General features: G+C 39.1%; 4 protein-coding genes, 2 long non-coding RNA genes and 1 pseudogene across 17 annotated transcripts; 3 read left to right on the top strand and 4 right to left on the bottom strand.

Annotated features, from left to right (window-relative positions):
* Positions 1 to 17,048: 17,048 nt before the first annotated feature.
* LOC112171022 (receptor-like protein kinase ANXUR2) lies at positions 17,049 to 18,008 on the bottom strand. The gene has a single exon (XM_024308266.1). The coding sequence runs from the start codon at positions 18,006 to 18,008 to the stop codon at positions 17,049 to 17,051; it is 960 nt and encodes a 319-aa protein (XP_024164034.1).
* A 30,988-nt stretch (positions 18,009 to 48,996) lies between these two features.
* LOC112171021 lies at positions 48,997 to 49,515 on the top strand. The gene has a single exon (XM_024308265.1). It carries the CDS (start codon positions 48,997 to 48,999, stop codon positions 49,513 to 49,515), a length of 519 nt encoding a protein of 172 aa, XP_024164033.1.
* A 704-nt stretch (positions 49,516 to 50,219) lies between these two features.
* Positions 50,220 to 52,276, bottom strand: LOC112173207 (nudix hydrolase 14, chloroplastic). The gene is made up of 7 exons (XM_024310792.2): positions 52,074 to 52,276; positions 51,859 to 51,964; positions 51,619 to 51,696; positions 51,412 to 51,504; positions 51,177 to 51,269; positions 50,741 to 50,839; positions 50,220 to 50,629 (listed from the first exon to the last, which is right to left on the bottom strand). Exons 1-7 carry the CDS (start codon positions 52,250 to 52,252, stop codon positions 50,393 to 50,395), a joined length of 885 nt encoding a protein of 294 aa, XP_024166560.1. The 5' UTR covers positions 52,253 to 52,276; the 3' UTR covers positions 50,220 to 50,392.
* A 2,527-nt stretch (positions 52,277 to 54,803) lies between these two features.
* LOC121049797 lies at positions 54,804 to 60,564 on the top strand. Of its 3 annotated transcripts, XR_005801351.1 has the most exons (5): positions 54,804 to 54,903; positions 55,066 to 55,180; positions 56,943 to 57,026; positions 59,697 to 59,805; positions 60,054 to 60,564. It is a non-coding gene; the product is annotated as an uncharacterized LOC121049797 (long non-coding RNA). The 3 variants fall into 3 exon arrangements; XR_005801350.1 differs by lacking the exon at positions 54,804 to 54,903 and having other exon boundaries at positions 54,918 to 55,180; XR_005801349.1 differs by lacking the exons at positions 54,804 to 54,903; positions 55,066 to 55,180; positions 56,943 to 57,026 and adding an exon at positions 57,214 to 59,420.
* A 19,596-nt stretch (positions 60,565 to 80,160) lies between these two features.
* LOC112173204 (TMV resistance protein N) lies at positions 80,161 to 91,706 on the bottom strand. Of its 10 annotated transcripts, none has more exons than XM_040507969.1 (14): positions 91,019 to 91,706; positions 89,768 to 90,872; positions 89,294 to 89,557; positions 87,640 to 89,202; positions 87,419 to 87,540; positions 86,603 to 86,800; positions 85,195 to 85,695; positions 84,686 to 84,761; positions 84,377 to 84,416; positions 84,201 to 84,288; positions 83,977 to 84,098; positions 82,716 to 82,855; positions 81,933 to 82,140; positions 80,162 to 80,462 (listed from the first exon to the last, which is right to left on the bottom strand). In XM_040507969.1, exons 1-5 carry the CDS (start codon positions 91,525 to 91,527, stop codon positions 87,523 to 87,525), a joined length of 3,459 nt encoding a protein of 1,152 aa, XP_040363903.1. In that variant the 5' UTR covers positions 91,528 to 91,706; the 3' UTR covers positions 80,162 to 80,462; positions 81,933 to 82,140; positions 82,716 to 82,855; positions 83,977 to 84,098; positions 84,201 to 84,288; positions 84,377 to 84,416; positions 84,686 to 84,761; positions 85,195 to 85,695; positions 86,603 to 86,800; positions 87,419 to 87,522. The 10 variants fall into 10 exon arrangements, with proteins under 10 accessions (XP_040363909.1, XP_040363903.1, XP_040363901.1 ...); XM_040507968.1 differs by having other exon boundaries at positions 80,163 to 80,462; positions 84,201 to 84,416; positions 85,195 to 85,245; positions 85,486 to 85,695; XM_040507973.1 differs by lacking the exon at positions 84,377 to 84,416 and having other exon boundaries at positions 80,163 to 80,462; positions 85,195 to 85,245; positions 85,486 to 85,695.
* A 625-nt stretch (positions 91,707 to 92,331) lies between these two features.
* Positions 92,332 to 134,826, bottom strand: LOC112171019 (annotated as a pseudogene).
* On the top strand, positions 98,376 to 103,008 carry LOC121049796. The gene is made up of 2 exons (XR_005801348.1): positions 98,376 to 98,903; positions 102,749 to 103,008. It is a non-coding gene; the product is annotated as an uncharacterized LOC121049796 (long non-coding RNA).
* Positions 134,827 to 144,179: the final 9,353 nt, after the last annotated feature.

Here is a 144,179-nt window from a genome sequence, read left to right as displayed (position 1 = left end):
TTTGCCCCCTAGAAAGATGTGATCTTTGAAATCCTAACCTGAAGCAAGTAAGCAACTCCTTAATTAGGTGCGAATGAGAGATTTAGGGGGGTGGAGTCGTTAAATTCAGAGAGCAGCCCATATCGTTCGTTCCTCCACAATTTTGCAAATGCACATATGGAATTAAAAAAACAAAAGCAGCCGTGATGTGAACTAATCAAGGAATCTAGTAGTTTCAATATAATCTCAGGAAAACTGCAGCAAGAAAATTTGATTCGGATAGGCAAGCAAGAAAACTCATCCCTGCTCAAATCATTCCCTAAGCAGCTACTCACATAGTCAACAATACTGTGATACAAAAAATTTAAGATTTACTTCTACATGAGTTTGATTAACTTGAATGATAGATAAGCCAAATGCAACAAGAGCCACAATTTTCAAATAAACAACAATTGGGGCACCTGATATTTAATTCAAAAGCAGTATATAAACAATCAATGAAAAAACAAAACAAAAACAAAAACAGAAAGATAAATAAATCACAAGATAAGTGATTTATACAAAAACCTGTTTCATAATCTTTAACTCACATTTATCAGATTAAGGTGGACTTTAGGATTTTAAGCCCTAAATTGATATGTTTCATTACAAAGATACACAACCTGCAGCAAGCTAGAATGCCTTCTACGTTTATCAGAAACTCTAAACTGTATCAGAATTCTACAGTTTTGTGTTTTGAATCCTAAGTCACCTTAATCTGATAAATATCAACGTGAAAGATACATTTATCAGATTAATGTGGACTGAAAATTAAGGTACATCGACCACAGTTTCCGGAGGCTATAGCTGCAGCTTGTGTTTTTGGATCATATATTACACATTAATTCATATATAAAACAACTAACTTGAATCCTAGCTAACTTAGGAACAAATTAATGATCAACTACTTAATAAACTATGACATTGAGTAATTTGAACATTAAAGAGTTGCATATAAACAATATAAAAGCAATACACTCACTTAGCTAGGTCTGAGGCACTGCTTTAGCAGAATTAGAACAAAATGATTTTTGATTCATAATTAAACAAAACCAATACCAACAGCCATTATAAATAAGAAAAAGATTTGAAACAGCAGCTATAATAAAGTACAGTGACTAGTCTGTACATAAAGTACAATTAATAAGCACAGATGCACATGAATGGTGAAAGTTATATCTTCAGTAATGTTAAAAGTGGGCAGTTATCATGCATATAAACTATTTTCTAATGTACTCTTCAAAAAATTGACAACTAATGGAATAAAATATCTCAAAATCCACAATCAACTAGATACAAACAAACTGAAATTAACCATACCGCCTCTTTGGAATTACTGCTAGTTCGCCTGGCTTAACCCCTATTTGGCAAACTCTCGAGCTGCATATCCATATAGTATTTGGAAAACAAATATTAAGCATTCCACAGTGATCAAGGCTTTCACAACACTAACTATCCAAAGTGAAAACAACTTTCCGATACGGAGTATCACAACTCTCATAATTAACCTAATTTTTGAACTAGAACAACTATAACAGTACACATTGACTTAAGAATGATAAGTGCTAAAAATTTCATGCTGAAATACATAGATCTATGTATAGGAAGATAACCATACTTATCTAATGCAGGACAACTTCAAATGTGCAGCAAGTGACAGTTCACAGAGCACATTATCTGATCATAGACTCTGATTCTCATAATACACCTCCCGCTTGACATCATAATGAGCCTGGTCAGTGTCATAAACTCATGGAACCATTTTTTTCTAGTATTTCATTTTGAAGAATTAATCACAACGGGTACTTGCAAAAGAGGCAATATCAAACTAATGCATTAACCTCGCTTCTGGTATGGCAAATATAAACAGGTACAAATTGCTGACTACTATATATTCAACAGTGAGCAGTATGAATGTAGATATATGAACCTTCTTACCAATGGCAAGACAAAGCTTCATGGACTGATAGTTAAGTAAAAAAGTAGTGTAAAATATGAGGACATGATCAATAAGGTTATGAAAACATGCCAACGAATTATATTAGGTGAAAGTCTAATTCCTAGAGTTTAATTCACGATAATCACTTACCAAATAGTTATGAACAAGCTTGCTAGCTGCCTAGAACCCATACATTCATAAGTTTTTCCTTCTTCAAAAGCCTTTCCTATATTATCAGCAACAATGTCTAACAGAACTTCTTTCAAGCCTACCTACAAATGGAATAGTAAATGGTAAATAAATTGATGTACACACAGAGAATTAGAGACAATATCCTGTACATAATATAATATCAAACGACGACCTTTATTTGCCTACTATCTACAATATATCAATTTCCAGCACCCAAGTAATAAGAAAGCTAAAAGATACTTCTTTTCCCACCCAATTAAAGTGAAGGGTTATGTGAGGCATTCCATCGAACAGGTGGTGTGCGCTAGAAAAAAGAAGACCCAGTTCTAAAACAAGCAAAACATTATATGTATTTCAATTCTAGAAACTACGAATTTACAAATGATTCAAATCCCAATAATCAAGCCATATGAAAAGGATGTAATACCAGACTCATACCAGATATCACCCAAATTCAATGAAACTAGGCTGCAATACTGTAAAAGAAAATAAAATTATAAGCATTTCTCAATTCACATTACCAGAAGCATTTCACAATTCAGCCTATTACCATATCTCAATAAACCAAATGAATGGGATCTCAATAAACCATATGCAGAATGATAAAGCATTTACCCAAGTAACAACATGCATGTTCTCCCTTATCCACTTGAAATCTATCGCTTTCCACTGCGGTTTCATACCTACAATCCCCAAACAAAGAAAACAATAAAATAAAAATTTAACTTAGCATAATCTATAGAACTCTACTTTATTCAAAAACCCAACGAGTTTACGAAAAGAGAGAACCTGTCTTATTTGGGCTTGTTGCTTTTGGTGCTGTAGCGACAGTGGCTTATACAGCCAAGGCTGATAAGCCTTTGATGAAGAAGAGAGGAACTTGAGGTCTTGGTGTGTGGCTATGGTAGTAGAGGAAGGTTTTGGATAATGGTTTGAAAAAAGAGCGGAAAGAAGAAGACAAGTTGCGGTAAATGAATTGCGTCGAGCATGAAGGTGTGTAAGGTTTGAACCCATCAGGGTCATCCTCATCGTCGTTAGATTCATCCTCGTGCGGCTCTTTGGTGGTTCCGAAATGACGATTTTCAGCAGCGGCGACACCGCATCCTCAACGCTAGAAGAATCGGGAATTGAGATAACAGCCTCAGCGCCGCCGTCATGCTCAAAAGGCTCGAAATTTGAACTTTCCATGTTGTCTCTCATCTCACTGCTACTCGATTACACGGAACCCTAAAGCATCAGTTCGAATCCGATTTTTTCAATTGAGGAAAAGTTTGGTATGGATTTTGAAAACCTGAGAGGAAAATGGAGGATATTGAGGGATTGAATTAGTGGTTTGGATTTAGGGATTTGGATTAGAAGTGAGGAGGGGACGCATTTTGGATAAGAAGGGGAAGAGAAGGTGACGAAGAAGATGACTGAGACTCTGAGAGGGTCGAGACGGGTCGACAGGTTCGAGAAGGTCAAGAGAGAAGTTTTTTTTCTTCTCTTTCCACTTTACAATTAGGCTGAGATATGGCTAGGTCTTTGGGACAAATTAACTCTCGTTAAATTCTCAAGTCACTCCCACAACGTTTCTGTAACAATCTGTTGTAGGAGTGCAATACATAAAATCAAATGCCAAAATAATATGGAGGGAAATATGCCGCCTACAACATTTTCGCTCAAAATCTTGCCGCCTATGTTCCTACTTCACACAACGGAAAATTATAACTTCTGTTGTCCAATTTATACAGTTTGCACTAGGCTTATCTAAGGGAAGACATTCAAGCAAGCTTCCTCAAACTTTGATGCTTAGATTTTCAATCACACAACGGAAAGAGTAAAACCCGTTGTCCTAGTAGCCTAAATTTCAGTGTTTCAAGAGCCAACCAAGACTCTAAAGTGGAGGAAAATATGCCGCTAAATTTTTTAAGACTCAGACAACAGACATGACTTAATTCCGTTGTGCAATGTTGTTCTGATAAAAAAGTTATCACTTTATTGGCATTCACACAACTGAATATAACAAGTACGGTTGTGCAATAAAGCTGACATAAACACACAACAGATGATTTCTGTTCTGTTGTGTGATTAGTGTTGTGTGATTAACTCTTTGTAGTAGTGTCGTCACATTGGTCCATAGACAATGCTTTACAAACATTGCTGCATAAGTACTAATTATAGCTTTTCATTCTCCAGATGTGCATCAATTATGTTACTTTGCAATCGGTCACTGTTTGGACGATAATTTTCCAGTAGTCCTGCAACAGATAATTGTTCAGATGTCAGTCCTCTGTTGCTACAAATATCTGTTATTATCTCTGAAACTACTGAAGCAAAAATGAGCAGTTTTCAAAAAAGGAAATGTACCAACAACAAAAATTCATATTAGGCAAATACAGGAGAGTCCTTATTAACACATACTATATGTTCATTTGTACTGGTTAAAAAATAGTAAAATACCTCATAAAAGTTATCAGAAATTCATGTTCAGGTTTTCTGCATGGATTAGCTTCATACAAACGTCATCATGGGTGCATTACAAGGTGGACACCACAGCTTTTTAAGGGCGCACCAGATTAACTAGATTGAAAATAGTGACTCAACACCTAAAAGGTTGGAACAGCACATATACCAAATCGCCACATTTGAGGGAAGGGTATGTATTGCAGCTACACTTCTAACAAGCTGTGTGCAGAGACGTGAAATAACTACTTCATTTAAGTGAATAAAGACCTGGAAAGAGCAACCAGTAGAAGAATCAACTGAAAGAGCCAATTTGTTCTCCAATTGAAATTTTGAAGAATTTGAATAGAGAATCCAAACAGTCGAAACCCCTTGAAATCCATTTGACAGTCGAACCACTTCAAAATTTATAGAAGTCAGGTTTCTGAAATCTGTATGGAAGTTAAAAAAGAACAATATGAATCAAAGTATTATGATTAAAAAAACAGTACCGTGAAAATGACCGTGATGCAATATTTCAGAATACCTTGAATCCCTCCACTCGTCGTGACATAAGACTTCCATGCATACTGATTTAGACTAGAATTCAGCCAACTCATACTACTGAATGGTATCTCATGTGGTTTAGACCACTTCTTCATGATGTCTTAGCTATACGTACTGCCTAATATGCAAAAGCAATAACATTAAGAAGCAAGTCTAAGTTATATAAAACTTAAAGTTTTCCAAATTCTAACTTTTTTCCAAAATACTTACAGAGTATTTCGGAAGATAAACGCAAAAATCCCTGAGATCCAAAATTTGCTATCCCAAAGCTTATTTGCAGACTTTGCCTGACTAACTCTGTAGCCATATCTTTTAGCAATTCATGCGTGATGGTACATGACTTGCTCCAATATTATGAAGGCCTTCTCTTCAGAACTTGGATACCATGCATAAGATTAGGGACAAAATGTACTAGTGTTGTAAATGATAATGATATTCATGCAATAGGTATTGCTTTATGTATGCGATTGACAGACTCGTAATATGCGATTGACAGACTCTAATGTGCGATTGATTAGTATAGCTATATGTATTGCCCTTGTATACATGATGTAACCCTATATAACCTCATGGTGAGATGAATACAATTACAATTTTTCCAATTCTCCACAACACGTTATCAGCACGATACTCTAACCCAAGCCCTAGCCAGAAAAAAAAAAAAAAAAAAAAAAAAAAAAAAAAAAACCCCAACACCCGAAATTTCTTTCACCAAAACTACCGCAAGCTCCTAGCCTGCTAGCCATACCATGCGCTGCTCCTGCAGCCCTTGAGCACCCGTGTGCCTCCTACTACCGCTGCGCATCGTCGCACGCCTGCTGCCCTGCAGCACAGCAGCACGCTTGTTCCTGTGTGATGCCTGTTTGCACGCCCCGAAACGTCCTGATCGGACTTCAGATCAAAATCCTTCCTTCATCACATTGTTGTCTCTGCTCTTCTATCTGACCTCCAAATTTCAGACCTATTGGAGTTGTTTTGAGATCTGTACACCATTCGAAGTGGAGCTGTTTAGAAGCTAATCTGCTCCGAATTTCAACAAGTAAGTTTTAAAGATTAAATTCATGCTTTCTTGTCTTTTAAATTCCTTATTTCTTCAGGATTTTCAATATACGAACATGGGTTTGATTATTTAATAAAGCGGAATTGTGGGGATTCACGCTTAACGAACTAAGAGTGTTCGTATAAACTAAGAGTGTTCATAATGCTCAGACTAAGAGCGTCCGTAAGCATCAAATTGTGACCATATTAAAACATTATTGTTTGGTCCAATCCAAAGTGATTCTTGGAAATTGTATTCTTGGTAGCATAGCTCGGAAATCTTATTATTTTAGTTTTCGTGGAAGTTTAGCTCCGAAACTAATATATCTTCTCTTCTTATTTTCAGGATGTCGAATGAACCTAGACTCGACTTTCCCATGCTTGACTCAATAGGCTCGGATTACCACAGTTGGGTAACCGATGTTGAGAACCACCTCACTTTAAAGGAATATTACCCATAATCCAGGAACCTAACCCGGATCGTGTGTTCGTGCAAACACCTACAAAGCATGCTCAAGCAGTTATCTTGATGAAATGCCATATGACAAGGCACTCAGATTGGAGTATATGTCGATCAAGGATGCAGAGAGCTATGGGTAGCGCTAGAAGAGCGCTTTGGCAATGTCCAATATTCCTTCCTCCCTGATTTGAAGGTTCAATGGAACAATCTGCACTTTGCTGATTTCATGTCTGTTGCTGAATATAATTCAGAAGCTCTTCACCTACAGTCCATGTTGAGGTTTTTGGACAACCTGTCACAGAGCAAGAGCTAATTGTGAAAACTCTCTCCACCTTCCCCATTCAGCCATTGTGGTATCAAAGCAATACCGTACTGAAGTCAATGCTGGACAGATCACGAGGTTTCATCAGCTTATCAATCTCATATCTATAGTTGAGAACATGATAACATACTCGTGAGGAATTATAATTTAAGGCTCATTAGAACTAAGAGCGTTCATGAAGCGAATTATAATGCACCCAAAAGAGGGTGCAAGGAGCGAACCCTAAGAATAAGGGATATGAGGACGTATGGATCCATATAACCGCCTAACAAGGAAGGAAACCACAGGTTTGGTGCGGATACACATGGTGGCAATGCCACACGTGGGAGAGGTGGTCATGGTGGTGCGCCATGGCTAGTGGTGGAGGCGCCAACCCTCCTAGGGAACGCCCACAACGTGAACAATGTGCACCTCAATTAAAGGGAGGTAACCACAAGGACATGTGTCATCGATGTGGATCAAGTGACCATTGGTTCAAGCAATGCAAGGCAAGCGAGCAACTAGCTTCAAGATACAGGGCATACAGGGACTTGAGGGAGCAAGAAGTGTACTTTACAGAAGAAGAAGAAGATGGTGGAGATGTTAATCTCACCATAGAGGACTTCAAAGCTGAAGATGAAGTGCATAAGGATGCTGCAGACTTTGATTAGAATAGTCCTTTTATTTTCCAAGAATTGTTATAATGGCAATATGCCCTAGTCAATAAATGACAATTGTATTAAACTCTTTCTTATGTGGTGCACCCAATGAAATATGATGTCTAGGAAAGTCATTGAGATTAATGGTACTTAAGAGAGCCTCGCTCCACCAACATCTCTCTCTACTGTCCTAGTCATATTTGATTGGAGTTACCAAATGGATAAAGTGACTACAATGTGTCTTAGTTGATTTTATTTTGGATTAGACTTTTTGGGACCTTTGATGTAATCATTGGTCATCTTTATAAATAAAGTATAGTATTATTATTTGATGTCATGGACATGTTTAATTCCGAACTTTATTATTTTTCAGTATGTTTCCTGGAGAGTTGGAATGCCTTGTTGATAGTGGCACCACACATACTATATTGCGACATAGGCAACTATTTCTATGGATGACGCCTAATCGATCTTCTGTGACTATGATGGTTGGACCATCACAATTGATTCATTGTCGAGGATCAGCTCAATTTATGTTGCCAAATGGCACAAGTATTAATGTCACCGAAGCTCAATATGCTCCTAGGGCTGGAAGAACCCTATTAAGTTTAAAGATATAAAAGCCAATGGTTTTCATGTGGAAACACATTGTGAGAATGGACAAGAGTTCCTTTGCATCACCTCTAATGACTACGGACATAAACAAGTATTAGAGAAAATTATATGTCACTTTAGTGGGTTGTATGCAACCACTATTCGAATTATTGAATCCAACTATATCATGAGACATGACTTATGGGATTTTGACACATATAGGTTGTGGCATGACCGTTTACGACACGCAGGTCGTGATATGATGATCCGTATATTAAAGACTTAACATGGACATCCACTTTTCAAAACGAAAAAAGTCAGAACCAAAATTCGATCCAAGGCAGAGCTCGGCCCGCCTACCCCCTGCGGCCCAAAAGTGGTATTGACGCCACCAATACCTCCTTGGTTCCTTTTTCTACTTCTAAAGTCAATTGTGATTTCGTGGCTCAACCAGATACTTCCCTGGTTGCTTCTAAAGCCCATCTTTCGTTTTGCAAAGCCTGCTCTTTAGCAAAATTAGGATCGAGACCATCCTATGCAAAGGACGCTAAGGAAAATATTTCATTCTTACAAAGAATCCAAGGTGATATTTGTGGACCTATTCAACGAACTTGCGGACCATTTAGATATTTTATGGTGTTGGTTGATGCATCGACACGATGGTCACATGTCATGCTATTTTCCACAAGAAATGTTGCCTTTGCTAAACTCCTAGCACAAATCATTAAATTAAGGGCTCACCACCCTGATCATCCCATTAAGTCAATTCGTCTTGACAATGCTGGAGAGTTTACATCAAAAACGTTGATGACTATTGTATGTCCATTGGGATTGAGGTTTAACACCCTATTCCTCATGTTCACACCCAAAATGGTCTCATAGAAGCTGCCATTAAAAGACTTCAAATGGTCGCTAGAGCATTGGGTATGCGCACCAATCTCCCTGTTTTTGCTTGGGGCTATGCAAGATTGCATGCAGCTGTGCTCATTCGTTTGAGGCCTACTGCCACTCAACCCTTTTCTGCATCCCAGATGGTTACTGGATATGAGCCTGATGTCTCACACTTACGCATATTTTGGTGTACAGTTTATGTGCCAATTGCGCCGCCATAGCGCACCAAAATGGGTCCTCAAAGACGATTAGACATTTATGTTGGATATGACTCTCCAACCATTATCCGCTACTTAGAACCCTTGCAGGCGATCTATTTACCGCTAGATTTGCGGATTGTCACTTTGATGAGACAGTCTTCCCGTCGTTAGGGGGAGATAGGAACAAAGTGACAAGATCACATATACCTGCTACAAACGTGCCTGCAAAGATTGATGTCCCTAAAAAACATGGACATGGCGCCACCCTTAGGGGTATTGAGCATGGCACTGCCGCCACAAATAGTGACGGCAATGTGGCTCAGGCCGGGCTCCCAGCAAGGAAACGTGGGAGGCCCAAAGGTTATATGGATTCTCAGCCGAGAAAGAAAGCGAGTTTGGCACAGAAAGATCCATTAATCATCGACATAAATAACCCGTCTCATGAAGATATTCCAAATTATGGTTATGTCCAAAAGACATCATTGGGGGACGCTCCAATGTTAGAACCAATTCCAGGGAATAGGGAGATCTCTATGAATTACGCTAGTGTACATGAGACGTTGAATCGAGATTCTATTATCCTTGATGATGTGTTTGCATATTCTATTGCTCAAGGAATTATAGAACACAATGATATCAAACCTCGCTCCATTGAAGAATGTCAACGAAGAGCAGACTGGCCAAAATGGAAAAATGCGATCCAGGTTGAATTGGATTCACTAACAAAGAGACAGGTATTTGGGCCTATAACGCTGACACCCCCAAGTATAATGCCTGTTGGCTATAAAATGGGTCTTTGTTAGAAAGCGTAATGAGAAAAATGAGGTTGTTAGGTACAAAGCCCGCTTTGTGGTGCAAGGTTTCTCACAACGCCCTGGAATCAACTACGAGGAGACATATTCTCCCGTAATGGACATTATAACATTCCGCTACCTTGTCAGTTTGGTAGTTTCCGAAAACTTGACATGCAGCTTATGGATGTGGTTTCAGCACATCTCTATGGGGATCTAGATTCAGAGATATATATATATATATATATATGAAGGTTTCAGATGGACTTCAATTACCCAAGTCAAGTGGCTCTAAACCACAGAGAGCGTTTTCAATAAGATTGAGACGCTCACTATATGGATTGAAACAATCTAGACGGATGTGGTATAACCGTCTAAGTGACTACTTGATTGGGAAGGGATATGTCAACAATGAAATATGCCCATGCGTGTTTATAAAGAGGACAAGTTCCGGATTTGCAACTGTAGCAGTTTATGTCGATGTCATGAACCTAATTGGAACTCTAGATGAGTTAAAGGAAACTACTAAATACTTGAAATCCGAATTTGAGATGAAAGATCTTGGGAAAACACAATTTTGACTCGGACTAGAACTCGAGCACTGTAATGATGGGATTATGATCCATCAGTCAGCATATACTCAAAATTATTAAGGCGCTTTAATGAAGATAAAGCAAAGCCTGTGAGTACTCCCATGATCGGTCGTAGTCTTGAGCCTGAAAAAGATCCGTTTCGTACAAGGGATGAGGACAAAAACTTATTAGAGGCTGAAGTGCCCTATCTAAGTGCAATAGGCGCATTATTGTACTCAGCTCAATGCACAAGACCAGACATCTCATTCGCAGAGAACTTGTTCGCTCGACACAGTTCTGCGCCAACACGCCACCATTGGATTGGCATAAAGACAATCTTTCGATACTTGAGAGGTACGATTGATATGGGCTTGTTCTATCCCTACAGAGAGAAAAGAAATAATGGAAATGTGGGATCGGACTCCACAAGGCAAAACGCCACCTTCCGTGCTCCTCCTCCCTTCCATCAAAATGACAACGATGTCCTGATGGGTTTTGCTGATGCAGGATATCTCTCTGACCCTCACAAAGGTCTCTCCCAAATGGGTTATGTCTTGACCATGGGAAGTACTGCGATATCTTGGAGGTCTACAAAGTAGACCCTTGTTGCTACTTCCTCAAATCATGTAGAGATTATCGCTCTACATGAAGCCGTGTGAGAATGCATATGGCTAAGGTCTGTAGTTAGACACATTTAAGGAACTTGTGGTTTGAAGTTTACCATAAATGAACCTACATGCATTTATGAAGATAATGCAGCTTGTATTGAGCAAATGAAGTTAGGTTTCATTAAGGGCGACAACACCAAGCATATATCGCCTAAGTTCTTTTACAATCAGCAAAAACAAACAATTCTAAATATTGAAGTGAATCAAATCCGTTCAGAGGATAATGTAGCGAACTTGTTTACCAAGTCGTTACCTAAATCCACCTTCGAGAAACATGTGAAGAGCATCAGATTAAGAAAGTTATCCGAACTCCCATAATTGTAGAATCAGGGGGAGACCTTGACATCAGGGGGAGGTATGATGTCTACATGTTCGATCTCGAAGAGTGAATGACGTGTTGTGCTCTTTTTGCCCTTCGACCAGGGTTATTTTTGTCCCACAGGGTTTTGTTACCTGGCAAGGTTTTTAGTGAGGCAACGATCAAAGAGTCATTACCGAGTTTGAGTGGCACAATGGGGAGTGTTGAAGGATGTCGACTACTCCACATTCACGCGCGTTGTGCTCTTTTCTCCTTCGACCAAGGTTGTTTTTTCCTACAGGGTTTTTATTAGTTGGCAAGGGTTTTGACGAGGCAACTTAGAAGCGCATAGCAAAGGCAACACTATTGACATGGAATATCTAAGGGGGAGTATTGTAAATGATAATGACTATTCATGCAATAGGTATTGCTTGATGTTTGCGATTGACATACTTGTAATGTGCGATTGACAGACTCGTAATGTGTGATTGATTAGTATAGCTATTATATATTGCCTTTTGTATACATGACGTAACCCTATATAAACCTCATGGTGAGATGAATACAATTACAATTTTTTCCAATTCTCTACAACAGACTTGAGTTTGTATAGGTCCGATCGAGCTAATATGGTTGCAGATCTGTTTCTTGCTCCAGGTGTGTGGGACTCTACTCTTTTATCTAATTTATTCCTTACACATATTGTTCAGAAGATACAGGCAATTCCACTTAGCCCTTAGAACCATGCAGACAGATGGATTTGGGATGCTGATAGAAAAGGTAGATTTATAGTGAAGTCTGCTTATCATATTGCTAGGTGTAGGATTCTTAAAGAGGAGCCTTCTAATCCTAACCCTAGTGCAACTCTTGGGAAACAATTATGGTATGCCCCTGTGCCAGGTAATGTGAAGGTTCGTGCTTGGAAGGCGGCCTCTAATATTCTTCCTACACGAAGCAGGCTTAGTGATAGAGGTATTGATATTGATACCCAATGTCCGTTTTGTGGTGAAGAAGTTAAGTCCCTTATTCATGCCCTACGAGATTGTCCCCATGCAGTTAGTATGCTCCAGGTAGCTCATATTCCTAATCTCTCAGGTGCCTCTTGTGTTGCGGACTAGTTGGTGTCTATTTACTCACAGTCCCTACAAATTTTGCTCCTTTATTGATGACCATCTGGGCTACTTGGCGTAACAAAAACTCCCGGATTTGGGATGAGGAGGGTAAGTTGGCTACTGATATTGTGCCAATAACGATGGGTTGGTGGGAGGATTACAAGGCTGCTCACACTCCCTCACCCTCTGTTCATAGATCAGGGTCTTTGACCCAATGGAAAAGCCTCCTATTGGTTTTATTAAATTGAATGTTGATGCGGCTTTTTGTTTGGATTCGGGTATCACAGGATTGGGAGGTGTGTTCAGGGACCATGAAGGAGTTGTTCTGGGGGGCTTTCGACATACAGTAATTGTGTCTAGTTCTGCTCGGCATGCGGAGTTGTTGGCTTTTCTTCCAGGAGTGCAGTTGGCTATTGATCAGCATTTGACACCGGTGATAGTGGAAACAGATTGTATGGATTTGGTTCAAGCTATCTCTGACTCATCCCTTGATCAATCAGAGTTGGGGTTCTTAATTGATGACTTGCGACACATGTTGCACAATGCTTTAGATGCTAGAGTGGTTTTTGGTAGTAGGCAAGTTAATCTAGTAGCGCATACTTTAGCGCAGAAGGCCAAAGCTGGTTAATTTGGTAGTGATTTCTTTACCAACATCCCTCCAAGTGTGGAAGCTCTTATACTCTCTGATTGTAATGATGTTTCATCAATGAATTAGTCTTTCATTTCCCTCAAAAAAAAAAAAAAAACCATCAGTTACGTTTACTTTGCTACCTAGAATATTAGAAAGAAGGATGGTTTGTAGGATTGATAGGACTACATTAAGAAATTTCGTCCTAACATATTATTGGTGCCATGATCATTTGGTTTAATTTCCAATACTAAATATTTATATTTTTAGGCCACAAAATGAGTATATGGATTTTAATCTAGTAATTTGGGAAAGAAAAAAAAATTAGGTGTATGGAAAATTCCCGCTTGTGAAAGTCCACCCAGATAGATTTGCCACTTCCGACAGCGCTCTTGTCCATCTCAACACCTTATGCCTGTTATTCTTGAAGTTGCCATGTTTTGCTAGTGCTGCCCCAAAACATCCTATCTGGTGTTCTACCTCGAAAGGGTCTAACTTTTAAAAAATTGGCCAAACTAGTTAGTTGCTTAGATTTCTTGCACTCAAGGATATGAACAGGTTCATCTAAACAGCTCCCTGAGTAAGCATACTTTTTAGAGAGCAGGACAATAAAACTAGTTGATTCTTCAATTGCTTTTGCGTGTCCCTCTGGATCCTGAATGCGATGATTGAAGGTGTTTATCCCCTTCCCAACCAGATTTCTGTGTAATCTGCGTGCGAATTTGCTGCCTCTATCCTCACTTCTAATACTCAAGAGCATATCGTATGTCAATGAATGGGAGGAAGAAGGTGAAGAGGAAGAAGAGGCCTCTTGAGTAGAAACAGAATCCATACTGAGTAACCTTCTTCTTTTTAGGGGCAAAGAATTGCTGATTAACCTTCTTCCATACTAGGTAGTTTGATTATCTTTTCTCTTCTTCTTTTGGTTCCCAGGATCCATATATGGCGGACTATAAAACAGGAACAGGGGGATGAAATGAAGATTTGTGACTTGATGGAAAGGTGATTGATCCGAGTATAAGACTCTTGTTACGTGTTCAAGTAAACAATCCAGGCTCAGATTCTGACTTCACAAAACTAATCTCTCTCTCTCTCACTTTTTTCTTCTCTCCATCTCTCAAGAGAGGTTTTTTCGATGATGCAAAGGAGCTGAGAAACAGCCCAGATAGAGAGGGTTGGTTGGTTCCCCATAAAATGCCAAATAGTGGGTGGAATAGTGTGCATTGAAAGTGAGGAACCACCTGCTTTTTTCTTACTTTTCAACGGGTGTGAATGTGTTGCGATTTAAAATAATAAAAACATCAGTCAGACTCCGAAGATTCTTCCACCCACCTGGGGTCTCTAACGGTGTGTGCAATACAAGCGCTGTTAGGATCTGTTAGGCCAAAAAAAGGTCTAGGTCAGTAAAACTGATTTTACTACACTCACATGCCTTGCACGCGATATACAATGGATATAACCTGAAAAACAAAAAACAAAAAAAAAAATACGAATCAGCAACCGCATAGAACCCAAACGAGAGATCGAATCAGGCTGATTAAACCTCAGCTTCGGTGCCTTCTGCCGATTCCCCCTATTTCTTGAAGTCGGCTCAGTCCCTGAATCAAGACCTCCCGTTTTCGGCTACTTCGTCATGAGTACTGGGCTAAGGGGTAGTTGAGCAACTCAAGCGAACCGCCTTTCTAGGCTTCGCTATTGCTCATAAGACAGCCTTTCGGTCTAGTGTGATCCGATGTCAATGGTTTAGTCGTCAGCAACAATCGCAAGTTAGCGAAAATTAAATCCGAGTGAGTTTCAGTCACTGGAATTGTGAAGGATTCCATTGTCTGGGTTACTGGGTTCTGGGCCATTTGATCTTTGGGGTTGTACTTTCAGGACCAGAACAACATTAGCAGGTTATTCATCTGTGATTTTTTATTCCGGCGCATCATAACATTGAATAGTGAATTCGAGTTTTACCAAAATGTCTCACCATAATTTATGAACAGGTGATGGGCTTCATGATGGATTGATGAAGGAGCATAATTAGAAGAATTTTGAAGAGTCCAAGTCAGGACCAAAAGGGGTACATTTGGTGGATTCGGCTAATTTGGATGTCTCTTGTTTAGAAACAGAAATTGGGAGGTTGGCATGTTAGAACTACTCTCAGATCTATTGCTGTAAATCTATCTTAGCATGAACACAAGTAAACAATGATTTATATGTAAATATATGTAAGAGTGCAGCAGTGATCATAATTAGCATCTAGGATTGAAACATCATGTATATCCTATGTATGCATATTGTCTAAACTGTATAATATGTAAAGCAACATAAATGAAATCACCGTGCATCATCAGATTCTGCATTCAAGCTTAGGATTGAAGTCGCTATGTCAATCATGTATCTGCAGAGTACATAAACACCAGAAAACAAACATAATAGACTTACTTGACACAGTTGAGTTTTCCATCCTAGTCTTCCTCTAATTTCACCTTTAGGATTCTCTTAGTGATGGGACTACTTGATGAGAATGAATCGTGCATCATCAGGGACCAAAATATTTGATATATAAAGCATTGTATTGTCAGTTTCTTCCATCAAGAAACTGATAATTCCTCCTAACTGCTTTTTCAAAAAGCAAATAAACTCATAACTGTATTTATGAATTTCAAATTCTAACAGATGTGATAAGTTGGACCAAAATGATTTTCTTAAGTCCTTAACTTATACTTGACATTTGAATTCAAATCTAAATCATATATGAATATATACTTAGGTTCTATACAATTAATGTCGGGTTCATCAAATTTGCTCACATGGCATACACAGTTGATTGCATGGAACCCAAGCTGGAGGATTTAAGATTACATGTATTTAACTTAGAACGTGCGATGCTTGAAATATTGAATGGTGATTGCATTGAGAAAATTATTTCTGAGGTTGTGGGAATTGTGAGTTCAAAGGCCAATAAGACTCATAACCTGTTGAGTCGAACCATTGTTATAACTATTGTGGAGCACATGGATGAGGATTTGTTTGGCGAACATGGGAGAAGCAATCAAGACCCACTAAAAAAATTGACCAAGTCACCAATGCTAGATAGCTATGCTGATGAGGGACCCCATGAGGAACTCGTACATGAGGAGGTAGTTTCATGAACACTCCCACCCCCTTGATAAACTGATTAATGTACAGAATGCTATATTCTTTTTAAGCTATTTTTCAACTAAAATTATATGATACTATTTGTATGTAGAAAATTATACTGTCACCACAATTATATCAACACCGCTCTAACTTGCAAACTGTATTTGTTGGTGAAAACAGCTCAAACTTGACCCTGTTACGAGGGTTAATTAAATAGCAGCGACAAAAGACTCTTCGTTCTCGGAACCAACAAAGGGGTTGACCGTTATGTTGAATGTCGAAATGACGACGGATCGGATTAATAATTTTACACGGTACCTACAAAGACACTATAAATATATGGGTAATCTCAACCACGTACATTATTTGATTATCATAGAGTTATATAAAATATTTAAAAAATTGAATATAGCGGAACATGCTGATATTTTGTTATAAAGTAGAGAGAATAAATACAGAATAGGTGGAACAAAGTAGATGTGTGTTTCATTCTCATTAGGCTCCTTTATATAGAAATTAGAATTTACATTATAACAACATAACTAATAAGAATTTACAACAAATGTATCATTTTTTCTTTTTCATATTGGTCGTGGACTTGTCAGAAAATACGGTAGTATTGTTTTCAGACAGGTAAGTGGTAAAATTATTTGAAAGACTGTCTTCCGCAAACCAGAAAAAAATATCCTTGATGGTCCGAAATGTCATCCCGTCGTAGGTATAGTTATGATGGGCAGGAGCAATAGAGGTGCTTGTCTCCAAGTTTTTGCTAGAATCCGACTTTTCCTGCAGCTCCAATGCATCCTCAAGTTCTACCTCCACTTCACCCATTGTTGGTCGCTGGGCTCCCGTTCGACGCACACATCTCTCGGCAATGTCCACAAATTTTCTCAAACAGTCTGGAGCTATTTCGCCCTTCAAGTATGGATCAATGATATCAAAGAGTGAAGTCCCATCCATGCATTCTTTAAACTTTGCTGAACTTCTAACACACAAGACTTCAAATAACACCACTCCAAAAGCAAAGACATCAGATTTTTGCGTAACGTTTCCCGATTCCAGATACTCCGGATCTGCATACCCTAGTGTACCCGTCTTCCTTGATGGAGCTTTGTCGAGTTTATTTTTCACATTAGTACCGCCCAATTTGGACAGCCCCAAGGCAGAGAGCTTGGGCACCAAGTCTTTGTCCAATAGAATGTTGAAACTTTTCAGGTCTCTGTGGATAATGGCATGCTTAATCCCTGTGTGGAGGTAATGTACACCACGCGCGGCCCCGATGCAGATATCCAGCCGTTTCTTCCAGGAGAGTGGATCTCCGGCAGTCTTGCCGAATAGATGATTAGACAAGGGACCATTGTCAAGGAACTCATAAACTAGCATACGGTCATCTCCTTCTTCGCAAAATCCAATGAATGAAACTAGGTTAGGATGGCGCAACTGGCAGAACAACAATATCTCTGTCTCAAACGCAGACTCTGGCTGTATCTGATTATCTTTTTTAAGGCACTTGATTACAACATCCATGTCGGTTCCGTCGGTAATAATATGCCCTTTGTAAACGTCGCAGAAGGCGCCACTGCCGAGACGCAAGTTGAAGTCGTTGGTCGCTGTTCTGATCTCATTTAGTGAAAATCGAATGCATTTTCCTTCGGTGAATGGCCAGTTTTGGAGTTTTTTTGGTTTTGTTTTCTTCCATGGAAAGAAGAAACGCGAGACTTGAGTCTCAGAAGGAAGAAACCCCATACTTGATGGGTTGATGGATCTACGATCTTGAGGATCCAATGATTAGAATCCAAACATGGCTAGCCAAATTAAATAAACTCCTGAATTAATAGTTAATCCAAGAACACAGAGAAAAAAGATTGGACAGCCAGACAATATACAGATGTATTTGAATTGAATTGTTTTTCTTTTAGTCTGGTTTGATCGATGATATGTGAGTTGATATATACTAACATCTACTGACACATACAATAATAATTAAATGAAACAAGCAACCTCTAAGTCTCTAACAACCCCCAATTGCAGAAAAATATCACGCACACCAGATTGGACCATCCCGCCTTCGCAGCTGCATGTTTCAGTCTATTGTTTGTTTATTCAATTTTCTAGATGAAGGCGAACCACTGAAAACTACGTGAGAAAAGATTTTTAATAAGCTTTTGTCGTAAGAAGCAACGGCGCTGAAAGCAGCAAGATATGAGGGAGATCGAACCCTACCAAGTTTTGACCAGAGAAAAATGAAAAGACAACAAAATCCATGGGAATCATCGTTCAGTGAAACAAAATTCAGGACAGTTACCTATCTGAAATTCCACTACTCCACAGCATCGGATCATTAATTCCACACAAACGACACAATTAAACGAGAGGATTATTTTCCAATCGGGCCATCAGGTGTGAATTCAAATTTCTTTTCTTTGACAACAAGAAAAATCCCATCCTCAATCCATATATGGTGCCGTCTAAATAGACCCGCGATTTTGTTCAAAAAAAAAAAAATATATATATATATATATATATATATATATATATATATATACAGATCCTATCCAGAGCGAGGCATCGCTTTGCAATTTCAGAGCGAGGTTAGGGTTTAGGGTCACTTTTCGGTCGCATATCCACATCTCAACCGTTCATTTTCTAGGTACTAATGTATAGATCATCTCTACAAAATTTCAGCCAAATTGATGGTCGTTAAGGCATTGATAACTGTCTTAAAGCTAGTACGGTTCAGGTTGGACAGATTCAGTTCGTCCATTGGTTTAAGCGAGTTAGATACCTTAAAGACCATCAATTTGGATGAAATTTTGTAGAGATGATCTATACATTAGTACCTAAAAACTGAACGGTTGAGATGTGGATATGCGACCGAAAAGTGACCCTAAACCCTAACTTCGCTCTGAAATTTCAAAGCGATGCCTCGCTCTGGATAGGATCTGTATATATATATATATATATATTTATATATAACCATCATCGTTTGAATTGTTCCAAGTAAAGAAAAATAAGAGAGAGCAACCAGAGGAAGGATCCTGTCACTGATGATGGGTAACATAGGCAGAGAGGATTAGATCAGAGTGTTATATCTGGATACATTGACATGCAATCTAGGTCGATGCGGTGGTGTTGGAAAGTCTGGATGGCCACAGTACGAGAGAGATCTTCTGTCAACCCCAAAAATCCAAATCAATTTCTTTAGGGAATTGTTAAATTTTTGAACTACTGTATATGTCCTCACATAATATAGATATTAATAAATAAATTATTTCTATATAAAGATAAGATAGTCATTTGACTATATCATATTTCAAAATATTGCAATACCTCCCATGAAAAAAGGAGAAACTTTCTCAAAATCAGGAGAGAAACTGCTGTATTTTTTTTTAATTTAAAAAAATAAAAATAAAAGCCAATTGGCATGTGCGGAGTACATATTAAGGGGCTAGTCTAAAAGAAAAGGAAAAAACATGAGTTTCAATTTTTCTCTTCACAGAATTTTGTCTCGCTGATTTAAGAGATCGAGATGCCAACCTTAGCATGCAGGAAAAAAAGAGAGAACCAAACTGAAAATCTGAGATTATATCCATGGACGAATTAGAACCTTAGATTTGTTAAGGCTTTGTAAAACAATAAAGTAACAATGAAAAAGAGACTAAGAATTAGTGTTTTTTTTTTTTTTAAGATTCAATGGACTTATTGGAAATGGATAATAAACGGATTACCAATACTTTTATGCCACGTTTACGTACTTGGAATGAAAAATAATCATGAATCAGAGACAACTGGAATTGGAGAATAAAGGAATCGATATTAATTCCGAATGAGTTCATTCCTAAACCCATCTTCCCCCTTCGTAATCAAATTCCTCAAATTCCTGAGTATTCATGAATCAATTCTTTATAAGGAGGTGAGACCTACACCCATTTTGAATCCTTCATGTGTTAGTAAACCCAAGAATGCTTTTACCCGGAATCATTCTGATTCCTTTATGTGTTAGTAAATGTAGGAATAGTTTTACCCCGTAATCATTCTCTCCCATTCCAAGAAAGTAAATGCACTACACCAAAAATGGTTGTAGATACCTCCCACTAGCATGACTAATTTGCTATCTCACCAAGCATAAGTAACACCTTCTTAGGGAGCCCACAAGCCATGGTGGGGCCCAACCAAGACATGCATCCCGTAGCCCGATGTCCAAGCTACGCCACGGTAGTCGGAAGCGGTCAATACCTCACAAGGAAGCCACCTTCCCGGCCTTGCCAATATGCCTCCACAATATGGCTTTCTAGACTAGAATAGTGGTTTCTTATCCCATTTTGGAAAACATGTAGAGGAAGGAGCCTCCCTCCCCTATAAAAGGAGACTCATTCCCACTTACTCAACATTCCATTACATCTCATGTAATCCTCTTGGGCCGCAAGGCTCAACACACATAGTTAAGCTTTCAAGTTGACGTAGTCTCCCGCTAAGGCGAGAGACGAACCACTATACTTCTTCTGTGTGTGTGTGTGTGTGTCTCTCTCTCTCTCTCTCACTTTTTATTTAGGGCTAAATACTAGTTACTACCTTGTGGTTTAGGTCCAAAATCAATTCAGTCCCTGGACTTCTAATTTCATCAAAAACACCCCTGCACTTTCAATTTTTATCTAATAGGTCCAATTCGTTAATATCATGTTATGAGTTCAAGTTATAGTTGGATTATTTGTTAAAAAACTATTTATTTTATAGTAGGACTCACTCCTAAATTGACTATGCAGACCACCTCGACATCACATCATAAAACATAGACCACATATGAGCCACGTTAACAAGTTAAATAACTTCAATTATTGGAAAACTAACAAATTGGACCTATTATATCAAAATTGAAAGTGCAAGGGTGTTTTTGATGAAATTAGAAGTTCAGGGACTGAATTGATTTTGGACCCAAACTACATGTTTTTGATGAAATTAGAAGTTCAGGGACTGAATTCGTTAATATCTTGTTATGAGTTCAAGTTATAGTTGGATTATTTGTTAAAAAACTATTTATTTTATAGTAGGACTCACTCCTAAATTGACTGTGCAGACCAGCTCGACACCACATCATAAAACATAGACCATATATGAGCCACATTAACAAGTTAAATAACTTCAATTATTGGAAAACTAACAAATTGGACCTATTATATCAAAATTGAAAGTGCAGGGGTGTTTTTGATGAAATTAGAAGTTCAGGGACTGAATTGATTTTGGACCCAAACTACAGGGTAGTAATCAGTATTTAGCCCTTTTACTTATCGTTAATTAGACCCCTCGGTCACATACATTAACATTGGCGCCATCTGTGGGAAGCCAACACAAAGGCTTCGTCACGTACCATGAACTTTTGGTCCGCTAGCGAGTCCGGCGGCAACATCTTCTGCTATTGTGTCCGACGGCGACATCTTTCGCTAGCAAATCTGGCGGCGACATATTAATCCAGTGAGGCTAGCGTGTCCGGTGGCGACATCTTCCGCTACCATGTCCGGCGGCTACATCTTCCGCCAGTGAGTCTGAGGCCACATTTTCCGCTAGCGAGTCCGACGACGACATATTCTTCCAGCGAGGCTACCGTGTTCGGCAGCCACATTTTCCGCTATCGAGTCCAGCAACGAAATTTTCCTCTAGCGAGTCCGGCGACCATATATTCCTCCAGTGAGGCTAGGGTGTCCGGCGGCTACATCTTCCGCTAGCGAGTCCGCGGCAACATATTCCTCTAGTGAGCCTAGCGTGTCCGGCAGCGACATCTTCCGCTAGAGAGTCCGCGGCGGCATATTCCATCCGTGAGCCTAGCGAGTCCCACGGCGACATTTTCCACTAGCGAGTCCGGCGGTGACATATTCCTCCAGTGAGGCTAGCGTGTCCGGCGGCGACATCTTCCTCTAGCGAGTCCGTGGTGACATATTCCTCTAGTGAGTCTAGCGTGTCCGGCGGGGACATCTTCCGCTAGCGAGTCCGCGGTGATATATTCCTTCAGTGAGCCTAGCGTGTCCGGCGGGGACATCTTCCGCTAGCGAGTCCGCAGTGACCTATTCCTGCAGTGAGCCTAGCGTGTCCGGCGGGGACATCTTCCGCTAGCGAGTCCGCAGTGACCTATTCCTGCAGTGAGCCTAGCGTGTCCCGCGGCGACATCTTCTGCAAGCGAGTCCGCGGTGACATATTCATCCAATGAGCCTAGCGTTTTCGGCGGCGACATCTTCCGCTAGCGAGTCCGCGGTGACATATTTTTCCAGTGAGCTTAGTGTGTCCGTCGGCGACATCTTCAGCTAGCGAGTCCGCGGCGGCATATTCCTTCAGTGAGGCTAGCGTGTCCCGCGGCGACATCTTCCGCTAGCGAGTCCGCAGCGGCATATTCCTGCAGTGAGGCTAGCGTGTCGGCGGCGACATCTTCCTCTAGCGAGTCCGCGGCGACATATTCCTCCTGTGAGGCTAGCGTGTCCGGCGGCGACATCTTCCGCTAGGAAGTCCGTGGCTGCATATTCCTTCAGTGAGGCTAGCGTGTCTGGCGGCGACATCTTCCTCTAGGGAGTCCGCGACGATATATTCCTCCTGTGAGGCTAGCGTGTCTGGTGGCGACATCTTCCGCTAGCGAGTCCGCTGCAGCATATTCCTCCAGTGAGGCTAGCGTGTCCGGTGGCGACATCTTCCTCTAGCAAGTCCCGCGGCAACATCTTCCGCTATCGTGTCCGGAGGTGACATATTCCGCGAGCGAGGCTAGCGAGACAGGCATCGACATTTTCCGCTAGCGAGTCCGGTGGCGACATATTCCTCTGCTAGCGAGGCTAGGACAACTCCAACATAATTTGGGCACTTACATCAATTCCAACTCCTACTCGCTAGAAATCGGCATAAGATAAGTGACTATATCTTCCTTTGCTCTTTCAATTTGAGCTAGTGCCATGCCAATGCCATGCTTTTACTACTTCTAAGCATGCCTACAATATATCACACTTGATATGCATTTACATGTCTTTGTGATCCTTAAGCATGTTCACAACAATGCAAAAATGTTATTAGCAACTTTACTACAAGTACATGCAATACAAATATGCATGCTTCTATTTAATTGCAACTCAATTAAATAAACATGTGACACTTGCTTAAACAAACTATGTCATGCTTATTTGTTGTTCATACAATTAGCAAGATTTACATGTACATTGTGTAAATACTTTGTCTGCCTCTTGGCCACCATATGTTGTCAAACCCTCCCCACGGGAAATAGACCTAAACGGGTCTAGACTCCACTGGTCTATGGTCTACGACCAACCGCCAAGCGGTAAGACAACGCCTCATAATAACGATGACCGCTACGAGGCATTACAGTCAAGCTTTTCTCCTTGGGGAAAGAGTAAAGGGAGAGGTTAACACAGCCCGCGGCAGCCATTGATCTGGTGGTTAACCCCCGACACTTGTGTATCAAAGATTAGGTTAGCTACCTAATACTCACCGCCTCCGTGGCACCCTTGAGCTCCACGCTCACGCCTTCGTGGCACTCTCTAGCTCCGCTTTCATGAGCTTTAATGCTCATGCATCCGCGGTACTCCCGAGGTCCGCCCTCACAAGCTTTAAGGCTTATGCCTTAGCGGCACCCCCAGCTCCGCGCTCACGAGCTTTAACGCTCATGCCTCCGAGACACCCCCGAACTCCGCACTCCCGAGTTTCCCGCTCACGAGCTTCCTCTCACGCCTTCGAGGCAACCCCGAGCTTCCCGCTCACTCCTTCACGGCACCCCCGAGCTTCCCGCTCACGCCTTCTCGGCACCCCCAAGCTTTCCACTCACGCCTTCGCGGCAACCCGAGCTTCCCGCTCATGCCTTCACGGCACCCCCGAGCTTCCCGCTCATGCCTTCACGGCACCCCCTAGCTTACCGCTCATGCCTTCCCAGCACCCCCGAACTTTCACGCTCTTACCTTCCAGCATTCCCAAGTTTTACACTCACATCCCCTCGACATAATACACATTAATAGAACATTGAATTCTTCTACCATTCATCATTTGCAACAAATTGAATTCTTTTCGCGTTCCATTAATACGAGCGAAAAATCAAACAAACACAAGCGTTCGCATATTCATCATTCACGAATTACAAACGCTTGCCTTCAGGGCACTCATGCAACTTACACCGAGCGTAACCTCGTCAACTTGACCACATTCGTTCTCTCGCAAGCACCACGCGCATCATATGCAATCCGTATACTCATTCTTGGTATGCTCAAACAACCGTATGCGTTCTCAAGCCTATACGTCATATATGATCATACTCGACGACATTCTCATGTATACATCAATATGTATCATGCACCTCGTACATTCACATATGTCAATGCATATCAATGCAACTCACATACGTTTCCCAAAACAACAAGCATTCTACATATGCGCGTTTTTTGTCTTTCCAGGTTAACGAGTCCCTTCTTGCTTACAGAGTTCGGGGACTTGTAGGGGCTAGATGCCTCTCGAGTGTTACTTATGCTTGATGACATCATGTTTATAACTCCCCAACCAAGAAGCTCCTCTTACTTGGGGACTTCGGGGACTTGTAGATACTTCTCACTAGCATGACTAATTTGCTATCTCACCAAGCATAAGTAACACCTTCTTAGGGGGTCCACAAGCCATGGTGAGGCCCAACCGAGACATGCATCCCGTAGCCCGATGTCCAAGCTACGCCAGGTAGTCGGAAGCAGCCAATACCTCACTAGGAAGCCACCTTCCCGGCCTTGCCAACATGCCTCCACAATATGGCTTTCTAGGCTAGAACAGTGGTTTCTTATCCCACATTGGAAAACATGTAAAGGAAAGAGCCTCCCTCCCTTATAAAAGGAGACTCCTTCCCACTCACTCAACATCCCATTACATCTCATGTAATCCTCTTGGGCCGCAAGGCTCAACACACATAGTTAAGCTTTCAAGTGGACGTAGTCTCCCGCTAAGACGGGAGACAAACTACTATACTTCTTGTGTGTGTGTGTGTGTGGGTGTCTCTCTCTCCCTCTCTCTCTTTATTTATCGTTAATTAGACCCCTCAGTCACATACATTAACAGTGGTCTTTTACGGCCCACCACGCTATAAAAGTTCACGCCGTAAAAGACCACATATCTTTTACGGCGTGCAAAAATGAGTCATAAAAGAACAATTAACGCACCGTAAAAATGGTTCCACAAATGTGACTGAGATCATTTACGGCCCACATTGCACGCCGTAAAAGACCTCCTATTTAAGGCATACCCCTGCACGTCGTAAAAGAGTGACTGAATTCCTATTTAAGGCCCACTCTGCGAGCCGTAAATGAGGTCTTTCAAACAAACAAAAAAATTAAATTGCTCAAATTTCATATTCATATTACCCTCATATCATATATATAAGAAGCTGAATGTAAAAGAAACACTTCATAAAATTTTCATCCCTAACAGATGCCACTACATATATCTCTTACACTTAACTAGATAAGACGAGTACAAAATCAAATCTGTAAGCCTTAGTATCACACCACTAAAGTCATTCATTTATCCATGCTTTCAACAAAGGGTTGAAGGTAAAGCTGGCAAGAAGATCATCCTGTAAAGAAAAAATGGTGAACAAGTATTTCAACTATATCAGATTCAAAGATCTTATGTAGTACAAGTTCACATTCAATAAACTGAAGTTCATATTCAATTTTTATAGATTTTAACTGCCAATAAATGCAAAAAAAATAGCAACTGAAATTTAGTACAAGTTTGGATTTACCCTTCTCCAAGTACATGGAACTACTGAAGCATTTGGTGAATCACTACTCCCACTTACTCTTCTTAATATGCATCTCCCTAATATCAAATAGGAGTTCATATTAGAGCAGAATCAGCAGATCAAATGATCCTATACTAAACTGATTATTAGACAAAAACTTCACACATACTATAACATCACTTTATCCTATTAACTATCATCTGGTACACAGAAAAATGACATGAAAAACTATTTGACTTGGAGTAATATATTGATTCAAGGATAGCATATACATATAGCTTCTGGAACATCAGCTTCCATTCCCATGGTACCGGATTCTAACTTGCATCAAGAAACTTTGCCTATGTTTTTATGGTCTGTATTGCTGGCAATCTTTATAGAGGGAGGTTTATCATTCATATCACAATTTAATTAAGATTAGCAAACAGGAATACTCAAACAAGAAAAAAAAAACAGAAAAGAAGGATAAATCAATGTCCATTAAGAAATAAAGTGTTTCCATTACCTGGTTTGAAGATCTGTGCAAATCTGATCCCAAAGAACCATGATCTCTCTGCCGTGAAGAAGCTTAGAACCTCCTCTAAGTCCATTGATGCATAACAAATGCCCAATCCCATCACAATGTATTATACCATATAACAGATGTGTTGTGTCTTCTAAGATACTATCATTTAGAGGCTTAGTCCAACGATCATCCTTGGGACATGGTAATTTCTCTTCGACCCAAAATGGTTATTTCAATCTAAACAACAAGAACAACATATTGTGACACCGCAACCACAGAAAAAGCTGAGAAATAAAGCCAAAGATTGCAGAACATAAGCTGGAATGACAGTGGTATAATACGTACAAAGAATCAAACAGCAAGTTGCTGGTCTAGTCAGTACACTCGGTTGCTTTTCCTATGAGACCAAGGTAAAGCTCTTTGATAACTAAGACACTGAGAGACTAGTACTATCAAAACCTCAAATTTCCGGACTTATTCACTACAAATATTAATGTAATCCAAGGGTTTTTTTTTTAGTTGAACATTGCTAGAGTTAAAAAATTAAGAATGTTCCTAAGGTCTTGGATTAAAAACTTCCCTAATTCCTAGACAGAAAATTGCAAATTCCACAACAACAAGCAAGAAATAAACAAATTGCAAAAGAATATAGCATAAAATGATACAAATCAAATGCACACAAACCACAAATTAGATCATAGGTTCAAAATCTCAATTACCTCCAACACATTGTACACCACATACAATTTGATTGTTCCTTGACCACGAATCATGTAATATATTAAGCTGATATCTGAAACAACCCAATGAATCGATAAAAAGACCAGTTAGTACATTCTAATAATTCTGGAGAACTGGCTTTAGTTAGATACTACATGAATATTTAAGACTATTATTTTGGAAAAAGCACGTATTAAGTTCTTCCTAACCTGTTTGCTGCAGAAGAATAACTCCACAAGCCATTATTATAAAACACCCAAAATCAGACAGCTCTGCTATAGATGGCCTCTTAACTGCTTGCCACAAGTATGGTTAGGTTTTGTTGTAAATTTCACAATTATTGTCATTTAACCACGAAACAGGCCCAACAGCACAGTGACAATTGAATTCATAGCAGTGGTTCAGGCTCGAAAGCACCCAATTTTGATCGAAAGACTAAATGAAGCAAGAAAAACTAACCTTGTATGCATAAGCCTCCAAAGGGTAATCAAAATTTTTGTTGGCATGATAGTCAACAGCGGGAGAACCGAATCAAAACACATGAAAACGCCAACATCTATCAGCTGCAACAAAATTTTGGTCATTGGTCACACTCTGAAATCAAAGTTTCATACACACATTTTTTTCCTAATGGGGTCATAGCTGAGATTACCAATTCACATCTCCAAGGTATGATAAAGATATCATAAACCCTCTCTCTTTCTTTCTCATTGTCAAGGCCCCATAATGAATTCCCATTAGACATCTCTTCCATGAGTACTTCAATGGAGACTTATCCACTGAAAACATATCTAAACCCAAACAAAACAAAAAATATATATTTGACGAACTATTATGGAACAAAAATTGAAGATACACACATTGTATGAGTAAGAAGACTCACAATTCGGATCTTCAGGCATGACGCGCTGCCAATCTAATGACTCCGCGCTCTGCAATTTCATAACCAAATTGTCGTTCAGCTTGGCCATCGGAGCCGCTGCCGCTCCACGCCACTCTCCTCCTTGACATTGGCCTCACGCACCAGACGGCGGGCTTGGGATAGTCGGCGGTGTCATGGCTCTATTGGATTGGATCTGAGTTGGATTGGTGGAAGAGTCCGGCTTCTTTTTCTTTAGGGGAGCTTTTTCTGCTCAAAATCGCGAACGAGAGCTTCCAGCCGCCCGATCTCAACGCCATGAACACAACAAATGCAGAGTCGATAAGGGAAATATTGGAAAATTAGAGAAACCCTAGAAATTGAGGAACTGAATGTCGGAGAATAAGGGGTCACCGTGCATGACCATCGCGGCAAGGCTATCTACTCCTGCCGAATCCAAGTAGGGGACCATGGTGATGGACTCACCCTTCTTGTGCTACCTTACCAAGGAGCCAAAAGCAAAATCAGATTTTCTTGTCGATTCACCTTAGATCTGATGTTTGGGAGAGAGAGAGAGGTATTCACCCAGACAACTGGATGATTGGATTAGTTTGAGCAAGGATTAAGAGAAAAAGGGGGAGAGATATGAGAGTGGAAAGGATAACTGATAGAGTCCGGCATTTGTTTGGCTTTATTTAAGTAAGAGATTGGGTGAGAGATTAGAATTTAGCGAAAAAAATGTGAGCGGGATCTGAAAATTTAGGCGCATTTATAATGCTTCCCCACCTTATTTACAGAACATTATAATAGAACGCCGTAAATGTATAGTAACATTTACGACACGCAATAGAAGCACGCCATGAAAGACCAATAAGGAAAAGTCTTTTACGGCGCTCATTCAAAGCACGCCGTAAATGACTAATAAGGAGAGTCTTTTACTACACGCATTCAGAGCACGCCATAAATTGCAGGCGGTAAAAGCCCAGATTTCTTGTAGTGACGTGCCCTTACATCAATCAGATTCATTCAGGTATTTCACGAAGCAAACTTTGGTCTTAAGATTAGTGGTGATAGAGTTTGGGAATATCAGCTTCCACCTAATTTCCTTGTTATTCTTTAGTTTGTTCTTATCAAAAAATTGGAAATGGATAATAGCAACTTGTTTCTTTTTTATTAGTGTGATGATGATTGCAGGGATGATTCTCTTCTAGTTATACATACATCTAAAGGGTGTGGCGCTGTCCATCTTGGCCCGAAATGAACTGACGGTTTTGCCCTTGGTACTTTCGTCAATTACAGTTGCCCATGCTTTGATGATGTTCTTATGCGATGGTGTTCTTATTTTGAGAGTGATGTTTTTAAATGGAAAAGATTGGACAGACGAAGACGATAGGAGATATTGCATTGTTGGGATTGAAAAAAGTGGAGAAGAGGTATCTCATCGAAAGTGGTGTTTTATTGATATCTATGTTTTTTGGTTTTTACTGGGTGTTTTTGTTGTGGTTGGTTTTCAATTGATCTGGTGTTTTTGTTGTGGTTGGCTTTCAATTGATCTGGATTTCGATGTTTTAGGGGTGTTGTTTGTTTTCCAGTATATGGACTAAAAATACATTTAAGTAATTCTCAAAAAAAAAAAAAAAACATACATTTAAGTACTTTTAAGAATTAACTTAAAGAAATAAGGTGTCCACATGTCGCGCATTGACATGAGTCTAAGAATTCTGAGACATGGTATGTGCCTATATGTAGCACTTCCCAATATTGAATTATCGTATAGTTTCGAAATCCAACGACTTTTGACAATTCTACATCTTCAATCAATATGTCAAATTGGAACCATTTGCTTTGTTTACATAGATTAAAGCCATCAATCGGTCAGTTTTGTTTTTGAAAATTATGCATATACTAAAGTCGCTAGAGCAACACTGTTCATAGCATTGTTCACTGAAAATACGGTTTTACCCCTGGCTTCTTTTTTTTTTTTTTTTTTTTTTCTTTTTTACGATTCTGCCATATGCCCATATCCTTTCAGGTTTTTTATTTTTTATTTTTTTTTATGGGAGAATAATTATGTTTTGTATTTGTAAATTTCTACAAATCATGAAAAAAATTTATTGTTTGTTGTATCTCATTTGTTGCTAATCTATGATTAACAACAAAACACATCATAATAAATAAACTTGGAAAAAAATAAACTTGGAAACACATCATACCCGGGTCAATTTGCTAGTTGTTTACTACTCGGGTCCAAAACCATAATAAATTCAAAAGGAACTAATATAAATAAAGTATAGAAAGTGAAAAAGATGTAATAAAATACTAATTAATTGACAATAAAAAAAGATACTATTTAACCAGTATCATTTTGTCTAGTGACATAAGTCTAACAAAATTGGATGGAAGTGAGTGAGAGCTTTTCTTTTGTTCTAAACCCTAGTGCCGTCGCTGATAGGTGGCTTCTCTGGAGGCTTCATGTGCCTCCTCTCCAGCGTCTGCTCAAGCACACGAGCTTTCCCCGCCAAGGCTATATGCCGCTCATCTTTCAATAGAACTTTCTTCCAACAGCGGTCAGTGATCTGATAGGCTGGGTTTTCTTTGGGCTATTGCTTCAGGTCTGGGGTTGTCTGAGGTCGTGGGCTCCAGCTGGTACTTTGATTGGTGCCATGCCGATTCTAGTCAGCGATTGGTGGAAGAGAGATTGGGTGTAGGCACGATGGGGATTGCTTCTGCTGGGATTCACTTGGATATGGTTCGAGCAGCGACATAGATATCGAGCAAGACTGGCTTCTACTTCCTTACATGGTGACAGCTAGGCTTTAATTTGGTGGCTGATTTTGTTGCAACCATTGTCGAGATTGGAGATGGCAGAGCGTTGGGTGCCCAGAGTAATCTAGGTTTTCCAAGTGGGCTGGTGTTGGGCTTACACCAATATGTTGGGCCAAACTTTCCCATGGGTCTAGATTTGGGACCCGGGTGACCCTTTGCCTGACTCTATGTTATATTGGATTATCCCTCTCAGTGTTCCGCATTTATTTTCAAGTGGATTAAGCCTTCCTAGATTCTATAAAAAGTCTCAGTATAGTCACACAGTGAGTACCACAATTGTGTGCATTAGCGAGCAGTGTCCCTTTTGCTGGGTCGAATTTAGGTTTGATTGGTCTGCTGATTTTATGCATGCCCGAATATCAAATGCTGATTGTTGGGTCTACAATTTTCAAGGTCATGACAATGGTTCCGTTGTTGGTAATTATCTTGAGGATGATGAGGATTTACCTTATGAATTTGGTAGTATTTCTAGAAAAGTTTCAGAGCAGAGTTTTATTGTCCAAGAACAATCGATTGATGTAGTACATCTTCTAGTTTGTTCTATTTTAGCTCTAACACCTAGACGTTTCTAGTCTTTGTATGCTTCCCATTGATTACATGCATTTCTATGTGTGTAGGCTATGTTTGGTATGGCTGTTCCTTGAGAAAAAGCTGGCTTCTGCTTATTTCTGAGAATAAGTGGCTGAAAAGCAAAGCTGCTGAGTGTTTGGTAAACTGGCTTTTTATAAGGGCTGTCAGTGGCAGAAGCAGTGGCAGAGTGTTTGGTAAATCAAACTGGCTTGTGCTTTTTATTTGTGGAATGACCGAATTGGACATGAGAGATTATTTTGCTTAATTAATTGTATATAAAACAATATTGTTCAAATGATCTTGTTATTATTTTTAATCTTTATTATGTCCGTATTAATTTTTGTTAACTTTGAATTTTTATAAAGCATGGTGACTATTTGATTAATATTGGACAATATGATTATAAATCATGGTGACTATATTATTATAAATCATAGTTTCTAGTTCACATCAAATGTTCACGTTATTACGCGCATTCATCAAACTTTGAGTAATGCTATTTCTTATTGCTTCCATTTCTTGTGCACCGTGACCATGATATTCTTCTTCTACATCATCATCCATTTCTATCTCACCACTTGACCCATAACCTTCTCTTTCTTCACTGCGGACAAAATGTCTATCACCATGTGCATGTATCCGTCACAATTTTTGGTCGCTTGATACATAAGTCACAAAAGACACAAAATACACAAAAGATACATAAGTTACTGATAGCAGTATCCTCACCGCTATTTGTGCAATTACCGTGTTAAGGAAATTATTGTGAAATTGCCACGAGGGAACTGATCGATGGGGATATGAACAAAACAGCATAATTCATCTATATTCCCAGAAGTAGCAACATATGCAAACAACAATTTGCAGTTTCTATTTTTTCCCAAGGAAGAGATTCTGACATCACCTCAAGGGAACTGATCAGTCAGAAACGAAAAAGGAATGCAGATTTAAATATAAGTATCTTAATCTGGTTCAAGAAAGGTCGGCATGTGGGGATTGTTGAAGACATGGCATCCAGTATGTCAATTCTACCATATTTCATACTAGAAAACTAACAGATTTGATCACCTATGTACCATGATGGAAATTTTCATAGGATATGGGAGAGAGGAACGGATAAACAAAACAAGGTCATAAAAATGGCATTAAAGCAGATTTTTGCCTTCTCTATGTAAATAGAGAGAGAGTGTTCTATTTATAAAAGAACCCATAATCACACAGTGAAACATTTTCCAGTATATTTTACCAGATCCCCAATATTGAACTCTGAAGTTTGCTGAGTTGTAGCATATATTCCATCTCCGGAGACCGAGCAGAGGGAGATCGAGCAGAGGAGATCGAGCGGAGATCGAGCAGAGGGAGATCGAGCGGAGACCGAGCATCGGAGATCGACCGGAGACCGAGCAGAGGGAGATCGAGCAGAGGAGATCGAGCGGACGAGATCGAGCAGAGGGAGATCGGATGGGATGGCGTTCTGAGGTGTTATTTGAGAGAGATCGGATGGGGTGCGTTCTGTGATGTTCTGTTTGAGGGAGATGGGAGATCGAGCAGAGGGAGATGGGAGACGGGAGAGAGCAGAGGGAGATAGGAGATGGGATCGAGAGACTGATGGAGGGTGGGTGGCATCGGCTGTAATTGTTTCAGCCAACGGAGGATACAAAACGGGATTTTTAAAAATTCATTAATGAACAGCAGTACCGCTACAGTGCCCGACCGAGCTTCTGGCTTTTAAAAGCTGGGGGGAGCCAGCTTCTGCTTTTAGACAGAAGCTGGGGCAGCTTTTTTTAAAGCCTGAAAATAAGCCGAGTTACCAAACGCATGATGCTCTTGTGCTTATAAGCAGGGGAGCAAAAAAGCCCCCCCAAACATAGCCGTAATTATATCTAAAATACTAGAACTAAGCTAATTCTCAAGTTAATTATTATGTAATTAATATATTTTTATTTATTATGTAGGAAATAAACGGAATTATAGAAACAAAGTAAAACGGGGAAATTAGAGCAAAATGGAGTTTACGAGAAAATGACAAAATTATAGATGTAGTCAACTTTGATCAACGTCAACATAGAGAAGATGAAGGAAGAAAATGAAAGAAAGAAAAAAAGATTGTGGAGAACTATTAATTAAAACAAAATGTTTAATTAAAAGCATGGTGCTATGGGTGTAGCGCGTGCTCTGTGCTTTTCTTCCAATTTCCTTTTAAAATTCTTTTTGTTCTTCTATCCTTGTCCATTCACATGCTGCCACATGGCAGTCCATCCCATCTCAACATTAGCAGCCACACAAGTCCTTTCTTCTTTCTCACGAAATGATCATCCACAATAAGTCAATCTCTCCTCTCTCTCACAAAAAATAACTAAAATATCGAATATCGAGATCATATTAATAGTCTAAAAATTAGAAATTTTGGTGAAAATTTCGAGGAAATTTCGATTTAAGTAAATTTTTTAAAAAAAAAAATGATGGAAATTTAGAAAGTAACATGGAAATCATTAATAAATTTTCATAAAATGTTTACATGATCTGTTATCTATAGTATTTCAAAAAAAGTGTTTGATAAACTTAATTGTATAATAATTGTAGTAATTTATATTATAATATGATACACTGACAAGACAAATAAATAAAATTCTACATGAGAAATCTCAAAATGACTTAAATAGGAGATTGGAGAGTTAATTATCAATTATAATAATATTTTACAATTAAATAGATATGTTAAAATAAATATCGGTCTTCAAACAAACAGGAAAAGAAGTAGAAAATGGTCCATAGAAATACATAGAAAAGCTTTTTTTTTTAATAGAGCCAAATGTTTACTAGTTAGCAAATTAGATAATCAGAAGATTTATAAGCATGGAGAGAAAAGACTCAAAGCTTGATACATGACCCTATAAATTTTTAAAGTTTTCCTCTTTAGATGTTATACAGTCTAGTCAGATTGGATAAGGATAATGGCTAGTTTTCATAAGGTATTAGGTTCGAACCCCAACCTCGCCAAAATTTGGCTTAAATTTTAGTCAAAATACTTTCTGACCAACCCACATATCTCGAGAGGTGACAATAATCTCGGAATTTAAGAGAATATCAGGAATTTCGAGAAAATTTCCAATATTTCTAGAAATATCGCGAAATTTTGAAGATTTCTCACGATATTCTCTTGGTAAGTCAAAGATATATCTAGACCCTAAAAAAACGGAAATATCGAGAAAATTTCAAGTATATTATCGATTTTTCAATCCTTGCTCACGAATAAACACAGAGACCACGACCTATTTTTCCATTCTTCTAAGACCCCATCCCTCTTTTCTCTTCTCTAACCCACCGAGAACCATACCACCACACCCACTTCTTTCTATTCACTTTCAATTTTCACTCACTCCACCATCAAATCTTCATCAATCTTTCAAGGAATTTTCAAAGAGCATCAAGGGGCTTCAAAATTTGAGATTGGGTAAAGTGAGAAGCCATAAATCAAGGCTTGTCATAATTGCTCCATAGCAATTTGTGACTTGTTCTTATTACTTCTCACTTCTCTTCACCTTTACCTCTTTAATTGATGTATATTGTTGTTGATTTGTTGATGGATTGTGAGTAGTCTATTTAGGAAGCTAGGGTTTGAGCCCTAGCATGTATTTAATGTAATAAATATGTTTTGATTTAATGGTTTTCAATTTCGTGTTTGGCATGGACAATTCTTAGGTTCACCCCTTGGGTGAATGAACATATTCACCCTCTCTTGCGATTAACACATAATAACGTTATAATTTTCTAATCCAACCATTCATGTTGTATAACGTAATATAAAGACTAGCTCTGTAAAAAATAAATCAAAATTGAAGACCTTTTAGTTATTCATTTCTATAAAATATATGGACGGTTCATCATAATAGTAGTAAGTGTTGTTAGAATCATCCATTTGTTTGATTCAATTAGATATTTAAACGATTTCCGATTCGATTGATTTTTTATATAGACGATCTTTAAAGACTAATTTAAGATATGGACCGTTGGATTATAAGTTTATTAAATAAAAATATGTTAATCGACAATGGGGTGAATATGGACCGTTGGATTATAAGTTTATTAAATAAAAATATGTTAATCGACAATGGGGTGAATATGCTCGTTCACCCTAGGGGGAACCTGAGAATTGTTCGTTTGGCATATGTTGTATTCTATAATATTTGGCTTAGATGCATGCTTAGGAGCTTGATTAACTCTTGAATATGTAGATGAGCATGTCCAGAACAAATTAGGGGACTTGATTCTAGGACTCTTCACCTTTTGGTGCTACTAGAGGCCCTAACAAGGTTCTAGATTGTCCCAATTAAGTTTCTACGACTCTTGATCCAGAGTAGGAATACTCTTTAAGGAATCTAATGACCCATGAGCCTTGAAAAGCCTTGGGTACGGTTTTTTAATGCTATTATGAATTGAATGACCATTGTCGGAATATATTTGTGCATTAAATTTGGATAGGAGAATACCCTAGTGACCTAATTTCCATTTCTTGATTAGTTTATATTATCTTAATTTTTAGTTGCAATTTTATTTAGTTATCTTAATTTTTAGTTGCAATTTTATTTTTCAATTGTCAATTTTATTTTTCACAATCAAAATCAATTTTCACAAACCACTTCCCTTGTCTATACGACTTGGTTGTGAGCTCTGCATTCACTTGTGGTTCTCTTGACCCATTTTAGGCTTGGTAGTTCCGAACCGAGCATGTAAATAGCTTGGTGCTATTTTTTTAGGTTTATTAGTTAAATTGTTAGTGACTTAGTAATCAGCACAACCAAGGGTCGCAATTAGCTTTTCAATCCCCATGGTACGATAATTTCAAGTCTAAATACTTCTCAATTCTTTCATGACCATGCCCTTATTGAGCTTAAGTTGCGTTTAAGCACCAAATCACCCATTGGGATGCCCTCTTAAGGGATTTCAATCTCTAATTCAATGAACTTTTCTTTTCAGGTTTTTTACTTTAACCGTGTCTAAACGCTTCGAGGACTTTTGAAATGATACCTGAACTTTCAAAGTTATCAATGTGATACCTGAACTCATTTTTTCGTATCAACGTCGTACCTGCGGTCGATTTCCGTCACAGAACCGTTAACTATGACCACGTGCCCAGCACGTGAGACACAAAATAAGGGTAAAAATGACCTTTCCCACTTCCTTTAGTTCTTTACGGGGTTTTTTAGTTCAACAGTGTATGAACTCTTCGAGAACTTTTGAAATGATACCTGAACTTTCAAAGTTATCAATGTGATACCTGGACTCATTTTTTCGTATCAACGTCATACCTGCGGTCAATTTCCGTCACAGAATCGTTAACTATGACCACGTGCCTAGCACGTGAGGCACTTAATGAGGTTAGAAGACTAATTTACCCTCAAAAGTATTGTTTTTTATTTATTTTTTTGCTTTCTTTCTTTCTTTTTTTCTTTCTTGTTTTTCTTTTTCGACGTCTTCTTCCTTCTAATTGTCCCCTCCGATTGGAAGCCATGGCCACAAATCAGATCTCACCTTCTCTCTCTCTCTCTCTCTCTCTGATCCCTCTGTCTGAAATCTTAGGTAAATTCCAAGTCTCAGATCTAGAGGCCAAGAGTCTTGAAACCGTCTACACCGCTCCGCCCTGCAATAAATTCAGAGAAGCAAAGCCATCGAGCAAGTTGTGCTTGGAGACCTCCGATGAGATGGAGTCCCTGACAGTATCCGTCCATCAGAGAATTGGATTCAAGTTTTTCTTTGGGTTTTGCATTTTGCTAGGAAATGTCATCATCCCATCTGATTGCATTTTGCAGATGAAAAAGGAAATAGAAATGGAGAAGAAGAACTGAAGGTACGACGGGACACGTGAAGAACTAAAGGAAGTGGGAAATGTCATTTTTACCCTTATTTTGTGCCTCAAGTGCTGGGCACGTGGTCATAGTTAACGGTTCTGTGACGGAAATCTACCGCAGGTACGACATTGATACGAAAAAATGAGTTTAGGTATCACATTGATAACTTTAAAAGTTCAGGTATCATTTCAAAAGTCCTCGAAGAGTTCAGACACTGTTGAAGTATATACTTTTGAGGGTAAATTAGTCTTTTAACCTCATTAAGTGCCTCATGTGCTGGGCACGTGGTCATAGTTAATGGTTCTGTGACGGAAATCGATCGCAGGTACGACGTTGATACGAAAAAATGAGTTCAGGTATCACATTGATAACTTTGAAAGTTCAGGTATCATTTCAAAAGTCATCGAAGAGTTCAGACACTGTTGAAGTAAAAAACCCTTTCTTTTCAAACAAAAAGTGACATAAGTCTTCCTTTGTAAGTGGAAGATTGTGAATTTGACTCATGACAAAGGTTTAAAACTCCAAATGGTAACTGGACTATTGTGAAATGTATTTTTTGGTACCTATAAACTTTTTTTTATCCCAAATGGTACCTCAAATATTGCTTTGTCTCCAAATATAGTACTTTCGTTAGCTGTCCATTAAAGTAGCATACGTGGCATGTATTTGGGTTATGTTTTGGATTTTAAGTTTGTGATCAATATGTATTATATGTATGGGAGTTTTCATCTTAGATTTGTGATCAATATGAATCAAATGTTCTGTAGCTTTCAAAAAAGCAACTATGTGATTATGATTAATATGTACACTAGATTCATAAACATATTATGATTATAATCTAGAAATATTTTTCTTGGAAAAAAAAATTGTCTAGAAATCTGTTCTATTTATCCCTAGTGAATGTGCTTATGCAATTTAGTGGGGAAGTTGTGAAAATTCTTGGGAAAAATAAGTTATGAGAATTTTGGAGGGAAACTCTGTCATTTTGGAGGGGACAGGCTGACTTGGATTAGTATGTGTGGAAGCACAGATCATTTTGCCCCTCCAAATACATGTCACGTAGGCCGCTTTATAGAGAAATTTAATGGAAGTATTATATTTGTTAATGATGCAATACTTGAGGTACCATTTGGGGGGAAAGAAAATTGTATGTACCAAAAAAATACATTTTGCAATAGTTTAGGTACCATTTAGAGTTTTTAATACATCCACATAGGACCCAAAAAAAATTGTAGATACCTAAAATTACCTTTCGCAATAGCTCAAGTACCATTTAGAGTTTTTACCCCACGAAAAAACTAATTGCAATTCTCAATTGTTTATCTATCTAATCAACAAAAAACAAACTATTTGATTTGCCGATTTTCAGTCCTTCTCTCTAACATGGTGTAGCGAGAATTAGGGTTTTCTTGTGTAGCTTTCTCAGGCCACGGAGGTGTCCTCGTGACGGTTCATTCGTTCCTTGTATGTCGTGGTACCCTCAATGGGTGCTTTACGGGTGGGTGTCTTTTGTCTCCTTTTTTTCGCTGATGAAGGAGGCTATTGGTGAGTCTACGGCTATGGAGGTGGTCCTTCCATTTGCGGCAGAAGAGAGTAGAACAAGGAGATTTTATCTACTAGGGGAACTCATGAACCAAAAACCTTACAAGAATGAGGCTCTAATCAACTTGCTTTGGACTTTATGGGTTCCAGTTGTTGAGAATGCGGATTGATCTACTCTCACGGTGTGCCCCTTAGAGAACAGTAATCATATCCTCTTTTCATTTCATAGGGAGGGGGATCTAAAGTGGGTGGTGATGCTCCGTGGTTGTTTGAGTACTCTCTATTTACAATAGCTGTAACTGATGGTCTGGATGACCCTTTGAAAGTCTCTGTTTCCCAACAATTCTTTTGGTTCAGGATCTGAGGATTGCTTCCCTTATCCATGGATGGGGAAAGAGGAGAAGAGACTGGTAAATACATTAACAAGGTCATAGGGTTCTATGTGAGAACTGGCAGGTGCAGGGGAGGTAGTTTTATAGATAGCTATCTCAGAATTAGGGTTGGTATTGATGTGAGCGAACCACTGAAAAAAACATAGATTTCCTTTAGGCCAGCCGGTGCTGTGGCAAGCACGTGACATGATATTGAGTATGAGCACCTTCCTTTCTTCTAGTTTTTTCTGTGGGATGCTGGATCACACTGGGAAATGCTATCCTCGTTGGGAGGACGGGGATTGTGGAACCATGCTATTCAAACCTTTTAATGCTGAGAAGAAGGAAGAGTGGTTATGTAATCAGAGAAGACAGGAGATGGAGAATTATGAAAACTTGATAAGGAGCCGGGGATTTGGCTTACACTCTAAGAAACAAACCGGCTGGCTAGGTAATGCAAGCCCCCGAACTCACCACTACAGGGATGATTTGTTCACGTGAGGAGAAGGAAGTTGGTGATACGCCATAGTTGGTTGCTACTATATGGAGCTTGTTAGGCAGGAAGATAGGGATGAATTCCAGGTTGGTTTGATTGCAAAGAGACGCAGACTTACCTGTACTGAGAGTGGGAACTTCTATCCAGTGACGGTGTTGAGTGGCTCAAACGATCTCAGGGAAGTTCCAATTTTGGAATGCTCCTCCCTAACAGAAGCATTAATGGGGAATGTGTATTTCAAGGGGAGAAAAAAGGAAAGCAATGCAATCAGGAGTAATGTCGATCTTCCATTGTCAACTCCAGTAGTGCCAATTGAGGGAACGATTTTGGGTGATAAATCTGGGGTCTCATGGAGTAATTCTATTTCCAAAAATAAACAGATTATTCCCGCTTCGGTGGAAAACCCTAAGGATTTAAAAAAGGCTGACGTGGAGGTACAAGGTAAGTGTGATAATGGGTCGGGAAGTGAATCATGGCCCGCTTCTACTCCAAACACTCCAGGCCCATTATTCCTAGCCCATCCCAAAGAAAGAAGGGTTACTCAAATGGACGGTAAGGCAGGTTAAGGTGCTGATTAAATCTCCAAAGAAGAGTGTAAGGTGTACTCCTAAACGTCCCTCTGTGATGGGTCCGGCTTCGACCCATCACAAGTCATGAATGTTCAATGCTGGAACTGCCAAGGGATTGGGAACCCTTGGACAGTTAACGGGCTTAAAGTGTTGATCACCCTTAACATTCCCAAACTGGTGCTCTTGAGTGAAACAAAGTTTACGGTGGATGAGATGGTTGGTGTTCAGAAGCAGTTAGGATGGCGTGATCCATTTGCAGTGTCTTGTAAAAAGATAGTTAAGAGAAAGGGGAAGAGATCTCATTAAAATCTTATTCAAAGTATCATATTGATGTCATACTAGGGGAGGGTGCACATAGTCAGAGATTCACTGGTATTTATGGTCACCCCAAGGCTGAGCTAAGACATATGACTTGAAACTTTATTCGGAGTTTGCATGGGAAGAGTAATTTGCCTTGGGTCCTCGGAGGTGAGTTCAACGAAATTGTTGTCTTGCATGAGAAGAAAGGGGGATGATTCATAGGGGGAGACAAATGGAGGCTCTTGGTGATTTCTCCTTATCAGACTTACACTTTATTGGGCCTTGCTTTACTTGGCGTGAGGTTCGACATAATATGGAGGTTAAGGTCAGGTTGTACTTTTTTGTGCCTAGCTAAGAATGGAGAAGCTACTTCCTCAAATCTAGAGTGCTGCATCTCAATCCGAACGAGTATGACCATTTACCAGTCTTGTTGGAGGTTAGAAAGCATAGAAGAAAGAATAAGTTGTTTCACTGGGAGGAAATTTGGTTACGAGATAAGGACTGTAGAGCAGTAGTATATTCCAGTTGGGAGAGCACCACTGATTTGAATCCGTTCTTACGGGTTAGCAAAAAGATTGCAACTACCTGAGGGGCCCTCTTAAAAACAGAAATTGAAGAAGTAAGATCAAAACTTGCTGCTTTCAATGACAATACTCTTTCAGCGTGCCCTAGAGCTGACAAGTTGTCTTTTGAGTCACATCTGCAAGAGCTTCTTCAGCATCAACAAGTGTTTTAGAAGCAAATGACGAGGGTTCTTTGGCTTTCTGATGGAGACATGAATACAAGATTTTTCCACCAAAGCAAAACTAACAGAAAGAAGAAGAATCTTATCAAGGGTTTGGGTGACAAGTCTGGTGTGTGGCATTCTGAAGACAAGGAGGTTGTGCTTTCATATTATACGGATTTGTTCCAGTCATCACAGCCTCAGAAGTCAGAACATTGAAGAGGTGGTTCATGTGTTTCCTCGAGTTATTACCGCAGATATAAATGATGTCTTGTGTCAAGATATTATTGGTGAGGAGGTATGGCTGGCCATCAAAAACATGAAAGCTTCAACTACCCCAAATTTGAACGGATTTGCCCCATCTTTCTATCAGCAGTTTTGGCATGTAATAGGTGGTGACTTAATGGAGGCAGTCAAAGATTTTTTTAAATCTGACCGTTACATGCGATATTTGAATTGCACGTTTGTTACATTGATCCTCAAAGTGAGGTCCCCTGAGAATGTCAGCCAGCTGAGGCCCATTAGCCTGTGCAATGTGCTCTATAAAATCGGTTCGAAAGTTTTAGCTAATAGATTGAAGCCTCTACTTTGAGAAGATCTGATCTCAAAATACCAAAGTGCTTTTGTCCTGGGTAGGCTAATCTCAGACAACTCCCTGATTGCATTTGAGCTTTCTCACTTCTTGAAAAGACTATGTGGTGATGGTGTGGGTTTTGCCGCCTTAAAACTCAACATAAGTAAGGCGTACGACATGGTAGAATGGAATGTTTTCTTGAGGCTATTCTACGACAATTTGGCTAAAGGGAGATGTGGATTGGAATGATTATGAGGTATGTGACTATATTGTCTTATTCTTTTTGATAAATGGGGAAGCCAGATGTGTTGTGAAACCCTCAAGAGGATTGAGCCAAGGGAACTATATTTCCCCGTATATGTTCTTATTTTGTGCTGAAGCCTTGTTAAGACTAATTTCTTACGCTGAGATAGATGATAAGCTGCATGGTGTCACGATATGTAATGGGGCTCCTACCATTAGTCATCTATTCATTGCAGATGACTCTTTCATTTTCTTCAAGGCAGAGGAAAGCGAATGCAATGAAGTCAATAACCTCCTGTTAAAATATGAAAGAGTTTCCGGCCAGCAAGTCAATTTCCAAAAGAGCTGTGTTTCTTTTGGTCGCAAAGTTCCACTCTATGTGGAATTTGAGTTGGTTGAATGGTTAGGGGTGTTGCGTGTAGCTAAGCAAGATAAGTATTTGGGCCTCTCGATAGAAGTTAGCTAGTCCAAAATAGAGGCATTCAGTTTTATCACTGAGAAAATAGAGAAGATAACCTAAGGATGGTGTGATAAGACTCACAGTGTAGCAGGCAAAGAAACCCTAAAAAAGGCTGTTCTCCGAGCCATTCCTAATTACGTTGTTTTGAGCTCCCAAAACACTTGTGCCTCACAATGCACAAGCTCTTGGCCAAGTTTTAGTGAGGTGATAAAGGTGAGACAAGGAAGATACATTGATTGGCTTGGGAACGGTTGTGTTGTCCAAAGAGTAAGGGTGGAATGGGATTCCAAAACATGATTCATTTTAACAAAGCCTTTCTACCAAAACAAGGCTAGGGGCTTATGATGAGGCCAGACTACTCAAGGAAAGATATTTCCCTTCTTCTGATTTTTGCATGCTATATTGGGTAACGATGCATCATATGCATGGAGAAGTATCCTTGTAGGTCGAGAGGTACTAAATCAAGGACTTTGTTACCAAGTTTGGGATGGTAGGCGTATAGCAGTCTGAATGGACCCATGGCTTCCCCTCCCTCACCAATTTCATCCTTTCTCACAACCTATGGATGGCACTGAGGACTGGATGGTTAACGATTTAATTTATGAAGAGATTATGGAATAGAATATGCAGCTAATTGAGGAACTGTTCACAGTGGAGGAAGCCAATATTATATCACGCATCCCTCTCAACCTCATAGGAGAAAGTGATAAGCTGGTTTAGTACTTTGATCGACATGGTTCTTATACAGTCAAGACTGGGTATCATACGACCAGGAGTGCAGATAAACTAACAGTGCATGTGTTCTCTTCGGGCAGCGATAGTAGACCGGCTGACAAGTTTTGGAATAAAATCTGGAGAGTTAGAGTTCCTCCCAAGGTAAAGGATTTTGTTTGGAGGTTGTGTCGAGATATTCTCCCTACTCAAGCGGCTCTTTGTAAAAGGATTCCTATTCCCAATAAGAAGTGTGTTTTCTGCCATGATGGGGTTGAGGGTAGCTTGCATATGTTTCGGGAATGTTCAGTAATCTGGTGTTTCTGGACACACAACCCTCTCAAGCTACGTCCATTGGCGTTCTCATCTACAAAAATGGTGGACTGGGTGTTTCTAAAAGAATTATGATTGTGACTGAATTAGTTTTCCTTCTATTGATAATCACCAATATATACAGATATCCAACCTTGATAAACAAGGAATTCCTATAATCTAGGGATACAGATAAAGCCATAATCCTCCTGTACATGATTTCCTAAAGATACAAGAAATCTATTCTTAATTACATAATATTCTCAACTAATTACATAATATTCTCAACACTCCCCCTCAAGTTGGAGAGTGGATGTCAAGAGCTCCCAACTTGTGCAACAAATTCTTAAACCTTTCTTTGCCCAACGCTTTTGTAAAAATGTCTGCCAATTGCTGCAAGGTTCCAACGAACCTAGTGCGAACGGACCCATCAACTATCTTTTCACGAATGAAGTGACAGTCCATCTCAATGTGACGAGTTCTTTCATGAAAAACTGGATTTGCAGCAATGTGTAAAGCTGCTTGATTATCACAATATAACATGGCAGGTTTGGCAATAGGTATGTGCAAATCAACAAACAAGTTTTGCAACCAAGTAAGCTCACAACATGTACCTGCCATAGCTCTGTATTCAGCTTCAGCACTTGATAAAGATACTGTTTTCTGCCTTTTGGTGCGCCATGAAATAAGAGATTTTCCTAGGAACACGTAGTAGCCAGTGGTAGAACGACGAGTAATGGGACAACCCGCCCAATCAGAATCACAAAAAGCTCTCAAACTTAAATCGTTTTCACTATGCAAAAGAAGACCTTGACCAGGACATGACTTTAAATACCTGACAACCCGAAGTGCTGCAGCCATATGATGTAAACGTGGCTCATGCATAAATCTGCTTAAAACATGAACTGAATAGGTAATGTCAGGTCTGGTGATGGTGAGATATATGAGGCGGCCAACCAAACGCCTATATGCTGCCGGATCCTTAAGCAATTCTCCCTTATTTGACAATTTTGTTTCTTCCATTGGAAACTCAACAGGTTTGGCACCCAAAAAACCGGTATCCTTGATAATTTCCAATGCATACTTCCTTTGGGACAAATATATACCTTTTCCTGAACGAGCAATTTCAATCCCAAGGAAATACTTAAGATCACCCAAGTCTTTAATTCTAAAGCGGGTATGTAGAAACTGTTTAAGAGCCTTATTGGAGTCCAGATCATTCCCAATGATGAGAATATCATCAACATAAATCAACAATACTGTAAGGGAATTACCAACCTTCTGAATGAAGAGAGAATAGTCGGCCTTTGATTGAGTGAATCCAGCAGAAAGTATCGCCTCAGTAAATTTAGCAAACCATTGTCGTGATGCCTGTTTCAAACCATACAAGGACTTGTTGAGGCGACAAACATAATTCTCCCCCGGTCACCGAAGACCAGGAGGAGGTGACATGTACAGCTCTTCATGGAGATCCCCATTAAGAAAGGCATTATGAACGTCAAGTTGGTGAAGGGACCAGGCCTGACAGGCTGCAAGAGCAAGAACACAACGGACAGTAATCATCTTGGCAGTGGGGGAAAAGGTATCATGGTAATCAATGCCTGCAGCCTGTGTAAAACCCTTGGCCACCAGACGAGCTTTATAACGCTCAATAGAACCATCTGCCTGACGTTTAATCCGGTATACCCACCTACATGCAATAGGGCGTTTGCCAGGAGGAAGAGGAACAAGAGTCCAAGTATTATTGGCAACAAGAGCGGCAAGTTCAGCATCCATGGCGGTTTGCCATTTAGGATCAGAAGCAGCTTGAGCATAAGAGGTAGGCTCCTCATCCCTACTAATAGCAGCAACATAGGATAGGTGCAACGGTGAATAACGCTGATAGGAAATGAAATTGCATAGAGGATAGCGTGTACCTTTGAGAGGATTCGGCAGAGGAGATGACAAAGGGTGTGGAGGTAAAATCACTTGCGAGCAGACGTAGTCCTTGAGACGGACATTAGGAACATGTGGGCGTTGTGAGCGTCGCGGAGCAAGGATAGGATCATGGTCGGCCAAAGGAGGAGGTGCAATGGCAGGTTGGTCGAGGGGAACAACAGGTTGGTCAATAGGGTGGAGGACAGCAGTATCTGTGTCGAACAAAAGAGGAGAGGAAGGAAGGGAGCTGGAGGATGGTAACGAGGTATCAATCCTGGGCGGGGATTGCGACGAGGTATCAATCCGGGGCGGGGATTGCGACGAGGTATCAATCCTAGGCTGGGATTGCAATGAGGTATCAATCCTGGGCTGGGATTGCAACAAGGTATCAATCCTGGGCGACGCAGGTTCTAGAGCTGGAGGTGGTGGAGGTGGTCGGTGTGAGGTGGCGCTATCAAGGATTGGAATAGGAAGTGAGAAGGAAGGAGGAGAAGATGACGAAATCCCTTGAGAAGAGGATTGAAAATGGAAAGTATCCTCCAAAAAATAACATCACGATTTGTAAAAATCTTTTTGGTTTCAAGATTATATAACTTATATGCTTTCTGACCAATCGGATATCCAAGGAAAATGCATTTATGAGCACGTGGAGAAAATTTTGAGGAAGGAGTGACAGAAGTGGCAAAAGCGATACAGCCAAAAACACGCATTCGAGAATAATCAGGAGGTGTATTATAAAGTACCTCAAAAGGAGTTTTCTGGTGAAGTAAAAGAGTGGGCAGCCTATTAATGGTGTAGGCAGCGGTGAGAAGACATTCACCCCAAAATTGAATAGGTAAATGAGATTGAAAACGAAGAGCTCGAGCAACTTCTCGGAGGTGTCGGTGCTTGCGCTCAACAACACCATTTTGTTGAGGTGTGTAAACGCAAGAATGCTGAAAAATGACTCCTTGATCTTGAAAGAAGTTGCGTAAAGAAAGGAATTCAGCACCATTATCGGAACGAAATTGCTAAACATGGGTATGAAATTGAGTTTTAACATAGGCAAAAAAATGTCGAAGTAAACGCTGCGTCTCACTGTTGTGATGCATGAGAAAAACCCATGTAAAACGAGAAAAATCATCCACTATAGTAAAAAAATAATGAGCACCATTAAGAGAAGGCATCTTATGACGTCCCCAAATATCACAATGAATAAGGGAAAAACATGGAGAAGTTTTTATTGAACTAGAAGGAAAAGGTTGGCGGGTCTGTTTAGCTAAAGGACAAACCGTACATTTATGACTAGAATCAAAATCAAAAGAAAGAGAATTCTTGGCTAGAAATTGTAAACGAGCAGGAGAAGGGTGTCCCAAGCGGCGATGCCAGAGATCAGATGGTATGGTGATGTGACCGACAAAGGGATGTGTGGTAGGAATGGAGGAAGACAACGCCACAAGATAGTATAAATTTCCACGTCGCTTACCCACACCAATCATCATCCTCGTAGCCAAATCCTGCAAAATACACCAAGAAGGGAAAAAGGTTACTGAACAGTGCAAATCATTTATAGTGCATCCAACAGACATCAAATTGACATCGAATGAGGGAACACAAAGCACATCCCGCAAAACTGCATTATTAATAGTAATTGACCCTTTCATAGTGATGTTTGCCTTGGCTCCACTAGGCAAAGAAACAGAAGGAAAAGATGCATTCTTGTGGCTAGTAAAAAGATGTGGTGCATTAATAATGTGGTGAGTTGCTCCACTATCGATTATCCATCGATTAGGATCCACCATAGACAAACCTGAAGCAAACTCTGTAGCAGAAGCGGCATTAGCCTGAGGAGTTGGTGGCTTCGAATTCAATGCAGCAATAACCTGAGTGTATTGATCTTCAGTCAGGTTGGGAAGTGTCACTTGCAGCTCCTTAAATGAAGGTGTGCAATCAACATGATTAGCAGAGGCATCATTGTGTGGTGGAGGTCGATTTCCTTGTTGTGGATTGCGTTTATAGAGCCGATGACTAGGTGGAAAGCCATGTTTCCTGTGACAAGTCTCCTCAGTATGATAAAATTTGTTACAATAGGTGCATTGAACTGGAGTGCGATTGCGAGAACTGCTGCCTTGATTGCCAAGATTGTAACGAGGTATCAATCCTGGCCTAGGATTGTTACGAACGGCCATTGCTGCTGCATTGGATGGAGCAAGGGCAGCAACACCAAGTTCTCGCTGCTTCTCTTCCTAAGTTACTGAAGCATAGGCCTGTCTCACAGAAGGTAATGGATTCATTAGCAAAATTTGACCACGAGTACCTGCATACGATTCATTCAAGCCCATAAGGAATTGCATGAGTTTGGTGCGGTCATTCTGTGCCCCACAAGTACAATTCTCCACTGTATTGTATGAGGCAAGTTCATCCCAAAGTGATTTCAACTTGGTATAATAAGCAGCGATTGACAATTGGCCTTGTTCAATCTTGTAGATGTCTCTTTGAACCTGGAAGATACGTGGGGCGTTTCCCAAGGCGAAGCGTTCCCTGAGGTCTTCCCAAATTGCATGAGGTGTTGTGCAGGAGAGGACCGAATCAGCAAGGTCTGGTTCTAGAGAATTGAGAATCCAGGACAAGACCATGTCGTTGCATCGCTGCCATAGAGCATGCTCCTCTGGTTTCTTGATTGCAGATGGTTCTTTGATTGCACCAGTGATGAATCCGGTCTTATTCTTTGCACTCAACGAGATCCTCATGGCGCGACACCATGAGTTGTAATTGTCTCCTGTCAATTTCTTGGAGACAAGGATGAGACCGGGATGGTCTGAATGATGGAGGAATAGCGGATTTGCAGATTCATCCGAGGAGGTGCCGCTGGTGCCGCTGCCACCATTGGGAGTTTCAGAAAAGATATTGTCTCCAGCCATGAAGAGTTAGGGAAAACGAAGAAGGATAAAGGCTGCAAAAGAATTTTGCAGAAGAAAGAAGAGTCAGGACGTTGCCTGCTCTGATACCATAAAAGAATTATGATTGTGACTGAATTAGTTTTCCTTCTATTGATAATCACCAATATATACAGATATCCAACCTTGATCAACAAGGAATTCCTATAATCTAGGGATACAGATAAAGCCATAATCCTCCTGTACATGATTTCCTAAAGATACAAGAAATCTATTCTTAATTACATAATATTCTCAACTAATTACATAATATTCTCAACAGTTTCTTGCAATGGATTCTCTTCCAATGCAGCATCTGGTGATCTTCATTATGTTGCTTTTGGCCATTTGGTGTGAACGAAATAATTTGGTTTGGATAGAAGATGACTGCAACCTTTTCCATATGTCCACCTGGGCTCTCCAGCTTCTAGAAGATTATCAGAAGGTTCATCCCAAGTTAGTTCACAAGGTTAACAGACCCAAGACTAAATGGTTTTGCCCACCTAGTGGAAGACTCAAGCTCAATATAGATGGGGCGTATTTGGCCGATTCTGGTAAGGGTCGTATTGGTGTGGTAGTTAGGGATGAAACTGGTGTTTGTGTGGCTGCTTTTGCTCGACATGTGCCTTATGCTCTTTCTGCGTTGCATATGGAAGTGGAGGCTATACGTGCCAGTCTGCTTATTGCCATTGATCAAGGTTGGACTGCAATTGAAGTTGAGAGCGACTGTGTCATAGCTTTGAATGCCCTGACTGATGAGAAAAATGATGTGTCAGGCTTTTCATTTTATTCTTCTCAGGCATATCTTTAGCGAAGCAAAGGGGGTTGCAAATAAACCTGCACACCTTGCTAGGTCATCCTTGTTGAATGTGTTTTGGGAGAATGAAATTCCTGATATTATTCAGGATGTGCTAATAGAAGATAGTTGTAATGTTTCACGAGATTTAGATTCTATGTCCCCCTTGTTGTACTCTCTCTATAAATAATAATAATCTAGGCGGGAGTAATATAGCTCCAACCTAGCGGGTACCTTTGCCCGTATTCCCAAAATATATATATATATATATATATTTGATTTGGCATATCTACTAGAGCTAAGACATTAGAAGTAACAATATTATCGTTCTTCAAATTCAGATTGGCCATACATAATGGAGATGCTCTTAGAGAAAAGAAAGAATTAATGAGCTAAGACATTAGAAGTAACAAAATTATCGTTCTTCAAATTCAGATTGGCCATACATAATGGAGATGCTCTTAGAGAAAAGAAGGAATTAACGAGCTAAGACATTAGAAGTAACAATATTATCGTTCTTCAAATTCAGATTGGCCATACATAATGGAGATGCTCTTAGAGAAAAGAAGGAATTAAAGACGAAATCAGACCCAATTGAATCAAAGGTTGGAACACACAGTTGGCGTCTGATTGGGGAAATGATAGGTATCCCGCAAATTAGTGGAAACGAAGATTGAAAGAAGAGGAGAAATTGGTAAAAGAACAAACAGCGGCCAGCAGAGTAGAAATATTCTGTTAAGTTTGGCTGATATTTAACTAAGGTGATAGAAGTAAAATAAATTTTACACAGCAGACTAAAATCAACTCAGGATCATCCATCTGGGTCTATAGTTGGTGAACATTAAGAACCAGCCAACAACAGATAGGGAGTGGTGACTACAATAATCAGCATCTAGGTTTCCAGTGGAGGCAAGATCCCTTCTCTCTTGGACATTTCATAGAGGGCAATGGCTGCCAAAACCTTTGCATCAGCTGTCATGCACCAGAGCCTTTCATAAGGAACCACATGAACCTTAATCAGCTCTCCATGTTCACGAAGACCTGTTTCTTTACCTTGCAGCTGCTCAATAATCTCTTTACCCACCTTCCCTCTGTATAAAAAGAGGCCAATTTCTTCATCACAGCCTCCCTAACCACGAAAAAAACGAGAAAGAGTGACCAACAGACAAGGGGAACAAAAAAGAGGTCTCGTACATTTGAGTTTCAAATGACATTCCAGAAAATAAATAGAGCAGCTTACTGGCGAAGGAAATATTCTGCACCCAGTGGATTGGTCGAGGAAGGATGTGAGGTTCACCATGTGATCTTGTTTTAGGTGTATACCAGTCTCCTCCTCAACCTGTCGAAGTGTTACGTTACTAATCATGCATTAACTTTGTGTAAATTTGTGAAACTTGCAATTTGTCAGTTTACACTATAGTCGAGTGACACAGAAGTTGAGACATAACTCAGCCACAAATAAACATAGTGGAAACTGTCCATTTGCCACAGCGTATATACATGTATAGAAAGTACAGTGACAATTTAGAGGAAAGATATACCTCAACACTGAACTATAATCAACCACTATATAATGGAACAATTATCTGCTCAAAACCAAAAACTGGAATCATAGCTTGTAAACATAGAAATATGTGTACATCATATTACAATTGAGAAAGTAGAGAGAGAGAGACCTCACGGATTGCAGCTCCAAGAAAATCACCGTTGTCAACATCCAACATTCCAGCGGGCAACTCCAATATAAACCTTCCCACAGGGATTCTAGCCTTTGACATGCACGAATTTTAACAGAGTTTGAATAGATGGAAGTAAAATGTAATCATTTCTGCCATATATTACGGATGATTGAGATCATCAGATAAGTACCGCATTGTAAAGCTTGTTGTAAAAACCAAAACACAGATCTACCTGCTCAGTAAGAACAGCATACGTCTTGTCCTCTGACTCCAAAAGGATAAGCACAGCTGCAGCTGGTCCTCGTGCAAACACAATACCTGGAACCTAAGTATGTTTAAGTTCATACGGGAGAAGGAAAAAAAAAAATCAAAAATAATAGATGAAGCAAAGTAGAATTTCAAGACAAGCCACGCAGCTGATTGACATTGATGGATTTACCTTTATCCCTGTTTGTTTATCGAATACATCTGCTTGAAATTTCAGAAAACCGATGTGCTTCCCGAACATATCCACTCCCTTATCCAAAATATCAATCAAAGATTTAGAAACGACTAAAGTGATATGATATATAAGCCCCCTGTTACTAAAACCATATTTCAGATTCTACAACAGGACAACTTTGTCAACTGATGAGGAAATCATAATAATCAATTAACCCACTTGAATGGAATGAACTACCTGAATTAAAACTCGTGTAAGAGACATGGAACCGCCGTGTAAAAACCCATTTTCACTCTGGGTGTTCTTCAGCCACTGCTGAAACAAGGAAGAATCGATAGCACTCCTGCAAGGTGCCATAGACTGTAAACTACTTCAACATCTCTATTTATAACTGGGTCTTAACAATACCAAAAACCAGAACATTCTAAAAACAAAGTGCGACTATGACTCGCCTGAAATCGGGATCGGAGATATGGGGGGCAGCGACTATCTGGACGGGTTGGGCGGGTTGACAGGACAGAGTAATGGAGTGAGTTAACGGTGGTGACGAGTCAGATGACATTTTGCAGTTGAAGGATCCAACCTCAGTCGGACTAGACGAAAGGCGGAGTCGTTTTGAGTGCTCGGACATAATAGTCCAGAGTCGACCTTGCTGCGCAACGCGCGGGAGGAGCAGTACTGGTAGCTCCAGCTGCGGAGTTACCAAAATGCCCTTTTAATTAAGTGGGCTGTTGACCCATTGACCCTGAAATACTGAAATAATGCTGATCAACATTTTTGATGTTGATTTTATTTAACATTTGGAGTTGGTGACGCCGTTCGCAAGCAACTGACTTTTCTTGCAGCTTAGGGTTTGATTTCATTTGTTTGATTTTTTAAAATTAGGGTTTGATATTGGGGATTGCTTGCTAAGTTTGGTATCTAAAAATTAATTACAGAGATTTGCGAGAAACAAACTAATATTAAAAAGAAAAAAAAACTAATACTTGTCCAAATATTAAATTGCAATTTGCAGCTGACATTTTACAAAAGTATCCTTGAAAAAAAGGCACATGACAATCCATGATTTTGTTATTGATACCTTGGTCAATGTGAAAGATGAATATTCAATTAGGGGGCGGATCCGTGGCATCATAAATTATAGTTAAAATTATACTTCAATTACCAACCATTAGATTAAAAGACTATCAATGGATGAGATTAGTCATACAGAATAATATATCATTACCTATTATTTTAATTTCTTTTTAATTAATTAATCAAATCTATTTATTATGATTTAATAAAAATCAATAATTTCTATTCTTATTTGGAATACAATTAAGGAATCAAATCTTTCAATTGTTTTCCTATTGAAACTCATCAAAAAAGAAAAAGAAATCGATCAGATGAGGCCTTTGATGAACTAAATGAACATGAAAGAATTTTACACAACGTCAACTAGATATCATGAGACCTGATGTTTATCATCAACAAATGGCATGAACTGTACAATATTTAGAGCAAACAGAAGAAAAAAAAAAATTAAGGGTAACCTATTGGAAATATGCAATGAAAATATGATGACTCTTGATTTTGCTGTGTCATCTTGATGAAGAAAAGGTGAGAAAGAGCTAGAGAATTCAATCAGTTTTCATCATGCTTCGTCAAACGCCTCATCAGTTCTTTTTGAGCAGTAGATGAGTTTCAATAGGAAAACAATTGAAAGATTTGATTCCTTAATTGTATTCCAAATCAGAATAGCAATTATTGATTTTGATTAAGTCATAATAAATAGATTTGATTAATTAATTAAAAAGAAAAGAAAACAAAACAAAAATAATAGGTAATGATATATTCTTTATGACTAATCTCATCCATTGATAATCTTTTAATCTAATGATTGGTAATTGAAGTATAATTTTAACTATAATTTGTGATGCCATGGATCCGCCCCCATTCAATTAAGATACCAATTTGATAGTTTTTAAACTTAAGGTACGAAAATGTCAAATAGCCTAAAATTAGGAAATTATATATGACTTTTTTCCAATTTTATTATAAGACATTTTGTAAATATTAGAACTTTCAAATGAACCAGGTAGTAATATGAAATATATTTTGGTGGTTTACCCTGTGGAGGGTATAATACTAGAAGAAATAAAGATGTTGATGGAGCTGTTGCAGGTTTCTTCTCTTGCTTCCATTTTCCGTGATGGAAAGTTGGGAACAAGACTGCACGTCTGTAGCCCGTAAGGGCATTCCTCAGGGTCAGAAGAATGGTCTCCTAGACTCATGTAGGTTTTCACTACTGATAAGTCTGTAACCAATATCTTTTTTTTTTTTTTTTTGGGAAATGCTTGAATACCTTAATTTTAGGGAAATTAGTCTCATTTCCTCACCAAATTTATACATTTTCCCATTACTCATAAAATAATTGATTTTCTTCCCTAGTACGGTAGTACCAATTAAACTCTTTCTTCTTTTTCTTTTTTTTTTTTATGAAGAAGAAGAAGAAATTGTCAACTGTTTTATAATTTGACAAGATTACACATAACGACCCACTCTCCTGGGCCTGGCAAAAGAGTCATTATCTAAGTAAACCCATCTTTTCAAGCTATTAAGCCCAAACAGAAAAGCACTTACAAAGCCCATGAGAAATCAATGGAGGCAAAGGAAATGCGGGCTAGTTTGCGACATCTCTTCTAACCAAACAAACAGGTCGCAGACTCAACATCAATTATGATTATCACAAATGGTACCTGAACTTATCCTCTATCTTATCGATGATACCTGAACTTCAATTTTGATCACAACTAGTACCTGAACTTTTCGATTTCATTTCAAATGGTACCTATCACTAACTTCCATTAATGTTCTGTTAATGTAACGTCCCGTACCTCAATTTACCAGTTTACTAGTCATTTGGACGGTAAACGACCTTTACCTTCACTTTTATTGTCGTTTCGGTACTTTTAGGGGGCCCTAAAAGATGACTTTTTGTTCGGATCAAAATTTGAGAAAATTTTCTTCATGAAAGTTGTAGGAGACGTTAAACCGAGCGCGTGCATATGTGGTACGTAAAAATCGGAGTTCGTATGTCAAAGTTATGAGTATTTTCGTGTGAGGGGTATTTTGGTCATTTCAGCACACCTTAATTATAAGGGGCTGATCAGCCCCATTTCCAGCCATTCTCCCCCATCTTTTACGACAAAAACCAGAAAGAAAAAGAGAGGAAGAGAGAGAGAAAGAGAAAGAAAGGGAGATCCGTTCAAACCGTCGACATTTTGGAGAAACCTCAAGGTATAAAGTTGTTCTTTACCTCATGATCTTTCTTTTGAGTATAATTTTGCATATATATTGGAGGATTTTAGAGATTGAAAATCCGGCACTATTCACAAATTGGTGGTTTACTGTTTTCTTAATTGTTGAGGTAGTTCTAGTTGTTTTCTGAACTTGGTGTAGTTGAGAAAAATGCTAGGGGGATTGAGATGAAGCTGCTGCCAAAATTTGGTGACCATCGGAGAAGTTGACCGCCGAGTGAACAGTACTGCGCGAACAGTGCGGTGCGTGAACAGTGGTGAGGTTTAAACAGAATTTAAATTCTATTTTTTTAGCTAGTTAAATCCTATAATTTTTGTAGAGGTTGATTATGTGAATTTGGTTGGAATTGGAGAAGTTTTTAATCGATTATAAATTTCTAAAGATTTGGATTTCGGTTAATGTTAATCGTGAATCCGATTGTCGGATTTCCTCCATAATTGTTATATAGTCTGAAATCGACGAGTGGGTAGTGTTTGTGAAGTTTGGTAATTTTTGGAGAAACTTGGAATTAAGTATGAATTTTGAAGTTTAGGGTTTCGATTATCGAATTACAAGAATCCGACCGTCGGATATCTCTCGGTTCTGCCTTGAAACCTTTAAATTAACGAATTGGTATTAGTGATATAATTTGGGCTAAATCCGAGGAGAGTGGGAGATGTAATTATGAGGAATTGATTTTAGGAATCGTATTAAATTATTGAAGAATTATTCACAGAATATAATTGTGTATAGGACGACGTACCGAGCTATTGCTCGATGACGGAACACAAATGCGTGATCGTCGGAATAGTACTGTGAGTGGACTTTTATTTTTAAATATTGATGCATGCATTTATTTTCTTAAATAATGCTCTAGTTTTAATCATATTACTTATTGAGCAAATGATTTGTTTTTCGGAAATTCGATCTCGGTTTATCTCGTGGATTGGCTCTCGATAATGAGTTTCAAAGGTTGATTACGATTTATAATATTATTTGACAAATTGCTTATTTCCGAGGTAATTTTCCGGAATTAAGTATATTTCTAATTGCCGATTTAAGTTCCTGGAAGATTCTCGAGATGAGTTTCGATGGAGTTGGATTTTCTCATTTATTTATTGACTTTCGGTTTTGGCATCGGGAATGCCTAATTAAGGATTTTGGATTTGGTTGGTTTCTTGGAGATTTTGAGAGATTTTTTGGAAATGGGATTTGCTTATACTAATTTCCGGTTTCCTTTACGGATTTGAGAATATTTTGGGCGTGTGGGACACGCCGTCGATTTATTTCTATTTCTCACTTATTTATTTTGAGATTGAGAGTAATCTTGGCGTGCGGGGTCACGTCGTTGAATACATGGTTTCTATCTCGTGAGAAATGTGGGGAAGCTACATGGATTTACTGGTTTTCGATGATTTTTCCTCACCATACGCGGGTCATGTGATTTGGTCTCCTCCTCACAGACTTTGTGTTTGTGAGTGGCAGTTGAGGTAGTTTATTCTCCTCCTCACTTACTTTGTGTATGTGAGTGGCAGTCGAGGTGATTTATTCTCCTCCTCACGTGGGTGGCAGTCGAGGTCATATTCTCCTCCTCACACAATCTATGTGTGAGTGGAAGTTGAGGTTATTAGTTCTCCTCCTCGCACAATCTATGTGTGAGTGGCAGTCGAGGGTAGGTAGAGCCTGGGAGGCTCCATTACCCGTATGGTGATATTTCTTCCCCATATCCTATCATTACTTGACTAGCGGGGCCTAGTCTGATTTCCGTTTAACCAGCGGGGCTGGTCTTATTCTGTTGAGTATCGGAGTTTCCATCCTTCCTTTCAGTTGTTTGGGACTAGCGGGGCTAGTCGGTTTTCTTGAGCGGAACTCCTTTTGTTTCGTTTTCCTAAATTTGTGCATGCATCGGGAGATTTTTTAATAAATTAAATGTGGGAAAGTATAAAATCTCTTTTGTTTAAAATTGCTTATTTTTGTCCACTCAAACTAACGTGTTTTTCAATTACTTTCCCCTGGGCCCTTCTGTTTCAAATGCCCAGTTTGCAGGCGAATTAGTGAGGTCGGACGTACACGGAGTTGAGGCATAGTCAACAGCATGGCTTCCGCGTTTGCCTTTGAGTTAGGTTGTCCTTATTTACCTTTCTATTAGAATTGCTCTGATTACCTATGGAATTTATGTTTTTTTTTCAAGTTGAGGTTTGTGTTTTGTGAATTGGAGATTGATGTTGAGTTGGGGAGCAGGGTGGCTCCAGAAGTACAAGGATGATTTGATTTAGAAGTGTAAATGCTTTCTACAGGTTTTGGGTAGCCCATTTTAGGGGAAGTTCCGCCAAATTTTTGGTAGAATTTCTTCTAAAGTGGGCCCCGCAGGGCCACTTCGGATTTCAGGGTGAAATCCGGGGCGGGTCCTGTCAGTTAAAAACTGACATGTGCAGGTATAAGACAATATTTGATGTATGTGCCTTCTGTAAATTAACTATTCTTAAAAAAAAAAAAAAAAAAAAAAAAAAAAAAAAACTGACATGTGTAGAACACATGACCTATATTCAAGAATAGTTTGACGAAAATACCCATTTATTTAGGGTCTTTGACCCAAAGCACCAAAAATTAGTCCACTTACCCCAGCAACAGTTTTTTATTCCCATTAACCCATTTAACAGCTAAATGACAATTTTTCCCTAAGGCTAATTAATAAACTACCTCATGCCATCTTCTTTCTACTCTCTCTCATTCCATTCTGATTTGCAACTCTCTCTCTCTCTTCCACCCCGCAACGTGCCTTTGCCGCGCGCCACCGCTGTCAAAATCATGAGACGATAGTGCCTTGGAGGTCGAGAGTACTGCAGAGGCCGGAGACGACGCCGCAGTTCGAGGACTCTGTTGATATCAGACGGCGACGAGTAGGGAGCGCTGAGTCAACTCAAGTAGGGAGTGCTGAGTCAACGCTGAGTCAACTCGAGTAGGGAGCGTTGAGTAGACTCGAGTAGGGAGCGACCGCCACTGACGTCCTTAAGCCTTAGCGCGTGCCGCAAATGCCTCTGTTTAGAACCCCGAGCTTCTGGTCGATTTCGGCGATCTGGCCTCTTTTTTTTTCATCTGCGGCGCTGATCGGAGAAGCATCATGCACTCCTGAAGATGACAAAGCAACTTCGGTCGAAGCTACCTCGCCGGAGTCCAACACCTGGTAGGATATCTTGGAGTCGGAGCTCCGAAGCACTGGCGAGAATGGCGTCCAGCTATTGACGTGGGTGCCCAAAGTATTTTCTGGGTGTCCAAATCATTTTTTTTAAAGTAATGGGACAGAAGGAAAAGAAAAAAAAAACAGTTTTGAATGTCTATTGGGGGCCAGTAGACGTTTTAAAATTGATATAATCTCTTCATTTTTTTTTCTTTAAACAAAGTTTTATTGTCTAAATTTTGGGAGATTAGTTCATATTCTGGCAACCGAAAATTCAATTGGAGGATAATATACGTCTATTTGGGGGTAATAGACGTCTATTGGAGGGCAATACATGGCTGATGGAAGTCTATTTGGGGGGCAATAGACTTCTATTAGGGGGCAATAACGTCTATTGAGAGGCAATAGATGTCTATTGGGGTAGTAAACATTTCCGGTGAGGTTTTCTGAAAAGTCCGGTGGGCGGCAGCTAGTGACCGGAATCCGACGACCGGTGACAGGATTCCGGCGAAAGTTGGCTGAAATCCGATGGCAGATGACTGGATTCACGTGGCCGGTGACGGGGCTCCAGCGAAGTCTCCTATGGTTTCTCTCTCTTCCATTTCCTCTCTCTCTCTCTCTCTAAGTAACAAAGGGTGAGGGTAAAATAGTATTAAAAAAATAAAAAATAAAAAAATCTTAATGGAGTATTAGGGAAGACCTCCTTAGAGTGTTTCGGGTTAGAGGGAATTAAAAAACTTAATAGGGTAAGTGGGAAAAGAATCTCTAGAAATGGGGTGAATGACCCTTAAATAATCTTGTTTACTAGATTTTTGATTAATTAATATGTTAATAAAATAGAAGTTCAATTAAAAATTAAGGGAAATTATGGAATAGGTCACATTAGAGTTTGAAATGATAAAAATATCACGTAGTTTTTCACTGGATAAAAAAGTCCATTATGAAGTGTTAATAATATTAATTTAATCTTTATGAATAATAAGGTAATGTTAAAAAAGGTCAGTTTTCAATTTCGTTGATTCCAATTACGCCTTTAAAGCCAATTCTTTCTCTAGCTTCTCCTCCTCCACCACACAGACACAGACCTCCTCGAGAGTGTGAATGGCGAAGAACAATGCGTCATTGACTCATTGGGATAGGTGGATGAGTTCTTGAAGCGGTGCCAACAGTTCGGCGATGCCGCCTACTCTACTCTGAGATCAGTGTTGGAGCGTCTCGAGGATCCGAAAACCCGAACTTAAGCTCTGATCTTCCTCTTCGACCTCCAGAAGCGCTTCCCTATTGGAGGACCTCACCCGCCTCGGAGATTACTCCGATCTCTTCGTTTTCATCACCGACGGTAAAGCCGATATCTTCTTCTGCAGTATCGCCACCATGGATTTAGTTTATTTTAGAAGAATTGTCATATTTTGAAATCGTATTCTGTAAGGGCGGATTAAAACCGCACCATACATTCAAATACTGCTAAAAAGGAACTTCTGAAATGAGAGTAGCTGAAATGAGAGTAGATTTCTAGTTGTATTTGGTTCAAGTTTGCTGAAAGTGATCCTTATCTTGTTTCTCTTTTCTTCTGTTTATCCCCTGACCCTAGATCATATGTGATATGTGATTTCAGCTTCGATGAACTCGGAGTCCAAAAGATAATACTGATACAACATTTATCAGAAAATGGAAACACAAAATTGAAGCAATTGTCATTGCACATGACCATGAAGATCACATTGGTGCGTTGCCCTTAGTAAAGTTTCCTTCTGATTCTTTGAAATTCCATTTTGCCTTTGGTAAAGTTTCATTCTGATTCTTTGAAATTCCATTTAGCTCAGTAAAACCTGGTAGTCTAGAAAAAGCTAAATAAAAGATCTTTGATGCGTAAATTATGTCCTATTTATAGTTAATAGAACTAAAACTTGTTTTGAATATTATTGTCCTAGGTTTCATCTTTGTAGTTGATATATTTTTTTGCTCTAAACAGGTGATCCCAGCTTTGGATCCCAGTACACCAATATTTGCATCATCCTTCACCATGGAGTTACTTGAGTAACTTTAATTTGTGTGGTTATCAGGAGCTTCCTATTCCACCCATTCTTTTTCAATATGTAATAATGAATAGTGTTCAGTAATGTTGACCTCTCATAGAATGTCAATACTTGCCTAGCAGCTATCAAATCTTTATTCTTCCACTCATTTTTTTGTACCTCATACTGTCAACCTATATGAGTCTTTTCTCATGAGGATGCCTATCCTCTTGGCATGAAGCTGGCGCCTTTTAGGGGATATATCCAGTTAAATGTTAAATTGATCCAAATGTATGGGAGGTGTGGGAGTATGAGAGATGCACACAAGGTGTTTGATAGAGTGCCCAAGAGAAATTTGAGCTTGCTGCAAGTGACCTCATTTCGCTTCATTGTGCTTTGCTAAATGAAACAATTAAGATTCTCAATACTAAATGTTTACAGCACGTAAAGGCTGGTATATTTAGCTTCCATCTTGGTCCTTGTTTAAGGAACATATTTGGTTCTTTCTTTTTGTTCATTTTTTGTTTTTTTGTTTTGGGTTTTTGGTTTTGTTTTGTTTAGCATAGAATAATTATGAGTCCTCATGTGCAGGAGCATTTCTTGTAAAAACGGGTAGCAATCGACTGTTAGACGATTGTTTTGTGAACTTTGTTTTTACTGCCTTCAATTATACTTTTTGCACCATGCCTTTAGTTTATGAGATCAATTACTTGAGGTATAAAAAGAGAAGCAAGTAAAACATGTTGATGTCATTGGCGGAGCTACTAGATATGCAAATTAGCTTTCTAGAAATAGTACAGTGCCTATATAACATTTCATGTCACTGGCCAGGTAACATTGCATGTCACTGGCCAGGTAACATTGCATGTCACTGACCATGTCACTATTGTACAAATGTCATCGACCATTGTATTTGAGATACTAATTTTTTGACATATTGCTTTTTGTAACTTGTCTTTGTTGTGCAGTCTCGCATGCTCAAACCATCAAGTCACTGGCTATGTTAGTGGCCAAGTTACTGGCCATATCACAGTCATGAATATGTCAATGTCAATCCCTGGTCAGTGAAATCATTGTGCAGACCAAATCCCTAGTTAGTGAGGTCACTGGCCAAGTCACTGTTAACCTCAAGTCACTGTTAATCGCATGTCACTAACTAAGTAACTGACCATGTCACTAACCAAGTAACTGTCAGTAGCCAAGTCACAAGTTAATAGTCAAGACACTGTTAATCACATGTCACTAACTAAGTAACTGACCATGTCATTAACCAAGTAACTGTCAATAGCCAAGTCACAAGTTAATAGCCAAGTCACTGTTAATCACATGTCACTAACTAAGTAACTGACCATGTCACATTACATGTCACTAACCAAGTAACTGTCAGTAGCCAAGTCCCAAGTTAATAGCCAAGTCACTGTTAATCACATGTCACTAACTATGCAACTGACCATGTCACCACCAACTAACTGTCAGTAGCCAAGTCACTGTTAATCACATGTCACTAACTAAGTAACTGACCATGTCACATTACATGTCACTAACCAAGTAACTGTCAGTAGCTAAGTCACAAGTTAATAACCAAGTTGCTGTTAATCACATGTCACTAACTAAATAACTGATCATGTCATTGACCATGTCACTAACCAAGTAACTGTCAGTAGCCAAGTCACAAGTTAATAGTCAAGTCACTGTTAATCACATGTTAATAACTAAGTAACTGACCATGCCAGTGACCATGCCTTGAACAAGTTTATCCTTGATTGAATCCCTCCTTGAACTCATTTCTCATTGAAAGATCCCACCGTAACCGAATCTCTCCTTGAACTAATCCTTCCTTGAGGGAATCTGCCGCAACCTAATCTCTCCTTGAGCTAATTCTTCCTTGAGGGAATCCGCCCTACCTAATCTCTCCTTGAGCTAATCTTTCCTTGAGGGAATCCGCCCTAGCCGAATCTCTCCTTGAGCTAATTCCTCCTTGAGGGATTTTGCCGTAACCAAATCCCTCCTCGAGTTAATTCCTTCTTGAGGGATTCCGCCTTAACCGAATTCCTCCTTGAGAGGTTTTCACCATAACCAAATCTCTCTCGTCGGGATATTTCTTCCTTAGCTAGATATTTCTTCTCTTGATGAGATACTCGTCCTTGCTCCTTCCCGAATCTTATTCTCGAAATTTTCACCCCCACAGCATGTAAAAGAACCAAAACAAAAAAGAAAACCAACTACAACATATTTAATCTCACAATTTGAACAAAACTACCCCTTATTGGTTTCCAAATGTCCTACTTTTCATAGATTGTGGGATGAAAACAAGAAAACAGACGCGGATATATTTCAAGAGAATCCATTACCAAACCATAAACACAAAAAAAAAAAAAAAATCTATATTTCAGACACATTGCAATGAACACACACCAAGGTGAAACGGTTCGAGTTTAATTTGTTCTATAACAGCATAACTATCAGGTAAAGAGACAAAACTACGTATATACGAGCAACCCCTTAAGTAATAGTAATTATAGTGCAAAACAAGCTCAGGAACAGAATTATAGCAAGGTAAGTTGTTTCCTACTTTCCTTGCATCTCCAAGGACAAAGACAAAAGTTTGTGATAGACGAAGGCCTACAAGCATAATCATGCAAAAAAATTTCACTTCATTAACATTTTGACTTTGAATTCCTGTGTGCATGTTTTGGATGACTCCAGAAACCAGCCTATCCAACTTGAATTTTGAATACGGCCATACAATTACCATTTACGAAGACGGCCTGCTGTCCTTGGTTTTTTCTACCAACTAGACAGGGCATGCTTGCCTTCTCTCCATCCGATAGGGGTTTCACCGTTGCTGTGTTCTCTTCTTCCGATGCGATTTCGATCGGTGAAATATTCTCTTCTTCCAATTTGGATCCGACTGCGTTCTCTTCTTCGGATTTGGGTCGGGTCGTGGCCTCGTCATCTTCTTCAGCCACCGGTTAATGACCCAGTCACACTCGTGGTAGAGGTCCATGTTTTTGGTGGAGCAGCAGAAGGCGACGACCTCAGAGGTGCAGTTGTCGCAGATCGGAGGCGCATTTGATAAGAGTTCATACGGGCTTGAAGGAGGGAGAGAGCTGCCCGTGGCAGTTTTCTTAATTGTTATTATTATTAGTGTTAGATTGTTAAATGATGATCTTAATTATCATGAGGACATTTGTGGTACCTAGATTATAATAAGACACTTTAAAATGACATCTTTTATCATTATCCCTAAAAATTAAAATGTATCTCTACCCTCTTATGAAAATAAAATTTAAAGGAAAAATTCTCATACACCCCAAATCTAGCATTATACTCCCCATACACCCCAACAACTTATTTTTATTCCCACTCACACAAAACTTTCCACTTTTTCTCTCTACTTTTCAAAACCACTCACTATTCATCCCACTACTACCCCTCTCTATCATCTTTTCCTTTTCTTTCTTATCACAACTTTTTTATTATTATTTTTTTGATAAAGCGTGGTGGGCCCATCTTGAAATTGTTTGTTTAGATTATATTTGCAGCTATAATTCATCCTCTATATTCAAAGGTAAGCAGTTAAATTTACTATTCATAATTTCAGTCATTGATAGACTTGAGTTAGTTGCTATTTGTAACAGTACTAGCAGAGAAACTCCCAATTACTGGGATATCATTTATAGATTGCAAACAAGAATCTATAAAATTGAACAAGATATTGAAGATATCTTATATACTCTTCAAGAAGAACAAAAACCTCTTGATTATTTGAGCATTGGTTAGATCCGCATATCACTGGTATCAAAGCTTGTAAAATAGCTCAAAAGGGGAATCCCCTAATGGGGACAATGTCTAATTTAATATTAGAGAAGTTGAATTCTCTATTGAAATCCTCTGATGAGAAACATCAGACCCTCCTAAAAGAATTATCTAGATGTCAAGATTATCTAGAAAAACTACCTGCTATAATCTACCAATTAGAAAAATTGAAAAACAAAATAGATTATATCAAGGAACTTCCAAAAATGGAAGAAGAAAAGCTAACAAGTGTTAGTAGAAAAATCAATGAACAACAAAAAACGCTAGATTCTATGAAAAATATACTGAAGGACAAGAAAGTGCCTACAGTAAAAATAAAGAAAGCTAATGGATTTAAACCATTAGAAAAACCTGAGAAGAATCCTGTTCCAAACATGATTTTTCTTGGACCATCTACTAGTCAAACTAGTATTCAGTATGAAAGCCCGAAAAACACAAGAGATGTCAAAATGATGGGCATCTTTGGGAAAAAGAAAGGAGTACAACTCCTAAATGCTGAAGAGTTCAAAGATAATGAAATCGAACATGAGGTGAAAAACGCCTCAATTCAAGTTAGATTTCAAACAAATCTACAAAAGGGGAACATTTGATCTGATGGATAGCCATCACTTCAAATTATTAGAATTCACAACCCCGTCAACAACAGGAGAAACCGATCTACTGATGATCACTCCTGCAGAAGTGGCCTGATTAAGAGCAAAAAATTATCAATTTATGCATATTGGAGCAGTCCAAGTAGGCATAAAACTTCTAGCCCGAGAAGGCATAAACTTTCAGTTCTATGTGTCCTCCAAGACAATAGACTAACAGATTTTCAAGCTAGTCTGTTGGGAACCCTTGAGGCATCTCTATGCAATCAAGTGGCATACTTCAACTGCTTCCCAAATTTCTCAACCAGCTTGAAAGATGCAGCTCACCGTCTAAGACTGAGAGTCAAGACAGATGGCATATCAATGAAAAAAGATATGCAAGAACTGGCTATAGTATACAAAATCTACTATAAATTGATGAGTACCACGGTAGAACCTAAAACCAGGATATCAAATATCTCCGGTCTTACCACTGGTTTCCTCACTAGCCAGAAGAACCATTCACAACAGATTCACAAGGTTACTTGGAATGAAGTAACTTTTCCTATTGAATGGAAATTGTCTGGTCCGAAAAAACCAGTAGAAAATGCCAAAGCGGCAATATATGAAAGAAAAAAGATTGGAGATATCAGTCTAAAATTCGACGATCACAGAAAAAGTGACGTCTGTCCTGAGAATGTCAGGATAAACAACAATCTTCTCAGAAGAAGCTACAACACTAGAGAAGCTAGTGTTAGTGGTACCAAATACTCTGAAGAACCATCAGAGACCATCACTGAAGAAGAATTAGAAGCTGATCTGAACAGATCAATAAATATGCTTAGAGCACAAAAGCTCTATGACCTCTATGATGAAGCAGAATCCTGCGAAGATCCTGAACGATTAGAAAAACTAATCGAAGAATGAAAATTTTCAAACTAGGAAAGGAAAGAAAACTCCTTCCCTATCAGGATATTGAAATGGAAGAAGGAGAAAGCTCCAAAACTTTCATCACAAGAGAAAAAGAAAAAGTAAAACTTCCTTTTCAGAAAGCCCCTACGGGCAAAACTGGAGGAAGAAATTCTCAAAGGTTTGTCCCAGAAGACAATATACCCAGAGTACAATTTCCTCTCATGGCATCTGGCTGAATCTAGACAAAGCTTTAGACAAGAGAAAAACTCTTGACCAATGGGTTGATAGCCTGATGATGGCTTCTGCTCTAACCCTCAGAAAATTTGAAGCACCAGATCTGCAGGTGTACTATGAAACTACTCTTACCGGAGTAGCAAAAAAGTATTACTTCTCTTTCAAAGAGACTGCCAGAGGGAAAGACTGGCTAGAAGAGATAAAACATTCAAAATCTCTGTATGATTTTGCAGTACCCCTGTATGATCAGTTCTGTGGAGATCTCTCAAATTTAAGTGAGAAGGCTAAAGAAACGGCCAAATCAAATATCTATGCTTTCAAAATCTGTGACATGAGATATGTTGAAGAATACTTGAATGAATTTCAAGAATATTACTGTACAATAGGTGAACTAGAAAATACTGATCTAGTCAACCTGTTGCATAGAAAACTCCCTGAACCATGGAGAATAGCTGTGCGAGAAAGCATAGCAGAAAAACCAATTGAAAGATTTTCAGTTGGAGGAATTGCCGATAGAATCAGGCAATTACTGAAAGAACAATGCAAAGCCAATCTAGAGCAAAGATGGCCAAGAAACAACTCAAAAGAGTTGAAAATTTCTGTTATGGAATACTAGATATGCCAACCAATTGGGGATGTCATGAATCCAAGTTCCACAGAAAGAAAAAAGAAAAATATTACTCGAAAAAATTCAAAAAGAGTAATAAGAAAAAGGATTGGAAATTCAAGAAAAGTTCCAATTACAAGAAACAACAGGATGAAGATCCTAAAAAGAAATTCTTCAAGAAAAAGAAGAATAATAGAGTCAACCATCAGAATACTCAACCAGGCAAAAAAGCTTGCAGATGATGGTTATGTAAAGCTGAAGGGCACTGTGCCAATGAATGCTCATAAAAGGGTAAAAGATCTACTAAAGCTCTATTTGAAGAATATGAACATATAGTAGAAACAACAAATATGAAGGGCTACGAAATAGCCTATTCTGATGATGAAGATGATGACAGGTCACACTAGGCCAATAACCTCAATATACAACACTTTTTACACAACGAATTTTTTTTTTCCGTTGTGTGTTGATGGAAATTGCTTCATACAACACATTTAAGAAACTTTCGTTGTACAAAGATGCTACAGTTCAAAAATTTTCAGATAGAGCAATATTGCACAACAGTTATAAAGAATGTTATGTTGTCTGAATGAAAAAAAAAAATAGCGGGACATTTTCCCCCTACCTTTACTCATATTTGGCTCCAATTTCTGACTCAAATGCACTACCAAAGTACTACTTTGCACAACAGAATACTTATATGTGTTGTAGGATTGAAACTTGGAAATTGTCACACAACATGTATATTCATTGTGTTGTCCAATTGAGGGAGATAACATTGAAAAGATTAATGTGCCCCAAAATGAGTTTCATTCCCCCCCAAAATGACCAAATTTTGGCAAATGATTTGCAAGCTCCTACAATGGAATGACTTTTTTCTGTTCTGTGAATGGGAAAGCCATCCGAGCGCCAAAAATGAGCTTGTGATTACACATAGCAGGCGGGAGTTTTCATTTTGTGTCCCTCAGTTGAAAGTTTAAAGAGAAGACAATCACACAACACACCATCATTTTTGTTGTCTGATTTTATTATAAAAAATAGAAGACAAACCATATCTCGCATCAGGGCAAACTCAATACACCTTGCCATTTTGTAAGACCATGTCTCCCACAGTCTTCTTCTCTCCCCAAAACACAAGTCACTGATTACCTCTTCGTCCATAGCCAATCTTCGCGTCTGACTCAAAAGCTAATTCAACATCCAACCGAAGCACCCAGCTCGTAGCCTGAGCGTCCAGTGGATTTCACCTTCTCTCCACTGAAACCTGCATCCCTCACATCCCCAATCATCAAACTCTCAACTCCCGCCCCTTACAATTTCTTCAATCATCAAAACCCTAACTCGCTCTCTCTAACTCATTCACGACCCCCTGGTACTCCACCATACTCTGAAGCTCGTCTCTGACTTGGCATCGGGACAGCCCACCTCTCCGGCCTCATCTTCACCTCTATTCGCTCTGACTCAGTGAGTGAGCTTCTCAGAGATCGATTCAAACTCTCCACTATCTCTATCGCTGAAGCCGAAGCTATTACCGCGAATTCACTAATTAATTGACTTCGATTTCATTTATGGTTTTCTCAGTTTTCAATTCTCGTTCTCCTAGCAGTGAAGAGAAGAAGCTTCTTGGGCTATGAAGCCTCGAGTTAGGGAACGATTCTGAGTCGGCCGGAAGAACAGTAGTATATCCAAGCTGTGGCATGAGGACTTTGAGCTGGGGGCCGATTACGGCAGTCAGGGCTTTGAGCCCAGAAGGGTCGTTACGAGAGCTCGATGATTCATCGATTTTAGTGGAGCTCGTGCCCTTCTGCAGCGAAGCCCAGTTTGATCGGCTCGTCGCTGAGGCTCAACAGCTCCAGCAGTTGTTCGTCATCATTTGGTGCGTTTCTGGATCTTAATGGGTTTTTCAATTTAGATTTGGGTTTTTCATTTGTGATTAGAAATGATGTTCTTCATTGCAATTCTGTGTGGAATCAGAATGGTTGAGTGATTCTATCTTTCCTTTTATATTATGCAGGGCAAGCATTACTCCTTGAACTGTCTTCATTATTTTGGCTGGAAGCTTCAAAAGCAACGAAATTATCTTTTTCAAGCACATAAATTGCAGTAAAGGAACAAGGACAATAAGGTCAGTGAGCCAGATTCAGATGTGAGGGAAGTGTTAAATCCCCACTCAATTTCATGTCTTGCATTGACATTATAGTTTCTAGTGGTTTGGTTGTGTGTGTTCTGAACTCTCTTGGTCATTTTGTATATAAACGTATTATAGGTCCTCCCTGCAATTCTATTTGTGAAAGCAAGCAATGCAGAGTTGTGGGAGAATATAGGTTTAAGAAGCTTGCTTACACTGACCTCTGTGACCAATTTGAAAAAGAAGAAAATGAAGGCACTTATTCCCCAGGTCACACAGATTATATATTTTGGAGGGTTTTCTATGCTGTATGTTGGTCCAATGATGTTGTGTAGTAGTTCAATCAATATCTTTGGCATAGTTTCAATCCAATTCAGGTAATATTATCTTATGCTTTTTCTTTGTGTGTGTTAATGATATGGTATAAATTCAACTTTTTATAGTATTATTGAATGATTTGGTTCGTATACAGGTATTTGGGATTTTTAAATCCCTTGAGTTTTATTATATGTTCTTGAACTCACCTTTATTTTAGTATATATACAAATTCCTTTTGGGAATTATCAAGACCAGTGTCTTTTAACTAATTAGCTATTCAGCAAAAGGCCGTTTACTTGGCACTTGTAATTGATATTGGGATTATGTCCTTCTTCTTCTTCTTCTGCTTGGTATTTGATTTCCAAAATTGAAATTTTATTTAACTGAAATTAGTCAACTACTTTGGGTTGATAACTTTTAGACTAATTTAATTGGTCTATTCAGCCATTATCATATACAATCTAGAAAAGGGAATTTGACCAAGTGTTATACGAAACAGTAATGGAGAGATTTGGCAGTCATGTAATTTCCATCAGGTTCCTATTGTAAGTGTAGGAGTTATGTAACTAGCTCTTTCCAACTTTTTTTCAGCTATCACAAGAACATTTTCAAGGTGATGTTGGAGTTATGAGTTTGGCAAATGGATACTCTGTCCTCAAAACTGTCGACTTGTGCAATTGTGTTCTTATAACAGGTATTTTGCAAACAATGTTGATAAGAAAATTTGCTAGTCATATAGTTGGTTGTTGTAGCACATATAAGCGTTGATCTATAAATTGGAAAAGAATAGCTGCTAATATCATGACAAGTTGCTTATTGTTTAGTCTCTGTCATTATGTTTTTGAGTGATCTATCACTATGAGACTGTCCATTGTTGATCACTCTACGCTAGGTATGATCAATATCAAGATTTTATGAAACCAGAACATGACCAATATGTTTATCGCCACCCCAATGGGTAACAGCCCCATCTTTTTTTAAACTTTTTTGTTCTTTTGTTCTGTTGTGCTTGTTTGTTAATGTGTGAATGAAGAAGTTAGATCATTTTTCTTGAATTACTGCCTTATATATCAGATTGTGTGTGATTGGTTTGGCTGCAACAGCAATACATGTGGCTCTTAAGGAAGAAGGGGATATCACAGCCATTGATTTCAATGTTGGAAATTCGGATCGCAGTGGGCTTAAGGTTATTGGAAAGCGCAATAAGGTATTTTCTTCTTTAATCCCAGAGAGAGTATTTAATCTCTCTCTCTCTCTCTTTCTCTCTCTCTCTCTCTCTCTCTCTCTCTCTCTCTCTCTCTCTCTCTCTCTCTCTCTCTCTCTCTCTCTCTCTCTCTCGGTTAGTAGCTTGTATTGTAGAACATGTCAGAAAATAAAAAGTAGAAGGATAATTTTTATATTGTTCTAGTTGTTTTCATTATCTTTTCTTCTTGAGTAACTAATATAATAGATTGTAGATCATGCAGATGTGGCATAGTGTATTGTGATATTGTAACATAGGAAGAATGTTCTTATGCAGAATGCCTAGCACTTGGAGTCCAACTCAGCTTTGTTTAAAGATTGCACCAAGGATGCAACCCTGTGGGTCATTTATTGTGTATATCGTTCTTATATCTTAAGCTCATTTAACACTAGGCCATTTTATCATTCTGGAAAATTCTGTTACCTAAATTCTCCAAGTCCTTACACGTTTGAGATAAATTTTGGATTCAGTCACATGAAGTTTGCTAACAATGGTCACAAATTTAGTTGAGTATAATACACCACCAATTCAATGAATACAAGACCAATTACAATTAGATTAGTAATGTATAACATACTTCTATTTTATTGATAATATGATTATTGTTTGATACACAAGTACATAACCTTATAACTATGTATGTATTATTTCAAACGAGGACTTTTGACCATCTTTGCTCCCTCTTAACTTTATCAATTCTGCTCTTTTCTTTTCTTTTCTTATTGTTGATTCGAAAGTTATGCTTAGATTATTTTTTTCTTCTTCTTGTTTATATTTTCTAGATACCTTGATTCACATTCTTAATATAAATACTGATTGTGGGTCTTTGAAACAGTTAGGTTGAAGTAAGGTTTTAATTCTTGCAATTAAGTCGAATAATTGGCCAAAATTTTTTTTTCCCTTCTTCAATCTTTTCTTTCTCATCGTTACTCATTGAATGGGCTTAACCAAGTTTTTCCCTTCTTCAATCTTTTCCTTCTCCTCGGTCTCTTTATGCTTGTTCTTATCATTTTTTATATTTCCAAATAGCTTGAGTTTTGACAAACTGAACTGATACATGATCTTTGATAGTTTGTCTTTCGGTTCTCACTTTTCTTTAAAACTATATATGAGTTTGGTTGTACTTATCAAATTGGACTATCACTTATATAAATTATTTCAGAAACTACAGTTAAGACATATGATCGAGAGGAAAATCAGAAACTACAGTTATATAAACTGTTTCTATAAAACTGTAATTTTCTGTTAATAATTTGAAGTTATTTTCTCCTGAGAATTTGTAGTGGACTTGTTACAGAGTATTTGAGACTTGGAATCTCCTAAAAATGATTTTTCTTTAATTAGTTATGATTTTTCAAAGTTACAGGTCTGTTGCAGGAATTTCTGAAAACAGTATCACTATCATGTTCTTTCTGTTTCCTTTTGCATCTATTTGTTCTTTCTCATAGTGATAAAGATCTCAACTTCTTTATTTATTAGTTTAGTTTGATCATTCTCTTTTCAGTTTGTGCAAGTTGTTTGTGGGTGATTAGTTTTCAAGTCTTTATCTCTGAAGACAATGCAAGAACCTGTTAGAGTTAGTTTTTGCTTGATTTGAATTGGTTGTGAGTTTGAAGTTGAGCTTATGAAGTAAGATTAATTTCACTAGAAAAAGATAGCAAATCAGTTTTTCATTTATGTCTTATTTTAGTTTATGCAACAACCGCTAAATCTTATAAACTAGATAATAATAACTTTGACTGACATTTAGGTGAGGTTCTTGCTGAGATCTGGAAGGAAATATGAGCAAGCTTTCAAAGCTAGTTGCATTTGTGGAAGTCGCTCAGTTTGATTTATTGGCATAACACCAAAAGCCAGATTCTCCTTAAGGTATTTCACTTATACAGGTTGTGTGCATTCTGTATTTGGTAGATTGTTAAGTTGTTTTCTTACAGTAGGAGAAGTACTTTGATCTAGAAATTGTTTTACATACTTGGGATTGGGTATGGAATGCTTGTTTGTGAGTAATAATTTGCTTTTCTTTTTCTATTTTGAATGCAGGGTCTAGTAATAATTGATGCTTTAATTAAGCATTCACATTTTGTTTGGTTTAGGCACTTTAGATACTTATATGTTATCTGCTGCTATACAACTTGTTGATGGTCTTGATCTAATTACAATTGCACAATTGTATCCATTTTTTTTATGGCTGCTGTCATTGTATCTTTCCTTCTAATTTCAGCTTTTCAATATGATAATTTGATAAATACAACTGTCATTTGTTGAAATCAAATGATGACATGCATGTTGCATTTGGTGAAAGTGAGCTGCATTAAGTGATATCATCTCTTGGGTGTCTGTCTGCTCTATTTTTTTTTTTGTTAAATTTATTAGTCCATACAATTATCATCTTATTATTGCTTTCTTTGTAACTTTTCTGTAAAGGATCCTTCTTGAGTGCAAAAAGGTACCTTCCTCCTGGAGACATGTTTACCTTAAGAAAATTTTGGAGCAGAAAACCTTTCCCAAGAAAGTTGTATATTTATTAGCATGTTTTGTTTTTGGGACTTAGAAATTACATAGACATTCTAAATGCAGCCTTCCATAATGAGATTGTAATAACACAGTTGACTGTAAATAATGTCCATTTCGGTTTTGGATGGGTACTATGTTGTTTGCTAAACATTGTTAGTTGTAGGAGTAAGTGATTTGATTGTTTGTGAACTCTTAAATTTATCTTTGGGGTGATTTTGGCTGATGATTTTGATTTGCAAGTCTCTCTCTCAAAACTGACTAGCCTAGAATTAAGGCCACATACTATTGAGAGTTGTTATCTGTCAAAATATGAGGTTGTTTATACCTGCTGATTTCATGTTATGCGTGTTTGTTTGTTTGATCAATTGAAACTTTTAGCTATGATAGAGTAAGAGGGTTGTTTACATCTGCTGATTTCATGTTATATATGCTTATTTGTTTGTTTGATCAAATTGTATTATTTGTTTGTTATGCTTACACATATATTATAGCTCTGCTTCTCTTGGTGTACAAGGCTTGGTAATGTTACCTTGTAATGTTTTCTTCTATTTTAGCTTTAATTAGTTTGAATCATTCCTTCATAACCTTAAATTTTGCTTATTCTGTTTGCAGGTTTGGGAATATCTAGTGAAATGTTGCCTAAAGAGTCACTAAATGATCAAGCATGGAATACCAAGCAATGAAGCAAAATATATTTTCTTTCATCATGTAAATTCAGCTAGCTAGGAAACTTTATAGCAATGACATGTTACTTGGATTCAATATTTGGTGGATATATTGGAATTTTATTGATGTATCACATTGCTTTTGGCGTAAATATTAATCATTGTTCATTGGATAATGATTTCGATCACTAATATAGTAAACTTCACACAATTAGTCACTGTTCATTAGGTAAAATGGAGCATTATTATCAATGCACAAAATCCAGAAAAGACGATTATCACACAACAGAATTTCTAATGTTAATAATGTTGTCTGAAGTAACAATTTGGATGTTCACACAATGAATCTTTATATAACATGCAATGGTTCTAACAAACATACGTTGTCTGATTTACAATCACACAACTGTAATAACTAGAATACGTTATCTAAAACTAACACACAACAATAAAATTTTCAAAAGCGAAGTGAGAGGATAACTCATACAACAGAGAAAAGAAAATGCTGTTGTCTGATTCGCCTTTCATACAACGGCTCAGAAACAACTTTCGTTGTGTGAATGATGCCAATGACATGTGCAGCATGACTGCGCGGCAATTGTGGCTGCCATCTGCCGAGAGAAGGCACAACAGTTTTAACCAAATAAGTGTTGACTGTTTGTGATTCACACAACGGGTTTCCACCGTTGTGCCATTTTTCATCACACAATGCTCCGATACACAACGGAGATCGTCCAAATCACACAACGAATTTGGTCCGTTGTCTGTTAGCTTTTTTGGCCTAGTGTCAGTTTACTCTGCCTGGTCTGAAGAAGAACAACAACCATCTGATTCCGAAATAGATTCTGAAGTAGAGTAATTGGAATCTAGATAGATGAATGTTCTACATGTCAAAAACTGGGAAGAAAGTAAGACGGAGGCAATAACGTCTTCTTACCATGTGAACCCTGGTACATTCGTTTGTGACTACTGCTTATGTCACGAAAAGAATGGACTTCCTATGTTATGTGAAAAGTCAAAAAAGACTTATCACAAAGAATGCTTCATAGCTGAAGCAAGAAGAAAAACCAAGAATGGCCTTGTGATGACCTGGTTTTCTGTTATTTAATTTTAGTAATTAATAATGGACCAGTTGTACGAATATTTGTTATTGTACTTTATTCGTAGGTTGTATGTGAAGTGGAATAGTTTTTGTACGTATAATTATTCGAATTTCACAGTTTAGGGGGTCGTGTGAAGTTTGACTTTTAAATGTTCAGATTCTCGGAAAACTTCCTTCACGAAAGTTGTAGAACGCGTTGATACGAGTTCGTGGACATGCGGAACGCGTCAATCGGAGTTCGTATGAGGAAGTTATGGCTATTGGAAGAAGTTTCCATTTTAGTATATATAGGGAAAATCTGAAATTATTTTCATTTTTCCCTTTCCTTTTCCGGAAACTCTTTCTTCTCTCTCTCTTCTCTCTCGGTCGACTACTTCAGAAACGAAACTTTCAGACTGACCCGACCCGGACCCGGTCAATCCGACCCGGCTTTTCCGGCGATCTCCGGTGACCTCTAGCCGTGAAACCTGCACAGAACGACTCGTCTCCTCCTTCTGGTCGTCTCTGTGGCATCCTCTTGTGACGAAAACCACCGTGCACGGTGCAGCAAGGCGGTGCAGCTTGGAGTTTTCGGACCCGACCGGAAAACACAGTTCCGGCGACGTCAAGGCTTCAAGTTTCCTTCTTTGGCTTCGTGGTGGTCGTTTGAGTCGATCTATGGTGTTTGTTTCGATCGATTTACGTGGAAATCGGTTCAACTTAGTTGGGATTACTGTTCAAAGCTTGTGAGGTAGTTTTCGATCCCTTAAGCTTGTTTTCTGACTTCGATCCAGTTATGAAAGTTCACAAGCATGCTTAGATGAAGCTTTTTGATGTTGGGAGTTTTGTGAAATATTGAGTTTTGGCCGGCGGCGGTGCGGCACCGCGTGTGGCGGCGTTCCGGCTGTGTTCCGGCCATGTATGGGACTGTTTGTGGTATTATATATGTTCTAGTCGTTGAAACGAGCGTTTCGATATATAATATGCAAATTTTGGAGTTCGTATGAAATTGTTATGATTTTTACAGTTTCATACCGATCGATTTATTCGATCCGTGAGGATTCGAGCGTCCGATCGACTTGTGGTTTGGTCACATCGATCGTGGGCGTATTCCAGAGACTTTGGGAGGTCTCGGATGTGGTTTTGCCTCGATTGGCGCCACTTTGGGGGTTTTAGTTCAAAACAGAGGGTTTCGAACTTAAATCAAATGTGAATCATCACTAAATTGGGAATGTATGTGAATAGGTACTTGACGAAGTACAGTGGACGATTATTTGTGAATTGGTGGCTTTGTGTTTTGTTGAAGACGCAGCAGGAGTTCGAGGTGAGTAATCTCACAAGGTTCTTTATGAACAGAATTACCATTATCGTTTTGGCGTTAATTATTTAACTGCAAACTATAGTTGGTATTAGTAGGCAAAATATCAAAAGAATTACTCAAAGTCAATATGGACTAAGGTCACGAAAAGAAAAGAGAAAAATAGAAAATGAAAAAAAAAAAAAACAGAAAAAGTGTTGCAAAAATAGTGTGTGTGAAAAAAAAAATACAAAAAGAGAGTGGGTTGTACAAAAGGAGGAATAATAGTTTTTATAATCCTTTAGTTTTCGGGTTTGTGAAAAGAAGAAGAAGGTTTTACAAAGCACCAAGAGTCTTAGAGAAAGAGGAACTCAACAAGAGAATTGCTTACTAGGAGCCTTAGAATTTGTACTTATCTTACCCTTCATTTCTTTAACCTCTCACCTAAGCCCCATTACAACCTCAATAAAAGACTTGTGATCCGAGAGAACTCATGCATTGATCTTGTGGAGAAAAGATGGAAGAGCAAGTCTATGGAAAACATGTCAATTGAATTGTTTTTTAGTGCGAACACTAACTATTAAACACTTGAGTGAAAATAAGTGATATCCATGTGAGTTTGATGGTTAGACAAATGCGGCTCAAGTTAATCTCATGTGAATCATTTACGGTGGCACACATGGCATATGTATTCAATATATTATGTTGAGCGTGACTTTCCAAATCCAATTATTAGCTTTGCATTTTGAAAATTTGGTTTCTAAACTTACTCAATCGAAAGTCATTCCACTATGTCATGGTTCTCTAAAGGAAACGGTTAAATTCATCAAGGATGCAAGTGTGTCTTTTAGTTTGTTTCTGCTAGTTTAGTTTATGTTTTTGCTTGAGAACAAGCAAAGTGTAAGTGTGAGGTATTTTGTTAGGTCCATAATTACCTAGTAATTATTCCCTTAATCTTGTACTTTTGCTTAACGTTTGTGTTTATTTATATATACTTATTATGTTTTCCTTATCATGCTACGAAATGATGGAAAAGCTTGGAAATGCACTAAAAACTCAACTTTAGCACATTTTCCTACTCCGGCTAGGAGAAACCGAGCTAGGCAAGGAAGGAGGAGTGGCAGACTGACCAAATGAACTCAAATTGAGTTGAAACTTTCTATATCTGTTCTAGACATCCTAAGGATCATTTCATATGAAGATTACAAGAGCTAGTTCGAAGTGGAAGGCCATCAAAAGATCGGTCCAATTTTCTGACTAAAAGTTTAAAACTGAAAAAAGGGACCTGTACTGATTCCGGCAGCATTTCCGCTCACACCACGGTGAACTAAGCTCTGAAATTTTACCTGGATGATATAAACTCATGGAGGAACATTTTGTATGAAGAATTCAAAGGCCAATTCCGAACTCTCGGTGGAGATTCAATTGAAGGAAGAAAGAAGAAGAACGTGCGCAAATGGACAAAAATGGGTCAACGGTGGTCACCGCCGGATTCCGAACATTTCCGGCCGAGAACATGTGTGGAGGACAAGGAATAGCTTACTAGGGTTAGAAACTTTAGGTGGGAAGAATTTAAGTCTAAGTTATTTTGAAATTCAAAATTAGAAAGATGACAAGTGGTCTCATTCTTACACCTTACACATTTGTCTCCCATTTATTACCTTATTTCCCTACACAATGACCCTTCTACCCTTAATTTTTCTCCTCCACCAAAATATCTATGAGCTTTTTAGGTCATTTCTATGTGGAGTCAAAAACTAGATCCACAATTTGTACTTACACATTTGTCAATCACATCTAACCCTTCATTCCTTTTGATCTCCACCCTTGATTTGGATTGCCTTGGCCTTGAAATAGCCCTTCCTCTCTCCCAAAACCGTGCATCCCCTTGGCTCCCTCATTTTGGAGCATCAAAATCTCTCTTTTCTCTAGTTTTAGATTAGTTTTTCATACCTTGTACATAGTTCTTTGAGTTTGTGTGAGAAATAGGTGTGTAGGCACTTGAGTTTCACCAAAACCAAAGTCACTACACACTCTAAATCAATCACAACACTTGCTTTCACACATCCAAGCCTTTGTTCTTCTTTGTTCTTGGGTTTGTGGATGTGTATGGTGTTTTGGGTTGTAAAACCGAAAATCCCATGCCTTGAAGCAATTCTCTCATCATTTGACATCTTTGAGAGCTAGGTAGAAGGTTGGGTAGTTCTTTTCTTTTTCTTTCCTTCTCTCTTTAATTTGATGTTCATGGCTTGTATTTGTAATAACATGTGTTGTGAGTAGTTGGATTTGAGGCTTGTATGTGCAAATAATGTAAATTTCCATGTGTTTTGATGTTTATGCATGTTTTGAATCTATGGGCTTCTAAACTTTAATGCTTACTAAATGCGTTTACTAGCTCAGTTACCTAGAAAGCATGTTTAGGAAACTAATGAATCGAAAACTTAAACTTGGCCACTTCTTGAATCCGTGAGCATGTGTAGCCTTTAGGTGGTGGCTTGATGATTCTTACGAGAATTGTTAAGTTGCTTGAATTTCTTACTCTAAACTTAATGCATGTGTTGTGAGTTTAATTACTCTAAGGGGACCCCACTTGTGTTTTAATGAAATATAAATGGGACTAAGGTTGTGTAATTTAACTCAACTTTACCAAAGTTTGTTGAATTGCACGATTAGTTGGTTTCTTGGTAGCTTCACCAAAGCACTAAGGGGAAGTTTGTCAAAGTATGTTATTAGATCACATATGGGTTATATTTTGTGCATGACTAAGGTTAGATGCGATGCCTAAGTCTCTATTCTTCTCATTGATTTAGTCTCATTTTTATTTGTTTATTTTATTTTATGCATTTAATTTTCTTTATCCAAATTAAAATCAACCAAGCCGCTCACTACTACAGTTGTTAATACCATCCTCATGATCTTTAGCTTCCAAAAGACTAAGGTTGTGAACTTGTAAAAAGGTGGACTTTACATGTGTTTTCTAAGTTTATTTTCGCGGTAATCTAGCTTAGGGTAGAGTTACTCAATCTCTTTGGTACGATACTCTTACTTTTCCCCTTTACTAAAACTTGATCTCCTAATATTGGGAGTGGGGCACATCATTCATAAATTGCATATATTTTCATACTCAATGATGCACCCAACAATTGGTTCATGACTTGGTATTGATATGTTGCAAATATGATTCATTGCATCATTTGGTTTTACAAAACTGTGAACTTACAAGCCTTACCTGGATCCAAAAATCCTCTAAAATCTCACTTGATCCCTGAACACTGTTTTATATACTTTCAAGTAGAATAATACACACGAGCAACCTCGAAAGAAACAAAATGTGTGGTTCAACCTTGAGTACGTTTCCGTTCTATAAATTCACCCAAAAAAAATAAAATTGTCCATCATATTGGAGAGATGTGTGATTGACCATAAAAAAGGAGTTGCAATCTTGAAGTTAATGTCCACCCCAGAACTTTATATCCATGTTGATGACAGGAATCATGCCATGAATCATGAAAAACTGTTTCCAGCATGAACATTATAGATCTATTGTTACAGCTCATTCCTACCATCAACAAGGACATGAAGCGCTTAAAGATTGGACAAAAAATTGAAGAAAGCAGCTCTTGTTTTGCGATCAGACATAGATCGATTTGTCTTATAAGGGCAACTCCAACCTTTGGGTTCAAAAACAGAAATTGAACAAAAATGAGACTTTTCATCTCCAACCAAGAAATTTAGAGGGGGCTGGTCCTATAAATATGGGACTTGGGCTCATTTGAAGTCTCAAATTTGAGACTTTTCCAAGACCAGGACTGGACACTGTGCATGGGGCCAGCCCAATTGCTGTCTCAGCTGAATTGAGCAATGCAACGCGCCTAGACATCATGATGAAGGAGACGCGCTGATGCTGCTGAAGGAAAGAAGAACACGCGCGCCAAGGCGCTGGAGAGAGAGAGCACCCTGCTTTTTAGTCTGCAGACGTGGGGCCCGCGCACAAAGTCTGTCCCCTGACGACCCCCAACGGTCATGAAACGGAAGGCTAAGATCGATCATGACCCAAAATGGACGGTGAGATGTGGAGTGTACTGATTTTTTTTTTTTCACTGAAACTTATCTATTTCCAATCCGAGGGCTGAGATTTGAGGTAAAAAACCAATCAACGACTCTTATTAAATCAAGGGTTATTAATTCTATTTTGTTGTAAAGAATAGTGAAAATAGCACCCTCATATAGCACCCATGGTTGGACATGAGAATTGAGTCCTATATGAATAGTGCAACAAGGGGGTGCTAAAATGAGAATAGCACCCCCAAATGGTGCCCATGGTTGGAGTTGCCCTAAAGCAAACATTATTTTTTCAAATTCATACAAGCGAAACTAGTTCAAGTCTATCCAACACATTTCATTCAACAAGTTTGGCTAGCTCCTGCAGATTATTATACCCTTAGGCAGTGTTTGGGTAGGGGATTTGAAGGTTCCAACGAATTTCAAGGTGATGGGATTATGCGGTCATAGGAGCTTGAAGTGAAGGGATATAAGTGGTGAAATATACAAATGACTTGTTTGGATATGGACCGATCTAAGACGTAATGCATATACCTTCTACATAACTCAATCAACAATTAGCATATCAAATAAACCGTATCTTTATTGCTATAATCAAATTCAAATTATATCAAGTTCATTCAATTGCTACTCTAGGCATAAGAACAAAAACAAATCAAAAGAACAAGTTGACTGATTTGACAGTGGGATGCAAGTCTCAATACCATATCCAATCCTAGAGTAAGTAGAGGGGTCTGCCAAGTCTCATTTCGCAAGTAGTCTTAAAAGTCTTACACATAGCTGAAAGAGGGGAAGCATATGCAATCATTCTGAAGATTACACACCAGATTCCAGCAACATCGATCGTTTAATCAACAAAAGCCTCACTACATCTGTTCTTCGGCCTTAAATAGCTAGATGTAATGGCATCACCTATCCTATAAAGTGAAAAAGAATAGCTCTCTTTAGTTATGACTCTTCTGAAAATAATTCAGGACACTAGATATTAACTACATGAAAGAATCATTCCCTAACCTACCAACCATCATCAATATGGAATGCCGATTAGTGTGGGTAACATAGATCAATCAAGACTAATGGAGTGTATTTTCTCAGAATAATGTCTGACTGTGCATGAAAAATAATGAGAATATTTAATTCTATGAGTGTGAGTATGCAGAACATGATTTTTCTGTTTACTAGTATAACTGAGCAAAATGGAACTAAATTTCATATTACTGATATTAATGTTTTAATGGTATTTGTCTATATCAGAATATATGCACACTAGTATAGTACTCACAAAGTAACATGCACCAACAGAAAACTCATCAGTGATAACACTCTTGAGAATAGTCTCAAGCATAATATAGCATTAGTGGCATCTCCTTAACATGTTTTTATAATTTGATTCCATGTTTAACACCTGTGCAGCCTGGAACCATCTAATCCTCTAGCCTGAAGGGTTGCCATTAAATCAAACTCTTTGCCATATAGAATTACAACAGTTAAAGGCTTGGGCAGCTGCCCAATTGCCCCACAAACACCAGTTGCAACCAAATCCTATATAAAAACACAGAGATGACACAATTAGTTCATGTCTACGGGTTGGTGATGGACTAAAAATTATTGCCTCGTGTAGATCAACAAGCACCTCAGTGTCCTTCATAAGTTACTTAACCTCTACATCGATCGGCTCAGTCACACCAAAATATTGTCCTTCAATTCTCAACAAATTCAGTTTGTCCTAGCCCAAACTCTGATATAACTTGGTTCCCATTGACTCATAGAGGAAGGTCTTCCCTTAACTCAATAAATAGCTACGGATCTAAGATGTCATAATACTTCAGAACTCTCTAATCACCATCATCACTTAGTTTCCTCTCCTTGTGAATCTTGATTGAAATTAAGTAGTCTGAGATTTTATCATAGTTCAGGAGTAATACATTATTACAGTACCAGTGACAAGGTCCAATAAGGACCTAGCTATGAGACCAATACCATCTACATCTCTGCTATGGCCAATAATATATGCATATGTTCTATTTTAACCCATAGCAATAAAGCAATACCCTCTACTCATAGTTTCCAACACGTGCTTATCTGAAGGGAAGTTTTTGGTTTTCTGAGGTAAAGTTGGACGAGGCTGGTTGCCTCTGAAACACACTTGAACACAAGGACAGATCAATATATCCAAAGCAACCAATCCATTTTGTGTAGATTGTGATGGATAATCTGAGATGCAGGCAAGTAAATTGGTAAACAAATTTGACAATTGGGCACAAACAGTCTCAGTTTTATATGTTTCTTGTAGTATCAGTTCTTCTTAAAAAACGAAAGCAATACATTGTTTGAATGTAAAACCAGTTATTTCGAAAAATGGAATGATGAAGGACAGAATTACTGACCTTTTTAAGTCAAGCTTGTGCTTCATATTTTGGAAGACACTACTTCAGATATCCCAACTTCTTGTTATTTAAACCTTTTTCAGTAATCACAAGACTTATGACTACTGCCCATGAAAATGCAAATGCAAAGTTTCAACTAATGAGCTGGCTAAGTTATATGCATATTGGAACAGGGTATGGTTCCACCGGAGGAAACTCTACTCAATACCTGCAGGAACAAATTTAGGCAAGAATTTTACAATAACAATAAACAAGGGCAAATATTTCTCAGGTTAATTATAATGTAGTGGTAACTGAACAAGAAACTGATCAAATGAAAGAAGAAAATAATTGCAATTACATAAAACTAATTGGAAACTGCATGTGAAAAAACTTGATTCACTTTTCTTAAATCATGCCTTTGATCAAGTAAATATCATTCTAAATCAGATACCGAAAATATATGTTTGGTGATCGATCGACACAATCATAATCTGAACTTTTTACTTTTGAATGAGAAAATAATTTCAGATAACAATGCTATAAACTCAGAAAATAGAAATACCTTGAAAGAATTTAGTGAAATATGACTAGTACACTAGATCAAACTTCGAAAACAAATTTAGTATCACTTTCCATAATGCGATTTTTCATTTATTAGTTACATGGAACCAGGCTTGGAAAACTAGTTCAACTAGTATATCCACACAAATGGAGAATGCCAAAGAGCATTGATATTATTTATTACAAACTAACTTTGAAACTCCAAAGATATCAAAAAAGAGGGAGAATCTGAACTATAACCTTATTCGTCACATTGATCCATAGTCAATGCTTTACCAACATTGCTGTATTAGTACTAATTACAACTTTTCATTCTCCAGTTGTGCATCAGCATACTTTGCAGTCAGTCCACTGTTTGGGATGATAACTTTCCATTAGTCCTGCAATAGCATAATTGTTCAGATGTCAGTCCTCTGTTTTGCTACAAATGTCTGTTATTATCTCTGAAACTACTGAAGCAAAAATGAGGAAATTTTTACAAAAGGAAACGATACCAACAAACACAAATTCATATTGAGGCAAATACAGCTGTATAACCAAGTATTGGTAATACTTCAGCGAGTTACTTTGGAAAAAAATATAAACTATAAAATAAACCTGCTTTCACAGGATGACTTTACTCAAAATTGTATTAGACTATTAGTACCCTTAGACTAATTAGTTGGTAGAAAATCTGTAATTTGATGGCCAACCACAAAGATTTCAGCATAATTTGATCTAATATGGGATCCAAGTTCTGCCAAAATGAAAGTATAAATTTCCCCTAGTTGAGGGACGGTACAACCCCCAACTTTAATCATACTGACACAATTAACACCACTAACATCACCAAATAGAAAGCAACCAATTGGTTTAACAAGCTTGTTGCAAAGTGAAATTTTTTATCCCTAGACAAAACCGTCTTGGAGAATGACGTCCTCACATGTTGTCTTGGCAAAAACAACAAATCTTGAAGATCAATAAATTATAACTGCTCGCTAAATTGGGTTGCATCCACATGATTTAAATTTTTGTCTTGGCAAAACTAGCATTTTAAACGGGCCAAGCATATATGTAAGAAACAGATTAAGGATCGATAATTTCATTTGAGAATGACGAAATAATTTCATAATTCATATTGATAATACTACAAAATTTGAAACGAAAATAGTCTTGTATTGGCCTTTTCAGTAACAAAACTACTAAATCTCCATGACCAAAATGTTCTCTGGTAATTTATTTGCCTCTGACATAAAATGAGGTACATTCATGCTTAAAAATTGCCCAGTAGACCAAACATAGGTACAGGACCTGGTCAATTCTATCACCAGATTGCACCCCAAACAACTCCTGTAAAGTTACAGGAGTTAATCTGCCTCTTTTTTTTTTTTTTTTTTTCAAGAGGCAGAAGAAGCACTATTTCGGAAACATGAAGATTGAATATGTTAAAAAGCTAGAATATTGAAATATCTAACTGTTAAGTTGTTTCTGTTAGGAAAAGTATATGGTATGTTGACAATACCTCTGACTTTAATGCTGCATTAGTAACAATTATGCCTTTTGGTTCTCCAGTTGTTCCATGTGTATACATTATTGTGCAACAGCAGTCCTATGTTTTGGAGGTACTTCACAATCTGAATCTCTCTGAAGATGAAAGATGATAGAATTTTTATATTGCTCTAGTTAATGGGCAATGCTTTACTGAAAACAAGATCTTATATGAGATAAACAGTGTTAAGAGATTACCAACTGAAAGAATTCCTCCCACGAAGAGCAAGATAACCCCAGTTCTTCTGCCTTTGAGTGCTAGAAACATTGGTGAAGCTGATAATTGCTGAACAACACGGATGTATACCTTAGATACAATCCCAACAACTTGGACCTCGTATTTAGAGTATCTAAGGAAATAGTATATGACCTACTTTTTACATGCGCAGAACAGTTTGGAAAGCATGATAAAATCTGCAGAAAAAATTACCACCTAAGGATCTTAGAAAACATGAAAAGGAGAGTATTCCTATAAACGGAGTGCCATAATAGGAAGAAACCAAGATAACAATCAAAGGGTCAAAATATACAAGGCAAGTTGGTCTTTGTATTTATATCATGTTTACTACAACAAAATTGGATTATGAAGGTTCTAGTACCGAAATATAAGACATCAATGGCTTCAAACATATATCTAGTTATGATAATGACATTATAGTTTGGAAAATAAGTAAATAACTCACAGTAGGGATTTTGTTCTCTTGAACAAAAGCTATTGAAACTGCAGCATGGTTGAGATGAACTCAACTGCATTAGCACCTGAAACATAAGCAAGAAAAGTTGGTCAAATAAATTTCAAGGGAAACTGAAAATGCATTGTCCAATATTCTCCCTGGACCCACCACAAATTAACTCCTATAGAATTGAAACACTGTTTGGCAAGTTTGGTGGTTCGCTACTGAACTTTCGTTGTGGCTGGCTTTCAAACACTTGGTATTATTCAGTAGTTTCCAAACTTAAGTTGTTGCCAAGAGTTCGATATGCAACTATCAGGCATTGAGTAGCCAGCCACTAAGTTCGATTTACAAAAGAAGGTGAGTTGGCATATTTTGGAAAGGTAAAAGTCAAGACCATTTAGAATTCCCTTCATTTACTCAGAAAAAAGCACCACCACTGAAGTTCACTAACCGTAACTGGAAAGTAATACATGCATGATGCACTAAGAATTATTGAAAAAGAAAAGGAAGCGTACTTGAGAGCGACATAAACTGGGAATATATGTAATGGCATGGCTGTTACAGGCCTGTAAACATCAAACTTTGAGCATAAGACTAAGAGGTCACATTCTTTCTAGTAAGATTCAGCCCCAATATATTCAGTTTGAGTTATTCAATACTTCAACCAGTCACAAAATCTGCTCTCAACAATACCTCTTCTCCATTCAAGTGTCTTGCATAATATGCTCAAATATGAAACAAAAGAAAAGACATACAGTATTATTATTACCTCCATTGGAGGCAATTTGGTTGGGGACTTGACTTACAAGATTGAGACCGCGGTTTCTGATTGCTGAACCTGCTTAAATGAAAATGGTGGTACCTTCTTACCAACCACTTTCACACTCACCGACAGAGCTTCTTCATTCAAGTGTCTTGCATGATATGCATATATCTGAAACTCAGAGATACACTATTACCTCCATTGCAATAAGCCACTGTCGGAAATTTGATTTATGTATACCACAATGAGGTCCCTGCAAACGTTGAAACATATCAAAATCCAATTGTTTGCCGTATGCACATCTGGTAATAATGGATGAGGGAATAGAACGTTGTATAGAATTGATAGATAGCCCATAAAATGTGCTTTATTTTGGAAGAAAATTAGTTCTTGTCTATGGTTGGTGGTGGAGCGAAAAATTATTGCCTTATGTAAATCAACAAGCACCTCAATGTTCTTCATAATTTACATAATCTGTAGAAGAGCTCAATCACACGAAAATATTGTCCTTCAATTCTCGACAAATTTAGATCATTATTTCATTAACTCATTAAGTAGCTAGAGATCTGAGTTTCATTATACTTCAGAACTCTCTAATCACCATCATCACTCAGTTTCCTCTATTTGAGAATCTTGATTGAAATTAAGTAGTCTTAGATTTGATCATAGTTCAGGACTAGTAACACATTATTACAATACAAGTACAAAGGTCCAGTAAGGACCTATTATGACCAATAGCATCTGCATCTTTGATATGGCCATATACAGAGTACAAGTGAATATTAGATGCATTTGTTCTATTGTAAACCATACATAGCATCAAAGCAATTCCCTCTACTCATAGTTTCCAATACCTGCTTTTCTGAAGGGAAAGTTTTTGGTTTCTGAGGTAAAGTTGGAAGAGGCTGGTTGCTTTGAAAATACACTTGACCACAAGGACAAATAATATGCAAAGCAACAAATCCATTTTGTGTAGATTGTGATTGATATTTTGAGATGCAGGCAAGCAAATTAGTAAACAAATACGACAATTGGGACACCACATTCTCAGTTTCTATATTTCTTGTAGTGAGTGTTCTTTAAAAAAAAAAGCAACACATTGTTTGAATGTAAAACCAGCTACTTCAAATAATGGAATGATGAAGGATAGAATTACTGACCTTTGTAAAGTCAAGCTTGTGCAGGCAAGGCGGTGCTTCGGCTTTTGGAAGACCTTTCTTCTGATATTCCAGCTTCTTGTTATTTAAACCTTTCAGTAGCTTAGAATAGGACTGCCAATGAACATGCAAATGCAAAATTTCAACTGATGAGCTGGCATTGGAACGGTGTATGGTTCCACCAGAGGAAACTATATTTACCTGCAGGAACAAATTAAGGCATGCATAAATTTTGCAATAACAAAAACAAAGGACAAATATTTCTCAAGTTCAATGTAATGTAGTGGTGAGTGGTAACTGAACAAGAGACTGATAAAATGAAAGAAAAAATCATTGCAATTAAACTGCATTAATTGGACAATGCATGCGAATAGACTTGATTTCCATATCTTAAATCATGCCTTCAAGTAAATATCAAATCAGACACCGTAAAATATATGTTTGGCATTGTGATCGATTGAAACAATCATGATCTAAACTCTTTACTTCTTGAATGAGGAAATAAATTCAGAAAATGATGCTATAAACTCAGAAAATAGAAAGACCTTGAGATTGGCTATTAGAAGAGAAAATGTCTACAAGTTCATCGATGAGTTTAGCGAAGTAGATTTTGGTGTACTAGATCAAGCTTCTAAATTACAAATTTAATCTTCCTTTCACTGATGCAATTTTTGCATTTTTTAGTTACATGGAACCGGGCTTGGTAAACTAGTTCAACTCTATCCACACATATGGAGAATGCCAACAAAGAGTTGATATTACAAACCAATTTTGAAACTCCAAAGATATCAAATAAAGGGAGAATTTGAAAATCTAAACCTGTATTCGTCACACTGGTCCATAGACAATGCTATGCTACATTAGTAATATTTACAGCTTTCCGTTTTCAAGTTGTGCATCAGTGTATAATTCTTTGCAGTCAGTCAGTCCTCCGAGAGGTCCTGCAATAGCATTTTTGTTCAGATGTCAGTCCTCCGCTTTGCTACAAATGTCAGTTATCATCTCTGAAATGAGGAAATTCTCACAAAAGGAAATGATACCTGATCAACTTCATCATCAGAAGGATATTTACTGGTGAGGTTCTCTGCACGGATTAGCTTCATACAAACGTCTTCATTGGGTGGCATTACAAGGTGGACACCACAGCTTTTTATGGAGCACTTAGAGTACTTACCTTGATAAATAACGACTCGACACGTAAAACCAACTCGTTGCCGCATTTCAAGGAAGGGAACATAGTAGAGCCACACATGATTCGACTCTTCTGAAGCAATCCATGCGTTGACATCTGAAACACGTACTTCATTGATGTGAATACATACCTCAAACCCAGTAAACTCATATTGCATATTTGGATCAACAGCAACACAGACAGCCAATCCTGTGTTCTCCATTCTGAAATTTGCAAGTGTTTCAATCCAAAATTCAAACCGCCGATGCCCCTTGAAATCCATTTGACAGCTGAACCACTTTGGAACCTCGCTTCTTGGAACTGGAAATTTAATTCTGAATTTGAATAGCTGAGAAGATAGGAGTCGAGAGAAGAGATCAGCGTGCACCTCATCATCATCATCCTTGTTTGCCATCTGAACCAAATTCTGACAGAGGCTCCAGCAATTAGTCAAGTCCATCTCCTCAATCATTATTTGTGATTCTTTACGCTCCACAATGTTTGACAACTTTGAAATTCTTTCCAATGATACGCAATCCCTCACACCCAACCATTCAATCCTTGGTGGAAGCTCTGGAATTTCTACGAGCCTCCTGCAGCCGCTCAAATCGAGTTTCCTCAAGTTGAAAAATTTGTTGATGAATTCGGGAAGAATAACAATGGGGCTTCCACTTAAATGAAGTTCCTCTAAAGTGGATGCAGAATCAAGGGACGCGAGGAAATCAATATTAGACAAATTGCATCCATACGCGTTGAAGGAAAATAGACAAGGAAGCGCCGAATTGAATTCAGTGCCTGGCTCTGGCTCCAATGAACTGCCTTCACTCCGTCTCATTCTTTTCGATAAATTGAATTCACCTTCACTCCATCTCTTTCTTTTCGATAAAGAGTCACGGTTGTCATGTGAAACCTTTGTGTAAGTTGGAAGCACTTCAGAGTCCTCCTTATTTGGGAGTCTTACCAGTTTTGGGCAGTTGGTCAATCGAAAGTTCTTCAGATTTTGCAATTCATAAATGCTGCAAGGTAGATCTGTGAGGTTTTCACAACAAGTTAAACTCAAGCTTTCAAGGTTAATTAGATATCCAATGGATGAAGGCAATGCTTTGATGCCAGTGTAGTCTAGACTCAAGGATGTCATGTATTTCATCTCTCCCATAATTTCAGGAAAACTCTTCAGCCTTTCACAAGAGCGAAGATTAATCTTACGGAGGGATCTCCAGTTAACTTTTTCAGGAAGTGTCACGAGGTTAGAGCACCCTGCAAGATTCAGCGTAATAAGCTTTTGGAGGGATCCAACCGAAGGGTGAATCTTCTTTAAACTTGTACAGCTACTTAGATCCAGCAACTCTAAGTTTGGGCTTCCAGACAGGTCTGGGCTTTGTGCTAGGAATTCACATCCCTTCAAATTTAAATATTTCAGATTTTCCATGCTCTGTCATACCAAAGAAGAAGAAAAAATCAAATGGAAAATTGGTAAGGTGTAAAGATTTTAATAAAGTAAACTCTTGAAAATTTATAATTACCTTGAAAAGTGAGATGCGGCTACGAGGCATATTAAGTTGAATTAGATTCTTCATATTAAGACTACGGGGCAAAAATTTCAGCGGACAGTCACGCCATTCAAGTAACCGCAACTGATTCGGATAATAATCAACATTTCCACAAAACCGTCCATTGATGTTTATGAAAATTTTAAGATTTCTCATATTTTTGAAGCATTTAGGATTCAAGCGTATCTCATCTGCTGTAGGCATTTTTATTATTATACCTTCAATTTTACTTGTTCCCTAGTATGAAAAAGGCAATCGTATTAGCAAAATGAGTACTTATATAATAAAAACATGCAGTGTTATTCTTTCTTTAAGAATTCAACAGAAAATCATATAATACATATTACCTGGATATTGATTGTCGAATTAGAATAAACTACACACATAGAGAATCACCTGACTTGACTCATGTATATATATAAATCTAAGCATATGGAAACTACTTACTATGTTTTTTGTTAGAACATAATGCACATCCTTATGATGCCATAATCTGCTTCGCTCACCAAGCTTTGTAGACTCTTGCTGAGCTATAGCTTTTCCCATCTCTTCTAGCAAATCATGCATGGAAATACAACCATATACATCAACATTTATGAGTGCCTTTTCTTCAAGAACTTCAATGCTATGCTTGGGGTTGTTGCGGTCACAATCTTCTAGTATATGTATCACAGCCCTTGTATTCCAACCTTTGAAGAAACAAGCAATGTCGAGGAAAACTTCTTTCACTGTTTCTTCCAGTCCATCATAACTGACTTTGAGAGTATCTCGAATGTTTTTGGGGTGATTTCTTTTAAAACCATCTAACATAGATTGCCATTCATGTATAGGTCTACCACATAGATGTGAACCCAAAACTACCAGGGCTAACGGAAGGCCATGAGCATATCTAACAATAGTGCTAATCCAGAGTTTCTCATCATCATCATCATTTTTCTTTTTCTTGAAGGCATATAACCTGAAGAGCTCACAACCTTCGTGATCATCTAGTTCCCTGGCCTTGTATATAGGATTGACTTCGTGAGCAGTCAACAAACGCTTATCTCTTGTTGTTATGATAATTCTGCTGCCACGACCAAACCAATCTGGTCTACCAGCTAATTTCTCTAACTGGTCCGAATCATCCACATCGTCGACAACTAAAAGAACCCTTTTATGTCTCAACTTCTCACGCAACAAAGTGATTCCTTCATGAATGTTGTTTATTTTCGATTCTTTCTGCCGCACAATGCTAGAGAGAAGAATATTTTGTAGGTTGACTAAACCTCCATGTTGCTCTGAGCCTTCTCTAACATTTGCCAAAAAGCAGCTACCATCAAACTTACGGGCAATTGTATTGTGAACAGCTTTAGCAATTGTTGTCTTCCCTATTCCGCCAATTCCCCATATTCCTACCATGCGTACATCACTTCCGCCAACATCTAACATTTCAAGTATATGTTCTACCCGAGAGTCTAGCCCAACTTGGCACTTTGGCATATCCAAGTAGGTAGGTTCTTTTACTTGTGCGGAAATCTCTTCAACAATTTTATCAATAAATTCATATTCGTATCTGCCGTGTTAAAATCAAATGAAACATTTAATAAAATAAACCTAGTTACTTCAAAAAAGAACAGTATTGTATAATAATCACACACCAATAGAAGAACATAAAACTTATGCTAGATTAAAATGAGTAAAATTAAGTGCATGATATACCCGTCCGAGAAATGCCACCCAGATAAATTTGCTGCTTCTGAAAGAGCTGCTCTCCATCTTTTCACCTTGTCCCCGTCCATTTTATTTTTGAATCTGCGTTCATGCTGTGCAAGTGCCTCACCAAATGTACCTCGTTGGTTTCTTACGTCCGAGGGATCCACTTTGTAAAAGATTGGCCGAACCATTTGGTTCTTTGATCTTCTACTTTCAAGGATATGAACCAGTTCATCCAAACACCACTTTGAGAATGCATAGTTTTCAGAGAACACAATGAGAGAGAGCTTTGATCCTTCAATGGCTCGGAGAAGTGCTTCTGATATTTCCTCTCCTCTTCTAAGCTCATCATCTATGAAGGTGTTGATCCTGTTAAGAACCAAACACTTGTACAAATGACCAGTGAAAGCGTAGCGAGTATCCTCGCCTCTGAAACTCAGAAACACATCGTGTGTGTATGAACGGGTGGAAAAAGCAGAGGAGAAAGAAGAAGAAGCTCTCAATTGGGTGGCCATCGAATCTAGTTTCACGCACAGCTCGCTGATGGAATGAAGAAGGAGCAGAAGAGGAAGAGGCTCTCAAAAATAGTTGCACTGATCACAGTTTCCTGGTAGCTTGGATCAACGTCAATGTGAAGTCAAGGGCATGTAAGGTGAAACGAAACTACCAAGAAAAGGTGAAGTGGAAAAAGCAGGAACACATTGTATGTGGATGAACGGGTGGAAAAAGCAGAAGAGGAAAAGGCAAAGGTGGAGGACCGATCAGTCCAGTCAACACCGAAAGAGCATCTTATAATGAGTGGAGATATTTTGCCAATGTAATTTTTGGTTTGGTTTTTTTCAAGGAGAATTATTGGTTTGGTTGATAGGTAGATGCAATTGCCTGTTTGTCACCGACTGGCTCTTGATTTAGTGGCAAAACTGTGAAAGAACGAAGAAAGAAGGTTGTTTAGAAGCACACCCTGTAATGAAATGATTACGTGAGTACATGACAACCAAGTGAGATTGGTTATGAGAGTTTCGTAAAATGAGAGACGACATTTTACGACATTTGTATATCAACAGGTGGAAGCAACTGCAATTGACTTCATGGCTTCATGCATTGTTTCTTGGACTGAATAAGAAAATCAGACTAATTTCATCGTCAGAACATAATTAAAATTATGAGACATAGCACAAGTACTTTTATTTTTTATTATTTTTAAACCTAATTTTTGTTCGGTGTGGATTTAAAAGTACAGTTATCGATTCTTAAATTGAAAAACTAATTAACTTTATTGTTGATTACTTATGCCATGCTTTTAGAAAGTTTAGTTCACTGCTGCTGCCAATTGGGTAAATCACGGCTAGATATTCTTTACTTCAGTAAAGATCTTAATTCCTAATTAAGATCTTTACTTATTTATACACAAACTTAGAACAAAGGTCAGTATGGGTAAATCCCTGCTAGATATTCTTTTACAGTCATATATAGTTTTTCATCAAAACAAAAGAGCAGGCAATCGAAATTTTGGGGAAGTGATGTTGCTAGATTTATCCAATAGCTGCTCGCAGCTCTGTTCTTATACTTCTCCACCCTTTGCTTCACTATAAAGTTTTTCAACTCGGTCCTGCAGATGATGTAATACATATTTAGGATTAACTTTTCAAAGTTCCAACCTTCTCTTATCCAAGTAGAAAATCATACCTTGTAATATTTGAGTAATTGCGGTCTTTTCAGTTTGAAAGTGGGAGTCATGAGATCCCTCTCTATGTCAAAGGGGTGGTTTGGTTCCAAATGAACTGCTTTTAACAACTCCAACCCTTGAAGCTGCAATGTAAATGTCTTTTAAGTCAGATGAATAAACTTAAGCAACATAGCATGAAACAGGGATGGAGCACATGCTGTATCTGACCCGTACTATTGAGCTCATCCCAAATGTATTTTCTTGCCTTCATGTTTTCACACAATGATTTGTAGTCATCAGCCAAAAGATGTTCAGCTGCCCATGTCCTCCAAGGCCTTTCTGTCAGGAACAACCACAGCAACAAGAAATGACTCGAAGCTGTTCCCATAAACCCAAATCTGCCGACCAGATGAAAGTTAAGATGTTAAGATATCCTTCTGTAACTTCAGAAAACATGAAAGAAGGGTGGAGAACACTAGCACAAAATTCAAATGTAGCACAAAGACGAACACAAACTCATTTATTGATGAAATAAAGGTAAGTCCTGTCCTTCATCAAACAAGTAGAATACAGAAGTTAGCGACATACCAATGTAATAAGGGGGCATTGCAAGTATTTGCTTTCAATGCTTTCGACAGCAACATATTCACCTTGAGACAGTTTAAATATGTTCTTTTTCCTGTCTATAACTTTCATTGCTCCATTAGGCTGCCATTCTCCAATATCACCTGTAATCCATCCACTCAAAATTAATCATCAACAAAAATGTTGAAGGCGCCCCCTTGAAAAGACCAAAAGATTGAGCATCAACCAAGAAAGTACTTCATTTCTAGTATTCTAGATATTTACCTGTATGGAACCACCCATTAATAAGGACTTCTTCAGTTAGATCTTGTCGCTTGTGGTAACCAGAAAACAAGGTTTTTCCTCTTAGGCAAATCTCTCCACGTGGCACGCTAGAAAGTGAATCATATCCCAGTTCTGGGACCGACTCAAGCCGGGCTTCAATAGTTGTCAGGGGGACACCCACGGTTCCAATCATAGGATAAACATTCCCAATGGACGTAAAACACCCACCACATTCTATAAGGCCTACAAGATTTAACAAACTGATGAACTCTAGTTCTCTTCGTTTCATATATCTCTGCTTCTGATGTGCTGTGGTAGCTGATTTAGAAAATTAAGGTTATTTGAATGAGTACAAAAGCATCCATACTCGACATCTCAAAGGTCAAACACATATACCATGAATTAAGGTGCGAAAGCACAGCAAGTTGAATACTTATCCTCGTATAATTTCCTGAATCTTGACTATGATTTAACTGATTATATGTTATATTCATTATGATATGTGGTCAACCATACCATATCCTTGTGATAAAGTGCTGCAGCTAGTGACCCTAAAAAATTCCTCCACATGCCTGGGCAAAGGCGCAGCACCGGACGACATTATATGAACTCGTTCTCCTAATGCTTGTTTTATCTACCGCAAGTAACACAGTTTGTTAGAATATAACGCATAAAATAGAAGTAATGCATTGTTTGAATGTAAAACCAGATATTTCAATAATGGAAAGGTGAAGGATAGAATGACTGACCTTGTTAAACACAAGCTTGTCCAAGAGACCTTGTTAAACACCAGCTTGTCCAAGAGAGGTGTCGCTTTTTCTTGTGGTAGACCTTTCTCCAGATTTGCCAACTCACTGCCATACAAATATCAATTAATTTATGTAGGAATACAAATGCAACCAAAAAAGGAGGTCTTAGTGAGACGTACTAGTTATATGCATACTTTTAGAAAACTAACTTTATTGTTGATTACTTATACCATACTTTTAGAAAATTTAGTTCACTGCTGCCTGTTGGGTAAATCCCAGCTAGATAATCTTTACTTCACTTCACTAAAGATCTTAATTAAGATCTTTACTTATTTATACACAAACTTAGAACAAAGGTCAATATAGGTGAATCCCTGTGAGATATTCTTTACGGTCATAAGTAGTTTTTCATCAACAAAAGAGCAGGCAATCAAAATTTTGGGAAAGTGATGTAGCTAGATTTATCCAATAGTTGCTTCCAGCTCTGTTCTTATACTTTTCCACCCTTTGCTTCACTATAAAGTTTTTCAACTCGGTCCTGCAGATGATGTAATTAAACATACATATTTCTGATTAACTTATCAAAGTACGTTCCAACCTTTTGTTATCCAAGTAGAAAATCATACCTTGTAATATTTGAGTAATTGCGGTCTTTTCAGTTTGAAAGTTGGAGTCATGAGATCCCTCTCTATGTCAAAGGGGTTTGGTTCCAAATGAACTGCCTTTAACAACTCAAACCCTCGAAGCTGCAACATAAATGTCTTTTAAGTTAGATGAATAAACTTAAGCAACATAGCGTGAATCAGGAAGGAGCACATACATGTTGTTTCTGACCCGTACTATTGAGCTCATCCAAAATGTATTTGCCTTTCAGGTTTTGACACAATAATTTGTAGTCATCAGTCAGATGATGCTCAGCTGCCCAGTCCTCCAAGGCCTTTCTGTCAGGAACAACCACAGCAACAAGAAATTACTCGAAGTTGTTCCCATAAACCCAAATCTGCCGACAAGATGGAGGTTTAGATGTTAAGATATCCGTCTGTAACTTCAGAAAACATGAAAGAAGGTGGAGGACGCGCGCTAGCACAAAATTCAAATGTAGCACAAAGACGAACACAAACTGTAGGTACAAGTTTTGATCAACTTGGTGTGTTGGCATTCCCATACAAAACGGGAAAATATCCTTGAGGTTTAACTTTCTTTATTTAAAGATATTTTTCTGTTTTATGAAATTGTGTAATTGATTTCCTTTAAAATTTATTGTATTTCTTATATGGAAAGTCTCTTTCTCAATTAAAGAGGAATTAGGTCAGAATCTTGGGATAGAGGTTTTGTGGTTGGTGCTTGATATATATTCAGAAAATATGCACGGCAAAGAGGCGATTTAGAAACGCAAGAATTGGTGATAGGGTCTTGCATATTTGTTTGAGTTTGTGTCTTCACAAAGATCAAAACACTTGGTCCATGTATAAGTGTTTGTGATCATACTTTCATATGCATAATACTCTCTCAAGATCAGTAGGGAGACTGTGAAGAAAGAAGAACAAGATTTGAAGATCGTTCAAGTGAAGGAGTTCTAGAAGGAAGACAAACTTTGTATTAGATTTTGTGTGAATCTTATAGCCGAGCTAGTGCTATTCAAAGTTTGTAAAAGAACATATCCTTTTCAATATGATGATCTTTATTTTGGGTTCTCAAGAGTAAGAGCCCTGCAGTGTTTTTAATCTCATACTTGAGGTTTTCACTGCGTAACCAAAATCTGGTGTTTAGTTTGTTATTTTGGTTTCTGCTGCCCAGTAAGGATTGATCAGTGCACTGCAATCCCCGTTTTCCAGAAATCATATTCTGTCCTTGTATTTTCATTTGGCATCAGAGCAGGTTCTAAAGCTTTTTTAGTTGATCCGTGGTCAAGGATGGAACGTGAATATAACAGAGCCTCTAGTTCTATAAATTGCCCGCCTTTGTTTGATGGTGAAGACTATTCACAATGGAAGATTTTGATGAGGGCTTTTCTCTACTCTCAAGATGAAAACATGTGGAATATAGTTGAGAATGGATGGGAACACCCAACCAAGGCCGAAGAATCAAAGAAAGTAGAAGGGTCCTTTGCAATAGTTCTCAAACCTAGGAAGGAATGGACAGAAGAAGAAGTTCGTGATAGAACTTGTGACTTTAAGGCAAAGAATTCACTATTCACAGCTTTGTCTAAGAAAGAGAGGATGAGAATTAGCCACTGTGACACAGCCAAACAAGCTTGGGATCTACTTCAGGTTACTTATGAGGGAAACAAGTAGGTTAGAGGTCAGAAGCTTCAAAGACTCGTATTGGAATTTGAGAACATGACCATGGGGGAAGATGAATCAATTGATGATTTTCATGCTCGACTTCTCAATGTGACAAACCAATGCTGTAGCCTTGATGATCCATTTGAGGAGCATCGAATAGTCAAGAAATTTCTCAGAGCTCTTCCTTCAAAATTTCAAGCCAAGCAAATTGCAATAGAGGAGACTCAAGACCTGGACACCTATTCTCTTGACGAACTTATAGGTAATCTCAAAACCTTTGAGATGAGGATCAAGCCCAAGAAAAAGGTAAAAAATATTGCTTTCTCTTCTGTTAAAAGGAAAGATGTTGTTGATGATTATGTGGATTTATCGTTGTTGACAAAAGAGTTCAAAAATTTTCTGAAAAATAAAAAATCCTTTGGAAACTCTTCGAAAATTTTGCCTAACAAACCTAAATGCTTTGAGTGTGGTGGAATTGGTCACCTTGCTGCCTATTGTGGCAATAAAAGGTATAATTTGCGTGGAAACAAGGCTCTAAAATCTACTTGGAGTGATAGTGATGAATGCTCTCAGTCAGATGGTGAAGAGGTAAATCTTGCTCTTACTTCCTCTCTTAATATTGATGTTTCTGATGATTCTGACTTAGAAGATGATACCCTTGATGAAGAAACAAATGTCAAGTGTAAGCAATTATATCATGCTTCGAAAATTGTTCTTCGAAAAAATTATACACTTGAAAAAGAAGTTGATTCTTTAAGAGAAGAAAAAGAGAAAATTGAGCTACAATTTGAAACTTCTCTAAAAGAATGGAATGTTGAGCGTACTAACCTTGTTGATAAGATAAAAGTTTTGCAGGATGAGGTTAAGTCTGAAGTTGGGGACAAGGAACATGGTGATCTCATTAATAAAATTAAAGTTTTGCAGGTTGTAGTCAAGGCTCAATCCACTTTAAATGTTTCACTACCCCTTGAAAATGAGAAATTGCAGGATGAGTTGCTTAAAGTCAAGGAAAGCTTCAACAAGTTCTCCATAGGGTCTGAAAAGGTCTCCAAGATGATAGGATTTGGTAAAACTCACGGCAGCAAAGAAGGGATAGGGTTTCAAGGTGAGTCGTGCAAGCCTATGACCTTTGTAAAAGGTGAAAATTCGTTGAGTCAATCACATGCATCAGATGACATTAATTCTGGTCCCAAATTGCCACTAGTACAAAATCGAAAATAGACAACGTTACCTAGATAACGGTTTAATAAAAAATGTTGTGGTTTTTTTTTTTACAACGGTATAGTCAAAACCGTTATCTATTGATATTAAAAAAGTGTTGGTCCCTTGGTTAGAAGTTTTCTCATTTAACTCGCACAACGGTGTGGTCGAAACCGTTATCTATAGCTAGTAACAAAGTGTTGGTCCCTTGGTTAGAAATTTGTGAATTTAACTTATACAACGGTACAGTCAAAACAGTTATCGATCTACAAATATTAAAGTGTTGGTCCCTTGGTTAGAAATTTGTAAATTTAACTTATACAACGGTACAACCAAAACGGTTATCGATCTATAAATATTAAAAGTGTTGGTCCCTTGATTAGAAATTTGTAAATTTAACTTATACAACGGTACAATCTAAACCATTATCAATTTGTAAATATTAAAAGTGTTAATTCACGATTAATTTATTTATTTAAAGAATCTTATTCTAATTCATCAAATCTACGAAGTGAGAAACAAGATTTCAAAAAGATGGATCCCAAGCTGTCATAAAAAAATAATAATAAATAAATAAAAACAAGATCCCAAGCTGTTGCGTCTCATTATGCTTTGGCTGGGCTTTTGATCCACCAAAAAATAAAAATAAGGCATGCTTTTAATTAACTAAAGCATAATAATTACACAAGATATTGGAACTGCAAGTTAAGATCAAGAAGCGCGACGAGTGCGGGAGGCATAGAGACGAGGCCTTGCGTGAGAAGGAACAAATTTCCAGAGCCAATGATCGAGATGGTCGCAGCGAAATTGGCCGAATTGCAAATAGAACAGAAGACGAGGCTTTGCAGTAGAAGGATGAGATGAAGAATCAATTGGACGACTTCGTTCTGGAGAAGGATAGGGGATTGCCAGAGGTTGAATAAGTATATGGGGGTTGTCGGCGGTGGCTTATGGGTTACAAAAGAGGACGAATGAGATTGTGGAAGTTAGATAAATTGAAGCCACTACCAAGTCTAGGAACGAAACTAGGGAGCAGATGGATCAGAGGAACTATGAGATTTCGCAGTTGGATGTCCATTCCTTATGTGCAAGGAATTGCCATGGAAGGTCAGCCACTGGCCTGCAAGACCTCCCTAATTGAGGTAAGAATTTTTGCTTTCTCAATTTTTTTTTGGGTCAATTGCTTTCTGATGAAATGGGAGGCAATACTTATATATATAAACTTGTTGTGATCGAAGATATATATATATACACACTGAAATTTTTCCTCCACATTAGTTTAGTTCCCTCCCTTTTTTTCCGTTCCCTGTTTTCTAAACACGATCAAACACACTATTCTTTATGCTCCTCTTGTCTGTCAGTTGAAGAAAAAATAATAATTCCTCTCGTCTGAATCAAAAAGTTCTCCCGAGTAATTGTGTTTCAATTGAAGGCTAATCTGGAATTGGGTATGTATGTTTAGAGTTTGTGATTCAATTTTGATGCTTTGATGACTGTTTTTTTCTTTTTCATAAGTTTTGCTTTCGATTGTTTCTGAGCCTTAGGCACTGTGTCTAGACATATTTTCTTGAACTGTTGCAATTGCTTTCGGATTTCTTATTGTCCTTGTGTTCTTTGGTTATGTGTTTGTAAGATCCTATATTGGCTTGCTTGAGGTTTGCACTTCATAAATTTCATATCAGAAGTAAGATTTGGGCCTAGTCTACTAGGGACTCCTCATTCGATAATTGCTTGGTTGGGATTGGGGGATGTGGGACTGTAATTGTTCTCTTGTTATGTCTCTTTTGTTGTTGGGGCGGTTTTTGATATATGCTGTTGTTCAAGTTCTATGATAGAATTGGAAATTAGTCTTCTGTTTCCTGAAATAGTTGTCATTGATTTCGACTGTTCTGTAGCATTTTGAAGTGTTTGGATGCTGCTACTATTTTTGCAGTAATGTTAAGAAAAAGTAGTACCTAGAATTATTTGTAGCTTGTTAACGGTTCAGCTCTGCCCATCAGAGTTAGTAGTTAATAATACTCTGCTTTCTTGCTGGATTGTATGAGTACCAAGGTAAATAAAAAGAAAAAGGTGTGTATAACTGTGTATTATGAGTACCGTAACATCAGATCTTGGTTCGTTGGGTGTCCTTATCACTTGTCAATTATGCCTTATGCTTTAGTTGTCAATATTTGTTGTTGGTTGCAAGTAAAGAATTTTCTTACATTGCTGACATACTGTTGTATGAGCATTTATCTATGCATGCTATTAATCTCGCAAAGAGGGTTGTTAGGTGCTAGGATGACAAACAGGAGGTCATTACCCTTGATTATGGATGTGATTGAAATGAATAAAGACTAGTTGGAACAGCTTATGCATTTCTGTGCTAGCTTTGATGCTCATGGAGACCCTCGTGTAATTATTCTTGTTACTCATGACTCATCTTTAAACTTTTAAACATAGAAATCACCAAGACACCAAAACTAAAAGAGGAGTTGATTAGCTTGATATTTTAAACTCAATAGTTTCTGTTCTTGCAATGATAAACTTAATTTTTAGGTAATTGACTTTACTCATAAGTCATATGTATGATACTTATTGGACCAAATTTCAGATAATATATATATGCTTGTTGCTGTAGTAGAATTTCTTTTAGGCATAATTTATTTTTGGTATAACTACAGGCTTATCTTGCTGTTACTGCCACGAGGATTGTTGAAATGCCACTATGATATGCATGTTTAATGTAAAACTGAGCACTGCATTGTCATTGCATGAGGAATATTGTTTGTTATAGTGCATAGATGAATATTTTCTGGCCATGATAAAAGTTATATTAGTTCATAAAGAATGAACTTTATTGGTTCTTGGAATTCTGTAGAGATTACTTGTCCTCTTGGTTGGGGCAGGTCTTAGTATGTGTACTAAGTTTAACTTGGGTTTTGGACTACTAAGCTGAAGTGAGTACTTGGGACATTAAGTTTGGCTTTGAGTGTGGGTAGTATCATGTTAGCTACATGGGAACTTTTATCCATGTTTTGATATCCCAACGTAGTTTGTTCTTTGTGGGGTTTATGATTTGAGGATGCCAATGGGTTAGTTTAGGATTCTGGAATCACTTATTTTGACTATATATGTATCAAACAAGTTAGTAGCAGTGGCTTAATTGTTAGGCAAAAACAAGGAAGAGAGAAGTTGATTGACATCTATTCAATATCTGCTTTTGAAATTCTCTTTTGGTAGGGGTTTTCTATATCCTAATACATGTCCTTGTTATTAAGATCATATATCAATTTCAAGTCCTCTACTTTCAATTTTTCGGTAGAACAGAAGTCCCCTACTTATTGATAAAAGAAGGCACCCCTTTGTTTTAGTTTATAACAAGGTCTCATTGAGTCATTTCTATTTGATAAATGCTATTCTAATTCAATTGGAGGCTAAAGTCACCAATATTTTTTCTTTTTTGGGTCACTATGAATTCTAAAAAGCCAGAAGGGCCAGCAATATGAAGAGCATGGGGACATACTTATTATTATCATAGACACGAGAGAATTTGATGCCACACTCAACAAAATTCTTATCACTTTTTGTTCCTTCCTTCAAGTCATTAACGTAGCCTTGAATTTTGGCCACTTTTTTTTTGCTCAACTACACTGCCTTCTTGTGTTGTGTCATGAATTTAATTCCTATATCCTATGCTTATTTATGCATGATTTACAGTTCTAATGGTTGTAATGAGATAGGTGTGGGTGTGGGAGGCATTCAAAAGTTAAAAGGACAGCACTATCATTTAGACTTTATTTGCTGCTTGATCATGAATGCATTACACAGATAAGTTGCTTAGGCTATATTAGATGCGGGTTTAATCATTCTTTTTTCAACCAGTTTGCATTGACGATTGAAATACTAGGGGTTACAGTATCGAAGTGGTGCCAAAATGCTCATAGATGGGCTTTGTTTGCGTATATTATGTAAAATCAAGGAAGTTGAACCTTGTTTCTTTAAAATTGAATTAGCACTCATGTCAATATGGTATATGCAAAGTGTGTCAGCTGATAAAATGTTCAAGAACTAGAAAAAAAAAAATTAAAAAAATTAATGGTTGCATGATCATTTAACTTCGACCTCAACTTATGTGTTGGGACTTTGGGATATTGTATAACCTACATATATCTAAGTACTTGAATTCTGCACATCTGGAAGAGTTAGTATGTGAAACTTGTTTTATCTGTGCATAATCTCACTATCTTTAGAAAATATCAATCTAACTCAAATAATTAAATCCCTACAAATCTAGTTTATCTTAGCTGTAATGAACAGTGGACACATCATTATTTCTGGGGTGCTGGAGTTATTTTCTTTTCGCTTCTGTTCTTCACTTTCATTGTTCTTTTTGTAAGAACCAACTTGACTTTTGTACTGAACTTGGTTTTTTTTTTTTTTTTTTTTTGGGTCTGGAATTTTACAAATGGTATAAGAGCAATGTTCCTTGGACAATTGTTGCTGTTGTATTCCAATTTTTATTTTGTGGTAGAGGCTTGAGTGAAGACTTTCGTCAGCTTTATTTTACCTTGCTTACTAGAGTGAGAGGCTTACACCACCTGCTACTGGTGGTGTGTTGTTAGTAAAGATTTTTCTAGCATTTTGGCTTGTGCTACTTTTGTTGTCTTTGTTTGTTTTGATATGATATGTTTTTTTTTTCTTTCTTGTTTGAGTAGTTATTTTTCTTTAATCTTAACTAAAACCAGAACTCCATGTATATTGTACTTTTGGTTTGGTATGTGTTCTTTGCACTCCTTGTTTTTGTTTGCATTTCAGTTTTGAAGATGAGCTAGCTGTTAATGTTAACCATCCCATCAACATACCCCTTTAATTATTTTGCAGCTGCTGCATAATATTAAATCTGCAGTAGCTAGCTAGAGCTCTGTGTTACTCTGATGACTAATTGCATATGGTTTTATGCTCCAATGTTTAATAATTTTATTTTTTTTTATTTTTTTTTTCTTAGTGGGAAGGACCTATGGAGACCACATATCTTCAAGAAGAAATCGATGAAGTCCGTGATGAGTGGGCAGAATTCGTTAGACTCCTCAGTTTTATGGTTTAACTACATACCTAGTGAAACTTCTTTAATTTGTTGCAAAATTTACCTTTTCCTCTATATGAGAGCTAAATACGTTTATGACAGCTAGTACTATTTACGTTTCTTTTACTTTTGTAAACTTCACTAAAAAAAATTCAACTGAGAAAGCATAGTAAATGTGATTACTTGAAGTACTTCTTTATATACTAATATATTACAATTTCATTTCAATTTCCTGTATTGATGCAGTAGATCATGGTTGAAAAAAATCGTCGTCTCTCTGGCTAGTAAACAATGGATTTATTCTAGAAATCGTTGTAATTTACTATCTTCATCATCACCGACAACGTTGTCAATTTAGAAACCGATCTAACAGTCTCTAAATGCCAACGTTTTTGACGAGAAACTATTGTCTAATGAAGTTGGAAAATATTTTTCAACTAAAAACCGATGTATACAATCCTCGAAGTCAATATTTTTTTGGTAACAACCGTTGTGTATGAAAGTTGTTGAAGGCCAAAAGTGATGTGTTAATTATATTACCGCATCGGTATCTGAGTGAAAACCGTTATTGAATAATTAAATACACAATGGTGTATTCAGTGCTAATGGTATGTGCTAAGTATATCTACAACGATTTCTAACTAAAAGCCGTTGTACTTTATTATGTTCAACATCGGTAAAGTACCGTTGTGGAGTGAAGCGTAAAAAGACAACACTCACCTAGACAACGAAAATATATTTTTTCAGACAACGGTGCGCAACCGTTATCTATTTTCGATTTTGTACTAGTGTGCCCAAAAGACTAGAACATAAATTGGACCTTCAAACCTATCAAAAAGTTGCTCAGGTAAGTTCTGACAGTCACACCTCTGTGCGTCAGCCCAGGTATGTTCATAACTCTAAAAGGTTCATTCCCACTTGTCATTATTGTGGAAAATTGGGACACATACGTCCTAGGTGTAATATGCTTTGCAGGGTTACTCAAAATTAGAGGAAAACGTTGAGAATTAACTCACCTGCTTCGCTACAAGCTGAGTTGAAAGAGGGTCTGACTCTGATCGCCAGGATTGCAAAGCTGGCTTCAATCCCCGTGGATCTGGAAACAAAAATGAAGCAGAAGCAAATCTGGATTAAAAAAGGTTCAAATAATTGTTTTTCTACTCACATGGATAATCTTGATAATATGCTTGAGCGTGTTTTTGTTCCTACTGATCACAAATTGGCTAATTCGTTTACTAGGCCTTTAGTCATAACTCAATTTGAATCACGTAGAAGCACCGTTGGTGGATGCTCTAAGTATTGATACTCTCACTTCGCTTGATTCATTTTGCATGCATTCATGGTGTGTGTCTTCATGATAGTATAGGTGCATTTTCTTTACGTTTCTGCATTGTTAGGTTTAGTTTCTGAAATTTTAGGACTGAAAAATAGTGGTTTGTATCCCCGAGTGTCTGACAGATTATTTGGAACTTAGATTGACAAGGGCCATACTCTTTTCTTTAAATGTGTGTGCAATAAGGTGCCTAGCACGTTTTGAACTTATACTTACGTCACTCTATAATTGTGAGCTTGAACAACATATTCTCTACAATCTTGAAACCTCACATGCACACATACTCTAAGTGGTGGTAAGTCTTAATTGATGGTTGGCTTGTTCTCATTGCTCATGTACGAAATTTCTCTTGTTGGTTGCTCCTTGATTAAAAAAAAAAAAAAAAAAAAATTTAGTTGGTTAATGGAGTATGGCCAGGCTATTCCCAAAGTAAACAGGCCTCGGTCGTGACGAACGATATGAGGATTGGGAAGAAACAGGAATGGTTTGGTCACCCCGGTGGATTGTGAAACTATTGACTCGAGTAGATGTGCTCTTTGGGATGTCCTTGTTACATCTAGTACCCTAAAGTCATCTGACTTGGGAGCTGCTAGCATAATACTCGTTACAAGGGTCGTAGTCTTCTTGAGCAAAAATGTTACTTTGTGTGAAAGGCCAAAAGAAAAAATCAAAATCATGCCCACACGGTGTTATAAGGGGGAATAAAGTTTATGTGCTTAAATCTATTTCGTATGTGAGCCTTGCTTTTCAGGTTTCCACAAATATTACCCACCCCATCTTGAGATATGTTCACTTTTCAACAAGAGGTATAGAATACTTGATCACCCTCTATCTTACCTTGTGATTGTCGGAGTAAATTCACTCGTGTGAACTTATTTTGTTGCACTCTTGTTTATGGTTAAGTGGTATTGCTCTTGTTGGAAAAGCTATGCGAATTAAATCTATTCTTAGCATTTGGATACAACCCACTCATTGTGTGTTTGCATTTCATTATTGCATCTTTCATAACATGATCACACTTAGGGGGAGTATTAATACTTAGACTATCTTCCTCTGATTGATTCGACTTGGGCTAGTGTCTATTGTGCACCATCTATTTGTGATCCTTCTACATTGCTTCTGCTACGTAAGTTACCTTTGTCATTCCTATTCAAAAAGGGGGAGAACTTAGATGTGTGAGAAATGCGTGACTATGATAATATTATTTTATCTTATGCATTTAACCAATGTGTGAGAAATGTTTCAGGAATGAATGGATGAAGAGTTGTGCGTTGTGATGCTCCTCCTGTACTTGTTGAGGGGGAGAGTTTGTCCTACTTTATGTTTTGTATAGGAATGCCAAAGGGGGAGATTGTAGGTACAAGTTTTGATCAACTTGGTGTGTTGGCATTCCCATGCAAAACGGGAAAATATCCTTGAGGTTTAACTTTCTTTATTTAAAGATATTTTTCTGTTTTATGAAATTGTGTAATTGATTTCCTTTAAGATTTATTGTATTTCTTATATGGAAAGTCTCTTTCTCAATTAAAGAGGAATTAGGTCAGAATCTTGGGATAGAGGTTTTGTGGTTGGTGCTTGATATATATTCAGAAAATATGCACGGCAAAGAGGCGATTTAGAAACGCAAGAATTGGTGATAGGGTCTTGCATATTTGTTTGAGTTTGTGTCTTCACAAAGATCAAAACACTTGGTCCATGTATAAGTGTTTGTGATCATACTTTCATATGCATAATACTCTCTCAAGATCAGTAGGGAGACTGTGAAGAAAGAAGAACAAGATTTGAAGATCGTTCAAGTGAAGGAGTTCTAGAAGGAAGACAAACTTTGTATTAGATTTTGTGTGAATCTTATAGCCGAGCTAGTGCTATTCAAAGTTTGTAAAAGAACATATCATTTTCAATATGATGATCTTTATTTTGGGTTCTCAAGAGTAAGAGCCCCGCAGTGTTTTTAATCTCATACTTGAGGTTTTCACTGCGTAACCAAAATCTGGTGTTTAGTTTGTTATTTTGGTTTCTGCTGCCCAGTAAGGATTGATCAGTGCACTGCAATCCCCGTTTTCCAGAAAATCATATTCTGTCCTTGTATTTTCACAAACTCATTTATTGATGAAATAAAGATAAGTCCTGTCATTCATCATACAAGTAGAATACAAAAGTTAGCGACATACCGATGTGATAAGGGGGCATTGCAAGTATTTGCTTTCAATGCTTTCCACAGCAACGTATTCACCTTGAGACAGTTTAAATATGTTATTTTTCCTGTCTATAACTTTCATTGCTCCATTAGGCTGCCATTCTCCAATATCACATGTGATCCATCCGTTCAAAATTAATCATCAACAAAATTTTTGAAGGCGCCCTCTTGAAAAGAAACCAAAAGAATGAGCATCAACCAAGAAAGTACTTCACTTCTAGTATTCTAGACATTTACCTGTATGGAACCACCCATCAATATAAACTTCTTCAGTGAGATCTTGTCGATTGTGGTAACCAGAAAACAAGGTTTTTCCTCCTAGGCAAATCTCTCCACGTGGCACACTAGAAAGTGCATCATATCCCTGTTCTGGACTGACTCAAGCCGGGCTTCAATAGTTATTGTTTGAGCCCAAAAGTAATTTTGGCAAGATCCTTTATTTGATTGAGCACAGCGGGCCGATACCTGAGGCCCAAAAATAAGCCTGCTTGGAATTGGGTTATAGCTTCGCCCATTCCGTGGTCCATAAGGGAAACGAAACCTTATTGGAGTCTAGTAGCAGAGATTGAATAGGAAACTTCAATCAATAATCCTTCTATACCAAGGAACAGTCGAAACCCTAGTTATAAATACCTGGTTTCAAGGACAAAGAAGGACCTCTCTCAAATTAATTAATCCCAGCGATTACAAAGTCTCCCCAGAGCAAACCTTCAACCTTGTTGAAACCCGGTGACCGCGCGCTAGTCCTAGTCTCTCCAAGAGCCGACTGTCAGCATCACCAGATCAACCCGGCGACCGTACTTCCAGTCCTAGTCTCTCCAAGAGCCGATTGCCAGTACCACTGCCACCGAGACTCTCTCAACTAGCGAAGCAAGGGTAACGCCCTCGCAACCCAGTAAAACTAAAGTCACGCTTTAGCAAAACCCGTGCTTTCTCCAAACTTCCCAGTGATTGCTCTGCTCAGCCTACAACGTTGAGTATCGATTCAGTGACGCGAAGAGATCACATCCAAAGTCCTTATCCGTAAGGCAAGAAGTCCTTTATTAGAAGGCTAGAGAAGAACCTTGTGGCGAGGTTGGTGCTCTCCTCATCCACAACACTTGAAGAAGAAGTCAGGTCAAGGGACTCCCCCGAAGACTGCACCCCATGGAACTGGCACGCCCGCGCAATCACATGCTCAAAAGAGACAGTTTGCACGCCAACTGGTTTTGGAGACAAACATTTTGGCACACCCTGTGGGACGTCAATAGTGTCTCTTCGTGAACGTAGCCATTGGGAAGTCAAGCGAAAACCCTTACCAAAAGGTTTACGCTAACTGCTCAAAGCATAAGACCTCCAGTTACGGACCGTATTCTCGCGCAAACTGTCATGGTCTTTCTGAAGAACAAGTGACTTAAAGATTTTCTCATCATTCCCAATCACCCGATATGTCAACTAGATGAGAAGAGAATCACCCGACCGCTACTGAGGGTCAGAGTGTCACTACTAATCAAGCCAGCGAGCCTGTTATCACTTCCGCTGTCTCCAATACAGTGGAAAGTGGAGAAAGAGAGGCTTTCATTGCGAAGCCTATCCCAGAGGGAGCGACCTCCGAGGTAAGGTTCGATCATCATGGAGAATATTGAAAATTACCGCAAGAAGATAGCCGCTGATTTTGAATGGGTAACCGCAAAAACAGATCAGCTCATACGCGAACTAGACCGGCGCATTACCCGACATGCAGAGGATATTAAGCAACAAATCGCACAATCAGAGAATGCATTAAGGACTCATGCCACAGGTATTGCTAGTGAGCAGAATCAGTGCTAGAAAGAAATCATGGAGGCTATCACGAACCAAACCAAGCAGACTGCGTCAGATATGGCGGGTCTTCGCAAGGATGGCGCTAACCTCGTAACCGAGGTGGCCATGCAAAGCCGAATTGAACCAGGCAAGAGAAGTGTTGAACAAAGCTTTAGGGGATCCTAACGCTATCCTTGGCTCCCTTGGTCAGCCGTCAGGTTCGGGCAAGTACATGCCACCGAACCAGCGAGAGAAGGTTAGCAGCAATACCGCTACACCTTCCGCAACCGTTGCTGCTACACCACTGAAAAATAAAGAGCAAGCTCTGGTTATCGGCGGTAGCAAAGAAAATGCCACCTCGTCATGCGGACAGACCACCAGACAGAAGCATCAGGCATCAAAAGTTGGTGGAGCTTCGTCCGACTCTGCTACATTCGTTTAATACAACAGCGATGGGGCAGAAAACATATACCAAGAACTGCCAGGAAGCTATTATGGGATTGACCAGGTTGGTAACCCGATTAAGATAACAGCCTTGGCAAAAGAGACGCCTATGCCAGCAGTGACTCTTCAGTAACCAGCTACAACCCGCGTTGTCCATGTAGGAGAAGGGACAGCGACTGTGAACCAAACAATACCCTCGCAGGCTGCTCGCCATACTGTGGTGACGCCCCCTCCTCCTCCTCCAGGCCCATAATATGTACGACGTGAAGAGGTAGAGGAGATGATCAGGCTGGCTAATCCTAGGGCCCACATGGATGGGGTCTATGAGGGACCTTTCCCGCTGCATATAATGCTCGCTCCCTTTCCTAGGGGTTATAAAAATATCATATTTTCTACTTTTTCAGGGGAAGATACTGAGGATGCGGCAACCCATTTGGCCAGGTTTAGGGTGTAATGCGACCAGTACCAGAATGATGATATCCTCAAATGCAGGATCTTTGACACTTCTCTTTCGGGAGCTGCCTTTAGATGGTTTTCCAAGCTTCGACCAGGAACAGTGGCGGATTGGCCCGCAAAGGAAATGCTTTTCAGAGAAACCTTCGGAGCCATTGAGCCTGAGGTTGACTTGGCTTCTCTCACTCAGATGGCCCAGCAGCCTACAGAGTCCGCTGTGGTTTATCTTCAGCGCTTCCAAATTCAGAAAGCCAAGCTAAACGTCATCTTGCCTGAGAAAGAGTTAGTCAAGCTAGCGGTCAAGGGTTTGGAACCTCGTCAGCGAAAGAAACAACATGGCAGCATGATCCAGTCAATGAGAGAACTCATCACAGAGGTGGGCAGCTTTGAACATCTCCTCAGAGAAACTGATGCAAGGAAGAATGTGTCCAAAAGGACATATGTACTAGGAAAACATCGCACCGTGGTGGCCCTGAGCTACCAGCCAGCTACTTATGACCCTTACTACCATCATCACAATGAAGAAGTGGTTCAGGATGACGATGAGGAAAAGGAGAATGATATCGCTACTTAAGAACTAACCGGGAGGAAGAATCCAGCCCTGAAGCAACTGAAAATTTGTCAAGCTCAAATCGATGGCCTTCACCAAACCCGAATTCGCGACATATACATATGATGCCAATAAGGCATATGAGATTCTGGATGAAATGATCGCCGCGATGATGGTGAAGACCGACTTTGGACCTTTTCCTCGACCAGACCAGCTGAAAGGGAAGAAGTACTGCAAATTCCATAACTTGTGGAATCATAATACCACGGACTGTGTGAAGCTCAAAGACCAGATTCAAGTATGGCTCAATAATGGCAGTTTGCAGGTGGAAGCTACAGTAACAGCGGCAGCGCTGGTAGACTTGAACCTTTTTCCTGACAGTGGGATCAATATGGTCGATGTGAATTGGGCCAAGCACAACCAGAGGAAACCAACCTTCGAGTTAAATACAAAGGGGCAAGAAGGAAAGTCTGCCGAGGATGAGACCCCTGCAAAGAAGGCCAAACTAGTTGGTCAAGCCTTACCTGTGGTCCTATGCTCGCGATGCAAAGAAGAGTGTGGCATCCAAGTGTCACATGAAGAGGTCGAGCAGACATTTCGTTTTGGCTCTCTCCCGCTCATCAAGTGGGCCTCGCCATCCAGAAACTATCAACCTTCTAGCCCAAGAGAAAAAGAGAAAACGGAGTCACCACCATCCCCAAAGGACTCCAATTTGTTCAAAAAGCTGAGAGCAGCCGCGATTGATCAGAAACAAGAGGAGAAGACTACGAACAAGCGCAAAGACATTCTGACCAAGCCCTACATCCCGCTACTCCAGTCGCCACCATCAAGGAAGGAAAGTGGTACACCAGGGAAAAGGGGAAGGTAGTGGAAATAAGCACTTCCAAGAAGAGGAAACTGCAGCCCAGGTTTGGGGAAGCCAAGCGCGCGCTAGAGGCTCTGGACCAGGGCCTGATCAAGCCTTCGCAATTGGTCAAATCACTTGAGCAGTATCAGAAGGAGATGGAGGCGCTAGCAGCCAAGCCATTAATGGCTCCCCGCAGCCTTCAAAAACAAGCGAGCTCAGCAACAGGAGCATCTAAGCCCAGTGTTTTTTGCAGGATCACTGAAGAGAGAACACCTCCGTTAGCTTGAAAGGAGAGTTCACCGACTCGGCGACCACATGTCAGGCGCATGTTGTTTCGCGAAGAACCAGAAGCTAAATCTTCGGTTTTTGAGAGATTGGGGGGCAAGGACAAGACTACCGATACTTTACAGTGGAGACCAAAAAGGGTCCAGAGTGTTGTGGTCGCTCCCCTAAAGGTAGGCATAGCAAGGGAACCAAAGTCAGACTCCCCTAAGCAGGCTCCTGTGATACAGGAGCATAGACGGTGTGAGGTAAAGGGCCTTACAGAGGAATCATTGGTAGACTGGTTGGCTAAGCAATTCAACACTGACACCCCTGTCAACGAACCCAAACTTAACCTGGAAGATGACATGGAGGAGACAGATATGACTGACACGTCTTGCAACATGGTTTACTTGCTCCCCGCGAGATATGCACTACCAGTCACCACTCAGGACTGCGTAGAAGCTGAGGAAAGTAGGGCACAACCCTTACAGATCACATCGGCGGTCACGACACCTGTGGAAGAAGCTGTCTTTCTTGAAACGGAGGATGCTCACAGCAAAGAATTCTTCATGAGCTTCACCAAGCCAACACTTGCTATGGTCCAACACATGAGACCTCTATATATCACATCAGAAGTTGGCAGCACCAAAGTTAGCAAGATCATGGTTGATACCGGAGCTGTCGTTAATGTCATCATTACCAGGACCATGCACTTGCTCGGAATCAAGAAAGAGAAAATCCAGTCTACGTCCCTCACGCTCAAGAACTTCGCGAGGACTGTAACAAAGACCCTGGGATTACTTTTCTTACGCATCAAGGTTGGCCCTGCAGAGGGAGTTTATGCTTTCTTTATGACAGATTGTTATGCGGCCTACAGTGCTATTCTGGGCAGAGACTGGATCCACCGGAGTTACTGTGTTCCATCAACCCTCCATCAGGAACTAATTGTGTGGAACAGGGAGACAGATAAAGCTGAGGTGATCAAAGCGGATCCTCGCCCATTCCCAATTTTCACGAATTATGTAGATGCCAGGTACTATTTGGAGTCTATCACTCCATTGCAGGTCAGTGGCATCGATGACAAAGGTCTCCCCATAGGGGTGACGGCCTCTGAATTGGCACAATGGGGGCTTACGCTTGCAAAAGAAGGCTTGGAAAGGCCTGGCCACGCTGTGCCCAAACCCTTAAACGATTACTGGTACAACCTTCTAGAGGAAGGGATAGAGGCCTTCCACTCGCTGTACGAAAGACTATCATCATACTAAGTGGAAAAATAGGCCTACAATCGAGTCGCAACCTTAGAGGCCTTCAATGAAGAACTCTCTGATCAGGAACAAGAAGATGCAGTAGATATCCAACTTGCTCCGGCAGCGCTGGACGATACACCTCCTAAGGTCAGAGACCCTACCGAGAAGATCAATCTTGGAACAGCAGGTGAGCCTATGGAAGTGGCTATCATCGCTTACTTAGAGCCTAGTGAGAAACAGAGGCTCATCGACTTATTACTAGAGTTCAAAGACTGCTTCGCAGAGAAGTATGAAGACATGCCCGGCCTGTCACCGGACTTGGTTTGCCATCAACTGCCAACACTCCCTGACAAGTGGCCGGTGAAACAAGAGCCACGAAGAATGAACTCAGAAACCCAAGTCCTCGTCAAGGAGGAAGTCGAAAAAATGCATAAATAAGGCATTATCAAGGTAGCCAAATACAATCAGTGGCTATCTAATATAGTGCCTGTTCGCAAGAAGAATGCAGGATGAGGGTCTGCGTAGACTACATAGACCTTAATATCGCTACACCTAAGGATGTCTACCCCATGCCGGTCGCGAATATGTTAGTAGACGTCGTAGCAGAACATGAATTGTTGTCCTTCATGGACGGCACCGCAGGGTATCACTAGATTCCAGTCGCAGAAGAAGACAGACATAAAACCGCGTTCCGGTGTCCTGGGTTCGCGGGCTTCTTTGAATATGTGGTTATGCCTTTTGGACTGAAGAATGCAGGAGCAACGTATCAGAGAGCCATTAACCTGATCTTCCATGACATCTTGGGGAAAATTTTAGAGGTCTACATCGATGACGTAGTTGTGAAGTCTCAGAAGAGAGGAGACCACATCACAGATCTCAGAAAGGTATTCGAGCGCATGCGGCAACACAAGCTCAAAATGAATTCCACTAAATGCATTTTTGGAGTTCAAGCAGGAGATTTTCTGGGATTCATTGTCCATCAGAGAGGGATTGAGGTCCCTGAAGACAAGGCAAGCACAGTCATCAATGCAACCGCTCCGCGAATTAAAAAGGAATTGCAGCGTTTGTTGGGTAAGATCAACTTTCTGAGACGTTTCATCTCCAACTCTGCAGGTAAAATCCAGCCCTTCTCTCCATTGCTGAAGCTGCAATGTCAGAATGAGTTTGTATGGGAGCCTAAACATCAAGAGGCTTTCGACAGAATCAAGGCCTACCTTGTGAGCCCGCCAGTGCTTGTTCCCCCGAGAGTTGGGTTTCCATTGAAGTTGTATATATTAGCAGCTGAGGCTTCCATTGGCAGCCTACTCACCCAGGATGATGAGGAAGGCATCGAGCTCGCCATTTTCTACCTCAGTAGGACACTTACAGATTGCGAAACAAGGTATACTCCTATGGAAAAGCTGTATCTTACATTGTACTTCTCAGCATGCAAGTTGCGACACTATATGTTATCCTTTACTACTTGCATCATTGCTCAAACCGACCTGGTCAAGTACATGTTGTCGCGACGTATTCTGAGAGGCCGCATTGGCAAGTGGATACTGGCCCTGTCCGAATTCTCGCTACAATACGTTACCCAGAAAGCAGTAAAGGGACAGGCCATCGCAGACTTTCTGGTACATCACCCTATGTTGGATATCCCCACAGTGAAGGAGTTAGAGATAGCGACCGCAACTACAACTCGACCAGATTTGGCGCGCATCCCAGAGTACTCCATATGGTATCAAGCCACAGTCTCCTTGCAGCCCTAGGTATTATTTTTTGATGGCTCAAGAACAGAAACATTAGCAGGGCAGGAATTGTTTTGGAGAACCCAGCGGGCGATCGTTTCTATTACTCTTTCCAATTGGAGTTTAAGTATACAAACAACCAAGCAGAGTATGAGGCCCTTATTATTGGCCTAGAAGTCTTACTGGAATTGGGAGTAAGAGATGTTCAGGTACGCGTTGACTCTTTGCTCGTGATAAATCAGCTTCAAGAGAAATACAGGTGTGCAAGCTGTTTGCTCGTACCATATTTGAATTGCTCCATTGAACTTCTGGATCAATTTGATGACGCGGATTTGGAGTACATCCCTCGCGAGCGCAATTTCGCGGCCAATGAACTCGCTCAACTGGCTACAGGCATTACATTGAAGTGTTCGCGAGCGCATTCTGAAAGTCGAGCGCCGCACATTGCCTTCATGGCTCGCACGGCCTAACCCGCCTGATGATCCGGTCGTCGCGGTCCTAGAGCCTATTGACATCAATTGGCGCATTCCATTTATCGATTACCTCAAACAACCAGATCCTACAGCAGACAGGAAGACTCGCTTTCTTGCCTTAAATTACTTCCTCAGGGGTGACGAGCTGCGATGACGTGGGGAAGATGGCATAGACTTCTGGTGTGTCTATGGCCGCGAAGCAAAGCGATTAATGTGCTAAGCACACACAGGAGTATGTGGAGCCCATCAAGCGGGACCTAAGATGCGGTGGCTTATCAGGAGACATGGGTATTATTGGCCCAGCATTTTGAAGGACTATATCTCATTCGCCAAAGGATGCCAAGACTGTCAGGCACACGGTCTAGTCCAGCACATTCCCAATATTCCCATGCAACCTATTATTAAACCTTGGCCTGCACGAGGCTGGGCATTGGACTTGATTGGGATGATTCACCCCCACTCCTCTCTCCAACACAAGTTTATCATCGTGGCTACTGATTTCTTCACCAAGTGGGTCGAAGCTGAGCCTTTGAAAGAGGCTTCAGGTGCCACCATTCGCCAATTCATTTTTCATAACATCATCTGCAGGTTTGGTATCCCTGAAGTGCTCGTTTCAGATAGGGGAGCAGCATTCATGGGAGGTGCGGTCGAACACCTTGTCAACGAATTAGGCATCCAGTTCATCCACAACACTCCATATTACACTCAGTCCAACGGTCAAGCGGAGGCCAGTAACAAGATTATTATTACCCTGCTAAAGAAGATGCTGGTTGAAAACCCTCGCCAGTGGCACGACACGTTGTATGAGACACTATGGGCTTATCGCACCTCCAAGCGGAATCCCACTGCTACAACTCCCTATGCACTAATGTTTGGCCATGATGCAGTTTTACCCTTGGAAATCAACGTTCAATCCTTACGCATACAAGATCAGCATCACTTGATCAGTGAAGATTATGTCTAGGCGATGTGGCAAGAACACGAAGATTTGGGCGAGCAGCGCTTAGCGGCTTTGGATAATTTAGTGATGGAAAAACAGCGTATCGCCCGCGCCTATGATAAGAGGACTCGTGGCCGTAGTTACAAAGAGGGGGACCTTGTTTGGAAAGCTGTTTTTCCCTTTGGCGAGAAATTGACCGGTCGCGGTAAGTGGACTCCACGATGGGAAGGACCCTTTGTTGTCCATCGTATTATGGAACGCGAGGCTTTTCACCTCAAAGATTTAGATGGTGACGTCCATCACAATCCCATCAACGGGCGATTTCTGAAGAAATATTACCCTAGTGTTTGGGAGTTCGAGGATCCACCGGATCAACCTTCTTCCCAGACAGGGGGCAACCATAGTCTTCATCGGCTCTCAGCATCTATCTATATTCAGGCCTTTTCATGTGGCCTTAGTCTCATGTATTTTCTTCACCTACGAATACTAGGGGGCCGACACTCTATACATCCAGGCCTTAGTTGAGGCCTTATTTTATAACAATTTCATCTTTTGTTTTTGTTGTAACTTTCTTTCTTTCATCGTCCTTGACAATGTGTGTTAAGAATAGACATGATGGCCTATACATGAGGCCTTATTTTATAACAATTTTTCGCATTGTGCTCGAAGAAACATTCATTCATAAAGTGGCTTTGCGGCCAAAGGCAGTACAAATCGAAACGGTTACATTCACAATTATAAGGCCAAAAGTGGCTTAAAAAATCATAAGGATTGCAGATCTTCTAAGAGTTTCTGGATCTTGTGGCGACAAGGGGCTGTGCTATGATCAATCATGCTCTTCCTCTCTTCACCCACGTCCCTTCTCCGATCTGAGTCGCAGCTGCTATCATCTGTACCGGAGGAAGAGGGAAGGAAATAATCCATCGCAACCCTCCCAATTGGTTATCCTCCGGGATGGAGATGGTCTTCAGAGAGAGCGCGACTCACAATCACATCTACCTCCAGGGGAAAAACGGAAGCCTGATAGTCAGACCCTGGAGGTAGGCTACGGAAGAAGGACGATAGGCCTCAAAGTGGCCTTCTGCCCTTCTCCCTCCTGCTCCACCCGAGAAATCTGAGGAGAGGGATCCCTCAGAATCTGGTTCTGCCCTGTTAGGAGCGCCGCGTGTTCTTCAGTCTAACTGAAACCTGTGAATCCCATCCGGATTTCCAGAGACCAAAGACATGCGGCTGGACCTGAGATTAGGCCATAAGACCTACCCAGGTTTTGAGATTAAGCCATAAGGCCTAGGAATTTGAGGCTAAGGGTGAGATCGTGAGGAGAAGATTTCAGAAATAGAAGGAAGAGAAGTAAGGCTTGCGAAACTATCTCTGGGAAAGCCATATTTGCTTGTGTTTATCACTTCTCCAAAGTACATGTATTTATAGGGCCAATCTCAGTAGCCTCAACCATGTGATGGGCAGTTGAAGTATTTTCAACGCCATCAATAAGAGTGTCAATGGAATTGAATGCTAGGATCTTGGAAATGAAGGAAATTGAAAACGCGTGGGAAGCGAGGCAGTCTTCAAGGAGGTAACCGCTCCATTTATAGGTTATCTTTTCAAATAGTTTCAATAGCAATAAAGGCAAATTAAACGCTGAACTGCTTGATAATTTGAAGCATATATTTGGGCCAAGCAAAGTGGGCTAAATATTTAAATTATGAATAATAATATTGTTCATACAAAATGGGCCTGACACTAGAGGCCTAAAGTTTTCAGCCTGCATGAGTTAAGCGAAGTAAATGTTCGTCCAAGCGAAAATTGGCATCGGCAGCGGCTCGCTCCGCTTGTCGGACAATCTCGCGAGCTTGAACTAGGTTCTGAGATAGTATTTCAGAGGCCGCTAGGGGTTACTCCAGCAAGGGCTCCTCATGCTCAAGCTGGGCCGTCACAGCAGTCAATTGGGCCTGAAGATCTTGGATTTGGGATCGGAGATGATTTTTCATGATCCGCAAGTCTCTAACAAGGGTAGCCCTATCTCCTAGAAAGTCACGAGAGGAGTCCATTTGTTAGGCGAGGCCCTGATAGTGGGCCTGGGCTTGTCTAGCTTGCACAGTCGCGGTCGCTATTGCATTAAGCTACTGGGGGACATTTTGTAGCAGTTCGTCTATCTCAATGAACTTGTTCTCCTTGATGGCTTGCTCGCGATCGAGAACCCTCAGATACTCCAGAGCCCTGACGGATGCGCCAGGAAGAAGGATATCAGGACTCAAAAGTCGGTGAAGCCCGTCCCTAGCTTCATCCAGGAGGAGTCACCTCAAGTACGCGAGCTAGCCTTTCCAGTCTGGAAGGAGGCACATGCAGTGGATTTGGGGCTGCAGCAGCAGGAGCTTCAAGAGGCTACAACAGGAACCGTTTCCAGCACCGGCCCGACGTTCACCCATTCTCCTGCTTCAGGGGCATGAGGGGCAGGCTCTTGGTTAACTACAGCTTCACCAGATGGGTCAGCGGGATTGGCGCCAAGTACTTCCACAGTGACAGCTACTTCCCCGACAGGACCAAGATTCTGGTTTTAAGGAGAAGTCATTAGAATGCCCAAAGAATAAGACAAGAATCAGGACATCATGCTTGTTAAAGAGAAACGTACCTCTGCAGCCGGAGGCTCGTGAAGGATCGCCACTGGCACGGGTTCTTGAAGCACCTCGCCAGGAATTGGGTCAGGCACTATCTGTGCCAGGACAGGTGTGACGTTTGGTTCCTCACGAGGTGCATCTGAAGGAGTCATTCTCACTTCCACTTCAGGCGAGCTATCATCTATGACCTGCACTGGGATCGGGGCCGATTGCATATTGCTCGCAACGCTGGCAGGAGATGGAGGATTATTAGAACCAGTAAGCGCTTGGGCCTGTGAAGCAGATGTGCCTTCGCTAGCAGCTGAGGGGCCTTCCCCAGTTTGTCTTGAAGACCTATAACGAACTTGCAAGCAAGGATTGTTATTTGGTCGCATGGAATGAAAGGAAGATTCCAATATACACTTTTAGTTTCTTACCAGTCGATCAGCGATAAGTTCATCTTCCGCCCACGGATCAGTTCGAGGGTCAGAACGACTCCGCTTGCGTGCCAAGATAGAGGCGATCTGTCGGGGTCAAAGGATTAGACTTGACTTGGAAAGAAAGCATTGGTTTCTTTTTTGGAAACAAGAGAGTTCTTACCGTTTGCGGGTTATCATCGTCGGAAGAGGAATCTTCGATTTCAGGCTCCGTTATTACTGTTTTTTGCTTCCCGGACTGGCCAGTGGCTGGGGAAGCATTAACTGCACTACTGCCAGAAGGTGGCACATTTCCCTGGTGGCAGCAAAGTTTGAGTTAAAAGGGAAAGAGTGAAAGAAGGAATAAAATATAAACCAAGATACTTACCTCTTGAGGGGGCTCGCGAATTACGATACCAGCCTGGGCCTGGTGCGGGTCTCGCACAGGTTGCAGGGCCCGCTCAGGAGGAGGCGGAGATTGTGCAGCATCTTCAGGAAAGCGATCAAGTAGCTCAATGGCAGCAGCATAGGGATATCTCAGTTCCCCAAAGATGGTCACGAAGAGTTCGTCATACCGTTGTCTCCAACAATTGACAGAAACTTCTGCCCACCAGTCCTCATATCCTTCTTCAGTCCCGTCCACGACATCGATGTCCTTAGCCCAATCAGGAAGATCAACCAGTGCAAGCATGCTTTGAACTGGCAAAGGCCCATAAGGGGGCCCAAATCTATGCCAAGAGGTGTTGTAGTTCCAGGCATCATACAGCGGGAATGGCAATAATTGGACGAGGCCGAATTGGGGAGCGAAATGGTTAGGATCGTAAAGCTTATAACTAAGTTCTTCGGCAGCAATCCTAATGTCTGAACAGGAGATCGCGCGCGCTTGGCTTCGCGATCGCTGTAGCGTGGAGCGCCAGGGATGAATCCGTTTTCAAGCGGAGCTGGGAATCTTCTACCCAGTACTAAGTCGCAGTAGGGTATCTCATGCAGAAGGTACAGATATGTGAAGCACTCGGAGTACGGAGGGGATGGGTACTTTTCCTCGCGGCTGAGCCATTGACCCAAGAGTTGGTCAGCCGGTGGATGCAGCGGGATGTCATTGGGACAAAAATATGGAAAATAAGTTTGGATCCAGAAGTCAAGAATCCAAAAAGGGCTAGAGATGCTAGTCTCGAAAGGATGCATAGTGGCTTGGTACAGAGTATGATAAAGGGCGCCCAACACAGGTTGTCCGAGCCCGACAAGGCGGCCGTTGTAGAGGGCCGTTGCCAGAAGAGTCCAAGCGCCAGTAGGCTTACAGGAGGAAGTGCAAAAGATGAACTTACAGAGCCAGTATTCTAAGAAAGCAATTCCGTCGGTCGCATTGTGCTCCCGGCTGTAATAAGACAGCCACCGTGGATAGGAGCCGATGTGTGAGCGCTGCGACAGTTTTGGGCCATAGTTGAAGTGAAAGTAACAGAGTCGAATTGGCCATGCAGATAAGGCTCGCCATCAATGGGTAGGCCAGTGATGGTGAGAATATCCAGTAAAGTGATACTCATTTGGCCAAATCGAAAATCAAAGGTGTTTGTGGCGGTGTTCCAAAAACAGAGAAAGGCAGCGAGCAGTTAGCGATTGCCACCGCGCGGAAGACGAAAACATAGATCAATAGTGTGAGTGATACCTGCCGCGTTCTAGCGAGCTAGATCTCGTGTTCGTGCGTCGCGATACCAGGAAAGCTCCGCCGCGCTGATAGAGGATGGTCAGTGCCCTATTTTTGCTCGATGATTCTGGGCACCTCAACTGTTGAAATCCCCAGGAGTCCTTCGGAGGACTGGGATGGGACGACAAACGGGCATGCCATAGAAGGCGATGGCGTCGGCCGGAATAGAGTCTCACGGTGCTGGGCCTAATCCGACATGTCGGTTTGGGAACCGGAGGAGTAGGGGTCTCTGGATAGTGGTATGGAGATGAATGCGAGCACCGATGCTGGTTCCCCAAGAATGGGTAACCTGTTCATTCAGTTCTTCTTCTTGATCGATGACTATCTTCTTTGGGGGAGCCATTTCTGGGTTTTTGTGAGGAAAATGTTGGCAGTAAGAGGGTTTCTGGGTTTTAGGAGACTAAAAGAGTTTCTGATGTAACAGATCTGAAGTGGCTGCGGGTTTAAATAAGAAATTTTATGAGGGAAACGATACGACAGAAAGGCGTTTTCGCAAGCGAAATGACGCGACCCTCATTAATGATATTGTATCAAGCAATCGGCGTGTCGTTTTAGCCCCCTTCAATTAGTTACATCTTCGCGGGCCTGATTTCGGGGTCTGGGGGACAATGTTTGAGCCCAAAAGTAATTTTGGCCAGATCCTTTAGTGGATTTAGCACAGCGGGCCGATACCTGAGGCCCAAAAATAAGCCTGCTTGGAATTAGGTTACAGCTTCGCCCATTCCGTGGTCCATAAGGGAAACGAAACCTTATTGGAGTCGAGTAGCAGAGATTGAATATGAAACTTCAATCAATAATCCTTCTATAGCAAGGAACAGTCGAAACCCTAGTTATAAATACCCGGTTTCAAGGACAAAGACGGACCTCTCTCAAATCAATCAATCCCAGCGATTACAAAGCCTCCCCGGAGCAAACCTTCAACCTCTTTGAAACCCAGTGACCGCGCGCCAGTCCTAGTCTCTCCAAGAGCCGACTGTCAGCATCACCAGATCAACCCGGCGACCGTACTTCCAGTCCTAGTCTCTCCAAGAGTCGACTGCCAGTACCACTGCCACCGAGACTCTCTCAACCAGCGAAGCAAGGGTAACGCCCTCGCAACCCAGCGAAGCTAAAGTCACGCTTTAGCAAAACCCGTGCTTTCTCCAAACTTCCCAGTGATTACTCTGCTCAGCCTACAACGTTGAGTATCGATTCGGTGACGTGAAGAGATCACATCCAAAGTCCTTATCCGTAAGGGAAGAAGTCCTTTCTCAGAAGGCTAGAGAAGAACCTTGTGGCGAGGTTGGTGCTCTCCTCGTCCACAACGCTTGAAGAAGAAGTCAGGTCAAGGGACTCCCCCGACGACTGCACCCCACGGTGCTGGCATGCCCGCGCAATCACACGCTCAAAAGAGACAGTTTGGACGCCAACTGGTTTTGGAGCCAAACAGTTGTCAAGGGGGCACCCATAGTTCCAATCATAGGATAAACATTGCCAATGGATGTAAAACAGCCACCACAACTTTCAGTAAGGCCTACAAGATTTAAAAAACTGATGAACTCTAGTTCTCTTCATTTCATATATATCTGCTTTTGATGTGTTGTGGTAGCTGATTTAATAGAAAAGAATACTTCAATTCAGGGTTAATTCGATGATTCTATTCATCTCACAATTAGGGTATATATACAAGTACAAATGAGTAGTCTAACTCTAATAGGAAACAATATTTCCATAATTACAGGATATCTTAATTAAATAAAATCCTAATTACATACAGATTTACAGCGATTCTACACTCCCCCTCAAGTTGGTGCATAGATGTCTATCATGCCTAACTTGCCAACTGAGCTGTCAAATACCTTTCTGCACACTCCTTTAGTAAGAACATCCGCTAATTGCTCCTCTGAGTTTACAAATGGAAAGCGAATAACCTTTCTGTCAAGATTTTCTTTAATAAAATGACGGTCAACCTCCACATGCTTTGTTCTGTCATGTTGAACTGGATTATGTGCAATCTCAATGGCAGCTGTATTATCAAAATGCAAATCCATAAGCTTTTTAAGCTTGTAACCCAGGTCTTTCAAGACATTACGAATCTACAACATTTCATAGACTCCGTGTGCCATACCTCGGAACTCAGCTTCTGCACTTGATCTGGCAACAACTTTCTGCTTTTTGCTATGCCAAGTGACAAGGTTCCCTCCAACAAAAGTGAAGTACCCAGATGTAGAACGTCTATCAGTTTTATCACCAACCCAATATGCATTTGTGTACCCAATAACTTCCAATTCATCTTTTTTCTGAAACAGTAATCTTTTACCTGGCGCCATTTTCAAGTACTTCAAAATACGAATGACTGCATCCATATGCTCTTCACTAGGACAATGCATAAATTGACTAACAACACTCACAGCATAAGCAATATCAGGTCTAGTATGTGAAAGATAAATCAACCTTCCTACAAGACGTTGATACCTCCCTTTATCAGTTAGAACTTGATCAGGATAAATAGCAACTCTGTGATTCATCTCAATGGGTGTCTCCATTGGTCTGCAGTCCAGCATCCCCGTTTCAGCAAGTAAATCAAGGACATACTTCCTTTGTGAAAGTAAAATCCCCTTCTTAGACCTTGCAACTTCAATACCCAGAAAATACTTCAGTTGTCCCAGATCCTTCATTTCAAACTCCTTGGACAGATAATTTTGCAATTTATTCATCACTTTCGAATTATCCCCTGTAACAATCATGTCATCAACATACGTAGTAAGAGCTGTACTCTTACCATTCTTGCGTTTGATAAACAAGGTATGGTCAGAATTGCTCTATCTGTACCCAAAGGCTTTCATGGACTTTGAAAATCTTCCAAACCAAGCTCTTGGAGACTGCTTCAGGCCATACAAAGACTTCTTCAATTTACATACCTTGCCACCGTCACTTGGGTAATTCTTAACACCTGGGGGCACATCCATGTACACTTCTTCCTCCAAATTCCCATTAAAAAACGCATTCTTCACATCAAACTGGTGCAAGGGCCAATCTTTGTTTGCTACAAGTGAGACTAGAATCCGGACAGTATTAATCTTTGCCACAGGTGCAAAAGTCTCCTCATAATCAATCCCATAGCGTTGTGTATATCCTTTGGCAACCAACCTCGCCTTGTATCTATTAATAGTTCCATCTGCATTAAGCTTCACAGTAAATACCCAACGACATCCTACAGTCTTCTTTCCAACCGGCATAGGTACTAGCTCCCATGTTGCATTCTTTTGAAGAGCTTCCAATTCTTCATTCATCGCCTTTGTCCATTTTGGATCCGTCAATGCTTCCTGCACGTTACTAGGAATAGATACAGTAGATAATTGATCAACAACAAGTGCATGTGACCCAGAAATCATATGGTTAGACATAAAATTGGCTATAGGGTATTTAGCTTTGGCTTTGATATCTGGTTCATATTGTTTCTTAGGAATTCCCTTGGTAACCCTTTGTGATTTCCTAGGTTCGACACTTTCCAACCCAGAAGATTTATTAAAGTTTAGGGGTACCTGAGGAGGATCATTCTGACCGGGATCTTCAGTCGATGATGCAGAAGGGGGAATATCTTGTGTGAGCTTCAGATACGTCTTGATTTTGATTCAAGCAATCCAGAAAAGTCATCTCTTCTGTCTCGGAATTCACAACACTCTGTTCGGCAATTACATTTTCTGTTTCGGAATTCACATCACTCTGTTCGGCAGTCGCATTTTCTGTTTCGAAATTCGCAACACTTCGTTCGGCAGTCGCATTTTCTGTTTCGGAATTCACAACACTTTGTTCGGCAGTTGTATTGTCTGTTTCAGAATTCACAATGCTCTGTTCGGCAACTGCATCTATCCTCCAAATTTTCCAATTCTTCGAAGACATCAAAATTGACATCAAAATCAATAATAGAACGAGGATTCCCTTCACAACCTCTCTCCCCCTGAAGGGAAGACTGAGAAACTCCCCCTGAGTAATAAGGCTCGGATTCATGAAAAGCAACATCAAGAGAGACATGTATAGTGCCAGTAAGGGGATCATAACATCGATAACCCTTCTGAAATTCAGCATAACCAACAAAGATACACTTACGGGCACGGGGATCAAGCTTGCTTCGTTGAGGCTTGGGAATATGAACATAGGTTGTGCACCCAAACACCCGGGGCTCCAAATTAGGCATAGAAGGGATGGTCAAAAGTGTATGAAGCTTCTGATGAGGATTCTGAAACTCAATCACCAGTGAAGGAGTACGGTTGATAAGATATGCTGCTGATTTTACTGCTTCTCCCCAATAGGACCTAGGTACATTCATGCCAAACAAGGAAGCACGAACAACTTCCATCAACTGCCTATTCTTCCGTTCTGCTAAACCATTTTGTTGAGGAGTATAAGAATTGGAGGTTTGATGACGAATTCCATGTGACCACCAAAACTCAATCATAGGGCCATTCACAAACTCTCCACCATTGTCAGACTGAAACACTCTGATGGATTGTTGATATTGAGTTGCCACCATTTTGTGAAATTCGGTAAACATTCCAAATACATCACTCTTATTCTTCAGCAATGACACCTATGTCATGCGAGTGCAATCATCAATAAACGTTACAAAATACCGAGCTCCAGAAAGCGAAGGAATTTTCGCAAGACCCTAGACATCGGAGTGAATCTTCATAAAAGGAACAGGACTTTTATTAAGACTTGGTGAATATGAAATTCAGTGACTCTTGGCCAGTTCATAGATGTCACAGTGGAAATCCAAATCACTAACAATCGAAAACAATTGAGGTTGTAGCTTCTTAAGATAACGAAAGGATAGATGACCTAAATGGCGATGCCATAACCATACAGCTTCCTTCGCATTCTCTACCCCGTTGATCTGATTAGCCTGTCCCAAATGATGCTTCTATTTCTTTCCAGTCTCTGTCAGATCTAGATAGTATAATTTCCCCCTTTTAACACCATAACCAAGAATCCGTCGAGTCAGAATGTCCTAAAACACACAGAAAGATGGATAAATGGTCACAATACATGCAAGAGCTAAAATAACTTGACCAACAGACAGGAGATTATAAGCTAGTGATGGAACAACTAAGACAGATTCAAGGGCTAAGGTATCAGATAAAGCAATAGAACCTTCTCCGGTGACCGGAGTTGGAGTACCATCAACAGTAGAGACAACGTCTTAAGGGGAACGTCTAAGGTTTTTCATAAGACTTGGGTCATTGGTCATATGGTTAGATGCACCTGTATCAATTATCCATGTACTATTAAAAGTAACCTTACACTTCATACCTGACTGCGCTACATTAGCGAAGGCATTGTCTAGGTAGACTTCCTCTTTAGTAGCAACAACGGCCTTGCCCAGATTCTTTCGCGGTTTCTTGGTGAAGTCCCACCAATAAGGGTAACCAATCACTTCATAGCACCGCTTCTTGCTATAACCTAATTCCCACAGATAACGCACCTTTTGTTTGCATATGGATTTGGTTTACCTAGAGGACGGTGTGGAGAAGGTCCGGAGAAGTCTGGAGGAGGACCCTGTTTGCGTTGAGCCATACCAGAAAATTCGGTAGTTACCGAATGCCCCATAGCCTGTTTCTCTGATTGCATCATTGAGGAATTCATGATTTTCGCAGGATTGGATTTTCAAGGGTTTCAAGATGGATATGAATGTTTTGGAAAAAGAAAAGTTTTTTTTTTTTGTTTCTTTTGTCCAAAAAAAAGGTAGGGTGATGGTGGTTTGAAATTTAGGATGGTTTGATTTCAATGGTGTTGGTACGCAGCGGTTTGTGGTGTTTTTCGGGATTCAGGATTTAGGATTCAAAGGATGCAGCGCGAGTTCAAAGGATTGAACCTGCTCTGATACCAAGTAGAAAAAAATACTTCAATTCAGGGTTAATTCGATGATTCTATTCATCCCACAATGAGGGTATATATACAAGTACAAATGAGTAGTCTAACTCTAATAGGAAACAATCTTTCCATAATTACAGGATATCTTAATTAAATAAAATCCTAATTACATACAGATTTACAGTGATTCTACAGATTTAGAAAATAAAGGTTATTTGAATGAGTACAAAAGCATCCATACTCGACATCTCAAAGGTCAAACATATATACCACGAATTAAGGTGAGAAAGCACAGTGAGTTGAACACTTGTGCTCATATAATTTCCTGAATCTTTACTATGATTTAACCGATTATATGTTATATTCATTATGATATGCAGTCAACCATACCATATCCTTGTGATAAAGTGCTGCAGCTGGTAACCCTAAAAAATTCCTCTACATGTCTGGGCAAAGACGCAGCACCAGACAACATTATACGAACTCGTCCTCCTAATGCTTGTTATATCTACCGCAAGTAACACAGTTTGTTAGAATGTAACGCATAAAATAGAGGCAATGCATTGTTCAAATGTAAAACCAGATATTTCAAGAATGAAAAGGTGAAGGATAGAATGACTGACCTTGTTAAACACAAGCTTGTCCAAGAGAAATGCCGCTTTTTCTTGTGGTAGACCCTTCTCCAGATTCGCCAACTTGCTGCCATACAAATATTAATTAGTTTATGGTAGGAATACTAATGCAAACAAAAAAAGAGGTCTTAGTGAGACATACTAGTTATATGCATACTGGAAAAGGGTCACCACCAGATGAAACTTTACTAGCAATACCTTCGGAAACAATATTTAAGCCAAATATTAACAACAAAGAAATTCAAGGACATACATGTATACAGTTCAAATTGATGAATCTGTTTTACCAGTGTATATACAGTCATAAACTCGAGGAACCCCACAAAACATAGTAGGCTTTAGCTCCTGAAGGTCATCCAGTAAAAGCCTGACATCCTGCATGCAAGTCCAACGGCAATCACATTGGCAGATGTTGAAGTTGGAAGTAAGGAAGAGAATACCAATCAAGTTTAATAAGGAAACTAAAGAAAAAGAACATAGCAAGAATGGCACATATACTTACGCCTCGCCAGAAGACTATTAAAGATCCCTTGTGATGCAATAGCTCTCGATTATTTGGTCCTATATATGGGCCACGGGAGAAACAAAAAATATGAATCTTCATCTGTACACTGTAATACAATTTATTTTATGTTAGTAGTCAATATTATTGCCATCAGGGAAATGTCAAATTGTTAATTGAGTTCAGTAACTAAACTTTATAAAAAATATAATCCTTAACCATCTATTGGTAATACTTCAACAGAGTTGCTTTGGAAAAATATGAACTATAAAATAAATTGGCAAATAAGCACCATTCAGAGCTTGACTTTACTCAAAATTGTATTAGTATCCTTAGTTTAATTAGATGGTTGAAAATCTATAATTTGATGGCCAACCACAAAGCTTTCAGCATAATTTGATCTAATATGGATCCAACTTCTGTCAAAATGAAATTTCCCCTAGTTGAGGGTTACGGTACAGCCCCCAACTTTTATCAATGATGTCTTGGCAATAGCAACACATCTTGAAGATGTTACAATAAACTATAACTGCTCGCTAAATTGGATTCTACAAGATTTAAGTTTTTGTCTGCAAAAATAGCATTTTTGTTGTAGAGAATTGGAAATTGATTGTATTGTATTCATCTCACCATGAGGTTTATATAGGGTTACATCATGTATACAAAAGGCAATACATAATTGCTATACTGATCAATCGCACATTACGAGTCTATCAATCGCATATTACGAGTCTGTCAATCGCACATTACAAGTATGTCAATCACATGCATCAAGCAATACCTATTGCATGAATATTCATTATCATTTACAACACTCCCCCTTGGATATTCCATGTCAATAGTGTTGCCTCTGCTATGCGCTTCTAAGTTGCCTCGTCAAAAACCTTGCCAAGTAAAAAAAACCATGTGGGAAAAAATAACCTTAGTCGAAGGAGAAAAAGAGCACAACGCGCGTGAATGTGGAGTCGTCGACATCCTTCAACACTCCCCCTTGTGCCGCTCAACCTCGGTGGTGATGCTTTGATCATTGCCTCACTAAAAACCTTGCAAGGTAACAAAAACCCTGTGAGACAAAAATAACCCTGGTCGAAGGGCAAAAAGAGCACAACACATCCTTCACTCTTCGAGATCGAACATGTAGACATCATGCCTCCCCTTGATGTCAAGGTCTCCCCCTGATTTCTACAATTATGGGAGTTCAGATAACTTTCTTAATCAGATGCTCTTCACATGTTTCTCAAATATGGATTTAGGTAACGACTTGGTAAACAAGTCCGCTACATTATCCTCTGAACGGATTTGATTCACTTCAATATTTAGAAGTGTTTGTTGTTGTTGATTGTAAAAGAACTTAGGCGATATATGCTTGGTGTTGTCACCCTTGATGAAACCTAACTTCATTTGCTCAATACAAGCTGCATTATCTTCATAAATGCATGTAGGTTCATCTGTGGTAGACTTCAAACCACAAGTTCCTCTAATGTGTCTAACTACAGACCTTAGCCATATGCATTCTCGCACGGCTTCGTGTAGAGCGATAATCTCTACATGATTTAAGGAAGTAGCAACAAGGGTTTGCTTTATAGACCTATAAGATATCGCAGTGCTTCCCATGGTAAAGACATAACCCATTTGGGAGCGACCTTTGTGAGGGTCAGAGAGATACCCTGCATCAGCAAAACCCATCAAGACGTCGTTGTCATTTTGATGGAAGGGAGGAGGAGCACGGAAGGTGGCGTTTTGCCTTGTGGAGTCCGATCCCACACTTCCGTTATTTCTTTTCTCTCTGTAAGGATAGAACAAGCCCATATCAATCGTACCTCTCAAGTATCGAAAGATTGTCTTTATGCCAATCCAGTGGCGGCATGTTGGCGCAGAACTGTGTCGAGCTAACAAGTTCACTGCGAATGAGATGTCTGGTCTTGTGCATTGAGCTAAGTACAATAATGCGCCTATTGCACTTAGATAGGGCACTTCAGTCTCTAATAAGTCTTCGTCCTCATCCCTTGGACGAAACGGATCTTTTTCAAGCTCAAAACTACGACCGATCATGGGAGTAGTCGCAGGCTTTGCTTTATCTTCATTAAAGCGCCTTAATAATTTTTGAGTATATGTTGACTGATGGATTATAATCCCATCATTACGGTGCTCAAGTTCTAGTCCGAGGCAAAACCGTGTTTTCCCAAGATCTTTCATCTCAAATTCGGATTTCAAGTATTTAGCAGTTTCCTTTAACTCATCTAGAGTTCCAATTAGGTTCATGTCATCGACATAAACTGCTACAATTGCAAATCCCGAACTTATCCTCTTTATAAACACGCATGGGCATATTTCATTGTTGACATATCCCTTCCCAATCAAGTAGTCACTTAGACGGTTATACCATATCCGTCCGGATTGTTTTAATCCATATAGCGAGAGTCTCAATCTTATTGAAAACGCGCTCCGTGGTTTAGAGCCACTTGACTTGGGTAATTGAAGTCCATCTGGAACCTTCATATATATATATATATATATATATCTCTCTCTCTCTCTCTAAATCTAGATCCCCATAGAGATATGCTGTAACCACATCCATAAGCTGCATGTCAAGTTTTTTGGAAACTACCAAACTGACAAGGTAGCGGAACGTTATAACTTCCATTACAGGAGAATATGTCTCCTCGTAGTCGATTCGAGGCCGTTGTGAGAAACCTTGCGCCACAAGGTGGGCATTGTATCTAACAACCTCATTTTTCTCATTACGCTTTCTAACAAAAACCCATTTATGGCCAACAGGCTTTATACTTGGGGGTGTCAGCGTTATAGGCCCAAATACCTGTCTCTTTGTTAGTGAATCCAATTCAACCTGGATCGCATTTTTCCATTTAGGCTAGTCTGTTCTTTGTTGACATTCTTCAACGGAGCGAGGTTTAATATCATCGTATTCTATAATTCCTTGAGCAATAGAATATGCAAACACATCATCAAGGATAATAGAATCTCGATTCAACGTCTCATGTACACTAGTGTAATTCATGGAGATCTCCCTATTCCCTGGAATTGGTTCTAACATTCGAGCTTCCCCCAATGATGTCTCTTGGACATAACCATAATCCGGAATATCTTCATGAGACGGGTTATTTATGTCGATGATTAATAGATCATTCTGTGCCAAACTCGCTTTCTTTCTTGGGCGAGAATCCATCGAACCTTTGGGCCTCCCACGTTTCCTTGCTGGGAGCCCGGCCTGAGCCACATTGCCATCACTATTAGTGGTGGCGGCGCCATGCCCAATACCCCTAGGGGTGGCACCATGTCCATGATTTTTAGGGACATCAACCTTTGCAGGCACGTTTGTAGCAGGTATATGTGATCTTGTCATTTTAGCGATATCAGAAAACGCATCAGGCATAGAGTCTGCTACGTTTTGAAGATTGAGAATTCTCCGCACTTTAATTTTGAACTGTGCGGTTCGGGGATCAAGATGAGACAAAGTGGGGACAGACCACGACAATTCCTGTCGTTCCTGTTCAACATTATTGTTCCTATCTCCCCCTAACGACGGGAAGACTGTCTCATCAAAGTGACAATCCACAAATCTAGCGGTAAATAGATCACCTGTCAAATGTTCTAGGTAGTGGATAATGGTTGGAGAGTCATATCCAACATAAATGTCTAATCATCTTTGAGGACCCATTTTGGTGCGCTATGGCGGCGCAATTGACACATAAACTATACACCCAAATATGGGTAAGTGTGAGACATCAGGCTCATATCCAGTAACCATCTGGGATGCAGAAAAGGGTTGAGTGGCAGTAGGCCTCAAACGAATGAGCACAGCTGCATGCAATATTGCATAGACCCAAGCAGAAACAGGGAGATTGGTGCGCATACCCAATGCTCTAGCGACCATTTGAAGTCTTTTAATGGCAGCTTCTACGAGACCATTTTGGGTGTGAACATGAGGAACAGGGTGTTAAACCTCAATCCCAATGGACATGCAATAGTCATCAAACGTTTTTGATGTAAACTCTCCAGCATTGTCAAGACGAATTGACTTAATGGGATGATCAGGGTGGTGAGCCCTTAATTTAATGATTTGTGCTAGAAGTTTAGCAAAGGCAACATTTCTTGTGGACAATAGCATGACATGTGACCATCTTGTCGATGCATCAACCAACACCATAAAATATCTAAATGGTCCGCAAGTTGGTTGAATAGGTCCACAAATATCACCTGCGATTCTTTGTAAGAATGGATATTTTCCTTAGTGTCCTTTGCATATGATGATCTCGATCCTAATTTTGCTAAAGTGTAGGCTTTGCAAAATGAAAGATGGGCTTTAGAAGTAATCATGGAAGTATCCGGTTGAGCCACGAAATCACAATTGACTTTAGAAGTAGAAAAAGGAACCAAGGAGGTATTGGTGGCGTCAATACCACTTTTGGGCCGCAGGGGGTAGGCGGCGCTATCCCTTCCTTGGACCGAATTTTGGTTCTGACTTCTTTTCGTTTTGAAAAATAGATGCCCGTGTGAAGTCTTTAATATACAAATCATCATATCACGACCTGGGTGTCCCAAACGGTCATGCCAAAGCCTATATGCAATGTCCGTAGTCATTAGAGGTGATGCAAAGGAACTCTTGTCCATTCTCACAATGTGTTTCCACATGAAAACCATTGGCTCTTATATCTTTAAAACTCAATAGGGTTCTTCCAACCCTAGGAGCATATAGAGCTTCGGTGACATTAATACTTGTGCCATTTGGCAACATAAATTGAGCTGGTCCTCGACCATGAATCAATTGTAATGGTCCAGCCATCGTAGTCACAGAAGATCGACTAGGCATCATCCATAGAAATAGTTGCCTATGTCGCAATATAGTATGTGTGGTGCCACTATCAACAAGGCATTCTAACTCTCCAGGAAACATACTGAAAAATAATAAAGTTCGGATTTAAAACATGTACATGACATTGAATAATAATACGATACTTTATTAATAAAGATAGCCAATGATTACGTCAAAGGTCCCAAAAAGTCTAATCCAAAATAAAATCAAACTAAGACACATTGTAGTCACTCTATCCGTTTGGTAACTCCAATCAAATATGACCAGGAAAGTAGAGAGATGTTGGTGGAGCGAGGCTCTCTTAAGTACTATTAATCTCAATGACTTTCCTAGACATCATATTTCATTGGGTGCACCACATAAGAAAGAGTTTAATACAATTGTCATTTATTGACTAAGGCATGTTGCCATTACAAAAATTCTTGGAAAATAAAAGGACTATTCTAATGAAAGTCTGCAGCATCCTTGTGCACTTCATCTTCAGCTTTGAAGTCCTCTATGGTGAGATTGACATCTCCACCATCTTCTTCTTCTGCAAGGTACACTTCTTGCTCCCTCAGGTCCCTGTATGCCCTGTATCCTGAAGCTAGTTGCTCACTTGCCTTGCATTGCTTGAACCAATGCTCACTTGATCCACATCGATGACACATGTCATTATGGTTGCCTCCCTTTAATTGAGGTGCACGTTGTGGGCGTTCCCTACGAGGGTTGGAGCCACCACCACGAGCCATGGCACCACCACCACGACCAGGGATACCACGACCACCTCTCCCACGTGTGGCATTGCCACCACGTGTATCCGCACCAAACTTGCGGTTTCCTTCCTTGTTAGGGCTGTTATATGGATCCATACGTCCCTCATATCCCTTATTTTTAGGGTTCCGCTCCTTGCGCCCTCTTTTGGGTGCATTATAATTCGCCTCATGAATGCTCTTAGTTCCAATGGGCCTTGAATTATAATTCCTCACGAGTATGTTATCATGTTTCTCAGCTACAGATATGAGATTTATAAACTAATGAAACCTCGTGATCCGTCTAACATTGACTTCAGTACGGTATTGCTTTGATACCACAATGGCTGAAGTGGGGAAGGTGGAGATAGTTTTCTCAATTAGCTCTTGCTCTGTGACAAGTTGTCCACAAAACCTCAACATGGACTGTAGGCGAAGAGCTTCTGAATTGTATTCAGCAACAGACTTGAAATCAGCAAAGCGCAGATTGTTCCATTGAACCTTCAAGTCAGGGATGAGGGAATCTTGGACATTGCCAAAGCGCTCTTCTAGCGCTACCCATAGCTCTCTTGCATCCTTGATCGACATATACTCCAATCTGAGTGCCTTGTCCATATGGCGTCGCATCAAGATAACTGCTTGAGCATGCTTTGTAGGTGTTCGCACGAACACCCGATCCGAGTTAGGTGCCTGGATTATGGGTGATATTCCCTTTGAAGTGAGGTGGTTCTCAACATCGGTTACCCAACTGTGGTAATCCGAGCATGTTGAGTCAAGCATGGGAAAGTCGAGTCTAGGTTCATTAGACATCCTGAAAATAAGAAGAGAAGATATATTAGTTTCGGAGCTAAACTTCCACGAAAACTAAAATAATAAGATTTCCGAGCTATGCTACCAAGAAAACAATTTCCAAGAATCTCTTTTGGATTAGACCAAACAATAATGTTTTAATATGGTCAAATTTGATGCTTACTGACGCTCTTAGTCCGAGTATTATGAACACTCTTAGTTCATACGAACATTCTTAGTTCGTTAAGCGTGAATCCCCACAATTCCGCTTTATTAAATAATCGAACCGATGTTCATATTTTTAAAATCCTGCAGAAAATAAAGGAATTTAAAAGACAAGAAAGCAGGAACATTAATCTTTAAAGCTTACTTGTTGAAATTCGGAGCAGATTCACTTCTGAACAGCTCCCACTTCAAATGGTGTACAGATCTCAAAATGACTCCAATAGGGATGAAATTGGGAGGTCAGATAGAAGAGGCAGAGACGAACAACTTTAATGAAGGAAGGATTTTAATCTGAGGTCCCGATCAAGACATTTCGGGGCGTGTAAACATACTGATATGCACAGGAACGAGCTTGTTGCTGTGCTGCAGGTGCAGCAGGTGTGCGACGATGCTGCAGGGGCAGTAGGAGGCACATGGGTGCTCAAGGGATGCAGGAGCAGTGCACGGTATGGCTAGCAAGGGCTAGGAGCTTGCGACAGTTTTTGGTGAAATAAATTTGGGGTGTTAGGGTTTTTTTTTCTGGCTAGGGCTTGGGTTAGAGTATCGTGCTGATAATGTGTTGTAGAGAATTGGAAATTGATTGTATTGTATTCATCACACCATGAGGTTTATATAGGGTTACATCATGTATACAAAAGGCAATACATAATAGCTATACTAATCAATCGCACATTACGAGTCTGTCAATCGCATATTACGAGTCTGTCAATCACACATTACAAGAATGTCAATCACACATTACAAGTATGTCAATCGCATACATCAAGTATGTCAATCGCATACATCAAGCAATACCTATTGCATGAATATTCATTATCATTTACAACAATTTTAAACAGGCACCGCATATATGTATGGAAACAGAATAAGGATTGCAATTTTCATTTAAGCATGAGGAAATAATTTCATATTGATAATGCTACAAAATTCAAAACAAAAATGAACTTGTATTGCCCTTTTCAGTGACAAAACTATTGAATCCCTATGACCAAAACATGTTCTCTGCAAGTTTATTTGCCTCTAACATATAAATGAGGTCCATTTATGCTTGAAAACTGTGCAATAGACCAAACATAGGTATAGGACCAGGTGAAAATTAATCACCAGATTGCACCCAAAACAACTCATGACAAGTTACAGGAGCTATTCTGCCTCATTGAAGTTCACTAGTTGCCACTGGAAAATGATACATGCACTTAAAATTCTAGGAAAGGAAACAAGCATACCAAGGGTGTCGTAAAGTGGAACATATGTAATGGCATGGCTATTACAGGCATGTAAAAAGAAAAACAAAAAACACACAAGCATAAGGCTAAAAAGTCGCAATCTTTCTAATAAGATTCAGTTGTTCAATACTTCAACTAGTCACAAAAATGGGCTCTCAACAGTCAACATGGCATTTCTTCATTCTAGTGTCTTCCAATATATGCAAATATATGAATAACAGTATTATTACCTCCATTGCAATAATCCATTGGTAGCAATTTAATCCATATATACCACAACAATCTCCCTGCAAACATTGAAACATATAAAAAAGCAATCTTTTCATAAGTTATCAAGGGGAAACCAACCGCAGCTTTCAGTAAGGTATGCACGATAATGTAGATATCTTCTTTTCATATATATCTGCTTTTGATGTGTTCTGGTAGCTGATTTAGAAAGTTAAGGTCATTTGAATGACCACAAAAGCATCTCATACTCGACATCTCGTAGGCCAAACACATCTATCATGAATTAAGGTGAGAAAGCACGTTGAGTTAAATACTTAACCTTGTTTAATTTCCTCAATCTTCACTTTGATTTAACTGATTCAAGTATATATTAGGGGAAGTCTAAGGTATGTTGATGTTTGTCATACATCAACTTTTTAATAAATATATATTAAAATAAATTAATTGGCGAAACCTGTTATTTAGGTCAACAAGTTAACCACTTATAATTTGACATGTGTACTTAAAAAAAATACCATAGTAAGTACTCATTTATTATTTTATACGTAAATCATTCAAAAACTTGTAATGAAGATCGTAAATGTAGTAATTACTTTGATTACAGCTATAATTATCACTAAATATGTTCAATGTGGTTGTTTGTTGTAAATTGTCTCATCGATGATATAATTTACAAAAGAAAGGACTCTAGTTACAAAAAGAACAATTAGATTACAAGAATAAGAACTTGAAAAGTTTTAGGTCTAATATGATTATTTACCATATAAACAAAGCATTTGTTGTAGCAATGGTAAATTGATCCTTTTTTTTTGTAAATAGAATCATATTTCAAGTAATTACCTTAGGTTCACAACAACACAAATCAATAAGCATAAAACAAATAAGCCTACAAGAAGTGGGCAAAAGAAAGAGATACCGTTTAAGCAGCCATAAATGCTTAACTGACACTATAACATACTAGGCAGTGAGTCCTAAACTATAGCAGAAATACAAGATTAACGGGTTCTAATCTTTATCGCAAACAATAGATATTGCCTAGACTATTATCTCCCCCTAAATATGATATAAACATTAGAACATGAGGTCATTAAGTTCTATGTTTGCCAAGGATGGAACCATGATGTCCACTAGCAGAAGCCATTGCCTCAAGCACGGAAAGGGCAAAAAAAATAAATAAATAAAAAAAAAAAAAAAATAAAGCTAAGGCCCCTGGTATCCATGAACTAAAATCCACCAAGATGTCTTATTCTTCAATCAAGTCAACAAGAACTGATCACCATTATCATCTAAATGATAATGGCGCAACCTACCAGCTAAACTTTAAAGTCTTATAATCGAAGGATTCCATCAAGCCTTTATCACTAATCAGCAATTGCTAATTTCATGGACTGTGCTCCAGACTATTTGATAATTTTGACTTGGGATAGATCATCTATTATGAATTTTTATGTACTTACAGGCTTGTTGCATAGAATATATAATCTTGGAGGGTGACAGCTTGTCTTTGCTATTCCCAAATATACTGAACGCAAAATCGAAGCAAACAAGGTTAATGAATCAAGATTAATTGAACATTGAAAATAGGAATTGAAGCATTGGGATGGACTCAGGTTTGATAAACTTGAGAATAGGAATCGCGATTGCATGGTGACGGTGGAAAATTGAACACCAAATTGAAGCAAACAAGGATTACTTGAGGATGGCAGGAAGCAAAGAAGGTTAATTGAAGAAAACTTACGAGTGGGATATGTTCCTCCTTCCTCTCGTATTCTCCTCTTCACTTTAGGATTTTTTCTTAGAACAAAACTAGACAAAAACTGAACGAATTTTATTACAAAACTGGACGAGTTTCTTCCTCTTTTCTTTGTCTTCTCCTTTTTAATTTAGGGTTTCTAAATTTTAGCGTGGATATGTGATTGAGAACTTTGAAAAAAAAATATAAAAAAATTATACAGGCTACCAAGTAAGCAGGTCACCACTATTGAATATTCTAGACTGTTAGATATATTCATATTTTAATTATATCCAACGACCTTAAATATTTGAAAGAGTTGATGTATGACATACATCGACGTATACTAATTATGATATCCAGTCAACTTAAGCAGAATCCTAACAATTTGCACCTCAAACATCAAGTATTCAAACAAATAGCTTATTACCTACTTTTGAAATGTGTAGAACAGTTTGGTAGGCAAGATAAAATCTCCAAAAAGAATACCACGTGATAATAGAAAACAAGAAAAGGAGAAGGAAATAACTTTTATAAAAACGGAAGTGACAACAGTAAGAACAGTAAAAATATTGCATGTATATCATGTTTAGTACAATTAATGAAATTAAATTATGAAGATTCTAGTACCACAGTATAAGACAACAGTGTCTTTAAGCATCTAACTAATTAAGATAATGTCAAAAAAGTTTATAAGATATTGTTCTCGTAAAAAAGCTAATGAAATTTCAGCACGGTTGAGGATAAACTCAATTGCATTTGAATGAGTGAATAGCAAGTTGTACAGAATGGATAGAGTCCAAGATTTTATGATAGTTCGGGACTAGTAATACATTATTACTCTACAAGTGAAAAGATATATAAAAAAAAGGGAGAATCTAAAATGTAATATGTATTCGCACTACTACAAAAAGGTCATCAGATGACGGTGAATTTCTGTTGTCTGATGACCAAGCTCACCGTGGTCTAAGTGAGTGTTGTGTGATTGAAAAATCAGACAATGGTGATTTCACCATTGTGTGATAAGAGTTTGCTCAACAGAATATATATTTCCGTTGTGTGAATTCTGCGCAGCATGCGCCTGACATGGCATGCGCGGGGATGCCTTGGCACATTCAAACAACAGAAAATGAAATTTTGCTGTTGTCTGAGATTCATAACACACAACGGATATAACTCATTCTTTGTTGTCTGAGATTCATAACACACAACAGATATAACTCATTCTTTGTTATCTGAAATCAATAACACACAACAGCTATAATTCTTTCTTTGTTGTCTGAGATAAGTAACACACAACCAAAGTGAAAGTGAAATTATCTCTGTTGTCTGTTGATCAGTCAGACAACAGAGATGATTTGATTTCTGTTGTGTGATATTAATCTCAAACAATAGAATTTGTTTTCTTTTGTTGTTGGTTATTGGTTCTCACAACAAATTCTTTATATCAACCATTGTGCGAGCATTATAAGGTTTGTTGTTTGAGCTTGGTTCTCACAACATTATTTTGAGCTGTTGTTTGTTCATTATGCAATTCATACTTGGAATCTCTTTCCAAAAATAATGCTCCATATTACCATATAAAACCACACTCTAATCCATATCATTCAAGTAGCATTTTTCAAACATTCAAGTTACTAGATAATATACCAAACAAGAAAGCATTCCTAGCTGCTACCTACACATTAATCAAAAGCATCCCTAGCTATTCCCAGCTGCTACCTAGATCTATGAATCAAACTTGGCAGCTCACATGCTGAAAGGAGGTAATCCATAGTACTTGCTTCTCGAGCTCTGAGATCCCACTCCAACTCATTTATGTGCACTATGCCAAAAAATGCTTCAGACCATACCACTCAGATGACAGAAGAGGTTTTTTCTGTTGTCTGATTTTTTTGAACGTCTTCAGACGACAGTTTTAACTATTTATGTTGTCTAAATAGTATCAAAATCAATACTAGATCAATTTTTTTTAAGTTTGTTGTAATTTAGAAAACTTAGACAACAGAATTCTGTTGTCTGAGTAAATGAAGAAATTATTTCTTCTTGTGTGGACAAAAACCTCTTTTTGGCTGAACTAAAACTTATTATCTTTTAATAGACCTAGACCCCCCCCCCCCCCCCCCCCGGTGCTTTCCCACACTTGGTGAAAAAAAAAATCAAAAAACTCATTTTCCATCTCCCAGACCCAAACCTAGCAGCACCTCTTCTTCGATGCTCTTCCACCCTCGTTGGTCTTCCATATCGGTCTACAAACCAACAACCAAAGCCGGGTCAAGTCAAGTTCTTCAAGGAAATAGAAATTGAAGCGTAGAGATGAAAGAAGACAGTACGAAGAGAGAGAAAGTAGATCTGGTTTCTCAATTCTCCATCTTCTACCTCCGAGCATCATCCGGTGACATCGCCACTACCAATGGACTCTTCGGCCTCCAATTAGTTGACCCAGGCTGCGTCATCCAACGATATCGAAAGTCAGCACCACATGCTTCCGACTGCGAGTCCGGATCTACACCCTCAGCCTCTATTCAAGATTTCGACTGACCCTGACCCTCAGCCTCTCTTCGACTCACTCCCTCTGTCCCTCAGTTTCAGTTGCCGCCGACCCACCGCAAAGTTCGACGGTTCGGCCTTATCTCTAAGCTAGCTCTAACCTCTCAGTTAGTCATCTCACTCCCTCAGCCTCTCAGTCTCAGTCTTCCTATTCGTAATCTCGAACCACTGAACCGCCGACCCACGGCTTTGCTTCGACCCACTGTAAGTAAACCTTCTCTCTATACTTCATTGTTGGGATGTTGGTCTCCGACCCATCGATCTCCAGTTAATAGATTTGATTATTTGAAATTTCATCTCACAACTCTCAATCTCCCTCAGTCCCTCATCTGAAATTTCATGAACCCAGTAAGTCAAGTAACCAATTATTTCAATTTTCAACCCAATCTCAGTAACTAACTCTCTGTTTTTGATTAAATAGTCTTAAATCTTACTCTTTGACAGTTGGAGTCTTGGGGAGAGCGGAGGCCGGAACTCAAGAAGACGAGCAGTCGGAGTAGACAGGAGGAAGGAGGTGAGAAACTGAGAACGTGCGGACTGTGAATCTGTGAGTCTTCATTTGAAAATTGAAACTGCTTTATGGGTTGTGGCTTCTTTGGTTAATTGATTATATATTTATATGCAGCTAAGCAGCTTGATCAGTTTTTTTTTTTAATTATAATTTATATGCTTGATTGCTTGGCTGCTTCGTTGAAAGACAGAGAGGGATGGAAATTGCTTTGTGGCCTTGTGGCTTGTTTGATTAATGAATAATGATTATATATTTATATGAGTCTGTGTCTCTGTGTATCAGTGTATGAAAGACACAAATGGTCAAATGGAATTGGTCAATTGGATTGGATAATTATGTTTGGTCATGGAAATGTTTGGTTAATTGGATTGGATAAAAATATATATATATATATATATTTCTGTTTGTAGTGCAATTCCATCAGGTTTTTCATTCCTTTTTCTGTAAATATTGTCTCCTAGAGTTCTCACACATATGATTTGTCAACAGAGGGAAACAACAAGATATTGTTAACCTTTGGGAGCAACCTATTCTGCTGTTATTTTCCTTGGAGTGGGAAATGCTTCTGCTGTGCAATCTGTGGTTGCGATTGAGAGAACAGTTTTCTACCGAGAAAGAGCAGCAGGAATGTATTCAGAGTTGCCTTATGCATTTGCTCAGGTAATCTATTCGAACATAGACTCACTTTTGTATTTGTTTTTGCCAAACACCAAATTATACATTCTGCTTTGTTATTTATTTATTAACTTTTTATGAACATTTTGTGATGAAGGTGGCCATTGAGACGATTTATGTTGCTATACAAACCATCATTTATTCCCTTCTTTTATTTACCATGATCGGCTACGAATTTAAAGTTGAGAAATTTTTGTATTTCTACTACTTTATATTCATGTGTTTTACATACTTCTCAATGTATGGAATGATGGTGGTTGCCCCAACTCCTAGCCATCAAATCGCTGCAATTGTCATGGGCTTCTTCATGAGTTTCTGGAATTTGTTCTCCGGTTTCCTCGTCCCCAGACCAGTATGTTATAATTTTTCACTTTTTTTGTTTGTTTGTTTTTTGTTTTTTTGTTTTTTTTAACGAAAGAAAATAGTAACTATTTTCATTGTCCTTACTCATACTTAAAATTAGCCTAACCCATTTTGCCATCCTGGTTCCGCCACTGTCTGTATACCGTATTTGATCAGCAAAAAAAAAAAATCAAATGCTCATGTTCTGTGGTTTATGCTCCATACCTTATTACGATTTTGTAAAACTGTATACTTGAGTCACTTGCTTATAGACTTACTCCACTGGTTTAGAGGGAGAGAAAAGAGTTTGTTTACTAGGATTCTTTTTGCGCAGAAATAGAGGACTTTGTAATATAACAAGAAGAGGATAAGGGCCTCTGAAGAGTTATTATTGTCTGTGGACATGGCAGCTCGGAGAGTCTCCTCCTTACTCTCTCGCTCTCTCTGCTAGGTCTGCTTCTAAGCTTCTCTCTCAAGGTGACACCACCTTTACCTTTGTATTCTTTACTTTTTGCAGTCTTTTGTTTAGCTCTCGTGGGTTTTTTCTCTTTCCTCTGTTTACCCTTCACAAATTTATGTAATGAAATTGTTTCTGATGTGATCTTCAGGGAGAAGTGTTAGTAGATTTAGCAATGCTGCAGTAAGTGAAGAGTTGATCACCCCACCTGTTCATATGAATTGGTTAGTTTGTTTCACTATACTTTTTATAGAGTGCTAGTTATCTTGGCTCCCTGTCTCACTTCTAAGGTTTTGGTTCAGCTTGGGAACAGAACAGATTGGCATCTAGCTGAATTAGGCTGAGATACATAATCGTTGCAAGGCTCTTTGGGCTGCTAGTAATGGATTTGCAGAAGAGATTAGGTTGGTGAGGATTTGGTCTTAACACTACATGTATTTTAACTTCGTGAATTTCATGTATTTGAATATTGGTGAATATGTATTAAATTGATATTGTTTTGTTTCCTTTTTCCTATAACTGAGTTGGCCTTTTTTGTTATATATTTCCTAAAAGTCATTCGTTGTTTCTTTCCATTTTGTGAATGTACAGATGGTTTCAACAATGAAGAAGTCGATCTTTGATGAACAAACTAACCAGGCCTTAAGGAAATTGCAAAAGAATGCTCAAAAGAAGAGAAGACATCATGATGTGGTTCGAGCTGAATGGGCAAATCATGTTATACAGTTCTAACTTTGGTTCTGTTTAAGGTAGATGAGTAGCACTTGGAACTGCTTTTGTGCATTTATATACAACTGATGGAAAGTGTTGATGAACTTAAATTATGCATGTAGTTGCTCTGTCTAGCTACTCTTTCTTTACCTTATAGGTTTTTGACTTGGTGCACTAGGTAAATGATCGAGATAAGATGGTTTTTTGGTTCTCTCGATCATAATGTCACTGTTGGCTAGGTTTAGAGTTGGAACTATGGATTGTATTTTGGATGATGTTGATGCAATTAATGAAACCTAGCCATCATTTTCAATGCTGGTTTTAGTCCAATTTTATGGTTTTGATGATTGTAAATGACTGATGTTGAAATGGTTGAAAGGCAATAGATATATGAAGGTTTATGTTATATCAAGAAAATACAGCACAATTTATGTTGTATCAAGAAAATAGAAACAACATAAACAAATGATCATCTGCTGTTTCTACCAAGTTCAAACAACAGAAAAGTAGAGTTCAAAGAGCTCTCAGACAACAGAAATAGGCGGTTGATATGTTGTTTCTACCAAGTTCAAACAACAGAAAAGTAGAGTTCAAAGAGCTCTCAGACAACAGAAGAAGGTGATTGATATGTTGTTTCTACCACGTTTAAACAACAGAAAAGTAGAGTTCAAATAGTTCTCAGACAACAGAAGTAGGTGTTGATATGTTGTTTCTACCACGTTCAAACAACAGAAAAGTAGAGTTCAAAGAGCTCTCAGACAACAGAAGTAGGTGGTCGATATGTTGTTTCTACCAACTTTAAACAACAGAATTATGTTGTTGCATACAAAATCAGTCAACATATAACTGTCATTGTTTTTCAAATCAGACGACAGAAGCATCAACTAAGCTTAATAATAGTTCAATCAAACGACAGAAACAACAAAAACTCCGTCATCTTACATTAACTACATCGACAGATATTTTTTGAATCCGTTGATGAAGTGAATTTCCAACAACATTAATATGTAGTTGTATGGTGTTTCAGACGACAGATAGACTCCAATTCTTCAATATTAGGTACTTCAGACGACAGTAATCTGTCGTCTGAGTGCATTATCAACGACGGAGAATATCTGTCGTCTGAATGGCTTAGAGACGGCAGCCACTTAGACAACAGATTTTTACTTCATCAGACGACAGATTATATCTGTCGTCTGAAGGCATTTTTGGCATAGTGGTGCTTCTTGAGCTTTGGATTATTACAGCAGAAGAGGCATCCTTGGTTATGGTTCTAATGTCTTCCTTCCCAGTCCTCACTCTCATATACCGGTATAGTCTTTGTGTCATATGAAAAAGGACTAGGAATAACCTTGCAAGTTGGACAACTCAAATGGGTTAGCAAATCAGTATGTGCTATAAAATAAAATAAAAAGAACAAATCAGAGAGAACACAAAGACAGAGGGTGAAAAGAGAAGAATCAAAGAGAACACAAAGAACCAATAAATAAATAGGGGTATACAAACTCTCTGTTTTGCCCCCTAGAAAGATGTGATCTTTGAAATCCTAACCTGAAGCAAGTAAGCAACTCCTTAATTAGGTGCGAATGAGAGATTTAGGGGTGGGTGGAGTCGTTAAATTCAGAGAGCAGCCCATATCGTTCGTTCCTCCACAATTCTTGCAAATGCACATATGGAATTAAAAAAACAAAAGCAGCCGTGATGTGAACTAATCAAGGAATCTAGTAGTTTCAATATAATCTCAGGAAAACTGCAGCAAGAAAATTTGATTCGGATAGGCAAGCAAGAAAACTCATCCCTGCTCAAATCATTCCCTAAGTAGCTATCACATAGTCAACAATACTGTGATACAAAAATTTTAAGATTTTACTTCTACATGAGTTTGATTAACTTGAATGATAGATAAGCCAAATGCAACAGGAAGCCACAATTTTCAAATAAACAACAATCGGGGCACCTGATATTTAATTCAAAAGCAGTATATAAACAATCAATGAAAAAACAAAAACAAAAACAAAAAATAGAAAGATAAATAAATCACAAGATAAGTGATTTATACAAAAACCTGTTTCATAATCTTTAACTCACATTTATCAGATTAAGGTGGACTTTAGGATTTTAAGCCCTAAATTGATATGTTTCATTACAAAGATACACAACCTGCAGCAAGCTAGAATGCCTTCTACGTTTATCAGAAACTCTAAACTGTATCAGAATTCTACAGTTTTGTGTTTTTGAATCCTAAAGTCCACCTTAATTTGATAAATATCAACGTGAACGATACATTTATCAGATTAATGTGGACTGAAAAATTAAGGTACATCCACCACAGTTTCCCGGAGGCTATAGCTGCAGCTTGTGTTTTTGGATCATATATTACACA

This window comes from Rosa chinensis, chromosome 6 (assembly GCF_002994745.2).
Source record: "Rosa chinensis cultivar Old Blush chromosome 6, RchiOBHm-V2, whole genome shotgun sequence".
Lineage (NCBI taxonomy): Eukaryota > Viridiplantae > Streptophyta > Magnoliopsida > Rosales > Rosaceae > Rosa > Rosa chinensis.
The sequence above is the reverse complement of the archived record's forward strand: the minus strand, read 5'-3'. Positions and strand labels throughout refer to the sequence as shown.

Coding starts and splice junctions, on each gene's coding strand:
- LOC112171022 (XM_024308266.1), bottom strand. CDS start 18,008: ATGGATGTTGTAATCAAGTGCCTTAAAAAAGATAATCAGATACAGCCA.
- LOC112171021 (XM_024308265.1), top strand. CDS start 48,997: ATGGATTCTCTTCCAATGCAGCATCTGGTGATCTTCATTATGTTGCTT.
- LOC112173207 (XM_024310792.2), bottom strand. CDS start 52,252: ATGTCCGAGCACTCAAAACGACTCCGCCTTTCGTCTAGTCCGACTGAG. Junction 51,270..51,411: donor ATGCTGTTCTTACTGAGCAG/GTAGATCTGTGT, acceptor TGCATGTCAAAG/GCTAGAATCCCTGTGGGAAG. Junction 50,840..51,176: donor TTGGAGCTGCAATCCGTGAG/GTCTCTCTCTCT, acceptor ACACTTCGACAG/GTTGAGGAGGAGACTGGTAT.
- LOC112173204 (XM_040507975.1), bottom strand. CDS start 91,527: ATGGCCACCCAATTGAGAGCTTCTTCTTCTTTCTCCTCTGCTTTTTCC. Junction 90,873..91,018: donor GGGTGGCATTTCTCGGACGG/GTATATCATGCA, acceptor TTAACACGGCAG/ATACGAATATGAATTTATTG. Junction 89,203..89,293: donor GCCGCATCTCACTTTTCAAG/GTAATTATAAAT, acceptor TTGGTATGACAG/AGCATGGAAAATCTGAAATA.